Raw genomic sequence first — 144,179 nt, 5'->3', positions numbered from 1 at the left:
TACATCCATATCAACATTTTTATCAGCTCCGGACCTGTCGTTTTGGTCAAAAAATGAAAATTCTAAAAGTTCCTGTTTTTCTGCTTTAAACTCTAGGTACACATCCAAAATGCATTACTGAGTTAAAAGAAGTGAATTCTGGTGCATGGTTTTGAAATCGCAGTCAGAAAAAAAATAACATCCATATCAACATTTTTATCAGCTCCGGTCCTGTCGTTTTGGTCAAAAAATGAAAATTCTAAAAGTTCCTGTTTTTCTGCTTTAAACTCTAGGTACACATCCAAAATGCATTACTGAGTTGAAAGAAGTTGATTCTGGTGCATGGTTTTGAAACCGCAGTCAGAAAAAAAATTACATCCATATCAACATTTTTATGAGTTCCGGACCTGTCGTTTTGGTCAAAAAATTAAAATTCTAAAAGTTCCTGTTTTTCTGCTTTAAACTCTAGGTACACATCCAAAATGCATTACTGAGTTGAAAGAAGTGAATTCTGGTGCATGGTTTTGAAATCGCAGTCAGAAAAAAGATAACATCCATATCAACATTTTTATCAGCTCCGGTCCTGTCGTTTTGGTCAAAAAATGAAAATTCTAAAAGTTCCTGTTTTTCTGCTTTAAACTCTAGGTACACATCCAAAATGCATTACTGAGTTGAAAGAAGTTGATTCTGGTGCATGGTTTTGAAACCGCAGTCAGAAAAAAAATTACATCCATATCAACATTTTTATCAGCTCCGGTCCTGTCGTTTTGGTCAAAAAATGAAAATTCTAAAAGTTCCTGTTTTTCTGCTTTAAACTCTAGGTACACATCCAAAATGTATTACTGAGTTGAAAGAAGTTGATTCTGGTGCATGGTTTTGAAACCGCAGTCAGAAAAAAAATTACATCCATATCAACATTTTTATCAGCTCTGAACCTGTCGTTTTGGTCAAAAAATGAAAATTCTAAAAGTTCCTGTTTTTCTGCTTTAAACTCTAGGTACACATCCAAAATGTATTACTGAGTTGAAAGAAGTTGATTCTGGTGCATGGTTTTGAAACCGCAGTCAGAAAAAAAATTACATCCATATCAACATTTTTATCAGCTCCGGACCTGTCGTTTTGGTCAAAAAATGAAAATTCTAAAAGTTCATGTTTTTCTGCTTTAAACTCTAGGTACACATCCAAAATGAATTACTGAGTTGAAAGAAGTTGATTCTGGTGCATGGTTTTGAAACCGCAGTCAGAAAAAAAATTACATCCATATCAACATTTTTATCATCTCCGGACCTGTCGTTTTGGTCAAAAATTGAAAATTCTAAAAGTTCCTGTTTTTCTGCTTTAAACTCTAGGTACACATCCAAAATGCATTACTGAGTTGAAAGAAGTGAATTCTGGTGCATGGTTTTGAAATCGCAGTCAGAAAAAAAATAACATCCATATCAACATTTTTATCAGCTCCGGACCTGTCGTTTTGGTCAAAAAATGAAAATTCTAAAAGTTCCTGTTTTTCTGCTTTAAACTCTAGGTACACATCCAAAATGTATTACTGAGTTGAAAGAAGTTGATTCTGGTGCATGGTTTTGAAACCGCAGTCAGAAAAAAAATTACATCCATATCAACATTTTTATCAGCTCTGAACCTGTCGTTTTGGTCAAAAAATGAAAATTCTAAAAGTTCCTGTTTTTCTGCTTTAAACTCTAGGTACACATCCAAAATGCATTACTGAGTTGAAAGAAGTTGATTCTGGTGCATAGTTTTGAAATCGCAGTCAGAAAAAAAAGTTACATCCATATCAACATTTTTATCAGCTCTGAACCTGTCGTTTTGGTCAATAAATGAAAATTCTAAAAGTTCCTGTTTTTCTGCTTTAAACTCTAGGTACACATCCAAAATGCATTACTGAGTTGAAAGAAGTTGATTCTGGTGCATGGTTTTGAAACCGCAGTCAGAAAAAAAATTACATCCATATCAACATTTTTATCAGCTCCGGTCCTGTCGTTTTGGTCAAAAAATGAAAATTCTAAAAGTTCCTGTTTTCTGCTTTAAACTCTAGGTACACATCCAAAATGTATTACTGAGTTGAAAGAAGTTGATTCTGGTGCATGGTTTTGAAACCGCAGTCAGAAAAAAAATTACATCCATATCAACATTTTTATCAGCTCTGGACCTGTCGTTTTGGTCAAAAAATGAAAGTTCTAAAAGTTCCTGTTTTTCTGCTTTAAACTCTAGGTACACATCCAAAATGTATTACTGAGTTGAAAGAAGTTGATTCTGGTGCATGGTTTTGAAACCGCAGTCAGAAAAAAAATTACATCCATATCAACATTTGTATCAGCTCCGGTCCTGTTGTTTTGGTCAAAAAATGAAAATTCTAAAAGTTCCTGTTTTTCTGCTTTCAACTCTAGGTACACATCCAAAATGTATTACTGAGTTGAAAGAAGTTGATTCTGGTGCATGGTTTTGAAACCGCAGTCAGAAAAAAAATTACATCCATATCAACATTTTTATCAGCTCCGGTCCTGTTGTTTTGGTCAAAAAATGAAAATTCTAAAAGTTCCTGTTTTTCTGCTTTAAACTCTAGGTACACATCCAAAATGCATTACTGAGTTGAAAGAAGTTGATTCTGGTGCATGGTTTTGAAACCGCAGTCAGAAAAAAATTACATCCATATCAACATTTTTATGAGCTCCGGACCTGTCGTTTTGGTCAAAAAATTAAAATTCTAAAAGTTCCTGTTTTTCTGCTTTAAACTCTAGGTACACATCCAAAATGCATTACTGAGTTGAAAGAAGTGAATTCTGGTGCATGGTTTTGAAATCGCAGTCAGAAAAAAGATAACATCCATATCAACATTTTTATCATCTCCGGTCCTGTCGTTTTGGTCAAAAAATGAAAATTCTAAAAGTTCCTGTTTTTCTGCTTTAAACTCTAGGTACACATCCAAAATGCATTACTGAGTTGAAAGAAGTTGATTCTGGTGCATGGTTTTGAAACCGCAGTCAGAAAAAAAATTACATCCATATCAACATTTTTATCAGCTCCGGTCCTGTCGTTTTGGTCAAAAAATGAAAATTCTAAAAGTTCCTGTTTTTCTGCTTTAAACTCTAGGTACACATCCAAAATGTATTACTGAGTTGAAAGAAGTTGATTCTGGTGCATGGTTTTGAAACCGCAGTCAGAAAAAAATTTACATCCATATCAACATTTTTATCAGCTCTGAACCTGTCGTTTTGGTCAAAAAATGAAAATTCTAAAAGTTCCTGTTTTTCTGCTTTAAACTCTAGGTACACATCCAAAATGTATTACTGAGTTGAAAGAAGTTGATTCTGGTGCATGGTTTTGAAACCGCAGTCAGAAAAAAAATTACATCCATATCAACATTTTTATCAGCTCCGGACCTGTCGTTTTGGTCAAAAAATGAAAATTCTAAAAGTTCATGTTTTTCTGCTTTAAACTCTAGGTACACATCCAAAATGAATTACTGAGTTGAAAGAAGTTGATTCTGGTGCATGGTTTTGAAACCGTTGTCAGAAAAAAAATTACATCCATATCAACATTTTTATCATCTCCGGACCTGTCGTTTTGGTCAAAAATTGAAAATTCTAAAAGTTCCTGTTTTTCTGCTTTAAACTCTAGGTACACATCCAAAATGTATTACTGAGTTGAAAGAAGTTGATTCTGGTGCATGGTTTTGAAACCGCAGTCAGAAAAAAAATTACATCCATATCAACATTTGTATCAGCTCCGGTCCTGTTGTTTTGGTCAAAAAATGAAAATTCTAAAAGTTCCTGTTTTTCTGCTTTCAACTCTAGGTACACATCCAAAATGTATTACTGAGTTGAAAGAAGTTGATTCTGGTGCATGGTTTTGAAACCGCAGTCAGAAAAAAAATTACATCCATATCAACATTTTTATCAGCTCTGAACCTGTTGTTTTGGTCAAAAAATGAAAATTCTAAAAGTTCCTGTTTTTCTGCTTTAAACTCTAGGTACACATCCAAAATGCATTACTGAGTTGAAAGAAGTTGATTCTGGTGCATGGTTTTGAAACCGCAGTCAGAAAAAAATTACATCCATATCAACATTTTTATGAGCTCCGGACCTGTTGTTTTGGTCAAAAAATTAAAATTCTAAAAGTTCCTGTTTTTCTGCTTTAAACTCTAGGTACACATCCAAAATGCATTACTGAGTTGAAAGAAGTGAATTCTGGTGCATGGTTTTGAAATCGCAGTCAGAAAAAAGATAACATCCATATCAACATTTTTATCAGCTCCGGTCCTGTCGTTTTGGTCAAAAAATGAAAATTCTAAAAGTTCCTGTTTTTCTGCTTTAAACTCTAGGTACACATCCAAAATGCATTACTGAGTTGAAAGAAGTTGATTCTGGTGCATGGTTTTGAAACCGCAGTCAGAAAAAAAATTACATCCATATCAACATTTTTATCAGCTCCGGTCCTGTCGTTTTGGTCAAAAAATGAAAATTCTAAAAGTTCCTGTTTTTCTGCTTTAAACTCTAGGTACACATCCAAAATGTATTACTGAGTTGAAAGAAGTTGATTCTGGTGCATGGTTTTGAAACCGCAGTCAGAAAAAAAATTACATCCATATCAACATTTTTATCAGCTCTGAACCTGTCGTTTTGGTCAAAAAATGAAAATTTTAAAAGTTCCTGTTTTTCTGCTTTAAACTCTAGGTACACATCCAAAATGTATTACTGAGTTGAAAGAAGTTGATTCTGGTGCATGGTTTTGAAACCGCAGTCAGAAAAAAAATTACATCCATATCAACATTTTTATCAGCTCCGGACCTGTCGTTTTGGTCAAAAAATGAAAATTCTAAAAGTTCATGTTTTTCTGCTTTAAACTCTAGGTACACATCCAAAATGAATTACTGAGTTTAAAGAAGTTGATTCTGGTGCATGGTTTTGAAACCGCAGTCAGAAAAAAAATTACATCCATATCAACATTTTTATCATCTCCGGACCTGTCGTTTTGGTCAAAAATTGAAAATTCTAAAAGTCCCTGTTTTTCTGCTTTAAACTCTAGGTACACATCCAAAATGCATTACTGAGTTGAAAGAAGTGAATTCTGGTGCATGGTTTTGAAATCGCAGTCAGAAAAAAAATAACATCCATATCAACATTTTTATCAGCTCCGGACCTGTCGTTTTGGTCAAAAAATGAAAATTCTAAAAGTTCCTGTTTTTCTGCTTTAAACTCTAGTTACACATCCAAAATGTATTACTGAGTTGAAAGAAGTTGATTCTGGTGCATGGTTTTGAAACCGCAGTCAGAAAAAAAATTACATCCATATCAACATTTTTATCATCTCCGGACCTGTCGTTTTGGTCAAAAATTGAAAATTCTAAAAGTCCCTGTTTTTCTGCTTTAAACTCTAGGTACACATCCAAAATGCATTACTGAGTTGAAAGAAGTTGATTCTGGTGCATAGTTTTGAAATCGCAGTCAGAAAAAAAAGTTACATCCATATCAACATTTTTATCAGCTCTGAACCTGTCGTTTTGGTCAATAAATGAAAATTCTAAAAGTTCCTGTTTTTCTGCTTTAAACTCTAGGTACACATCCAAAATGCATTACTGAGTTGAAAGAAGTTGATTCTGGTGCATGGTTTTGAAACCGCAGTCAGAAAAAAAATTACATCCATATCAACATTTTTATCAGCTCCGGTCCTGTCGTTTTGGTCAAAAAATGAAAATTCTAAAAGTTCCTGTTTTTCTGCTTTAAACTCTAGGTACACATCCAAAATGTATTACTGAGTTGAAAGAAGTTGATTCTGGTGCATGGTTTTGAAACCGCAGTCAGAAAAAAAATTACATCCATATCAACATTTTTATCAGCTCTGGACCTGTCGTTTTGGTCAAAAAATGAAAGTTCTAAAAGTTCCTGTTTTTCTGCTTTAAACTCTAGGTACACATCCAAAATGTATTACTGAGTTGAAAGAAGTTGATTCTGGTGCATGGTTTTGAAACCGCAGTCAGAAAAAAAATTACATCCATATCAACATTTGTATCAGCTCCGGTCCTGTTGTTTTGGTCAAAAAATGAAAATTCTAAAAGTTCCTGTTTTTCTGCTTTCAACTCTAGGTACACATCCAAAATGTATTACTGAGTTGAAAGAAGTTGATTCTGGTGCATGGTTTTGAAACCGCAGTCAGAAAAAAATTTACATCCATATCAACATTTTTATCAGCTCCGGTCCTGTTGTTTTGGTCAAAAAATGAAAATTCTAAAAGTTCCTGTTTTTCTGCTTTAAACTCTAGGTACACATCCAAAATGCATTACTGAGTTGAAAGAAGTTGATTCTGGTGCATGGTTTTGAAACCGCAGTCAGAAAAAAATTACATCCATATCAACATTTTTATGAGCTCCGGACCTGTCGTTTTGGTCAAAAAATTAAAATTCTAAAAGTTCCTGTTTTTCTGCTTTAAACTCTAGGTACACATCCAAAATGCATTACTGAGTTGAAAGAAGTGAATTCTGGTGCATGGTTTTGAAATCGCAGTCAGAAAAAAGATAACATCCATATCAACATTTTTATCAGCTCCGGTCCTGTCGTTTTGGTCAAAAAATGAAAATTCTAAAAGTTCCTGTTTTTCTGCTTTAAACTCTAGGTACACATCCAAAATGCATTACTGAGTTGAAAGAAGTTGATTCTGGTGCATGGTTTTGAAACCGCAGTCAGAAAAAAAATTACATCCATATCAACATTTTTATCAGCTCCAGTCCTGTCGTTTTGGTCAAAAAATGAAAATTCTAAAAGTTCCTGTTTTTCTGCTTTAAACTCTAGGTACACATCCAAAATGTATTACTGAGTTGAAAGAAGTTGATTCTGGTGCATGGTTTTGAAACCGCAGTCAGAAAAAAAATTACATCCATATCAACATTTTTATCAGCTCTGAACCTGTCGTTTTGGTCAAAAAATGAAAATTCTAAAAGTTCCTGTTTTTCTGCTTTAAACTCTAGGTACACATCCAAAATGTATTACTGAGTTGAAAGAAGTTGATTCTGGTGCACGGTTTTGAAACCGCAGTCAGAAAAAAAATTACATCCATATCAACATTTTTATCAGCTCCGGACCTGTCGTTTTGGTCAAAAAATGAAAATTCTAAAAGTTCATGTTTTTCTGCTTTAAACTCTAGGTACACATCCAAAATGAATTACTGAGTTGAAAGAAGTTGATTCTGGTGCATGGTTTTGAAACCGCAGTCAGAAAAAAAATTACATCCATATCAACATTTTTATCATCTCCGGACCTGTCGTTTTGTTCAAAAATTGAAAATTCTAAAAGTTCCTGTTTTTCTGCTTTAAACTCTAGGTACACATCCAAAATGCATTACTGAGTTGAAAGAAGTGAATTCTGGTGCATGGTTTTGAAATCGCAGTCAGAAAAAAAATAACATCCATATCAACATTTTTATCAGCTCCGGACCTGTCGTTTTGGTCAAAAAATGAAAATTCTAAAAGTTCCTTTTTTTCTGCTTTAAACTCTAGGTACACATCCAAAATGCATTACTGAGTTGAAAGAAGTGAATTCTGGTGCATGGTTTTGAAATCACAGTCAGAAAAAAAATAACATCCATATCAACATTTTTATCAGCTCCGGTCCTGTCGTTTTGGTCAAAAAATGAAAATTCTAAAAGTTCCTGTTTTTCTGCTTTAAACTCTAGGTACACATCCAAAATGCATTACTGAGTTGAAAGAAGTTGATTCTGGTGCATGGTTTTGAAACCACAGTCAGAAAAAAAATTACATCCATATCAACATTTTTATCAGCTCTGGACCTGTCGTTTTGGTCAAAAAATGAAAATTCTAAAAGTTCCTGTTTTTCTGCTTTAAACTCTAGGTACACATCCAAAATGTATTACTGAGTTGAAAGAAGTTGATTCTGGTGCATGGTTTTGAAACCACAGTCAGAAAAAAAATTACATCCATATCAACATTTTTATCAGCTCTGGTCCTGTCGTTTTGGTCAAAAAATGAAAATTCTAAAAGTTCCTGTTTTTCTGCTTTAAACTCAAGGTACACATCCAAAATGTATTACTGAGTTGAAAGAAGTTGATTCTGGTGCATGGTTTTGAAACCGCAGTCAGAAAAAAAATTACATCCATATCAACATTTTTATCAGCTCTGGACCTGTCGTTTTGGTCAAAAAATGAAAGTTCTAAAAGTTCCTGTTTTTCTGATTTAAACTCTAGGTACACATCCAAAATGTATTACTGAGTTGAAAGAAGTTGATTCTGGTGCATGGTTTTGAAACCGCAGTCAGAAAAAAAATTACATCCATATCAACATTTGTATCAGCTCCGGTCCTGTTGTTTTGGTCAAAAAATGAAAATTCTAAAAGTTCCTGTTTTTCTGCTTTAAACTCTAGGTACACATCCAAAATGCATTACTGAGTTGAAAGAAGTTGATTCTGGTGCATGGTTTTGAAACTGCAGTCAGAAAAAAAATTACATCCATATCAACATTTTTATCAGCTCCGGACCTGTCGTTTTGGTCAAAAAATGAAAATTCTAAAAGTTCCTGTTTTTCTGCTTTAAACTCTAGGTACACATCCAAAATGCATTACTGAGTTAAAAGAAGTGAATTCTGGTGCATGGTTTTGAAATCGCAGTCAGAAAAAAAATAACATCCATATCAACATTTTTATCAGCTCCGGTCCTGTCGTTTTGGTCAAAAAATGAAAATTCTAAAAGTTCCTGTTTTTCTGCTTTAAACTCTAGGTACACATCCAAAATGCATTACTGAGTTGAAAGAAGTTGATTCTGGTGCATGGTTTTGAAACCGCAGTCAGAAAAAAAATTACATCCATATCAACATTTTTATGAGTTCCGGACCTGTCGTTTTGGTCAAAAAATTAAAATTCTAAAAGTTCCTGTTTTTCTGCTTTAAACTCTAGGTACACATCCAAAATGCATTACTGAGTTGAAAGAAGTGAATTCTGGTGCATGGTTTTGAAATCGCAGTCAGAAAAAAGATAACATCCATATCAACATTTTTATCAGCTCCGGTCCTGTCGTTTTGGTCAAAAAATGAAAATTCTAAAAGTTCCTGTTTTTCTGCTTTAAACTCTAGGTACACATCCAAAATGCATTACTGAGTTGAAAGAAGTTGATTCTGGTGCATGGTTTTGAAACCGCAGTCAGAAAAAAAATTACATCCATATCAACATTTTTATCAGCTCCGGTCCTGTCGTTTTGGTCAAAAAATGAAAATTCTAAAAGTTCCTGTTTTTCTGCTTTAAACTCTAGGTACACATCCAAAATGTATTACTGAGTTGAAAGAAGTTGATTCTGGTGCATGGTTTTGAAACCGCAGTCAGAAAAAAAATTACATCCATATCAACATTTTTATCAGCTCTGAACCTGTCGTTTTGGTCAAAAAATGAAAATTCTAAAAGTTCCTGTTTTTCTGCTTTAAACTCTAGGTACACATCCAAAATGTATTACTGAGTTGAAAGAAGTTGATTCTGGTGCATGGTTTTGAAACCGCAGTCAGAAAAAAAATTACATCCATATCAACATTTTTATCAGCTCCGGACCTGTCGTTTTGGTCAAAAAATGAAAATTCTAAAAGTTCATGTTTTTCTGCTTTAAACTCTAGGTACACATCCAAAATGAATTACTGAGTTGAAAGAAGTTGATTCTGGTGCATGGTTTTGAAACCGCAGTCAGAAAAAAAATTACATCCATATCAACATTTTTATCATCTCCGGACCTGTCGTTTTGGTCAAAAATTGAAAATTCTAAAAGTTCCTGTTTTTCTGCTTTAAACTCTAGGTACACATCCAAAATGCATTACTGAGTTGAAAGAAGTGAATTCTGGTGCATGGTTTTGAAATCGCAGTCAGAAAAAAAATAACATCCATATCAACATTTTTATCAGCTCCGGACCTGTCGTTTTGGTCAAAAAATGAAAATTCTAAAAGTTCCTGTTTTTCTGCTTTAAACTCTAGGTACACATCCAAAATGTATTACTGAGTTGAAAGAAGTTGATTCTGGTGCATGGTTTTGAAACCGCAGTCAGAAAAAAAATTACATCCATATCAACATTTTTATCAGCTCTGAACCTGTCGTTTTGGTCAAAAAATGAAAATTCTAAAAGTTCCTGTTTTTCTGCTTTAAACTCTAGGTACACATCCAAAATGCATTACTGAGTTGAAAGAAGTTGATTCTGGTGCATAGTTTTGAAATCGCAGTCAGAAAAAAAAGTTACATCCATATCAACATTTTTATCAGCTCTGAACCTGTCGTTTTGGTCAATAAATGAAAATTCTAAAAGTTCCTGTTTTTCTGCTTTAAACTCTAGGTACACATCCAAAATGCATTACTGAGTTGAAAGAAGTTGATTCTGGTGCATGGTTTTGAAACCGCAGTCAGAAAAAAAATTACATCCATATCAACATTTTTATCAGCTCCGGTCCTGTCGTTTTGGTCAAAAAATGAAAATTCTAAAAGTTCCTGTTTTCTGCTTTAAACTCTAGGTACACATCCAAAATGTATTACTGAGTTGAAAGAAGTTGATTCTGGTGCATGGTTTTGAAACCGCAGTCAGAAAAAAAATTACATCCATATCAACATTTTTATCAGCTCTGGACCTGTCGTTTTGGTCAAAAAATGAAAGTTCTAAAAGTTCCTGTTTTTCTGCTTTAAACTCTAGGTACACATCCAAAATGTATTACTGAGTTGAAAGAAGTTGATTCTGGTGCATGGTTTTGAAACCGCAGTCAGAAAAAAAATTACATCCATATCAACATTTGTATCAGCTCCGGTCCTGTTGTTTTGGTCAAAAAATGAAAATTCTAAAAGTTCCTGTTTTTCTGCTTTCAACTCTAGGTACACATCCAAAATGTATTACTGAGTTGAAAGAAGTTGATTCTGGTGCATGGTTTTGAAACCGCAGTCAGAAAAAAAATTACATCCATATCAACATTTTTATCAGCTCCGGTCCTGTTGTTTTGGTCAAAAAATGAAAATTCTAAAAGTTCCTGTTTTTCTGCTTTAAACTCTAGGTACACATCCAAAATGCATTACTGAGTTGAAAGAAGTTGATTCTGGTGCATGGTTTTGAAACCGCAGTCAGAAAAAAATTACATCCATATCAACATTTTTATGAGCTCCGGACCTGTCGTTTTGGTCAAAAAATTAAAATTCTAAAAGTTCCTGTTTTTCTGCTTTAAACTCTAGGTACACATCCAAAATGCATTACTGAGTTGAAAGAAGTGAATTCTGGTGCATGGTTTTGAAATCGCAGTCAGAAAAAAGATAACATCCATATCAACATTTTTATCATCTCCGGTCCTGTCGTTTTGGTCAAAAAATGAAAATTCTAAAAGTTCCTGTTTTTCTGCTTTAAACTCTAGGTACACATCCAAAATGCATTACTGAGTTGAAAGAAGTTGATTCTGGTGCATGGTTTTGAAACCGCAGTCAGAAAAAAAATTACATCCATATCAACATTTTTATCAGCTCCGGTCCTGTCGTTTTGGTCAAAAAATGAAAATTCTAAAAGTTCCTGTTTTTCTGCTTTAAACTCTAGGTACACATCCAAAATGTATTACTGAGTTGAAAGAAGTTGATTCTGGTGCATGGTTTTGAAACCGCAGTCAGAAAAAAATTTACATCCATATCAACATTTTTATCAGCTCTGAACCTGTCGTTTTGGTCAAAAAATGAAAATTCTAAAAGTTCCTGTTTTTCTGCTTTAAACTCTAGGTACACATCCAAAATGTATTACTGAGTTGAAAGAAGTTGATTCTGGTGCATGGTTTTGAAACCGCAGTCAGAAAAAAAATTACATCCATATCAACATTTTTATCAGCTCCGGACCTGTCGTTTTGGTCAAAAAATGAAAATTCTAAAAGTTCATGTTTTTCTGCTTTAAACTCTAGGTACACATCCAAAATGAATTACTGAGTTGAAAGAAGTTGATTCTGGTGCATGGTTTTGAAACCGTTGTCAGAAAAAAAATTACATCCATATCAACATTTTTATCATCTCCGGACCTGTCGTTTTGGTCAAAAATTGAAAATTCTAAAAGTTCCTGTTTTTCTGCTTTAAACTCTAGGTACACATCCAAAATGCATTACTGAGTTGAAAGAAGTGAATTCTGGTGCATGGTTTTGAAATCGCAGTCAGAAAAAAAATAACATCCATATCAACATTTTTATCAGCTCCGGACCTGTCGTTTTGGTCAAAAAATGAAAATTCTAAAAGTTCCTGTTTTTCTGCTTTAAACTCTAGGTACACATCCAAAATGCATTACTGAGTTGAAAGAAGTGAATTCTGGTGCATGGTTTTGAAACCACAGTCAGAAAAAAAATTACATCCATATCAACATTTTTATCAGCTCTGGACCTGTCGTTTTGGTCAAAAAATGAAAATTCTAAAAGTTCCTGTTTTTCTGCTTTAAACTCTAGGTACACATCCAAAATGTATTACTGAGTTGAAAGAAGTTGATTCTGGTGCATGGTTTTGAAACCACAGTCAGAAAAAAAATTACATCCATATCAACATTTTTATCAGCTCCGGTCCTGTCGTTTTGGTCAAAAAATGAAAATTCTAAAAGTTCCTGTTTTTCTGCTTTAAACTCTAGGTACACATCCAAAATGTATTACTGAGTTGAAAGAAGTTGATTCTGGTGCATGGTTTTGAAACCGCAGTCAGAAAAAAAATTACATCCATATCAACATTTTTATCAGCTCTGGACCTGTCGTTTTGGTCAAAAAATGAAAGTTCTAAAAGTTCCTGTTTTTCTGATTTAAACTCTAGGTACACATCCAAAATGTATTACTGAGTTGAAAGAAGTTGATTCTGGTGCATGGTTTTGAAACCGCAGTCAGAAAAAAAATTACATCCATATCAACATTTGTATCAGCTCCGGTCCTGTTGTTTTGGTCAAAAAATGAAAATTCTAAAAGTTCCTGTTTTTCTGCTTTAAACTCTAGGTACACATCCAAAATGCATTACTGAGTTGAAAGAAGTTGATTCTGGTGCATGGTTTTGAAACTGCAGTCAGAAAAAAAATTACATCCATATCAACATTTTTATCAGCTCCGGACCTGTCGTTTTGGTCAAAAAATGAAAATTCTAAAAGTTCCTGTTTTTCTGCTTTAAACTCTAGGTACACATCCAAAATGCATTACTGAGTTGAAAGAAGTGAATTCTGGTGCATGGTTTTGAAATCGCAGTCAGAAAAAAAATAACATCCATATCAACATTTTTATCAGCTCCGGTCCTGTCGTTTTGGTCAAAAAATGAAAATTCTAAAAGTTCCTGTTTTTCTGCTTTAAACTCTAGGTACACATCCAAAATGTATTACTGAGTTGAAAGAAGTTGATTCTGGTGCATGGTTTTGAAACCGCAGTCAGAAAAAAAATTACATCCATATCAACATTTTTATCAGCTCTGGACCTGTCGTTTTGGTCAAAAAATGAAAGTTCTAAAAGTTCCTGTTTTTCTGCTTTAAACTCTAGGTACACATCCAAAATGTATTACTGAGTTGAAAGAAGTTGATTCTGGTGCATGGTTTTGAAACCGCAGTCAGAAAAAAAATTACATCCATATCAACATTTTTATCAGCTCCGGTCCTGTCGTTTTGGTCAAAAAATGAAAATTCTAAAAGTTCCTGTTTTTCTGCTTTAAACTCTAGGTACACATCCAAAATGCATTACTGAGTTGAAAGAAGTTGATTCTGGTGCATGGTTTTGAAATCGCAGTCAGAAAAAAAGATAACATCCATATCAACATTTTTATCAGCTCCGGTCCTGTCGTTTTGGTCAAAAAATGAAAATTCTAAAAGTTCCTGTTTTTCTGCTTTAAACTCTAGGTACACATCCAAAATGTATTACTGAGTTGAAAGAAGTTGATTCTGGTGCATGGTTTTGAAACCGCAGTCAGAAAAAAAATTCCATCAATATCAACATTTTTATCAGCTCCGGTCCTGTCGTTTTGGTCAAAAAATGAAAATTCTAAAAGTTCCTGTTTTTCTGCTTTAAACTCTAGGTACACATCCAAAATGTATTACTGAGTTGAAAGAAGTTGATTCTGGTGCATGGTTTTGAAACCGCAGTCAGAAAAAAAATTACATCCATATCAACATTTTTATCAGCTCCGGTCCTGTCGTTTTGGTCAAAAAATGAAAATTCTAAAAGTTCCTGTTTTTCTGCTTTAAACTCTAGGTACACATCCAAAATGCATTACTGAGTTGAAAGAAGTTGATTCTGGTGCATGGTTTTGAAATCGCAGTCAGAAAAAAAGATAACATCCATATCAACATTTTTATCAGCTCCGGACCTGTCGTTTTGGTCAAAAAATGAAAATTCTAAAAGTTCCTGTTTTTCTGCTTTAAACTCTAGGTACACATCCAAAATGCATTACTGAGTTGAAAGAAGTGAATTCTGGTGCATGGTTTTGAAATCACAGTCAGAAAAAAAATAACATCCATATCAACATTTTTATCAGCTCCGGTCCTGTCGTTTTGGTCAAAAAATGAAAATTCTAAAAGTTCCTGTTTTTCTGCTTTATTTATTTATTATTTATTTATTTGCAGTTTCTTATATAGCGCAGCAGATTCCGTTGCGCTTTACAATAGTGCTTTAAACTCTAGGTACACATCCAAAATGCATTACTGAGTTGAAAGAAGTTGATTCTGGTGCATGGTTTTGAAACCACAGTCAGAAAAAAAATTACATCCATATCAACATTTTTATCAGCTCTGGACCTGTCGTTTTGGTCAAAAAATGAAAATTCTAAAAGTTCCTGTTTTTCTGCTTTAAACTCTAGGTACACATCCAAAATGTATTACTGAGTTGAAAGAAGTTGATTCTGGTGCATGGTTTTGAAACCGCAGTCAGAAAAAAAATTACATCCATATCAACATTTTTATCAGCTCCGGTCCTGTTGTTTTGGTCAAAAAATGAAAATTCTAAAAGTTCCTGTTTTTCTGCTTTAAACTCTAGGTACACATCCAAAATGCATTACTGAGTTGCAAGAAGTTGATTCTGGTGCATGGTTTTGAAACCGCAGTCAAAAAAAAACAACATACATATCAACATTTTTATCAGCTCCGGTCCTGTCGTTTTGGTCAAAAAATGAAAATTCTAAAAGTTCCTATTTTTCTGCTTTAAACTCTAGGTACACATCCAAAATGTATTACTGAGTTGAAAGAAGTTGATTCTGGTGCATGGTTTTGAAACCGCAGTCAGAAAAAAAATTACATCCATATCAACATTTTTATCAGCTCCGGTCCTGTTGTTTTGGTCAAAAAATGAAAATTCTAAAAGTTCCTGTTTTTCTGCTTTAAACTCTAGGTACACATCCAAAATGCATTACTGAGTTGAAAGAAGTTGATTCTGGTGCATGGTTTTGAAACCGCAGTCAGAAAAAAAATTACATCCATATCAACATTTTTATCAGCTCCGGTCCTGTCGTTTTGGTCAAAAAATGAAAATTCTAAAAGTTCCTGTTTTTCTGCTTTAAACTCTAGGTACACATCCAAAATGCATTACTGAGTTGAAAGAAGTTGATTCTGGTGCATGGTTTTGAAATCGCAGACAGAAAAAAAGATAACATCCATATCAACATTTTTATCAGCTCCGGTCCTGTCGTTTTGGTCAAAAAATGAAAATTCTAAAAGTTCCTGTTTTTCTGCTTTAAACTCTAGGTACACATCCAAAATGTATTACTGAGTTGAAAGAAGTTGATTCTGGTGCATGGTTTTGAAATCGCAGTCAGAAAAAAAGATAACATCCATATCAACATTTTTATCAGCTCCGGTCCTGTTGTTTTGGTCAAAAAATGAAAATTCTAAAAGTTCCTGTTTTTCTGCTTTAAACTCTAGGTACACATCCAAAATGCATTACTGAGTTGAAAGAAGTTGATTCTGGTGCATGGTTTTGAAACCGCAGTCAGAAAAAAAATTACATCCATATCAACATTTTTATCAGCTCCGGTCCTGTCGTTTTGGTCAAAAAATGAAAATTCTAAAAGTTCCTGTTTTTCTGCTTTAAACTCTAGGTACACATCCAAAATGCATTACTGAGTTGAAAGAAGTTGATTCTGGTGCATGGTTTTGAAATCGCAGTCAGAAAAAAAGATAACATCCATATCAACATTTTTATCAGCTCCGGTCCTGTCGTTTTGGTCAAAAAATGAAAATTCTAAAAGTTCCTGTTTTTCTGCTTTAAACTCTAGGTACACATCCAAAATGTATTACTGAGTTGAAAGAAGTTGATTCTGGTGCATGGTTTTGAAATCGCAGTCAGAAAAAAAGATAACATCCATATCAACATTTTTATCAGCTCCGGTCCTGTCGTTTTGGTCAAAAAATGAAAATTCTAAAAGTTCCTGTTTTTCTGCTTTAAACTCTAGGTACACATCCAAAATGCATTACTGAGTTGAAAGAAGTTGATTCTGGTGCATGGTTTTGAAACCACAGTCAGAAAAAAAATTACATCCATATCAACATTTTTATCAGCTCTGGACCTGTCGTTTTGGTCAAAAAATGAAAATTCTAAAAGTTCCTGTTTTTCTGCTTTAAACTCTAGGTACACATCCAAAATGTATTACTGAGTTGAAAGAAGTTGATTCTGGTGCATGGTTTTGAAACCGCAGTCAGAAAAAAAATTACATCCATATCAACATTTTTATCAGCTCCGGTCCTGTTGTTTTGGTCAAAAAATGAAAATTCTAAAAGTTCCTGTTTTTCTGCTTTAAACTCTAGGTACACATCCAAAATGCATTACTGAGTTGAAAGAAGTTGATTCTGGTGCATGGTTTTGAAACCGCAGTCAAAAAAAACCAACATCCATATCAACATTTTTATCAGCTCCGGTCCTGTCGTTTTGGTCAAAAAATGAAAATTCTAAAAGTTCCTATTTTTCTGCTTTAAACTCTAGGTACACATCCAAAATGTATTACTGAGTTGAAAGAAGTTGATTCTGGTGCATGGTTTTGAAACCGCAGTCAGAAAAAAAATTACATCCATATCAACATTTTTATCAGCTCCGGTCCTGTTGTTTTGGTCAAAAAATGAAAATTCTAAAAGTTCCTGTTTTTCTGCTTTAAACTCTAGGTACACATCCAAAATGCATTACTGAGTTGAAAGAAGTTGATTCTGGTGCATGGTTTTGAAACCGCAGTCAGAAAAAAAATTACATCCATATCAACATTTTTATCAGCTCCGGTCCTGTCGTTTTGGTCAAAAAATGAAAATTCTAAAAGTTCCTGTTTTTCTGCTTTAAACTCTAGGTACACATCCAAAATGCATTACTGAGTTGAAAGAAGTTGATTCTGGTGCATGGTTTTGAAATCGCAGTCAGAAAAAAAGATAACATCCATATCAACATTTTTATCAGCTCCGGTCCTGTCGTTTTGGTCAAAAAATGAAAATTCTAAAAGTTCCTGTTTTTCTGCTTTAAACTCTAGGTACACATCCAAAATGTATTACTGAGTTGAAAGAAGTTGATTCTGGTGCATGGTTTTGAAATCGCAGTCAGAAAAAAAGATAACATCCATATCAACATTTTTATCAGCTCCGGTCCTGTCGTTTTGGTCAAAAAATGAAAATTCTAAAAGTTCCTGTTTTTCTGCTTTAAACTCTAGGTACACATCCAAAATGCATTACTGAGTTGAAAGAAGTTGATTCTGGTGCATGGTTTTGAAACCAAAGTCAGAAAAAAAATTACATCCATATCAACATTTTTATCAGCTCTGGACCTGTCGTTTTGGTCAAAAAATGAAAATTCTAAAAGTTCCTGTTTTTCTGCTTTAAACTCTAGGTACACATCCAAAATGTATTACTGAGTTGAAAGAAGTTGATTCTGGTGCATGGTTTTGAAACCGCAGTCAGAAAAAAAATTACATCCATATCAACATTTTTATCAGCTCCGGTCCTGTTGTTTTGGTCAAAAAATGAAAATTCTAAAAGTTCCTGTTTTTCTGCTTTAAACTCTAGGTACACATCCAAAATGCATTACTGAGTTGAAAGAAGTTGATTCTGGTGCATGGTTTTGAAACCGCAGTCAAAAAAAAACAACATCCATATCAACATTTTTATCAGCTCCGGTCCTGTCGTTTTGGTCAAAAAATGAAAATTCTAAAAGTTCCTATTTTTCTGCTTTAAACTCTAGGTACACATCCAAAATGTATTACTGAGTTGAAAGAAGTTGATTCTGGTGCATGGTTTTGAAACCGCAGTCAGAAAAAAAATTACATCCATATCAACATTTTTATCAGCTCCGGTCCTGTTGTTTTGGTCAAAAAATGAAAATTCTAAAAGTTCCTGTTTTTCTGCTTTAAACTCTAGGTACACATCCAAAATGCATTACTGAGTTGAAAGAAGTTGATTCTGGTGCATGGTTTTGAAACCGCAGTCAGAAAAAAAATTACATCCATATCAACATTTTTATCAGCTCCGGTCCTGTCGTTTTGGTCAAAAAATGAAAATTCTAAAAGTTCCTGTTTTTCTGCTTTAAACTCTAGGTACACATCCAAAATGCATTACTGAGTTGAAAGAAGTTGATTCTGGTGCATGGTTTTGAAATCGCAGTCAGAAAAAAAGATAACATCCATATCAACATTTTTATCAGCTCCGGTCCTGTCGTTTTGGTCAAAAAATGAAAATTCTAAAAGTTCCTGTTTTTCTGCTTTAAACTCTAGGTACACATCCAAAATGTATTACTGAGTTGAAAGAAGTTGATTCTGGTGCATGGTTTTGAAACCGCAGTCAGAAAAAAAATTACATCCATATCAACATTTTTATCAGCTCTGGACCTGTCGTTTTGGTCAAAAAATGAAAGTTCTAAAAGTTCCTTTTTTTCTGCTTTAAACTCTAGGTACACATCCAAAATGTATTACTGAGTTGAAAGAAGTTGATTCTGGTGCATGGTTTTGAAACCGCAGTCAGAAAAAAAATTACATCCATATCAACATTTGTATCAGCTCCGGTCCTGTTGTTTTGGTCAAAAAATGAAAATTCTAAAAGTTCCTGTTTTTCTGCTTTAAACTCTAGGTACACATCCAAAATGAATTACTGAGTTGAAAGAAGTTGATTCTGGTGCATGGTTTTGAAACCGCAGTCAGAAAAAAAATTACATCCATATCAACATTTTTATCATCTCCGGACCTGTCGTTTTGGTCAAAAATTGAAAATTCTAAAAGTTCCTGTTTTTCTGCTTTAAACTCTAGGTACACATCCAAAATGTATTACTGAGTTGAAAGAAGTTGATTCTGGTGCATGGTTTTGAAACCGCAGTCAGAAAAAAAATTACATCCATATCAACATTTTTATCAGCTCTGGACCTGTCGTTTTGGTCAAAAAATGAAAGTTCTAAAAGTTCCTGTTTTTCTGCTTTAAACTCTAGGTACACATCCAAAATGTATTACTGAGTTGAAAGAAGTTGATTCTGGTGCATGGTTTTGAAACCGCAGTCAGAAAAAAAATTACATCCATATCAACATTTGTATCAGCTCCGGTCCTGTTGTTTTGGTCAAAAAATGAAAATTCTAAAAGTTCCTGTTTTTCTGCTTTAAACTCTAGGTACACATCCAAAATGCATTACTGAGTTGCAAGAAGTTGATTCTGGTGCATGGTTTTGAAACCGCAGTCAAAAAAAAACAACATACATATCAACATTTTTATCAGCTCCGGTCCTGTCGTTTTGGTCAAAAAATGAAAATTCTAAAAGTTCCTATTTTTCTGCTTTAAACTCTAGGTACACATCCAAAATGTATTACTGAGTTGAAAGAAGTTGATTCTGGTGCATGGTTTTGAAACCGCAGTCAGAAAAAAAATTACATCCATATCAACATTTTTATCAGCTCCGGTCCTGTTGTTTTGGTCAAAAAATGAAAATTCTAAAAGTTCCTGTTTTTCTGCTTTAAACTCTAGGTACACATCCAAAATGCATTACTGAGTTGAAAGAAGTTGATTCTGGTGCATGGTTTTGAAACCGCAGTCAGAAAAAAAATTACATCCATATCAACATTTTTATCAGCTCCGGTCCTGTCGTTTTGGTCAAAAAATGAAAATTCTAAAAGTTCCTGTTTTTCTGCTTTAAACTCTAGGTACACATCCAAAATGCATTACTGAGTTGAAAGAAGTTGATTCTGGTGCATGGTTTTGAAATCGCAGACAGAAAAAAAGATAACATCCATATCAACATTTTTATCAGCTCCGGTCCTGTCGTTTTGGTCAAAAAATGAAAATTCTAAAAGTTCCTGTTTTTCTGCTTTAAACTCTAGGTACACATCCAAAATGTATTACTGAGTTGAAAGAAGTTGATTCTGGTGCATGGTTTTGAAATCGCAGTCAGAAAAAAAGATAACATCCATATCAACATTTTTATCAGCTCCGGTCCTGTTGTTTTGGTCAAAAAATGAAAATTCTAAAAGTTCCTGTTTTTCTGCTTTAAACTCTAGGTACACATCCAAAATGCATTACTGAGTTGAAAGAAGTTGATTCTGGTGCATGGTTTTGAAACCGCAGTCAGAAAAAAAATTACATCCATATCAACATTTTTATCAGCTCCGGTCCTGTCGTTTTGGTCAAAAAATGAAAATTCTAAAAGTTCCTGTTTTTCTGCTTTAAACTCTAGGTACACATCCAAAATGCATTACTGAGTTGAAAGAAGTTGATTCTGGTGCATGGTTTTGAAATCGCAGTCAGAAAAAAAGATAACATCCATATCAACATTTTTATCAGCTCCGGTCCTGTCGTTTTGGTCAAAAAATGAAAATTCTAAAAGTTCCTGTTTTTCTGCTTTAAACTCTAGGTACACATCCAAAATGTATTACTGAGTTGAAAGAAGTTGATTCTGGTGCATGGTTTTGAAATCGCAGTCAGAAAAAAAGATAACATCCATATCAACATTTTTATCAGCTCCGGTCCTGTCGTTTTGGTCAAAAAATGAAAATTCTAAAAGTTCCTGTTTTTCTGCTTTAAACTCTAGGTACACATCCAAAATGCATTACTGAGTTGAAAGAAGTTGATTCTGGTGCATGGTTTTGAAACCACAGTCAGAAAAAAAATTACATCCATATCAACATTTTTATCAGCTCTGGACCTGTCGTTTTGGTCAAAAAATGAAAATTCTAAAAGTTCCTGTTTTTCTGCTTTAAACTCTAGGTACACATCCAAAATGTATTACTGAGTTGAAAGAAGTTGATTCTGGTGCATGGTTTTGAAACCGCAGTCAGAAAAAAAATTACATCCATATCAACATTTTTATCAGCTCCGGTCCTGTTGTTTTGGTCAAAAAATGAAAATTCTAAAAGTTCCTGTTTTTCTGCTTTAAACTCTAGGTACACATCCAAAATGCATTACTGAGTTGAAAGAAGTTGATTCTGGTGCATGGTTTTGAAACCGCAGTCAAAAAAAAACAACATCCATATCAACATTTTTATCAGCTCCGGTCCTGTCGTTTTGGTCAAAAAATGAAAATTCTAAAAGTTCCTATTTTTCTGCTTTAAACTCTAGGTACACATCCAAAATGTATTACTGAGTTGAAAGAAGTTGATTCTGGTGCATGGTTTTGAAACCGCAGTCAGAAAAAAAATTACATCCATATCAACATTTTTATCAGCTCCGGTCCTGTTGTTTTGGTCAAAAAATGAAAATTCTAAAAGTTCCTGTTTTTCTGCTTTAAACTCTAGGTACACATCCAAAATGCATTACTGAGTTGAAAGAAGTTGATTCTGGTGCATGGTTTTGAAACCGCAGTCAGAAAAAAAATTACATCCATATCAACATTTTTATCAGCTCCGGTCCTGTCGTTTTGGTCAAAAAATGAAAATTCTAAAAGTTCCTGTTTTTCTGCTTTAAACTCTAGGTACACATCCAAAATGCATTACTGAGTTGAAAGAAGTTGATTCTGGTGCATGGTTTTGAAATCGCAGTCAGAAAAAAAGATAACATCCATATCAACATTTTTATCAGCTCCGGTCCTGTCGTTTTGGTCAAAAAATGAAAATTCTAAAAGTTCCTGTTTTTCTGCTTTAAACTCTAGGTACACATCCAAAATGTATTACTGAGTTGAAAGAAGTTGATTCTGGTGCATGGTTTTGAAATCGCAGTCAGAAAAAAAGATAACATCCATATCAACATTTTTATCAGCTCCGGTCCTGTCGTTTTGGTCAAAAAATGAAAATTCTAAAAGTTCCTGTTTTTCTGCTTTAAACTCTAGGTACACATCCAAAATGCATTACTGAGTTGAAAGAAGTTGATTCTGGTGCATGGTTTTGAAACCAAAGTCAGAAAAAAAATTACATCCATATCAACATTTTTATCAGCTCTGGACCTGTCGTTTTGGTCAAAAAATGAAAATTCTAAAAGTTCCTGTTTTTCTGCTTTAAACTCTAGGTACACATCCAAAATGTATTACTGAGTTGAAAGAAGTTGATTCTGGTGCATGGTTTTGAAACCGCAGTCAGAAAAAAAATTACATCCATATCAACATTTTTATCAGCTCCGGTCCTGTTGTTTTGGTCAAAAAATGAAAATTCTAAAAGTTCCTGTTTTTCTGCTTTAAACTCTAGGTACACATCCAAAATGCATTACTGAGTTGAAAGAAGTTGATTCTGGTGCATGGTTTTGAAACCGCAGTCAAAAAAAAACAACATCCATATCAACATTTTTATCAGCTCCGGTCCTGTCGTTTTGGTCAAAAAATGAAAATTCTAAAAGTTCCTATTTTTCTGCTTTAAACTCTAGGTACACATCCAAAATGTATTACTGAGTTGAAAGAAGTTGATTCTGGTGCATGGTTTTGAAACCGCAGTCAGAAAAAAAATTACATCCATATCAACATTTTTATCAGCTCCGGTCCTGTTGTTTTGGTCAAAAAATGAAAATTCTAAAAGTTCCTGTTTTTCTGCTTTAAACTCTAGGTACACATCCAAAATGCATTACTGAGTTGAAAGAAGTTGATTCTGGTGCATGGTTTTGAAACCGCAGTCAGAAAAAAAATTACATCCATATCAACATTTTTATCAGCTCCGGTCCTGTCGTTTTGGTCAAAAAATGAAAATTCTAAAAGTTCCTGTTTTTCTGCTTTAAACTCTAGGTACACATCCAAAATGCATTACTGAGTTGAAAGAAGTTGATTCTGGTGCATGGTTTTGAAATCGCAGTCAGAAAAAAAGATAACATCCATATCAACATTTTTATCAGCTCCGGTCCTGTCGTTTTGGTCAAAAAATGAAAATTCTAAAAGTTCCTGTTTTTCTGCTTTAAACTCTAGGTACACATCCAAAATGTATTACTGAGTTGAAAGAAGTTGATTCTGGTGCATGGTTTTGAAACCGCAGTCAGAAAAAAAATTACATCCATATCAACATTTTTATCAGCTCTGGACCTGTCGTTTTGGTCAAAAAATGAAAGTTCTAAAAGTTCCTTTTTTTCTGCTTTAAACTCTAGGTACACATCCAAAATGTATTACTGAGTTGAAAGAAGTTGATTCTGGTGCATGGTTTTGAAACCGCAGTCAGAAAAAAAATTACATCCATATCAACATTTGTATCAGCTCCGGTCCTGTTGTTTTGGTCAAAAAATTAAAATTCTAAAAGTTCCTGTTTTTCTGCTTTAAACTCTAGGTACACATCCAAAATGAATTACTGAGTTGAAAGAAGTTGATTCTGGTGCATGGTTTTGAAACCGCAGTCAGAAAAAAAATTACATCCATATCAACATTTTTATCATCTCCGGACCTGTCGTTTTGGTCAAAAATTGAAAATTCTAAAAGTTCCTGTTTTTCTGCTTTAAACTCTAGGTACACATCCAAAATGTATTACTGAGTTGAAAGAAGTTGATTCTGGTGCATGGTTTTGAAACCGCAGTCAGAAAAAAAATTACATCCATATCAACATTTTTATCAGCTCTGGACCTGTCGTTTTGGTCAAAAAATGAAAGTTCTAAAAGTTCCTGTTTTTCTGCTTTAAACTCTAGGTACACATCCAAAATGTATTACTGAGTTGAAAGAAGTTGATTCTGGTGCATGGTTTTGAAACCGCAGTCAGAAAAAAAATTACATCCATATCAACATTTGTATCAGCTCCGGTCCTGTTGTTTTGGTCAAAAAATGAAAATTCTAAAAGTTCCTGTTTTTCTGCTTTAAACTCTAGGTACACATCCAAAATGAATTACTGAGTTGAAAGAAGTTGATTCTGGTGCATGGTTTTGAAACCGCAGTCAGAAAAAAAATAACATCCATATCAACATTTTTATCAGCTCCGGACCTGTCGTTTTGGTCAAAAAATGAAAATTCTAAAAGTTCCTGTTTTTCTGCTTTAAACTCTAGGTACACATCCAAAATGCATTACTGAGTTGAAAGAAGTTGATTCTGGTGCATGGTTTTGAAACCGCAGTCAGAAAAAAAATTACATCCATATCAACATTTTTATCAGCTCCGGTCCTGTCGTTTTGGTCAAAAAATGAAAATTCTAAAAGTTCCTGTTTTTCTGCTTTAAACTCTAGGTACACATCCAAAATGCATTACTGAGTTGAAAGAAGTTGATTCTGGTGCATGGTTTTGAAACCGCAGTCAGAAAAAAAATTACATCCATATCAACATTTTTATCAGCTCCGGTCCTGTCGTTTTGGTCAAAAAATGAAAATTCTAAAAGTTCCTGTTTTTCTGCTTTAAACTCTAGGTACACATCCAAAATGTATTACTGAGTTGAAAGAAGTTGATTCTGGTGCATGGTTTTGAAACCGCAGTCAGAAAAAAAATTACATCCATATCAACATTTTTATCAGCTCTGAACCTGTCGTTTTGGTCAAAAAATGAAAATTCTAAAAGTTCCTGTTTTTCTGCTTTAAACTCTAGGTACACATCCAAAATGTATTACTGAGTTGAAAGAAGTTGATTCTGGTGCATGGTTTTGAAACCGCAGTCAGAAAAAAAATTACATCCATATCAACATTTTTATCAGCTCCGGACCTGTCGTTTTGGTCAAAAAATGAAAATTCTAAAAGTTCATGTTTTTCTGCTTTAAACTCTAGGTACACATCCAAAATGAATTACTGAGTTGAAAGAAGTTGATTCTGGTGCATGGTTTTGAAACCGCAGTCAGAAAAAAAATTACATCCATATCAACATTTTTATCATCTCCGGACCTGTCGTTTTGGTCAAAAATTGAAAATTCTAAAAGTTCCTGTTTTTCTGCTTTAAACTCTAGGTACACATCCAAAATGCATTACTGAGTTGAAAGAAGTGAATTCTGGTGCATGGTTTTGAAATCGCAGTCAGAAAAAAAATAACATCCATATCAACATTTTTATCAGCTCCGGTCCTGTCGTTTTGGTCAAAAAATTAAAATTCTAAAAGTTCCTCTTTTTCTGCTTTAAACTCTAGGTACACATCCAAAATGAATTACTGAGTTGAAAGAAGTTGATTCTGGTGCATGGTTTTGAAACCGCAGTCAGAAAAAAATTACATCCATATCAACATTTTTATCAGCTCCGGTCCTGTCGTTTTGGTCAAAAAATTAAAATTCTAAAAGTTCCTCTTTTTCTGCTTTAAACTCTAGGTACACATCCAAAATGAATTACTGAGTTGAAAGAAGTTGATTCTGGTGCATGGTTTTGAAACCGCAGTCAGAAAAAAAATTACATCCATATCAACATTTTTATCAGCTCTGAACCTGTCGTTTTGGTCAATAAATGAAAATTCTAAAAGTTCCTGTTTTTCTGCTTTAAACTCTAGGTACACATCCAAAATGCATTACTGAGTTGAAAGAAGTTGATTCTGGTGCATGGTTTTGAAACCGCAGTCAGAAAAAAATTACATCCATATCAACATTTTTATGAGCTCCGGACCTGTCGTTTTGGTCAAAAAATTAAAATTCTAAAAGTTCCTGTTTTTCTGCTTTAAACTCTAGGTACACATCCAAAATGCATTACTGAGTTGAAAGAAGTGAATTCTGGTGCATGGTTTTGAAATCGCAGTCAGAAAAAAGATAACATCCATATCAACATTTTTATCAGCTCCGGTCCTGTCGTTTTGGTCAAAAAATGAAAATTCTAAAAGTTCCTGTTTTTCTGCTTTAAACTCTAGGTACACATCCAAAATGCATTACTGAGTTGAAAGAAGTTGATTCTGGTGCATGGTTTTGAAACCGCAGTCAGAAAAAAAATTACATCCATATCAACATTTTTATCAGCTCCGGTCCTGTCGTTTTGGTCAAAAAATGAAAATTCTAAAAGTTCCTGTTTTTCTGCTTTAAACTCTAGGTACACATCCAAAATGTATTACTGAGTTGAAAGAAGTTGATTCTGGTGCATGGTTTTGAAACCGCAGTCAGAAAAAAAATTACATCCATATCAACATTTTTATCAGCTCTGAACCTGTCGTTTTGGTCAAAAAATGAAAATTCTAAAAGTTCCTGTTTTTCTGCTTTAAACTCTAGGTACACATCCAAAATGTATTACTGAGTTGAAAGAAGTTGATTCTGGTGCATGGTTTTGAAACCGCAGTCAGAAAAAAAATTACATCCATATCAACATTTTTATCAGCTCCGGACCTGTCGTTTTGGTCAAAAAATGAAAATTCTAAAAGTTCATGTTTTTCTGCTTTAAACTCTAGGTACACATCCAAAATGAATTACTGAGTTGAAAGAAGTTGATTCTGGTGCATGGTTTTGAAACCGCAGTCAGAAAAAAAATTACATCCATATCAACATTTTTATCATCTCCGGACCTGTCGTTTTGGTCAAAAATTGAAAATTCTAAAAGTTCCTGTTTTTCTGCTTTAAACTCTAGGTACACATCCAAAATGCATTACTGAGTTGAAAGAAGTGAATTCTGGTGCATGGTTTTGAAATCGCAGTCAGAAAAAAAATAACATCCATATCAAAATTTTTATCAGCTCCGGACCTGTCGTTTTGGTCAAAAAATGAAAATTCTAAAAGTTCCTGTTTTTCTGCTTTAAACTCTAGGTACACATCCAAAATGTATTACTGAGTTGAAAGAAGTTGATTCTGGTGCATGGTTTTGAAACCGCAGTCAGAAAAAAAATTACATCCATATCAACATTTTTATCAGCTCCGGACCTGTCGTTTTGGTCAAAAAATGAAAATTCTAAAAGTTCATGTTTTTCTGCTTTAAACTCTAGGTACACATCCAAAATGAATTACTGAGTTGAAAGAAGTTGATTCTGGTGCATGGTTTTGAAACCGCAGTCAGAAAAAAAATTACATCCATATCAACATTTTTATCATCTCCGGACCTGTCGTTTTGGTCAAAAATTGAAAATTCTAAAAGTTCCTGTTTTTCTGCTTTAAACTCTAGGTACACATCCAAAATGCATTACTGAGTTGAAAGAAGTGAATTCTGGTGCATGGTTTTGAAATCGCAGTCAGAAAAAAAATAACATCCATATCAACATTTTTATCAGCTCCGGACCTGTCGTTTTGGTCAAAAAATGAAAATTCTAAAAGTTCCTGTTTTTCTGCTTTAAACTCTAGGTACACATCCAAAATGCATTACTGAGTTGAAAGAAGTGAATTCTGGTGCATGGTTTTGAAATCACAGTCAGAAAAAAAATAACATCCATATCAACATTTTTATCAGCTCCGGTCCTGTCGTTTTGGTCAAAAAATGAAAATTCTAAAAGTTCCTGTTTTTCTGCTTTAAACTCTAGGTACACATCCAAAATGCATTACTGAGTTGAAAGAAGTTGATTCTGGTGCATGGTTTTGAAACCGCAGTCAGAAAAAAATTACATCCATATCAACATTTTTATCAGCTCCGGTCCTGTCGTTTTGGTCAAAAAATTAAAATTCTAAAAGTTCCTCTTTTTCTGCTTTAAACTCTAGGTACACATCCAAAATGAATTACTGAGTTGAAAGAAGTTGATTCTGGTGCATGGTTTTGAAACCGCAGTCAGAAAAAAAATTACATCCATATCAACATTTTTATCAGCTCCGGACCTGTCGTTTTGGTCAGAAATTAAAAATTCTAAAAGTTCCTGTTTTTCTGCTTTAAACTCTAGGTACACATCCAAAATGCATTACTGAGTTGAAAGAAGTTGATTCTGGTGCATAGTTTTGAAATCGCAGTCAGAAAAAAAAGTTACATCCATATCAACATTTTTATCAGCTCTGAACCTGTCGTTTTGGTCAATAAATGAAAATTCTAAAAGTTCCTGTTTTTCTGCTTTAAACTCTAGGTACACATCCAAAATGCATTACTGAGTTGAAAGAAGTTGATTCTGGTGCATGGTTTTGAAACCGCAGTCAGAAAAAAATTACATCCATATCAACATTTTTATGAGCTCCGGACCTGTCGTTTTGGTCAAAAAATTAAAATTCTAAAAGTTCCTGTTTTTCTGCTTTAAACTCTAGGTACACATCCAAAATGCATTACTGAGTTGAAAGAAGTGAATTCTGGTGCATGGTTTTGAAATCGCAGTCAGAAAAAAGATAACATCCATATCAACATTTTTATCAGCTCCGGTCCTGTCGTTTTGGTCAAAAAATGAAAATTCTAAAAGTTCCTGTTTTTCTGCTTTAAACTCTAGGTACACATCCAAAATGCATTACTGAGTTGAAAGAAGTTGATTCTGGTGCATGGTTTTGAAACCGCAGTCAGAAAAAAAATTACATCCATATCAACATTTTTATCAGCTCCGGTCCTGTCGTTTTGGTCAAAAAATGAAAATTCTAAAAGTTCCTGTTTTTCTGCTTTAAACTCTAGGTACACATCCAAAATGTATTACTGAGTTGAAAGAAGTTGATTCTGGTGCATGGTTTTGAAACCGCAGTCAGAAAAAAAATTACATCCATATCAACATTTTTATCAGCTCTGAACCTGTCGTTTTGGTCAAAAAATGAAAATTCTAAAAGTTCCTGTTTTTCTGCTTTAAACTCTAGGTACACATCCAAAATGTATTACTGAGTTGAAAGAAGTTGATTCTGGTGCATGGTTTTGAAACCGCAGTCAGAAAAAAAATTACATCCATATCAACATTTTTATCAGCTCCGGACCTGTCGTTTTGGTCAAAAAATGAAAATTCTAAAAGTTCATGTTTTTCTGCTTTAAACTCTAGGTACACATCCAAAATGAATTACTGAGTTGAAAGAAGTTGATTCTGGTGCATGGTTTTGAAACCGCAGTCAGAAAAAAAATTACATCCATATCAACATTTTTATCATCTCCGGACCTGTCGTTTTGGTCAAAAATTGAAAATTCTAAAAGTTCCTGTTTTTCTGCTTTAAACTCTAGGTACACATCCAAAATGCATTACTGAGTTGAAAGAAGTGAATTCTGGTGCATGGTTTTGAAATCGCAGTCAGAAAAAAAATAACATCCATATCAAAATTTTTATCAGCTCCGGACCTGTCGTTTTGGTCAAAAAATGAAAATTCTAAAAGTTCCTGTTTTTCTGCTTTAAACTCTAGGTACACATCCAAAATGTATTACTGAGTTGAAAGAAGTTGATTCTGGTGCATGGTTTTGAAACCGCAGTCAGAAAAAAAATTACATCCATATCAACATTTTTATCAGCTCCGGACCTGTCGTTTTGGTCAAAAAATGAAAATTCTAAAAGTTCATGTTTTTCTGCTTTAAACTCTAGGTACACATCCAAAATGAATTACTGAGTTGAAAGAAGTTGATTCTGGTGCATGGTTTTGAAACCGCAGTCAGAAAAAAAATTACATCCATATCAACATTTTTATCATCTCCGGACCTGTCGTTTTGGTCAAAAATTGAAAATTCTAAAAGTTCCTGTTTTTCTGCTTTAAACTCTAGGTACACATCCAAAATGCATTACTGAGTTGAAAGAAGTGAATTCTGGTGCATGGTTTTGAAATCGCAGTCAGAAAAAAAATAACATCCATATCAACATTTTTATCAGCTCCGGACCTGTCGTTTTGGTCAAAAAATGAAAATTCTAAAAGTTCCTGTTTTTCTGCTTTAAACTCTAGGTACACATCCAAAATGCATTACTGAGTTGAAAGAAGTGAATTCTGGTGCATGGTTTTGAAATCACAGTCAGAAAAAAAATAACATCCATATCAACATTTTTATCAGCTCCGGTCCTGTCGTTTTGGTCAAAAAATGAAAATTCTAAAAGTTCCTGTTTTTCTGCTTTAAACTCTAGGTACACATCCAAAATGCATTACTGAGTTGAAAGAAGTTGATTCTGGTGCATGGTTTTGAAACCGCAGTCAGAAAAAAATTACATCCATATCAACATTTTTATCAGCTCCGGTCCTGTCGTTTTGGTCAAAAAATTAAAATTCTAAAAGTTCCTCTTTTTCTGCTTTAAACTCTAGGTACACATCCAAAATGAATTACTGAGTTGAAAGAAGTTGATTCTGGTGCATGGTTTTGAAACCGCAGTCAGAAAAAAAATTACATCCATATCAACATTTTTATCAGCTCCGGTCCTGTTGTTTTGGTCAAAAAATGAAAATTCTAAAAGTTCCTGTTTTTCTGCTTTAAACTCTAGGTACACATCCAAAATGCATTACTGAGTTGAAAGAAGTTGATTCTGGTGCATAGTTTTGAAATCGCAGTCAGAAAAAAAAGTTACATCCATATCAACATTTTTATCAGCTCTGAACCTGTCGTTTTGGTCAATAAATGAAAATTCTAAAAGTTCCTGTTTTTCTGCTTTAAACTCTAGGTACACATCCAAAATGCATTACTGAGTTGAAAGAAGTTGATTCTGGTGCATGGTTTTGAAACCGCAGTCAGAAAAAAATTACATCCATATCAACATTTTTATGAGCTCCGGACCTGTCGTTTTGGTCAAAAAATTAAAATTCTAAAAGTTCCTGTTTTTCTGCTTTAAACTCTAGGTACACATCCAAAATGCATTACTGAGTTGAAAGAAGTGAATTCTGGTGCATGGTTTTGAAATCGCAGTCAGAAAAAAGATAACATCCATATCAACATTTTTATCAGCTCCGGTCCTGTCGTTTTGGTCAAAAAATGAAAATTCTAAAAGTTCCTGTTTTTCTGCTTTAAACTCTAGGTACACATCCAAAATGCATTACTGAGTTGAAAGAAGTTGATTCTGGTGCATGGTTTTGAAACCGCAGTCAGAAAAAAAATTACATCCATATCAACATTTTTATCAGCTCCGGTCCTGTCGTTTTGGTCAAAAAATGAAAATTCTAAAAGTTCCTGTTTTTCTGCTTTAAACTCTAGGTACACATCCAAAATGTATTACTGAGTTGAAAGAAGTTGATTCTGGTGCATGGTTTTGAAACCGCAGTCAGAAAAAAAATTACATCCATATCAACATTTTTATCAGCTCTGAACCTGTCGTTTTGGTCAAAAAATGAAAATTCTAAAAGTTCCTGTTTTTCTGCTTTAAACTCTAGGTACACATCCAAAATGTATTACTGAGTTGAAAGAAGTTGATTCTGGTGCATGGTTTTGAAACCGCAGTCAGAAAAAAAATTACATCCATATCAACATTTTTATCAGCTCCGGACCTGTCGTTTTGGTCAAAAAATGAAAATTCTAAAAGTTCATGTTTTTCTGCTTTAAACTCTAGGTACACATCCAAAATGAATTACTGAGTTGAAAGAAGTTGATTCTGGTGCATGGTTTTGAAACCGCAGTCAGAAAAAAAATTACATCCATATCAACATTTTTATCATCTCCGGACCTGTCGTTTTGGTCAAAAATTGAAAATTCTAAAAGTTCCTGTTTTTCTGCTTTAAACTCTAGGTACACATCCAAAATGCATTACTGAGTTGAAAGAAGTGAATTCTGGTGCATGGTTTTGAAATCGCAGTCAGAAAAAAAATAACATCCATATCAAAATTTTTATCAGCTCCGGACCTGTCGTTTTGGTCAAAAAATGAAAATTCTAAAAGTTCCTGTTTTTCTGCTTTAAACTCTAGGTACACATCCAAAATGTATTACTGAGTTGAAAGAAGTTGATTCTGGTGCATGGTTTTGAAACCGCAGTCAGAAAAAAAATTACATCCATATCAACATTTTTATCAGCTCCGGACCTGTCGTTTTGGTCAAAAAATGAAAATTCTAAAAGTTCATGTTTTTCTGCTTTAAACTCTAGGTACACATCCAAAATGAATTACTGAGTTGAAAGAAGTTGATTCTGGTGCATGGTTTTGAAACCGCAGTCAGAAAAAAAATTACATCCATATCAACATTTTTATCATCTCCGGACCTGTCGTTTTGGTCAAAAATTGAAAATTCTAAAAGTTCCTGTTTTTCTGCTTTAAACTCTAGGTACACATCCAAAATGCATTACTGAGTTGAAAGAAGTGAATTCTGGTGCATGGTTTTGAAATCGCAGTCAGAAAAAAAATAACATCCATATCAACATTTTTATCAGCTCCGGACCTGTCGTTTTGGTCAAAAAATGAAAATTCTAAAAGTTCCTGTTTTTCTGCTTTAAACTCTAGGTACACATCCAAAATGCATTACTGAGTTGAAAGAAGTGAATTCTGGTGCATGGTTTTGAAATCACAGTCAGAAAAAAAATAACATCCATATCAACATTTTTATCAGCTCCGGTCCTGTCGTTTTGGTCAAAAAATGAAAATTCTAAAAGTTCCTGTTTTTCTGCTTTAAACTCTAGGTACACATCCAAAATGCATTACTGAGTTGAAAGAAGTTGATTCTGGTGCATGGTTTTGAAACCACAGTCAGAAAAAAAATTACATCCATATCAACATTTTTATCAGCTCTGGACCTGTCGTTTTGGTCAAAAAATGAAAATTCTAAAAGTTCCTGTTTTTCTGCTTTAAACTCTAGGTACACATCCAAAATGTATTACTGAGTTGAAAGAAGTTGATTCTGGTGCATGGTTTTGAAACCGCAGTCAGAAAAAAAATTACATCCATATCAACATTTTTATCAGCTCCGGTCCTGTTGTTTTGGTCAAAAAATGAAAATTCTAAAAGTTCCTGTTTTTCTGCTTTAAACTCTAGGTACACATCCAAAATGCATTACTGAGTTGCAAGAAGTTGATTCTGGTGCATGGTTTTGAAACCGCAGTCAAAAAAAAACAACATCCATATCAACATTTTTATCAGCTCCGGTCCTGTCGTTTTGGTCAAAAAATGAAAATTCTAAAAGTTCCTATTTTTCTGCTTTAAACTCTAGGTACACATCCAAAATGTATTACTGAGTTGAAAGAAGTTGATTCTGGTGCATGGTTTTGAAACCGCAGTCAGAAAAAAAATTACATCCATATCAACATTTTTATCAGCTCCGGTCCTGTTGTTTTGGTCAAAAAATGAAAATTCTAAAAGTTCCTGTTTTTCTGCATTAAACTCTAGGTACACATCCAAAATGCATTACTGAGTTGAAAGAAGTTGATTCTGGTGCATGGTTTTGAAACCGCAGTCAGAAAAAAAATTACATCCATATCAACATTTTTATCAGCTCCGGTCCTGTCGTTTTGGTCAAAAAATGAAAATTCTAAAAGTTCCTGTTTTTCTGCTTTAAACTCTAGGTACACATCCAAAATGCATTACTGAGTTGAAAGAAGTTGATTCTGGTGCATGGTTTTGAAATCGCAGTCAGAAAAAAAGATAACATCCATATCAACATTTTTATCAGCTCCGGTCCTGTCGTTTTGGTCAAAAAATGAAAATTCTAAAAGTTCCTGTTTTTCTGCTTTAAACTCTAGGTACACATCCAAAATGTATTACTGAGTTGAAAGAAGTTGATTCTGGTGCATGGTTTTGAAACCGCAGTCAGAAAAAAAATTCCATCAATATCAACATTTTTATCAGCTCCGGTCCTGTCGTTTTGGTCAAAAAATGAAAATTCTAAAAGTTCCTGTTTTTCTGCTTTAAACTCTAGGTACACATCCAAAATGTATTACTGAGTTGAAAGAAGTTGATTCTGGTGCATGGTTTTGAAACCGCAGTCAGAAAAAAAATTACATCCATATCAACATTTTTATCAGCTCTGGACCTGTCGTTTTGGTAAAAAAATGAAAGTTCTAAAAGTTCCTGTTTTTCTGCTTTAAACTCTAGGTACACATCCAAAATGTATTACTGAGTTGAAAGAAGTTGATTCTGGTGCATGGTTTTGAAACCGCAGTCAGAAAAAAAATTACATCCATATCAACATTTGTATCAGCTCCGGTCCTGTTGTTTTGGTCAAAAAATGAAAATTCTAAAAGTTCCTGTTTTTCTGCTTTCAACTCTAGGTACACATCCAAATTGTATTACTGAGTTGAAAGAAGTTGATTCTGGTGCATGGTTTTGAAACCGCAGTCAGAAAAAAAATTACATCCATATCAACATTTTTATCAGCTCCGGTCCTGTTGTTTTGGTCAAAAAATGAAAATTCTAAAAGTTCCTGTTTCTCTGCTTTAATCTCTAGGTACACATCCAAAATGCATTACTGAGTTGAAAGAAGTGAATTCTGGTGCATGGTTTTGAAATCGCAGTCAGAAAAAAGATAACATCCATATCAACATTTTTATCAGCTCCGGTCCTGTCGTTTTGGTCAAAAAATGAAAATTCTAAAAGTTCCTGTTTTTCTGCTTTAAACTCTAGGTACACATCCAAAATGTATTACTGAGTTGAAAGAAGTTGATTCTGGTGCATGGTTTTGAAACCGCAGTCAGAAAAAAAATTACATCCATATCAACATTTTTATCAGCTCCGGACCTGTCGTTTTGGTCAAAAAATGAAAATTCTAAAAGTTCATGTTTTTCTGCTTTAAACTCTAGGTACACATCCAAAATGAATTACTGAGTTGAAAGAAGTTGATTCTGGTGCATGGTTTTGAAACCGCAGTCAGAAAAAAAATTACATCCATATCAACATTTTTATCATCTCCGGACCTGTCGTTTTGGTCAAAAATTGAAAATTCTAAAAGTTCCTGTTTTTCTGCTTTAAACTCTAGGTACACATCCAAAATGCATTACTGAGTTGAAAGAAGTGAATTCTGGTGCATGGTTTTGAAATCGCAGTCAGAAAAAAAATTACATCCATATCAACATTTTTATCAGCTCCGGACCTGTCGTTTTGGTCAAAAAATGAAAATTCTAAAAGTTCATGTTTTTCTGCTTTAAACTCTAGGTACACATCCAAAATGAATTACTGAGTTGAAAGAAGTTGATTCTGGTGCATGGTTTTGAAACCGCAGTCAGAAAAAAAATTACATCCATATCAACATTTTTATCATCTCCGGACCTGTCGTTTTGGTCAAAAATTGAAAATTCTAAAAGTTCCTGTTTTTCTGCTTTAAACTCTAGGTACACATCCAAAATGCATTACTGAGTTGAAAGAAGTGAATTCTGGTGCATGGTTTTGAAATCGCAGTCAGAAAAAAAATAACATCCATATCAAAATTTTTATCAGCTCCGGACCTGTCGTTTTGGTCAAAAAATGAAAATTCTAAAAGTTCCTGTTTCTCTGCTTTAATCTCTAGGTACACATCCAAAATGCATTACTGAGTTGAAAGAAGTGAATTCTGGTGCATGGTTTTGAAATCGCAGTCAGAAAAAAGATAACATCCATATCAACATTTTTATCAGCTCCGGTCCTGTCGTTTTGGTCAAAAAATGAAAATTCTAAAAGTTCCTGTTTTTCTGCTTTAAACTCTAGGTACACATCCAAAATGTATTACTGAGTTGAAAGAAGTTGATTCTGGTGCATGGTTTTGAAACCGCAGTCAGAAAAAAAATTACATCCATATCAACATTTTTATCAGCTCTGAACCTGTCGTTTTGGTCAAAAAATGAAAATTCTAAAAGTTCCTGTTTTTCTGCTTTAAACTCTAGGTACACATCCAAAATGCATTACTGAGTTGAAAGAAGTTGATTCTGGTGCATGGTTTTGAAACCGCAGTCAGAAAAAAAATTACATCCATATCAACATTTTTATCAGCTCCGGTCCTGTCGTTTTGGTCAAAAAATGAAAATTCTAAAAGTTCCTGTTTTTCTGCTTTAAACTCTAGGTACACATCCGAAATGTATTACTGAGTTGAAAGAAGTTGATTCTGGTGCATGGTTTTGAAACCGCAGTCAGAAAAAAAATTACATCCATATCAACATTTTTATCAGCTCTGAACCTGTCGTTTTGGTCAAAAAATGAAAATTCTAAAAGTTCCTGTTTTTCTGCTTTAAACTCTAGGTACACATCCAAAATGTATTACTGAGTTGAAAGAAGTTGATTCTGGTGCATGGTTTTGAAACCGCAGTCAGAAAAAAAATTACATCCATATCAACATTTTTATCAGCTCCGGACCTGTCGTTTTGGTCAAAAAATGAAAATTCTAAAAGTTCATGTTTTTCTGCTTTAAACTCTAGGTACACATCCAAAATGAATTACTGAGTTGAAAGAAGTTGATTCTGGTGCATGGTTTTGAAACCGCAGTCAGAAAAAAAATTACATCCATATCAACATTTTTATCATCTCCGGACCTGTCGTTTTGGTCAAAAATTGAAAATTCTAAAAGTTCCTGTTTTTCTGCTTTAAACTCTAGGTACACATCCAAAATGCATTACTGAGTTGAAAGAAGTGAATTCTGGTGCATGGTTTTGAAATCGCAGTCAGAAAAAAAATAACATCCATATCAACATTTTTATCAGCTCCGGTCCTGTCGTTTTGGTCAAAAAATGAAAATTCTAAAAGTTCCTGTTTTTCTGCTTTAAACTCTAGGTACACATCCAAAATGCATTACTGAGTTGAAAGAAGTTGATTCTGGTGCATGGTTTTGAAACCGCAGTCAGAAAAAAATTACATCCATATCAACATTTTTATCAGCTCCGGTCCTGTCGTTTTGGTCAAAAAATTAAAATTCTAAAAGTTCCTCTTTTTCTGCTTTAAACTCTAGGTACACATCCAAAATGAATTACTGAGTTGAAAGAAGTTGATTCTGGTGCATGGTTTTGAAACCGCAGTCAGAAAAAAAATTACATCCATATCAACATTTTTATCAGCTCCGGACCTGTCGTTTTGGTCAGAAATTAAAAATTCTAAAAGTTCCTGTTTTTCTGCTTTAAACTCTAGGTACACATCCAAAATGCATTACTGAGTTGAAAGAAGTTGATTCTGGTGCATAGTTTTGAAATCGCAGTCAGAAAAAAAAGTTACATCCATATCAACATTTTTATCAGCTCTGAACCTGTCGTTTTGGTCAATAAATGAAAATTCTAAAAGTTCCTGTTTTTCTGCTTTAAACTCTAGGTACACATCCAAAATGCATTACTGAGTTGAAAGAAGTTGATTCTGGTGCATGGTTTTGAAACCGCAGTCAGAAAAAAATTACATCCATATCAACATTTTTATGAGCTCCGGACCTGTCGTTTTGGTCAAAAAATTAAAATTCTAAAAGTTCCTGTTTTTCTGCTTTAAACTCTAGGTACACATCCAAAATGCATTACTGAGTTGAAAGAAGTGAATTCTGGTGCATGGTTTTGAAATCGCAGTCAGAAAAAAGATAACATCCATATCAACATTTTTATCAGCTCCGGTCCTGTCGTTTTGGTCAAAAAATGAAAATTCTAAAAGTTCCTGTTTTTCTGCTTTAAACTCTAGGTACACATCCAAAATGCATTACTGAGTTGAAAGAAGTTGATTCTGGTGCATGGTTTTGAAACCGCAGTCAGAAAAAAAATTACATCCATATCAACATTTTTATCAGCTCCGGTCCTGTCGTTTTGGTCAAAAAATGAAAATTCTAAAAGTTCCTGTTTTTCTGCTTTAAACTCTAGGTACACATCCAAAATGTATTACTGAGTTGAAAGAAGTTGATTCTGGTGCATGGTTTTGAAACCGCAGTCAGAAAAAAAATTACATCCATATCAACATTTTTATCAGCTCTGAACCTGTCGTTTTGGTCAAAAAATGAAAATTCTAAAAGTTCCTGTTTTTCTGCTTTAAACTCTAGGTACACATCCAAAATGTATTACTGAGTTGAAAGAAGTTGATTCTGGTGCATGGTTTTGAAATCGCAGTCAGAAAAAAGATAACATCCATATCAACATTTTTATCAGCTCCGGTCCTGTCGTTTTGGTCAAAAAATGAAAATTCTAAAAGTTCCTGTTTTTCTGCTTTAAACTCTAGGTACACATCCAAAATGTATTACTGAGTTGAAAGAAGTTGATTCTGGTGCATGGTTTTGAAACCGCAGTCAGAAAAAAAATTACATCCATATCAACATTTTTATCAGCTCTGAACCTGTCGTTTTGGTCAAAAAATGAAAATTCTAAAAGTTCCTGTTTTTCTGCTTTAAACTCTAGGTACACATCCAAAATGCATTACTGAGTTGAAAGAAGTTGATTCTGGTGCATGGTTTTGAAACCGCAGTCAGAAAAAAAATTACATCCATATCAACATTTTTATCAGCTCCGGTCCTGTCGTTTTGGTCAAAAAATGAAAATTCTAAAAGTTCCTGTTTTTCTGCTTTAAACTCTAGGTACACATCCAAAATGTATTACTGAGTTGAAAGAAGTTGATTCTGGTGCATGGTTTTGAAACCGCAGTCAGAAAAAAAATTACATCCATATCAACATTTTTATCAGCTCTGAACCTGTCGTTTTGGTCAAAAAATGAAAATTCTAAAAGTTCCTGTTTTTCTGCTTTAAACTCTAGGTACACATCCAAAATGTATTACTGAGTTGAAAGAAGTTGATTCTGGTGCATGGTTTTGAAACCGCAGTCAGAAAAAAAATTACATCCATATCAACATTTTTATCAGCTCCGGACCTGTCGTTTTGGTCAAAAAATGAAAATTCTAAAAGTTCATGTTTTTCTGCTTTAAACTCTAGGTACACATCAAAAATGAATTACTGAGTTGAAAGAAGTTGATTCTGGTGCATGGTTTTGAAACCGCAGTCAGAAAAAAAATTACATCCATATCAACATTTTTATCAGCTCCGGTCCTGTCGTTTTGGTCAAAAAATGAAAATTCTAAAAGTTCCTGTTTTTCTGCTTTAAACTCTAGGTACACATCCAAAATGCATTACTGAGTTGAAAGAAGTTGATTCTGGTGCATGGTTTTGAAACCACAGTCAGAAAAAAAATTACATCCATATCAACATTTTTATCAGCTCTGGACCTGTCGTTTTGGTCAAAAAATGAAAATTCTAAAAGTTCCTGTTTTTCTGCTTTAAACTCTAGGTACACATCCAAAATGTATTACTGAGTTGAAAGAAGTTGATTCTGGTGCATGGTTTTGAAACCGCAGTCAGAAAAAAAATTACATCCATATCAACATTTTTATCAGCTCCGGTCCTGTTGTTTTGGTCAAAAAATGAAAATTCTAAAAGTTCCTGTTTTTCTGCTTTAAACTCTAGGTACACATCCAAAATGCATTACTGAGTTGCAAGAAGTTGATTCTGGTGCATGGTTTTGAAACCGCAGTCAAAAAAAAACAACATCCATATCAACATTTTTATCAGCTCCGGTCCTGTCGTTTTGGTCAAAAAATGAAAATTCTAAAAGTTCCTATTTTTCTGCTTTAAACTCTAGGTACACATCCAAAATGTATTACTGAGTTGAAAGAAGTTGATTCTGGTGCATGGTTTTGAAACCGCAGTCAGAAAAAAAATTACATCCATATCAACATTTTTATCAGCTCCGGTCCTGTTGTTTTGGTCAAAAAATGAAAATTCTAAAAGTTCCTGTTTTTCTGCATTAAACTCTAGGTACACATCCAAAATGCATTACTGAGTTGAAAGAAGTTGATTCTGGTGCATGGTTTTGAAACCGCAGTCAGAAAAAAAATTACATCCATATCAACATTTTTATCAGCTCCGGTCCTGTCGTTTTGGTCAAAAAATGAAAATTCTAAAAGTTCCTGTTTTTCTGCTTTAAACTCTAGGTACACATCCAAAATGCATTACTGAGTTGAAAGAAGTTGATTCTGGTGCATGGTTTTGAAATCGCAGTCAGAAAAAAAGATAACATCCATATCAACATTTTTATCAGCTCCGGTCCTGTCGTTTTGGTCAAAAAATGAAAATTCTAAAAGTTCCTGTTTTTCTGCTTTAAACTCTAGGTACACATCCAAAATGTATTACTGAGTTGAAAGAAGTTGATTCTGGTGCATGGTTTTGAAACCGCAGTCAGAAAAAAAATTCCATCAATATCAACATTTTTATCAGCTCCGGTCCTGTCGTTTTGGTCAAAAAATGAAAATTCTAAAAGTTCCTGTTTTTCTGCTTTAAACTCTAGGTACACATCCAAAATGTATTACTGAGTTGAAAGAAGTTGATTCTGGTGCATGGTTTTGAAACCGCAGTCAGAAAAAAAATTACATCCATATCAACATTTTTATCAGCTCTGGACCTGTCGTTTTGGTAAAAAAATGAAAGTTCTAAAAGTTCCTGTTTTTCTGCTTTAAACTCTAGGTACACATCCAAAATGTATTACTGAGTTGAAAGAAGTTGATTCTGGTGCATGGTTTTGAAACCGCAGTCAGAAAAAAAATTACATCCATATCAACATTTGTATCAGCTCCGGTCCTGTTGTTTTGGTCAAAAAATGAAAATTCTAAAAGTTCCTGTTTTTCTGATTTCAACTCTAGGTACACATCCAAAATGTATTACTGAGTTGAAAGAAGTTGATTCTGGTGCATGGTTTTGAAACCGCAGTCAGAAAAAAAATTACATCCATATCAACATTTTTATCAGCTCCGGTCCTGTTGTTTTGGTCAAAAAATGAAAATTCTAAAAGTTCCTGTTTTTCTGCTTTAAACTCTAGGTACACATCCAAAATGCATTACTGAGTTGAAAGAAGTTGATTCTGGTGCATGGTTTTGAAACCGCAGTCAGAAAAAAATTACATCCATATCAACATTTTTATGAGCTCTGGACCTGTCGTTTTGGTCAAAAAATTAAAATTCTAAAAGTTCCTGTTTTTCTGCTTTAAACTCTAGGTACACATCCAAAATGCATTACTGAGTTGAAAGAAGTGAATTCTGGTGCATGGTTTTGAAATCGCAGTCAGAAAAAAGATAACATCCATATCAACATTTTTATCAGCTCCGGTCCTGTCGTTTTGGTCAAAAAATGAAAATTCTAAAAGTTCCTGTTTTTCTGCTTTAAACTCTAGGTACACATCCAAAATGCATTACTGAGTTGAAAGAAGTTGATTCTGGTGCATGGTTTTGAAACCGCAGTCAGAAAAAAAATTACATCCATATCAACATTTTTATCAGCTCCGGTCCTGTCATTTTGGTCAAAAAATGAAAATTCTAAAAGTTCCTGTTTTTCTGCTTTAAACTCTAGGTACACATCCAAAATGTATTACTGAGTTGAAAGAAGTTGATTCTGGTGCATGGTTTTGAAACCGCAGTCAGAAAAAAAATTACATCCATATCAACATTTTTATCAGCTCTGAACCTGTCGTTTTGGTCAAAAAATGAAAATTCTAAAAGTTCCTGTTTTTCTGCTTTAAACTCTAGGTACACATCCAAAATGTATTACTGAGTTGAAAGAAGTTGATTCTGGTGCATGTTTTGAAACCGCAGTCAGAAAAAAAATTACATTCATATCAACATTTTTATCAGCTCCGGACCTGTCGTTTTGGTCAAAAAATGAAAATTCTAAAAGTTCATGTTTTTCTGCTTTAAACTCTAGGTACACATCCAAAATGAATTACTGAGTTGAAAGAAGTTGATTCTGGTGCATGGTTTTGAAACCGCAGTCAGAAAAAAAATTACATCCATATCAACATTTTTATCATCTCCGGACCTGTCGTTTTGGTCAAAAATTGAAAATTCTAAAAGTTCCTGTTTTTCTGCTTTAAACTCTAGGTACACATCCAAAATGCATTACTGAGTTGAAAGAAGTTGATTCTGGTGCATAGTTTTGAAATCGCAGTCAGAAAAAAAAGTTACATCCATATCAACATTTTTATCAGCTCTGAACCTGTCGTTTTGGTCAATAAATGAAAATTCTAAAAGTTCCTGTTTTTCTGCTTTAAACTCTAGGTACACATCCAAAATGCATTACTGAGTTGAAAGAAGTTGATTCTGGTGCATGGTTTTGAAACCGCAGTCAGAAAAAAATTACATCCATATCAACATTTTTATCAGCTCCGGTCCTGTCGTTTTGGTCAAAAAATGAAAATTCTAAAAGTTCCTGTTTTTCTGCTTTAAACTCTAGGTACACATCCAAAATGTATTACTGAGTTGAAAGAAGTTGATTCTGGTGCATGGTTTTGAAACCGCAGTCAGAAAAAAAATTACATCCATATCAACATTTTTATCAGCTCTGGACCTGTCGTTTTGGTCAAAAAATGAAAGTTCTAAAAGTTCCTGTTTTTCTGCTTTAAACTCTAGGTACACATCCAAAATGTATTACTGAGTTGAAAGAAGTTGATTCTGGTGCATGGTTTTGAAACCGCAGTCAGAAAAAAAATTACATCCATATCAACATTTGTATCAGCTCCGGTCCTGTTGTTTTGGTCAAAAAATGAAAATTCTAAAAGTTCATGTTTTTCTGCTTTCAACTCTAGGTACACATCCAAAATGTATTACTGAGTTGAAAGAAGTTGATTCTGGTGCATGGTTTTGAAACCGCAGTCAGAAAAAAAATTACATCCATATCAACATTTTTATCAGCTCCGGTCCTGTTGTTTTGGTCAAAAAATGAAAATTCTAAAAGTTCCTGTTTTTCTGCTTTAAACTCTAGGTACACATCCAAAATGCATTACTGAGTTGAAAGAAGTTGATTCTGGTGCATGGTTTTGAAACCGCAGTCAGAAAAAAATTACATCCATATCAACATTTTTATGAGCTCCGGACCTGTCGTTTTGGTCAAAAAATTAAAATTCTAAAAGTTCCTGTTTTTCTGCTTTAAACTCTAGGTACACATCCAAAATGCATTACTGAGTTGAAAGAAGTGAATTCTGGTGCATGGTTTTGAAATCGCAGTCAGAAAAAAGATAACATCCATATCAACATTTTTATCAGCTCCGGTCCTGTCGTTTTGGTCAAAAAATGAAAATTCTAAAAGTTCCTGTTTTTCTGCTTTAAACTCTAGGTACACATCCAAAATGTATTACTGAGTTGAAAGAAGTTGATTCTGGTGCATGGTTTTGAAACCGCAGTCAGAAAAAAAATTACATCCATATCAACATTTTTATCAGCTCTGAACCTGTCGTTTTGGTCAAAAAATGAAAATTCTAAAAGTTCCTGTTTTTCTGCTTTAAACTCTAGGTACACATCCAAAATGTATTACTGAGTTGAAAGAAGTTGATTCTGGTGCATGGTTTTGAAGCCGCAGTCAGAAAAAAATTACATCCATATCAACATTTTTATGAGCTCCGGACCTGTCGTTTTGGTCAAAAAATTAAAATTCTAAAAGTTCCTGTTTTTCTGCTTTAAACTCTAGGTACACATCCAAAATGCATTACTGAGTTGAAAGAAGTGAATTCTGGTGCATGGTTTTGAAATCGCAGTCAGAAAAAAGATAACATCCATATCAACATTTTTATCAGCTCCGGTCCTGTCGTTTTGGTCAAAAAATGAAAATTCTAAAAGTTCCTGTTTTTCTGCTTTAAACTCTAGGTACACATCCAAAATGTATTACTGAGTTGAAAGAAGTTGATTCTGGTGCATGGTTTTGAAACCGCAGTCAGAAAAAAAATTACATCCATATCAACATTTTTATCAGCTCTGAACCTGTCGTTTTGGTCAAAAAATGAAAATTCTAAAAGTTCCTGTTTTTCTGCTTTAAACTCTAGGTACACATCCAAAATGTATTACTGAGTTGAAAGAAGTTGATTCTGGTGCATGGTTTTGAAACCGCAGTCAGAAAAAAAATTACATCCATATCAACATTTTTATCAGCTCCGGACCTGTCGTTTTGGTCAAAAAATGAAAATTCTAAAAGTTCATGTTTTTCTGCTTTAAACTCTAGGTACACATCCAAAATGAATTACTGAGTTGAAAGAAGTTGATTCTGGTGCATGGTTTTGAAACCGCAGTCAGAAAAAAAATTACATCCATATCAACATTTTTATCATCTCCGGACCTGTCGTTTTGGTCAAAAATTGAAAATTCTAAAAGTCCCTGTTTTTCTGCTTTAAACTCTAGGTACACATCCAAAATGCATTACTGAGTTGAAAGAATTGAATTCTGGTGCATGGTTTTGAAATCGCAGTCAGAAAAAAAAAAACATCCATATCAACATTTTTATCAGCTCCGGACCTGTCGTTTTGGTCAAAAAATGAAAATTCTAAAAGTTCCTGTTTTTCTGCTTTAAACTCTAGTTACACATCCAAAATGTATTACTGAGTTGAAAGAAGTTGATTCTGGTGCATGGTTTTGAAACCGCAGTCAGAAAAAAAATTACATCCATATCAACATTTTTATCAGCTCTGAACCTGTCGTTTTGGTCAAAAAATGAAAATTCTAAAAGTTCCTGTTTTTCTGCTTTAAACTCTAGGTACACATCCAAAATGCATTACTGAGTTGAAAGAAGTTGATTCTGGTGCATAGTTTTGAAATCGCAGTCAGAAAAAAAAGTTACATCCATATCAACATTTTTATCAGCTCTGAACCTGTCGTTTTGGTCAATAAATGAAAATTCTAAAAGTTCCTGTTTTTCTGCTTTAAACTCTAGGTACACATCCAAAATGCATTACTGAGTTGAAAGAAGTTGATTCTGGTGCATGGTTTTGAAACCGCAGTCAGAAAAAAAATTACATCCATATCAACATTTTTATCAGCTCCGGTCCTGTCGTTTTGGTCAAAAAATGAAAATTCTAAAAGTTCCTGTTTTTCTGCTTTAAACTCTAGGTACACATCCAAAATGTATTACTGAGTTGAAAGAAGTTGATTCTGGTGCATGGTTTTGAAACCGCAGTCAGAAAAAAAATTACATCCATATCAACATTTTTATCAGCTCTGGACCTGTCGTTTTGGTCAAAAAATGAAAGTTCTAAAAGTTCCTGTTTTTCTGCTTTAAACTCTAGGTACACATCCAAAATGTATTACTGAGTTGAAAGAAGTTGATTCTGGTGCATGGTTTTGAAACCGCAGTCAGAAAAAAAATTACATCCATATCAACATTTGTATCAGCTCCGGTCCTGTTGTTTTGGTCAAAAAATGAAAATTCTAAAAGTTCCTGTTTTTCTGCTTTCAACTCTAGGTACACATCCAAAATGTATTACTGAGTTGAAAGAAGTTGATTCTGGTGCATGGTTTTGAAACCGCAGTCAGAAAAAAAATTACATCCATATCAACATTTTTATCAGCTCCGGTCCTGTTGTTTTGGTCAAAAAAATGAAAATTCTAAAAGTTCCTGTTTTTCTGCTTTAAACTCTAGGTACACATCCAAAATGCATTACTGAGTTGAAAGAAGTTGATTCTGGTGCATGGTTTTGAAACCGCAGTCAGAAAAAAATTACATCCATATCAACATTTTTATGAGCTCCGGACCTGTCGTTTTGGTCAAAAAATTAAAATTCTAAAAGTTCCTGTTTTTCTGCTTTAAACTCTAGGTACACATCCAAAATGCATTACTGAGTTGAAAGAAGTGAATTCTGGTGCATGGTTTTGAAATCGCAGTCAGAAAAAAGATAACATCCATATCAACATTTTTATCAGCTCCGGTCCTGTCGTTTTGGTCAAAAAATGAAAATTCTAAAAGTTCCTGTTTTTCTGCTTTAAACTCTAGGTACACATCCAAAATGCATTACTGCGTTGAAAGAAGTTGATTCTGGTGCATGGTTTTGAAACCGCAGTCAGAAAAAAAATTACATCCATATCAACATTTTTATCAGCTCCGGTCCTGTCGTTTTGGTCAAAAAATGAAAATTCTAAAAGTTCCTGTTTTTCTGCTTTAAACTCTAGGTACACATCCAAAATGTATTACTGAGTTGAAAGAAGTTGATTCTGGTGCATGGTTTTGAAACCGCAGTCAGAAAAAAAATTACATCCATATCAACATTTTTATCAGCTCTGAACCTGTCGTTTTGGTCAAAAAATGAAAATTCTAAAAGTTCCTGTTTTTCTGCTTTAAACTCTAGGTACACATCCAAAATGTATTACTGAGTTGAAAGAAGTTGATTCTGGTGCATGGTTTTGAAACCGCAGTCAGAAAAAAAATTACATCCATATCAACATTTTTATCAGCTCCGGACCTGTCGTTTTGGTCAAAAAATGAAAATTCTAAAAGTTCATGTTTTTCTGCTTTAAACTCTAGGTACACATCCAAAATGAATTACTGAGTTGAAAGAAGTTGATTCTGGTGCATGGTTTTGAAACCGCAGTCAGAAAAAAAATTACATCCATATCAACATTTTTATCAGCTCTGGACCTGTCGTTTTGGTCAAAAAATGAAAGTTCTAAAAGTTCCTGTTTTTCTGATTTAAACTCTAGGTACACATCCAAAATGTATTACTGAGTTGAAAGAAGTTGATTCTGGTGCATGGTTTTGAAACCGCAGTCAGAAAAAAAATTACATCCATATCAACATTTTTATCAGCTCTGAACCTGTCGTTTTGGTCAAAAAATGAAAATTCTAAAAGTTCCTGTTTTTCTGCTTTAAACTCTAGGTACACATCCAAAATGCATTACTGAGTTGAAAGAAGTTGATTCTGGTGCATGGTTTTGAAACCACAGTCAGAAAAAAAATTACATCCATATCAACATTTTTATCAGCTCTGGACCTGTCGTTTTGGTCAAAAAATGAAAATTCTAAAAGTTCCTGTTTTTCTGCTTTAAACTCTAGGTACACATCCAAAATGTATTACTGAGTTGAAAGAAGTTGATTCTGGTGCATGGTTTTGAAACCACAGTCAGAAAAAAAATTACATCCATATCAACATTTGTATCAGCTCCGGTCCTGTCGTTTTGGTCAAAAAATGAAAATTCTAAAAGTTCCTGTTTTTCTGCTTTAAACTCAAGGTACACATCCAAAATGTATTACTGAGTTGAAAGAAGTTGATTCTGGTGCATGGTTTTGAAACCGCAGTCAGAAAAAAAATTACATCCATATCAACATTTTTATCAGCTCTGGACCTGTCGTTTTGGTCAAAAAATGAAAGTTCTAAAAGTTCCTGTTTTTCTGATTTAAACTCTAGGTACACATCCAAAATGTATTACTGAGTTGAAAGAAGTTGATTCTGGTGCATGGTTTTGAAACCGCAGTCAGAAAAAAAATTACATCCATATCAACATTTTTATCAGCTCTGAACCTGTCGTTTTGGTCAAAAAATGAAAATTCTAAAAGTTCCTGTTTTTCTGCTTTAAACTCTAGGTACACATCCAAAATGTATTACTGAGTTGAAAGAAGTTGATTCTGGTGCATGGTTTTGAAACCGCAGTCAGAAAAAAAATTACATCCATATCAACATTTTTATCAGCTCCGGACCTGTCGTTTTGGTCAAAAAATGAAAATTATAAAAGTTCATGTTTTTCTGCTTTAAACTCTAGGTACACATCCAAAATGAATTACTGAGTTGAAAGAAGTTGATTCTGGTGCATGGTTTTGAAACCGCAGTCAGAAAAAAAATTACATCCATATCAACATTTTTATCATCTCCGGACCTGTCGTTTTGGTCAAAAATTGAAAATTCTAAAAGTTCCTGTTTTTCTGCTTTAAACTCTAGGTACACATCCAAAATGCATTACTGAGTTGAAAGAAGTTGATTCTGGTGCATAGTTTTGAAATCGCAGTCAGAAAAAAAAGTTACATCCATATCAACATTTTTATCAGCTCTGAACCTGTCGTTTTGGTCAATAAATGAAAATTCTAAAAGTTCCTGTTTTTCTGCTTTAAACTCTAGGTACACATCCAAAATGCATTACTGAGTTGAAAGAAGTTGATTCTGGTGCATGGTTTTGAAACCGCAGTCAGAAAAAAAATTACATCCATATCAACATTTTTATCAGCTCCGGTCCTGTCGTTTTGGTCAAAAAATGAAAATTCTAAAAGTTCCTGTTTTTCTGCTTTAAACTCTAGGTACACATCCAAAATGTATTAATGAGTTGAAAGAAGTTGATTCTGGTGCATGGTTTTGAAACCGCAGTCAGAAAAAAATTTACATCCATATCAACATTTTTATCAGCTCTGGACCTGTCGTTTTGGTCAAAAAATGAAAGTTCTAAAAGTTCCTGTTTTTCTGCTTTAAACTCTAGGTACACATCCAAAATGTATTACTGAGTTGAAAGAAGTTGATTCTGGTGCATGGTTTTGAAACCGCAGTCAGAAAAAAAATTACATCCATATCAACATTTGTATCAGCTCCGGTCCTGTTGTTTTGGTCAAAAAATGAAAATTCTAAAAGTTCCTGTTTTTCTGCTTTCAACTCTAGGTACACATCCAAAATGTATTACTGAGTTGAAAGAAGTTGATTCTGGTGCATGGTTTTGAAACCGCAGTCAGAAAAAAAATTACATCCATATCAACATTTTTATCAGCTCCGGTCCTGTTGTTTTGGTCAAAAAATGAAAATTCTAAAAGTTCCTGTTTTTCTGCTTTAAACTCTAGGTACACATCCAAAATGCATTACTGAGTTGAAAGAAGTTGATTCTGGTGCATGGTTTTGAAACCGCAGTCAGAAAAAAATTACATCCATATCAACATTTTTATGAGCTCCGGACCTGTTGTTTTGGTCAAAAAATTAAAATTCTAAAAGTTCCTGTTTTTCTGCTTTAAACTCTAGGTACACATCCAAAATGCATTACTGAGTTGAAAGAAGTGAATTCTGGTGCATGGTTTTGAAATCGCAGTCAGAAAAAAGATAACATCCATATCAACATTTTTATCAGCTCCGGTCCTGTCGTTTTGGTCAAAAAATGAAAATTCTAAAAGTTCCTGTTTTTCTGCTTTAAACTCTAGGTACACATCCAAAATGCATTACTGAGTTGAAAGAAGTTGATTCTGGTGCATGGTTTTGAAACCGCAGTCAGAAAAAAAATTACATCCATATCAACATTTTTATCAGCTCCGGTCCTGTCGTTTTGGTCAAAAAATGAAAATTCTAAAAGTTCCTGTTTTTCTGCTTTAAACTCTAGGTACACATCCAAAATGTATTACTGAGTTGAAAGAAGTTGATTCTGGTGCATGGTTTTGAAACCGCAGTCAGAAAAAAAATTACATCCATATCAACATTTTTATCAGCTCTGAACCTGTCGTTTTGGTCAAAAAATGAAAATTTTAAAAGTTCCTGTTTTTCTGCTTTAAACTCTAGGTACACATCCAAAATGTATTACTGAGTTGAAAGAAGTTGATTCTGGTGCATGGTTTTGAAACCGCAGTCAGAAAAAAAATTACATCCATATCAACATTTTTATCAGCTCCGGACCTGTCGTTTTGGTCAAAAAATGAAAATTCTAAAAGTTCATGTTTTTCTGCTTTAAACTCTAGGTACACATCCAAAATGAATTACTGAGTTTAAAGAAGTTGATTCTGGTGCATGGTTTTGAAACCGCAGTCAGAAAAAAAATTACATCCATATCAACATTTTTATAATCTCCGGACCTGTCGTTTTGGTCAAAAATTGAAAATTCTAAAAGTCCCTGTTTTTCTGCTTTAAACTCTAGGTACACATCCAAAATGCATTACTGAGTTGAAAGAAGTGAATTCTGGTGCATGGTTTTGAAATCGCAGTCAGAAAAAAAATAACATCCATATCAACATTTTTATCAGCTCCGGACCTGTCGTTTTGGTCAAAAAATGAAAATTCTAAAAGTTCCTGTTTTTCTGCTTTAAACTCTAGTTACACATCCAAAATGTATTACTGAGTTGAAAGAAGTTGATTCTGGTGCATGGTTTTGAAACCGCAGTCAGAAAAAAAATTACATCCATATCAACATTTTTATCATCTCCGGACCTGTCGTTTTGGTCAAAAATTGAAAATTCTAAAAGTCCCGGTTTTTCTGCTTTAAACTCTAGGTACACATCCAAAATGCATTACTGAGTTGAAAGAAGTTGATTCTGGTGCATAGTTTTGAAATCGCAGTCAGAAAAAAAAGTTACATCCATATCAACATTTTTATCAGCTCTGAACCTGTCGTTTTGGTCAATAAATGAAAATTCTAAAAGTTCCTGTTTTTCTGCTTTAAACTCTAGGTACACATCCAAAATGCATTACTGAGTTGAAAGAAGTTGATTCTGGTGCATGGTTTTGAAACCGCAGTCAGAAAAAAAATTACATCCATATCAACATTTTTATCAGCTCCGGTCCTGTCGTTTTGGTCAAAAAATGAAAATTCTAAAAGTTCCTGTTTTTCTGCTTTAAACTCTAGGTACACATCCAAAATGTATTACTGAGTTGAAAGAAGTTGATTCTGGTGCATGGTTTTGAAACCGCAGTCAGAAAAAAAATTACATCCATATCAACATTTTTATCAGCTCTGGACCTGTCGTTTTGGTCAAAAAATGAAAGTTCTAAAAGTTCCTGTTTTTCTGCTTTAAACTCTAGGTACACATCCAAAATGTATTACTGAGTTGAAAGAAGTTGATTCTGGTGCATGGTTTTGAAACCGCAGTCAGAAAAAAAATTACATCCATATCAACATTTGTATCAGCTCCGGTCCTGTTGTTTTGGTCAAAAAATGAAAATTCTAAAAGTTCCTGTTTTTCTGCTTTCAACTCTAGGTACACATCCAAAATGTATTACTGAGTTGAAAGAAGTTGATTCTGGTGCATGGTTTTGAAACCGCAGTCAGAAAAAAATTTACATCCATATCAACATTTTTATCAGCTCCGGTCCTGTTGTTTTGGTCAAAAAATGAAAATTCTAAAAGTTCCTGTTTTTCTGCTTTAAACTCTAGGTACACATCCAAAATGCATTACTGAGTTGAAAGAAGTTGATTCTGGTGCATGGTTTTGAAACCGCAGTCAGAAAAAAATTACATCCATATCAACATTTTTATGAGCTCCGGACCTGTCGTTTTGGTCAAAAAATTAAAATTCTAAAAGTTCCTGTTTTTCTGCTTTAAACTCTAGGTACACATCCAAAATGCATTACTGAGTTGAAAGAAGTGAATTCTGGTGCATGGTTTTGAAATCGCAGTCAGAAAAAAGATAACATCCATATCAACATTTTTATCAGCTCCGGTCCTGTCGTTTTGGTCAAAAAATGAAAATTCTAAAAGTTCCTGTTTTTCTGCTTTAAACTCTAGGTACACATCCAAAATGCATTACTGAGTTGAAAGAAGTTGATTCTGGTGCATGGTTTTGAAACCGCAGTCAGAAAAAAAATTACATCCATATCAACATTTTTATCAGCTCCAGTCCTGTCGTTTTGGTCAAAAAATGAAAATTCTAAAAGTTCCTGTTTTTCTGCTTTAAACTCTAGGTACACATCCAAAATGTATTACTGAGTTGAAAGAAGTTGATTCTGGTGCATGGTTTTGAAACCGCAGTCAGAAAAAAAATTACATCCATATCAACATTTTTATCAGCTCTGAACCTGTCGTTTTGGTCAAAAAATGAAAATTCTAAAAGTTCCTGTTTTTCTGCTTTAAACTCTAGGTACACATCCAAAATGTATTACTGAGTTGAAAGAAGTTGATTCTGGTGCACGGTTTTGAAACCGCAGTCAGAAAAAAAATTACATCCATATCAACATTTTTATCAGCTCCGGACCTGTCGTTTTGGTCAAAAAATGAAAATTCTAAAAGTTCATGTTTTTCTGCTTTAAACTCTAGGTACACATCCAAAATGAATTACTGAGTTGAAAGAAGTTGATTCTGGTGCATGGTTTTGAAACCGCAGTCAGAAAAAAAATTACATCCATATCAACATTTTTATCATCTCCGGACCTGTCGTTTTGTTCAAAAATTGAAAATTCTAAAAGTTCCTGTTTTTCTGCTTTAAACTCTAGGTACACATCCAAAATGCATTACTGAGTTGAAAGAAGTGAATTCTGGTGCATGGTTTTGAAATCGCAGTCAGAAAAAAAATAACATCCATATCAACATTTTTATCAGCTCCGGACCTGTCGTTTTGGTCAAAAAATGAAAATTCTAAAAGTTCCTTTTTTTCTGCTTTAAACTCTAGGTACACATCCAAAATGCATTACTGAGTTGAAAGAAGTGAATTCTGGTGCATGGTTTTGAAATCACAGTCAGAAAAAAAATAACATCCATATCAACATTTTTATCAGCTCCGGTCCTGTCGTTTTGGTCAAAAAATGAAAATTCTAAAAGTTCCTGTTTTTCTGCTTTAAACTCTAGGTACACATCCAAAATGCATTACTGAGTTGAAAGAAGTTGATTCTGGTGCATGGTTTTGAAACCACAGTCAGAAAAAAAATTACATCCATATCAACATTTTTATCAGCTCTGGACCTGTCGTTTTGGTCAAAAAATGAAAATTCTAAAAGTTCCTGTTTTTCTGCTTTAAACTCTAGGTACACATCCAAAATGTATTACTGAGTTGAAAGAAGTTGATTCTGGTGCATGGTTTTGAAACCACAGTCAGAAAAAAAATTACATCCATATCAACATTTTTATCAGCTCTGGTCCTGTCGTTTTGGTCAAAAAATGAAAATTCTAAAAGTTCCTGTTTTTCTGCTTTAAACTCAAGGTACACATCCAAAATGTATTACTGAGTTGAAAGAAGTTGATTCTGGTGCATGGTTTTGAAACCGCAGTCAGAAAAAAAATTACATCCATATCAACATTTTTATCAGCTCTGGACCTGTCGTTTTGGTCAAAAAATGAAAGTTCTAAAAGTTCCTGTTTTTCTGATTTAAACTCTAGGTACACATCCAAAATGTATTACTGAGTTGAAAGAAGTTGATTCTGGTGCATGGTTTTGAAACCGCAGTCAGAAAAAAAATTACATCCATATCAACATTTGTATCAGCTCCGGTCCTGTTGTTTTGGTCAAAAAATGAAAATTCTAAAAGTTCCTGTTTTTCTGCTTTAAACTCTAGGTACACATCCAAAATGCATTACTGAGTTGAAAGAAGTTGATTCTGGTGCATGGTTTTGAAACTGCAGTCAGAAAAAAAATTACATCCATATCAACATTTTTATCAGCTCCGGACCTGTCGTTTTGGTCAAAAAATGAAAATTCTAAAAGTTCCTGTTTTTCTGCTTTAAACTCTAGGTACACATCCAAAATGCATTACTGAGTTAAAAGAAGTGAATTCTGGTGCATGGTTTTGAAATCGCAGTCAGAAAAAAAATAACATCCATATCAACATTTTTATCAGCTCCGGTCCTGTCGTTTTGGTCAAAAAATGAAAATTCTAAAAGTTCCTGTTTTTCTGCTTTAAACTCTAGGTACACATCCAAAATGCATTACTGAGTTGAAAGAAGTTGATTCTGGTGCATGGTTTTGAAACCGCAGTCAGAAAAAAAATTACATCCATATCAACATTTTTATGAGTTCCGGACCTGTCGTTTTGGTCAAAAAATTAAAATTCTAAAAGTTCCTGTTTTTCTGCTTTAAACTCTAGGTACACATCCAAAATGCATTACTGAGTTGAAAGAAGTGAATTCTGGTGCATGGTTTTGAAATCGCAGTCAGAAAAAAGATAACATCCATATCAACATTTTTATCAGCTCCGGTCCTGTCGTTTTGGTCAAAAAATGAAAATTCTAAAAGTTCCTGTTTTTCTGCTTTAAACTCTAGGTACACATCCAAAATGCATTACTGAGTTGAAAGAAGTTGATTCTGGTGCATGGTTTTGAAACCGCAGTCAGAAAAAAAATTACATCCATATCAACATTTTTATCAGCTCCGGTCCTGTCGTTTTGGTCAAAAAATGAAAATTCTAAAAGTTCCTGTTTTTCTGCTTTAAACTCTAGGTACACATCCAAAATGTATTACTGAGTTGAAAGAAGTTGATTCTGGTGCATGGTTTTGAAACCGCAGTCAGAAAAAAAATTACATCCATATCAACATTTTTATCAGCTCTGAACCTGTCGTTTTGGTCAAAAAATGAAAATTCTAAAAGTTCCTGTTTTTCTGCTTTAAACTCTAGGTACACATCCAAAATGTATTACTGAGTTGAAAGAAGTTGATTCTGGTGCATGGTTTTGAAACCGCAGTCAGAAAAAAAATTACATCCATATCAACATTTTTATCAGCTCCGGACCTGTCGTTTTGGTCAAAAAATGAAAATTCTAAAAGTTCATGTTTTTCTGCTTTAAACTCTAGGTACACATCCAAAATGCATTACTGAGTTGAAAGAAGTGAATTCTGGTGCATGGTTTTGAAATCGCAGTCAGAAAAAAAATAACATCCATATCAACATTTTTATCAGCTCCGGACCTGTCGTTTTGGTCAAAAAATGAAAATTCTAAAAGTTCCTGTTTTTCTGCTTTAAACTCTAGGTACACATCCAAAATGTATTACTGAGTTGAAAGAAGTTGATTCTGGTGCATGGTTTTGAAACCGCAGTCAGAAAAAAAATTACATCCATATCAACATTTTTATCAGCTCTGAACCTGTCGTTTTGGTCAAAAAATGAAAATTCTAAAAGTTCCTGTTTTTCTGCTTTAAACTCTAGGTACACATCCAAAATGCATTACTGAGTTGAAAGAAGTTGATTCTGGTGCATAGTTTTGAAATCGCAGTCAGAAAAAAAAGTTACATCCATATCAACATTTTTATCAGCTCTGAACCTGTCGTTTTGGTCAATAAATGAAAATTCTAAAAGTTCCTGTTTTTCTGCTTTAAACTCTAGGTACACATCCAAAATGCATTACTGAGTTGAAAGAAGTTGATTCTGGTGCATGGTTTTGAAACCGCAGTCAGAAAAAAAATTACATCCATATCAACATTTTTATCAGCTCCGGTCCTGTCGTTTTGGTCAAAAAATGAAAATTCTAAAAGTTCCTGTTTTCTGCTTTAAACTCTAGGTACACATCCAAAATGTATTACTGAGTTGAAAGAAGTTGATTCTGGTGCATGGTTTTGAAACCGCAGTCAGAAAAAAAATTACATCCATATCAACATTTTTATCAGCTCTGGACCTGTCGTTTTGGTCAAAAAATGAAAATTCTAAAAGTTCCTGTTTTTCTGCTTTAAACTCTAGGTACACATCCAAAATGCATTACTGAGTTGAAAGAAGTGAATTCTGGTGCATGGTTTTGAAATCGCAGTCAGAAAAAAGATAACATCCATATCAACATTTTTATCAGCTCCGGTCCTGTCGTTTTGGTCAAAAAATGAAAATTCTAAAAGTTCCTGTTTTTCTGCTTTAAACTCTAGGTACACATCCAAAATGCATTACTGAGTTGAAAGAAGTTGATTCTGGTGCATGGTTTTGAAACCGCAGTCAGAAAAAAATTACATCCATATCAACATTTTTATGAGCTCCGGACCTGTCGTTTTGGTCAAAAAATTAAAATTCTAAAAGTTCCTGTTTTTCTGCTTTAAACTCTAGGTACACATCCAAAATGCATTACTGAGTTGAAAGAAGTGAATTCTGGTGCATGGTTTTGAAATCGCAGTCAGAAAAAAGATAACATCCATATCAACATTTTTATCAGCTCCGGTCCTGTCGTTTTGGTCAAAAAATGAAAATTCTAAAAGTTCCTGTTTTTCTGCTTTAAACTCTAGGTACACATCCAAAATGCATTACTGAGTTGAAAGAAGTTGATTCTGGTGCATGGTTTTGAAACCGCAGTCAGAAAAAAAATTACATCCATATCAACATTTTTATCAGCTCCAGTCCTGTCGTTTTGGTCAAAAAATGAAAATTCTAAAAGTTCCTGTTTTTCTGCTTTAAACTCTAGGTACACATCCAAAATGTGAAAATTGTGTGCACCTGCGCTGCCAAAAAAACTGGTCTATTGTTCACCTGCGATTTCACACTGAACAGAAGGACACCAGGGCACAGAATGATATAACAATTTTTTATATGGAAAAAGAATATAAAATACAAATATACATATATTTAAAAATAGGTCTAGACAATATATAATGCAAAGACAAGCAACATATGTTCAGAAAGGTCAGGGGTTACTCATATACAAATGAGGTCCCCGAACAGAAATTATTGGGTTTTAAAATAGCCAGCAGCACCAGTGGGGTGATGAAGTCCGCAAATAAGTGTAGCAGCACAGTTAGTATATATTAGTATCAGCCGGATAATAAATAGCAGGGATGATTGGGTTAATGACAAAATGAAGCAGGATTTTAGTAAGCCAGGAATAATGAAGCCAGGAATAATGAAGCAATTTGTTAGGATGGAAGCTCAATGCGATCAGCCTGGTTTAAGCGCTTGAAACGCCAGGTGGTATGTAGTTAGGTAGCGCAGAGACTTTCCTTTAAAGTATGCTCACCCTCCTTGATGTTTTCGGAGACGGTGGGGCGGGGAGCCCAGATGACAGTGGGCTCTACCCGCTGTAGATGGTGGCTGGCCTCCTTTATTCTCCTGGTATATAGCTGTCCAAGTGTGAACCGGTTATAAGGCAACACAGCGGCCGAATGTAACAAGCGGGAGTCTGCCGCTGAAAGCCAGAGTGTATGCGGCCGGACTCTGGGTCGATGGACCTGTAGCGTGCTGTAGCGTGATCTCTCACTGGCGTGCTGGCGTGTGACGTCGACGCGTTTCGTTCCCTAGCAACGGGAACTTTTTCAAGACGGAGTAACACATTTTCAAGTAACACATCCAAAATGTATTACTGAGTTGAAAGAAGTTGATTCTGGTGCATGGTTTTGAAACCGCAGTCAGAAAAAAAATTACATCCATATCAACATTTTTATCAGCTCTGAACCTGTCGTTTTGGTCAAAAAATGAAAATTCTAAAAGTTCCTGTTTTTCTGCTTTAAACTCTAGGTACACATCCAAAATGTATTACTGAGTTGAAAGAAGTTGATTCTGGTGCACGGTTTTGAAACCGCAGTCAGAAAAAAAATTACATCCATATCAACATTTTTATCAGCTCCGGACCTGTCGTTTTGGTCAAAAAATGAAAATTCTAAAAGTTCATGTTTTTCTGCTTTAAACTCTAGGTACACATCCAAAATGAATTACTGAGTTGAAAGAAGTTGATTCTGGTGCATGGTTTTGAAACCGCAGTCAGAAAAAAAATTACATCCATATCAACATTTTTATCATCTCCGGACCTGTCGTTTTGTTCAAAAATTGAAAATTCTAAAAGTTCCTGTTTTTCTGCTTTAAACTCTAGGTACACATCCAAAATGCATTACTGAGTTGAAAGAAGTGAATTCTGGTGCATGGTTTTGAAATCGCAGTCAGAAAAAAAATAACATCCATATCAACATTTTTATCAGCTCCGGACCTGTCGTTTTGGTCAAAAAATGAAAATTCTAAAAGTTCCTTTTTTTCTGCTTTAAACTCTAGGTACACATCCAAAATGCATTACTGAGTTGAAAGAAGTGAATTCTGGTGCATGGTTTTGAAATCACAGTCAGAAAAAAAATAACATCCATATCAACATTTTTATCAGCTCCGGTCCTGTCGTTTTGGTCAAAAAATGAAAATTCTAAAAGTTCCTGTTTTTCTGCTTTAAACTCTAGGTACACATCCAAAATGCATTACTGAGTTGAAAGAAGTTGATTCTGGTGCATGGTTTTGAAACCACAGTCAGAAAAAAAATTACATCCATATCAACATTTTTATCAGCTCTGGACCTGTCGTTTTGGTCAAAAAATGAAAATTCTAAAAGTTCCTGTTTTTCTGCTTTAAACTCTAGGTACACATCCAAAATGTATTACTGAGTTGAAAGAAGTTGATTCTGGTGCATGGTTTTGAAACCACAGTCAGAAAAAAAATTACATCCATATCAACATTTTTATCAGCTCTGGTCCTGTCGTTTTGGTCAAAAAATGAAAGTTCTAAAACTTCCTGTTTTTCTGATTTAAACTCTAGGTACACATCCAAAATGTATTACTGAGTTGAAAGAAGTTGATTCTGGTGCATGGTTTTGAAACCGCAGTCAGAAAAAAAATTACATCCATATCAACATTTGTATCAGCTCCGGTCCTGTTGTTTTGGTCAAAAAATGAAAATTCTAAAAGTTCCTGTTTTTCTGCTTTAAACTCTAGGTACACATCCAAAATGCATTACTGAGTTGAAAGAAGTTGATTCTGGTGCATGGTTTTGAAACTGCAGTCAGAAAAAAAATTACATCCATATCAACATTTTTATCAGCTCCGGACCTGTCGTTTTGGTCAAAAAATGAAAATTCTAAAAGTTCCTGTTTTTCTGCTTTAAACTCTAGGTACACATCCAAAATGCATTACTGAGTTAAAAGAAGTGAATTCTGGTGCATGGTTTTGAAATCGCAGTCAGAAAAAAAATAACATCCATATCAACATTTTTATCAGCTCCGGTCCTGTCGTTTTGGTCAAAAAATGAAAATTCTAAAAGTTCCTGTTTTTCTGCTTTAAACTCTAGGTACACATCCAAAATGCATTACTGAGTTGAAAGAAGTTGATTCTGGTGCATGGTTTTGAAACCGCAGTCAGAAAAAAAATTACATCCATATCAACATTTTTATGAGTTCCGGACCTGTCGTTTTGGTCAAAAAATTAAAATTCTAAAAGTTCCTGTTTTTCTGCTTTAAACTCTAGGTACACATCCAAAATGCATTACTGAGTTGAAAGAAGTGAATTCTGGTGCATGGTTTTGAAATCGCAGTCAGAAAAAAGATAACATCCATATCAACATTTTTATCAGCTCCGGTCCTGTCGTTTTGGTCAAAAAATGAAAATTCTAAAAGTTCCTGTTTTTCTGCTTTAAACTCTAGGTACACATCCAAAATGCATTACTGAGTTGAAAGAAGTTGATTCTGGTGCATGGTTTTGAAACCGCAGTCAGAAAAAAAATTACATCCATATCAACATTTTTATCAGCTCCGGTCCTGTCGTTTTGGTCAAAAAATGAAAATTCTAAAAGTTCCTGTTTTTCTGCTTTAAACTCTAGGTACACATCCAAAATGTATTACTGAGTTGAAAGAAGTTGATTCTGGTGCATGGTTTTGAAACCGCAGTCAGAAAAAAAATTACATCCATATCAACATTTTTATCAGCTCTGAACCTGTCGTTTTGGTCAAAAAATGAAAATTCTAAAAGTTCCTGTTTTTCTGCTTTAAACTCTAGGTACACATCCAAAATGTATTACTGAGTTGAAAGAAGTTGATTCTGGTGCATGGTTTTGAAACCGCAGTCAGAAAAAAAATTACATCCATATCAACATTTTTATCAGCTCCGGACCTGTCGTTTTGGTCAAAAAATGAAAATTCTAAAAGTTCATGTTTTTCTGCTTTAAACTCTAGGTACACATCCAAAATGAATTACTGAGTTGAAAGAAGTTGATTCTGGTGCATGGTTTTGAAACCGCAGTCAGAAAAAAAATTACATCCATATCAACATTTTTATCATCTCCGGACCTGTCGTTTTGGTCAAAAATTGAAAATTCTAAAAGTTCCTGTTTTTCTGCTTTAAACTCTAGGTACACATCCAAAATGCATTACTGAGTTGAAAGAAGTGAATTCTGGTGCATGGTTTTGAAATCGCAGTCAGAAAAAAAATAACATCCATATCAACATTTTTATCAGCTCCGGACCTGTCGTTTTGGTCAAAAAATGAAAATTCTAAAAGTTCCTGTTTTTCTGCTTTAAACTCTAGGTACACATCCAAAATGTATTACTGAGTTGAAAGAAGTTGATTCTGGTGCATGGTTTTGAAACCGCAGTCAGAAAAAAAATTACATCCATATCAACATTTTTATCAGCTCTGAACCTGTCGTTTTGGTCAAAAAATGAAAATTCTAAAAGTTCCTGTTTTTCTGCTTTAAACTCTAGGTACACATCCAAAATGCATTACTGAGTTGAAAGAAGTTGATTCTGGTGCATAGTTTTGAAATCGCAGTCAGAAAAAAAAGTTACATCCATATCAACATTTTTATCAGCTCTGAACCTGTCGTTTTGGTCAATAAATGAAAATTCTAAAAGTTCCTGTTTTTCTGCTTTAAACTCTAGGTACACATCCAAAATGCATTACTGAGTTGAAAGAAGTTGATTCTGGTGCATGGTTTTGAAACCGCAGTCAGAAAAAAAATTACATCCATATCAACATTTTTATCAGCTCCGGTCCTGTCGTTTTGGTCAAAAAATGAAAATTCTAAAAGTTCCTGTTTTCTGCTTTAAACTCTAGGTACACATCCAAAATGTATTACTGAGTTGAAAGAAGTTGATTCTGGTGCATGGTTTTGAAACCGCAGTCAGAAAAAAAATTACATCCATATCAACATTTTTATCAGCTCTGGACCTGTCGTTTTGGTCAAAAAATGAAAGTTCTAAAAGTTCCTGTTTTTCTGCTTTAAACTCTAGGTACACATCCAAAATGTATTACTGAGTTGAAAGAAGTTGATTCTGGTGCATGGTTTTGAAACCGCAGTCAGAAAAAAAATTACATCCATATCAACATTTGTATCAGCTCCGGTCCTGTTGTTTTGGTCAAAAAATGAAAATTCTAAAAGTTCCTGTTTTTCTGCTTTCAACTCTAGGTACACATACAAAATGTATTACTGAGTTGAAAGAAGTTGATTCTGGTGCATGGTTTTGAAACCGCAGTCAGAAAAAAAATTACATCCATAGCAACATTTTTATCAGCTCCGGTCCTGTTGTTTTGGTCAAAAAATGAAAATTCTAAAAGTTCCTGTTTTTCTGCTTTAAACTCTAGGTACACATCCAAAATGCATTACTGAGTTGAAAGAAGTTGATTCTGGTGCATGGTTTTGAAACCGCAGTCAGAAAAAAATTACATCCATATCAACATTTTTATGAGCTCCGGACCTGTCGTTTTGGTCAAAAAATTAAAATTCTAAAAGTTCCTGTTTTTCTGCTTTAAACTCTAGGTACACATCCAAAATGCATTACTGAGTTGAAAGAAGTGAATTCTGGTGCATGGTTTTGAAATCGCAGTCAGAAAAAAGATAACATCCATATCAACATTTTTATCATCTCCGGTCCTGTCGTTTTGGTCAAAAAATGAAAATTCTAAAAGTTCCTGTTTTTCTGCTTTAAACTCTAGGTACACATCCAAAATGCATTACTGAGTTGAAAGAAGTTGATTCTGGTGCATGGTTTTGAAACCGCAGTCAGAAAAAAAATTACATCCATATCAACATTTTTATCAGCTCCGGTCCTGTCGTTTTGGTCAAAAAATGAAAATTCTAAAAGTTCCTGTTTTTCTGCTTTAAACTCTAGGTACACATCCAAAATGTATTACTGAGTTGAAAGAAGTTGATTCTGGTGCATGGTTTTGAAACCGCAGTCAGAAAAAAATTTACATCCATATCAACATTTTTATCAGCTCTGAACCTGTCGTTTTGGTCAAAAAATGAAAATTCTAAAAGTTCCTGTTTTTCTGCTTTAAACTCTAGGTACACATCCAAAATGTATTACTGAGTTGAAAGAAGTTGATTCTGGTGCATGGTTTTGAAACCGCAGTCAGAAAAAAAATTACATCCATATCAACATTTTTATCAGCTCCGGACCTGTCGTTTTGGTCAAAAAATGAAAATTCTAAAAGTTCATGTTTTTCTGCTTTAAACTCTAGGTACACATCCAAAATGAATTACTGAGTTGAAAGAAGTTGATTCTGGTGCATGGTTTTGAAACCGTTGTCAGAAAAAAAATTACATCCATATCAACATTTTTATCATCTCCGGACCTGTCGTTTTGGTCAAAAATTGAAAATTCTAAAAGTTCCTGTTTTTCTGCTTTAAACTCTAGGTACACATCCAAAATGCATTACTGAGTTGAAAGAAGTGAATTCTGGTGCATGGTTTTGAAATCGCAGTCAGAAAAAAAATAACATCCATATCAACATTTTTATCAGCTCCGGACCTGTCGTTTTGGTCAAAAAATGAAAATTCTAAAAGTTCCTGTTTTTCTGCTTTAAACTCTAGGTACACATCCAAAATGCATTACTGAGTTGAAAGAAGTGAATTCTGGTGCATGGTTTTGAAACCACAGTCAGAAAAAAAATTACATCCATATCAACATTTTTATCAGCTCTGGACCTGTCGTTTTGGTCAAAAAATGAAAATTCTAAAAGTTCCTGTTTTTCTGCTTTAAACTCTAGGTACACATCCAAAATGTATTACTGAGTTGAAAGAAGTTGATTCTGGTGCATGGTTTTGAAACCACAGTCAGAAAAAAAATTACATCCATATCAACATTTTTATCAGCTCCGGTCCTGTCGTTTTGGTCAAAAAATGAAAATTCTAAAAGTTCCTGTTTTTCTGCTTTAAACTCTAGGTACACATCCAAAATGTATTACTGAGTTGAAAGAAGTTGATTCTGGTGCATGGTTTTGAAACCGCAGTCAGAAAAAAAATTACATCCATATCAACATTTTTATCAGCTCTGGACCTGTCGTTTTGGTCAAAAAATGAAAGTTCTAAAAGTTCCTGTTTTTCTGATTTAAACTCTAGGTACACATCCAAAATGTATTACTGAGTTGAAAGAAGTTGATTCTGGTGCATGGTTTTGAAACCGCAGTCAGAAAAAAAATTACATCCATATCAACATTTGTATCAGCTCCGGTCCTGTTGTTTTGGTCAAAAAATGAAAATTCTAAAAGTTCCTGTTTTTCTGCTTTAAACTCTAGGTACACATCCAAAATGCATTACTGAGTTGAAAGAAGTTGATTCTGGTGCATGGTTTTGAAACTGCAGTCAGAAAAAAAATTACATCCATATCAACATTTTTATCAGCTCCGGACCTGTCGTTTTGGTCAAAAAATGAAAATTCTAAAAGTTCCTGTTTTTCTGCTTTAAACTCTAGGTACACATCCAAAATGCATTACTGAGTTGAAAGAAGTGAATTCTGGTGCATGGTTTTGAAATCGCAGTCAGAAAAAAAATAACATCCATATCAACATTTTTATCAGCTCCGGTCCTGTCGTTTTGGTCAAAAAATGAAAATTCTAAAAGTTCCTGTTTTTCTGCTTTAAACTCTAGGTACACATCCAAAATGTATTACTGAGTTGAAAGAAGTTGATTCTGGTGCATGGTTTTGAAACCGCAGTCAGAAAAAAAATTACATCCATATCAACATTTTTATCAGCTCTGGACCTGTCGTTTTGGTCAAAAAATGAAAGTTCTAAAAGTTCCTGTTTTTCTGCTTTAAACTCTAGGTACACATCCAAAATGTATTACTGAGTTGAAAGAAGTTGATTCTGGTGCATGGTTTTGAAACCGCAGTCAGAAAAAAAATTACATCCATATCAACATTTTTATCAGCTCCGGTCCTGTCGTTTTGGTCAAAAAATGAAAATTCTAAAAGTTCCTGTTTTTCTGCTTTAAACTCTAGGTACACATCCAAAATGCATTACTGAGTTGAAAGAAGTTGATTCTGGTGCATGGTTTTGAAATCGCAGTCAGAAAAAAAGATAACATCCATATCAACATTTTTATCAGCTCCGGTCCTGTCGTTTTGGTCAAAAAATGAAAATTCTAAAAGTTCCTGTTTTTCTGCTTTAAACTCTAGGTACACATCCAAAATGTATTACTGAGTTGAAAGAAGTTGATTCTGGTGCATGGTTTTGAAACCGCAGTCAGAAAAAAAATTCCATCAATATCAACATTTTTATCAGCTCCGGTCCTGTCGTTTTGGTCAAAAAATGAAAATTCTAAAAGTTCCTGTTTTTCTGCTTTAAACTCTAGGTACACATCCAAAATGTATTACTGAGTTGAAAGAAGTTGATTCTGGTGCATGGTTTTAAAACCGCAGTCAGAAAAAAAATTACATCCATATCAACATTTTTATCAGCTCCGGTCCTGTCGTTTTGGTCAAAAAATGAAAATTCTAAAAGTTCCTGTTTTTCTGCTTTAAACTCTAGGTACACATCCAAAATGCATTACTGAGTTGAAAGAAGTTGATTCTGGTGCATGGTTTTGAAATCGCAGTCAGAAAAAAAGATAACATCCATATCAACATTTTTATCAGCTCCGGACCTGTCGTTTTGGTCAAAAAATGAAAATTCTAAAAGTTCCTGTTTTTCTGCTTTAAACTCTAGGTACACATCCAAAATGCATTACTGAGTTGAAAGAAGTGAATTCTGGTGCATGGTTTTGAAATCACAGTCAGAAAAAAAATAACATCCATATCAACATTTTTATCAGCTCCGGTCCTGTCGTTTTGGTCAAAAAATGAAAATTCTAAAAGTTCCTGTTTTTCTGCTTTATTTATTTATTATTTATTTATTTGCAGTTTCTTATATAGCGCAGCAGATTCCGTTGCGCTTTACAATAGTGCTTTAAACTCTAGGTACACATCCAAAATGCATTACTGAGTTGAAAGAAGTTGATTCTGGTGCATGGTTTTGAAACCACAGTCAGAAAAAAAATTACATCCATATCAACATTTTTATCAGCTCTGGACCTGTCGTTTTGGTCAAAAAATGAAAATTCTAAAAGTTCCTGTTTTTCTGCTTTAAACTCTAGGTACACATCCAAAATGTATTACTGAGTTGAAAGAAGTTGATTCTGGTGCATGGTTTTGAAACCGCAGTCAGAAAAAAAATTACATCCATATCAACATTTTTATCAGCTCCGGTCCTGTTGTTTTGGTCAAAAAATGAAAATTCTAAAAGTTCCTGTTTTTCTGCTTTAAACTCTAGGTACACATCCAAAATGCATTACTGAGTTGCAAGAAGTTGATTCTGGTGCATGGTTTTGAAACCGCAGTCAAAAAAAACAACATACATATCAACATTTTTATCAGCTCCGGTCCTGTCGTTTTGGTCAAAAAATGAAAATTCTAAAAGTTCCTATTTTTCTGCTTTAAACTCTAGGTACACATCCAAAATGTATTACTGAGTTGAAAGAAGTTGATTCTGGTGCATGGTTTTGAAACCGCAGTCAGAAAAAAAATTACATCCATATCAACATTTTTATCAGCTCCGGTCCTGTTGTTTTGGTCAAAAAATGAAAATTCTAAAAGTTCCTGTTTTTCTGCTTTAAACTCTAGGTACACATCCAAAATGCATTACTGAGTTGAAAGAAGTTGATTCTGGTGCATGGTTTTGAAACCGCAGTCAGAAAAAAAATTACATCCATATCAACATTTTTATCAGCTCCGGTCCTGTCGTTTTGGTCAAAAAATGAAAATTCTAAAAGTTCCTGTTTTTCTGCTTTAAACTCTAGGTACACATCCAAAATGCATTACTGAGTTGAAAGAAGTTGATTCTGGTGCATGGTTTTGAAATCGCAGACAGAAAAAAAGATAACATCCATATCAACATTTTTATCAGCTCCGGTCCTGTCGTTTTGGTCAAAAAATGAAAATTCTAAAAGTTCCTGTTTTTCTGCTTTAAACTCTAGGTACACATCCAAAATGTATTACTGAGTTGAAAGAAGTTGATTCTGGTGCATGGTTTTGAAATCGCAGTCAGAAAAAAAGATAACATCCATATCAACATTTTTATCAGCTCCGGTCCTGTTGTTTTGGTCAAAAAATGAAAATTCTAAAAGTTCCTGTTTTTCTGCTTTAAACTCTAGGTACACATCCAAAATGCATTACTGAGTTGAAAGAAGTTGATTCTGGTGCATGGTTTTGAAACCGCAGTCAGAAAAAAAATTACATCCATATCAACATTTTTATCAGCTCCGGTCCTGTCGTTTTGGTCAAAAAATGAAAATTCTAAAAGTTCCTGTTTTTCTGCTTTAAACTCTAGGTACACATCCAAAATGCATTACTGAGTTGAAAGAAGTTGATTCTGGTGCATGGTTTTGAAATCGCAGTCAGAAAAAAAGATAACATCCATATCAACATTTTTATCAGCTCCGGTCCTGTCGTTTTGGTCAAAAAATGAAAATTCTAAAAGTTCCTGTTTTTCTGCTTTAAACTCTAGGTACACATCCAAAATGTATTACTGAGTTGAAAGAAGTTGATTCTGGTGCATGGTTTTGAAATCGCAGTCAGAAAAAAAGATAACATCCATATCAACATTTTTATCAGCTCCGGTCCTGTCGTTTTGGTCAAAAAATGAAAATTCTAAAAGTTCCTGTTTTTCTGCTTTAAACTCTAGGTACACATCCAAAATGCATTACTGAGTTGAAAGAAGTTGATTCTGGTGCATGGTTTTGAAACCACAGTCAGAAAAAAAATTACATCCATATCAACATTTTTATCAGCTCTGGACCTGTCGTTTTGGTCAAAAAATGAAAATTCTAAAAGTTCCTGTTTTTCTGCTTTAAACTCTAGGTACACATCCAAAATGTATTACTGAGTTGAAAGAAGTTGATTCTGGTGCATGGTTTTGAAACCGCAGTCAGAAAAAAAATTACATCCATATCAACATTTTTATCAGCTCCGGTCCTGTTGTTTTGGTCAAAAAATGAAAATTCTAAAAGTTCCTGTTTTTCTGCTTTAAACTCTAGGTACACATCCAAAATGCATTACTGAGTTGAAAGAAGTTGATTCTGGTGCATGGTTTTGAAACCGCAGTCAAAAAAAAACAACATCCATATCAACATTTTTATCAGCTCCGGTCCTGTCGTTTTGGTCAAAAAATGAAAATTCTAAAAGTTCCTATTTTTCTGCTTTAAACTCTAGGTACACATCCAAAATGTATTACTGAGTTGAAAGAAGTTGATTCTGGTGCATGGTTTTGAAACCGCAGTCAGAAAAAAAATTACATCCATATCAACATTTTTATCAGCTCCGGTCCTGTTGTTTTGGTCAAAAAATGAAAATTCTAAAAGTTCCTGTTTTTCTGCTTTAAACTCTAGGTACACATCCAAAATGCATTACTGAGTTGAAAGAAGTTGATTCTGGTGCATGGTTTTGAAACCGCAGTCAGAAAAAAAATTACATCCATATCAACATTTTTATCAGCTCCGGTCCTGTCGTTTTGGTCAAAAAATGAAAATTCTAAAAGTTCCTGTTTTTCTGCTTTAAACTCTAGGTACACATCCAAAATGCATTACTGAGTTGAAAGAAGTTGATTCTGGTGCATGGTTTTGAAATCGCAGTCAGAAAAAAAGATAACATCCATATCAACATTTTTATCAGCTCCGGTCCTGTCGTTTTGGTCAAAAAATGAAAATTCTAAAAGTTCCTGTTTTTCTGCTTTAAACTCTAGGTACACATCCAAAATGTATTACTGAGTTGAAAGAAGTTGATTCTGGTGCATGGTTTTGAAATCGCAGTCAGAAAAAAAGATAACATCCATATCAACATTTTTATCAGCTCCGGTCCTGTCGTTTTGGTCAAAAAATGAAAATTCTAAAAGTTCCTGTTTTTCTGCTTTAAACTCTAGGTACACATCCAAAATGTATTACTGAGTTGAAAGAAGTTGATTCTGGTGCATGGTTTTGAAACCGCAGTCAGAAAAAAAATTACATCCATATCAACATTTTTATCAGCTCCGGTCCTGTTGTTTTGGTCAAAAAATGAAAATTCTAAAAGTTCCTGTTTTTCTGCTTTAAACTCTAGGTACACATCCAAAATGCATTACTGAGTTGAAAGAAGTTGATTCTGGTGCATGGTTTTGAAACCGCAGTCAAAAAAAAACAACATCCATATCAACATTTTTATCAGCTCCGGTCCTGTCGTTTTGGTCAAAAAATGAAAATTCTAAAAGTTCCTATTTTTCTGCTTTAAACTCTAGGTACACATCCAAAATGTATTACTGAGTTGAAAGAAGTTGATTCTGGTGCATGGTTTTGAAACCGCAGTCAGAAAAAAAATTACATCCATATCAACATTTTTATCAGCTCCGGTCCTGTTGTTTTGGTCAAAAAATGAAAATTCTAAAAGTTCCTGTTTTTCTGCTTTAAACTCTAGGTACACATCCAAAATGCATTACTGAGTTGAAAGAAGTTGATTCTGGTGCATGGTTTTGAAACCGCAGTCAGAAAAAAAATTACATCCATATCAACATTTTTATCAGCTCCGGTCCTGTCGTTTTGGTCAAAAAATGAAAATTCTAAAAGTTCCTGTTTTTCTGCTTTAAACTCTAGGTACACATCCAAAATGCATTACTGAGTTGAAAGAAGTTGATTCTGGTGCATGGTTTTGAAATCGCAGTCAGAAAAAAAGATAACATCCATATCAACATTTTTATCAGCTCCGGTCCTGTCGTTTTGGTCAAAAAATGAAAATTCTAAAAGTTCCTGTTTTTCTGCTTTAAACTCTAGGTACACATCCAAAATGTATTACTGAGTTGAAAGAAGTTGATTCTGGTGCATGGTTTTGAAACCGCAGTCAGAAAAAAAATTACATCCATATCAACATTTTTATCAGCTCTGGACCTGTCGTTTTGGTCAAAAAATGAAAGTTCTAAAAGTTCCTTTTTTTCTGCTTTAAACTCTAGGTACACATCCAAAATGTATTACTGAGTTGAAAGAAGTTGATTCTGGTGCATGGTTTTGAAACCGCAGTCAGAAAAAAAATTACATCCATATCAACATTTGTATCAGCTCCGGTCCTGTTGTTTTGGTCAAAAAATGAAAATTCTAAAAGTTCCTGTTTTTCTGCTTTAAACTCTAGGTACACATCCAAAATGAATTACTGAGTTGAAAGAAGTTGATTCTGGTGCATGGTTTTGAAACCGCAGTCAGAAAAAAAATTACATCCATATCAACATTTTTATCATCTCCGGACCTGTCGTTTTGGTCAAAAATTGAAAATTCTAAAAGTTCCTGTTTTTCTGCTTTAAACTCTAGGTACACATCCAAAATGTATTACTGAGTTGAAAGAAGTTGATTCTGGTGCATGGTTTTGAAACCGCAGTCAGAAAAAAAATTACATCCATATCAACATTTTTATCAGCTCTGGACCTGTCGTTTTGGTCAAAAAATGAAAGTTCTAAAAGTTCCTGTTTTTCTGCTTTAAACTCTAGGTACACATCCAAAATGTATTACTGAGTTGAAAGAAGTTGATTCTGGTGCATGGTTTTGAAACCGCAGTCAGAAAAAAAATTACATCCATATCAACATTTGTATCAGCTCCGGTCCTGTTGTTTTGGTCAAAAAATGAAAATTCTAAAAGTTCCTGTTTTTCTGCTTTAAACTCTAGGTACACATCCAAAATGAATTACTGAGTTGAAAGAAGTTGATTCTGGTGCATGGTTTTGAAACCGCAGTCAGAAAAAAAATTACATCCATATCAACATTTTTATCATCTCCGGACCTGTCGTTTTGGTCAAAAATTGAAAATTCTAAAAGTTCCTGTTTTTCTGCTTTAAACTCTAGGTACACATCCAAAATGCATTACTGAGTTGAAAGAAGTGAATTCTGGTGCATGGTTTTGAAATCGCAGTCAGAAAAAAAATAACATCCATATCAACATTTTTATCAGCTCCGGACCTGTCGTTTTGGTCAAAAAATGAAAATTCTAAAAGTTCCTGTTTTTCTGCTTTAAACTCTAGGTACACATCCAAAATGCATTACTGAGTTGAAAGAAGTTGATTCTGGTGCATGGTTTTGAAACCGCAGTCAGAAAAAAAATTACATCCATATCAACATTTTTATCAGCTCCGGTCCTGTCGTTTTGGTCAAAAAATGAAAATTCTAAAAGTTCCTGTTTTTCTGCTTTAAACTCTAGGTACACATCCAAAATGCATTACTGAGTTGAAAGAAGTTGATTCTGGTGCATGGTTTTGAAACCGCAGTCAGAAAAAAAATTACATCCATATCAACATTTTTATCAGCTCCGGTCCTGTCGTTTTGGTCAAAAAATGAAAATTCTAAAAGTTCCTGTTTTTCTGCTTTAAACTCTAGGTACACATCCAAAATGTATTACTGAGTTGAAAGAAGTTGATTCTGGTGCATGGTTTTGAAACCGCAGTCAGAAAAAAAATTACATCCATATCAACATTTTTATCAGCTCTGAACCTGTCGTTTTGGTCAAAAAATGAAAATTCTAAAAGTTCCTGTTTTTCTGCTTTAAACTCTAGGTACACATCCAAAATGTATTACTGAGTTGAAAGAAGTTGATTCTGGTGCATGGTTTTGAAACCGCAGTCAGAAAAAAAATTACATCCATATCAACATTTTTATCAGCTCCGGACCTGTCGTTTTGGTCAAAAAATGAAAATTCTAAAAGTTCATGTTTTTCTGCTTTAAACTCTAGGTACACATCCAAAATGAATTACTGAGTTGAAAGAAGTTGATTCTGGTGCATGGTTTTGAAACCGCAGTCAGAAAAAAAATTACATCCATATCAACATTTTTATCATCTCCGGACCTGTCGTTTTGGTCAAAAATTGAAAATTCTAAAAGTTCCTGTTTTTCTGCTTTAAACTCTAGGTACACATCCAAAATGCATTACTGAGTTGAAAGAAGTGAATTCTGGTGCATGGTTTTGAAATCGCAGTCAGAAAAAAAAATAACATCCATATCAACATTTTTATCAGCTCCGGTCCTGTCGTTTTGGTCAAAAAATGAAAATTCTAAAAGTTCCTGTTTTTCTGCTTTAAACTCTAGGTACACATCCAAAATGCATTACTGAGTTGAAAGAAGTTGATTCTGGTGCATGGTTTTGAAACCGCAGTCAGAAAAAAATTACATCCATATCAACATTTTTATCAGCTCCGGTCCTGTCGTTTTGGTCAAAAAATTAAAATTCTAAAAGTTCCTCTTTTTCTGCTTTAAACTCTAGGTACACATCCAAAATGAATTACTGAGTTGAAAGAAGTTGATTCTGGTGCATGGTTTTGAAACCGCAGTCAGAAAAAAAATTACATCCATATCAACATTTTTATCAGCTCCGGACCTGTCGTTTTGGTCAGAAATTAAAAATTCTAAAAGTTCCTGTTTTTCTGCTTTAAACTCTAGGTACACATCCAAAATGCATTACTGAGTTGAAAGAAGTTGATTCTGGTGCATAGTTTTGAAATCGCAGTCAGAAAAAAAATTTACATCCATATCAACATTTTTATCAGCTCTGAACCTGTCGTTTTGGTCAATAAATGAAAATTCTAAAAGTTCCTGTTTTTCTGCTTTAAACTCTAGGTACACATCCAAAATGCATTACTGAGTTGAAAGAAGTTGATTCTGGTGCATGGTTTTGAAACCGCAGTCAGAAAAAAATTACATCCATATCAACATTTTTATGAGCTCCGGACCTGTCGTTTTGGTCAAAAAATTAAAATTCTAAAAGTTCCTGTTTTTCTGCTTTAAACTCTAGGTACACATCCAAAATGCATTACTGAGTTGAAAGAAGTGAATTCTGGTGCATGGTTTTGAAATCGCAGTCAGAAAAAAGATAACATCCATATCAACATTTTTATCAGCTCCGGTCCTGTCGTTTTGGTCAAAAAATGAAAATTCTAAAAGTTCCTGTTTTTCTGCTTTAAACTCTAGGTACACATCCAAAATGCATTACTGAGTTGAAAGAAGTTGATTCTGGTGCATGGTTTTGAAACCGCAGTCAGAAAAAAAATTACATCCATATCAACATTTTTATCAGCTCCGGTCCTGTCGTTTTGGTCAAAAAATGAAAATTCTAAAAGTTCCTGTTTTTCTGCTTTAAACTCTAGGTACACATCCAAAATGTATTACTGAGTTGAAAGAAGTTGATTCTGGTGCATGGTTTTGAAACCGCAGTCAGAAAAAAAATTACATCCATATCAACATTTTTATCAGCTCTGAACCTGTCGTTTTGGTCAAAAAATGAAAATTCTAAAAGTTCCTGTTTTTCTGCTTTAAACTCTAGGTACACATCCAAAATGTATTACTGAGTTGAAAGAAGTTGATTCTGGTGCATGGTTTTGAAACCGCAGTCAGAAAAAAAATTACATCCATATCAACATTTTTATCAGCTCCGGACCTGTCGTTTTGGTCAAAAAATGAAAATTCTAAAAGTTCATGTTTTTCTGCTTTAAACTCTAGGTACACATCCAAAATGAATTACTGAGTTGAAAGAAGTTGATTCTGGTGCATGGTTTTGAAACCGCAGTCAGAAAAAAAATTACATCCATATCAACATTTTTATCATCTCCGGACCTGTCGTTTTGGTCAAAAATTGAAAATTCTAAAAGTTCCTGTTTTTCTGCTTTAAACTCTAGGTACACATCCAAAATGCAATACTGAGTTGAAAGAAGTGAATTCTGGTGCATGGTTTTGAAATCGCAGTCAGAAAAAAAATAACATCCATATCAAAATTTTTATCAGCTCCGGACCTGTCGTTTTGGTCAAAAAATGAAAATTCTAAAAGTTCCTGTTTTTCTGCTTTAAACTCTAGGTACACATCCAAAATGTATTACTGAGTTGAAAGAAGTTGATTCTGGTGCATGGTTTTGAAACCGCAGTCAGAAAAAAAATTACATCCATATCAACATTTTTATCAGCTCCGGACCTGTCGTTTTGGTCAAAAAATGAAAATTCTAAAAGTTCATGTTTTTCTGCTTTAAACTCTAGGTACACATCCAAAATGAATTACTGAGTTGAAAGAAGTTGATTCTGGTGCATGGTTTTGAAACCGCAGTCAGAAAAAAAATTACATCCATATCAACATTTTTATCATCTCCGGACCTGTCGTTTTGGTCAAAAATTGAAAATTCTAAAAGTTCCTGTTTTTCTGCTTTAAACTCTAGGTACACATCCAAAATGCATTACTGAGTTGAAAGAAGTGAATTCTGGTGCATGGTTTTGAAATCGCAGTCAGAAAAAAAATAACATCCATATCAACATTTTTATCAGCTCCGGTCCTGTCGTTTTGGTCAAAAAATGAAAATTCTAAAAGTTCCTGTTTTTCTGCTTTAAACTCTAGGTACACATCCAAAATGCATTACTGAGTTGAAAGAAGTTGATTCTGGTGCATGGTTTTGAAACCACAGTCAGAAAAAAAATTACATCCATATCAACATTTTTATCAGCTCTGGACCTGTCGTTTTGGTCAAAAAATGAAAATTCTAAAAGTTCCTGTTTTTCTGCTTTAAACTCTAGGTACACATCCAAAATGTATTACTGAGTTGAAAGAAGTTGATTCTGGTGCATGGTTTTGAAACCGCAGTCAGAAAAAAAATTACATCCATATCAACATTTTTATCAGCTCCGGTCCTGTTGTTTTGGTCAAAAAATGAAAATTCTAAAAGTTCCTGTTTTTCTGCTTTAAACTCTAGGTACACATCCAAAATGCATTACTGAGTTGCAAGAAGTTGATTCTGGTGCATGGTTTTGAAACCGCAGTAAAAAAAAAACAACATCCATATCAACATTTTTATCAGCTCCGGTCCTGTCGTTTTGGTCAAAAAATGAAAATTCTAAAAGTTCCTATTTTTCTGCTTTAAACTCTAGGTACACATCCAAAATGTATTACTGAGTTGAAAGAAGTTGATTCTGGTGCATGGTTTTGAAACCGCAGTCAGAAAAAAAATTACATCCATATCAACATTTTTATCAGCTCCGGTCCTGTTGTTTTGGTCAAAAAATGAAAATTCTAAAAGTTCCTGTTTTTCTGCATTAAACTCTAGGTACACATCCAAAATGCATTACTGAGTTGAAAGAAGTTGATTCTGGTGCATGGTTTTGAAACCGCAGTCAGAAAAAAAATTACATCCATATCAACATTTTTATCAGCTCCGGTCCTGTCGTTTTGGTCAAAAAATGAAAATTCTAAAAGTTCCTGTTTTTCTGCTTTAAACTCTAGGTACACATCCAAAATGCATTACTGAGTTGAAAGAAGTTGATTCTGGTGCATGGTTTTGAAATCGCAGTCAGAAAAAAAGATAACATCCATATCAACATTTTTATCAGCTCCGGTCCTGTCGTTTTGGTCAAAAAATGAAAATTCTAAAAGTTCCTGTTTTTCTGCTTTAAACTCTAGGTACACATCCAAAATGTATTACTGAGTTGAAAGAAGTTGATTCTGGTGCATGGTTTTGAAACCGCAGTCAGAAAAAAAATTCCATCAATATCAACATTTTTATCAGCTCCGGTCCTGTCGTTTTGGTCAAAAAATGAAAATTCTAAAAGTTCCTGTTTTTCTGCTTTAAACTCTAGGTACACATCCAAAATGTATTACTGAGTTGAAAGAAGTTGATTCTGGTGCATGGTTTTGAAACCGCAGTCAGAAAAAAAATTACATCCATATCAACATTTTTATCAGCTCTGGACCTGTCGTTTTGGTAAAAAAATGAAAGTTCTAAAAGTTCCTGTTTTTCTGCTTTAAACTCTAGGTACACATCCAAAATGTATTACTGAGTTGAAAGAAGTTGATTCTGGTGCATGGTTTTGAAACCGCAGTCAGAAAAAAAATTACATCCATATCAACATTTGTATCAGCTCCGGTCCTGTTGTTTTGGTCAAAAAATGAAAATTCTAAAAGTTCCTGTTTTTCTGCTTTCAACTCTAGGTACACATCCAAATTGTATTACTGAGTTGAAAGAAGTTGATTCTGGTGCATGGTTTTGAAACCGCAGTCAGAAAAAAAATTACATCCATATCAACATTTTTATCAGCTCCGGTCCTGTTGTTTTGGTCAAAAAATGAAAATTCTAAAAGTTCCTGTTTTTCTGCTTTAAACTCTAGGTACACATCCAAAATGCATTACTGAGTTGAAAGAAGTTGATTCTGGTGCATGGTTTTGAAACCGCAGTCAGAAAAAAATTACATCCATATCAACATTTTTATGAGCTCCGGACCTGTCGTTTTGGTCAAAAAATTAAAATTCTAAAAGTTCCTGTTTTTCTGCTTTAAACTCTAGGTACACATCCAAAATGCATTATTGAGTTGAAAGAAGTGAATTCTGGTGCATGGTTTTGAAATCGCAGTCAGAAAAAAGATAACATCCATATCAACATTTTTATCAGCTCCGGTCCTGTCGTTTTGGTCAAAAAATGAAAATTCTAAAAGTTCCTGTTTTTCTGCTTTAAACTCTAGGTACACATCCAAAATGCATTACTGAGTTGAAAGAAGTTGATTCTGGTGCATGGTTTTGAAACCGCAGTCAGAAAAAAAATTACATCCATATCAACATTTTTATCAGCTCCGGTCCTGTCATTTTGGTCAAAAAATGAAAATTCTAAAAGTTCCTGTTTTTCTGCTTTAAACTCTAGGTACACATCCAAAATGTATTACTGAGTTGAAAGAAGTTGATTCTGGTGCATGGTTTTGAAACCGCAGTCAGAAAAAAAATTACATCCATATCAACATTTTTATCAGCTCTGAACCTGTCGTTTTGGTCAAAAAATGAAAATTCTAAAAGTTCCTGTTTTTCTGCTTTAAACTCTAGGTACACATCCAAAATGTATTACTGAGTTGAAAGAAGTTGATTCTGGTGCATGTTTTGAAACCGCAGTCAGAAAAAAAATTACATCCATATCAACATTTTTATCAGCTCCGGACCTGTCGTTTTGGTCAAAAAATGAAAATTCTAAAAGTTCATGTTTTTCTGCTTTAAACTCTAGGTACACATCCAAAATGAATTACTGAGTTGAAAGAAGTTGATTCTGGTGCATGGTTTTGAAACCGCAGTCAGAAAAAAAATTACATCCATATCAACATTTTTATCATCTCCGGACCTGTCGTTTTGGTCAAAAATTGAAAATTCTAAAAGTTCCTGTTTTTCTGCTTTAAACTCTAGGTACACATCCAAAATGCATTACTGAGTTGAAAGAAGTTGATTCTGGTGCATAGTTTTGAAATCGCAGTCAGAAAAAAAAGTTACATCCATATCAACATTTTTATCAGCTCTGAACCTGTCGTTTTGGTCAATAAATGAAAATTCTAAAAGTTCCTGTTTTTCTGCTTTAAACTCTAGGTACACATCCAAAATGCATTACTGAGTTGAAAGAAGTTGATTCTGGTGCATGGTTTTGAAACCGCAGTCAGAAAAAAATTACATCCATATCAACATTTTTATCAGCTCCGGTCCTGTCGTTTTGGTCAAAAAATGAAAATTCTAAAAGTTCCTGTTTTTCTGCTTTAAACTCTAGGTACACATCCAAAATGTATAACTGAGTTGAAAGAAGTTGATTCTGGTGCATGGTTTTGAAACCGCAGTCAGAAAAAAAATTACATCCATATCAACATTTTTATCAGCTCTGGACCTGTCGTTTTGGTCAAAAAATGAAAGTTCTAAAAGTTCCTGTTTTTCTGCTTTAAACTCTAGGTACACATCCAAAATGTATTACTGAGTTGAAAGAAGTTGATTCTGGTGCATTGTTTTGAAACCGCAGTCAGAAAAAAAATTACATCCATATCAACATTTGTATCAGCTCCGGTCCTGTTGTTTTGGTCAAAAAATGAAAATTCTAAAAGTTCATGTTTTTCTGCTTTCAACTCTAGGTACACATCCAAAATGTATTACTGAGTTGAAAGAAGTTGATTCTGGTGCATGGTTTTGAAACCGCAGTCAGAAAAAAAATTACATCCATATCAACATTTTTATCAGCTCCGGTCCTGTTGTTTTGGTCAAAAAATGAAAATTCTAAAAGTTCCTGTTTTTCTGCTTTAAACTCTAGGTACACATCCAAAATGCATTATTGAGTTGAAAGAAGTTGATTCTGGTGCATGGTTTTGAAACCGCAGTCAGAAAAAAATTACATCCATATCAACATTTTTATGAGCTCCGGACCTGTCGTTTTGGTCAAAAAATTAAAATTCTAAAAGTTCCTGTTTTTCTGCTTTAAACTCTAGGTACACATCCAAAATGCATTACTGAGTTGAAAGAAGTGAATTCTGGTGCATGGTTTTGAAATCGCAGTCAGAAAAAAGATAACATCCATATCAACATTTTTATCAGCTCCGGTCCTGTCGTTTTGGTCAAAAAATGAAAATTCTAAAAGTTCCTGTTTTTCTGCTTTAAACTCTAGGTACACATCCAAAATGTATTACTGAGTTGAAAGAAGTTGATTCTGGTGCATGGTTTTGAAACCGCAGTCAGAAAAAAAATTACATCCATATCAACATTTTTATCAGCTCTGAACCTGTCGTTTTGGTCAAAAAATGAAAATTCTAAAAGTTCCTGTTTTTCTGCTTTAAACTCTAGGTACACATCCAAAATGTATTACTGAGTTGAAAGAAGTTGATTCTGGTGCATGATTTTGAAACCGCAGTCAGAAAAAAAATTACATCCATATCAACATTTTTATCAGCTCCGGACCTGTCGTTTTGGTCAAAAAATGAAAATTCTAAAAGTTCATGTTTTTCTGCTTTAAACTCTAGGTACACATCCAAAATGCATTACTGAGTTGAAAGAAGTGAATTCTGGTGCATGGTTTTGAAATCGCAGTCAGAAAAAAAATAACATCCATATCAACATTTTTATCAGCTCCGGACCTGTCGTTTTGGTCAAAAAATGAAAATTCTAAAAGTTCCTGTTTTTCTGCTTTAAACTCTAGTTACACATCCAAAATGTATTACTGAGTTGAAAGAAGTTGATTCTGGTGCATGGTTTTGAAACCGCAGTCAGAAAAAAAATTACATCCATATCAACATTTTTATCAGCTCTGAACCTGTCGTTTTGGTCAAAAAATGAAAATTCTAAAAGTTCCTGTTTTTCTGCTTTAAACTCTAGGTACACATCCAAAATGCATTACTGAGTTGAAAGAAGTTGATTCTGGTGCATAGTTTTGAAATCGCAGTCAGAAAAAAAAGTTACATCCATATCAACATTTTTATCAGCTCTGAACCTGTCGTTTTGGTCAATAAATGAAAATTCTAAAAGTTCCTGTTTTTCTGCTTTAAACTCTAGGTACACATCCAAAATGCATTACTGAGTTGAAAGAAGTTGATTCTGGTGCATGGTTTTGAAACCGCAGTCAGAAAAAAAATTACATCCATATCAACATTTTTATCAGCTCCGGTCCTGTCGTTTTGGTCAAAAAATGAAAATTCTAAAAGTTCCTGTTTTTCTGCTTTAAACTCTAGGTACACATCCAAAATGTATTACTGAGTTGAAAGAAGTTGATTCTGGTGCATGGTTTTGAAACCGCAGTCAGAAAAAAAATTACATCCATATCAACATTTTTATCAGCTCTGGACCTGTCGTTTTGGTCAAAAAATGAAAGTTCTAAAAGTTCCTGTTTTTCTGCTTTAAACTCTAGGTACACATCCAAAATGTATTACTGAGTTGAAAGAAGTTGATTCTGGTGCATGGTTTTGAAACCGCAGTCAGAAAAAAAATTACATCCATATCAACATTTGTATCAGCTCCGGTCCTGTTGTTTTGGTCAAAAAATGAAAATTCTAAAAGTTCCTGTTTTTCTGCTTTCAACTCTAGGTACACATCCAAAATGCATTACTGAGTTGAAAGAAGTGAATTCTGGTGCATGGTTTTGAAATCGCAGTCAGAAAAAAAGATAACATCCATATCAACATTTTTATCAGCTCCGGTCCTGTCGTTTTGGTCAAAAATTGAAAATTCTAAAAGTTCCTGTTTTTCTGCTTTAAACTCTAGGTACACATCCAAAATGCATTACTGAGTTGAAAGAAGTTGATTCTGGTGCATAGTTTTGAAATCGCAGTCAGAAAAAAAAGTTACATCCATATCAACATTTTTATCAGCTCTGAACCTGTCGTTTTGGTCAATAAATGAAAATTCTAAAAGTTCCTGTTTTTCTGCTTTAAACTCTAGGTACACATCCAAAATGCATTACTGAGTTGAAAGAAGTTGATTCTGGTGCATGGTTTTGAAACCGCAGTCAGAAAAAAATTACATCCATATCAACATTTTTATCAGCTCCGGTCCTGTCGTTTTGGTCAAAAAATGAAAATTCTAAAAGTTCCTGTTTTTCTGCTTTAAACTCTAGGTACACATCCAAAATGTATAACTGAGTTGAAAGAAGTTGATTCTGGTGCATGGTTTTGAAACCGCAGTCAGAAAAAAAATTACATCCATATCAACATTTTTATCAGCTCTGGACCTGTCGTTTTGGTCAAAAAATGAAAGTTCTAAAAGTTCCTGTTTTTCTGCTTTAAACTCTAGGTACACATCCAAAATGTATTACTGAGTTGAAAGAAGTTGATTCTGGTGCATTGTTTTGAAACCGCAGTCAGAAAAAAAATTACATCCATATCAACATTTGTATCAGCTCCGGTCCTGTTGTTTTGGTCAAAAAATGAAAATTCTAAAAGTTCATGTTTTTCTGCTTTCAACTCTAGGTACACATCCAAAATGTATTACTGAGTTGAAAGAAGTTGATTCTGGTGCATGGTTTTGAAACCGCAGTCAGAAAAAAAATTACATCCATATCAACATTTTTATCAGCTCCGGTCCTGTTGTTTTGGTCAAAAAATGAAAATTCTAAAAGTTCCTGTTTTTCTGCTTTAAACTCTAGGTACACATCCAAAATGCATTATTGAGTTGAAAGAAGTTGATTCTGGTGCATGGTTTTGAAACCGCAGTCAGAAAAAAATTACATCCATATCAACATTTTTATGAGCTCCGGACCTGTCGTTTTGGTCAAAAAATTAAAATTCTAAAAGTTCCTGTTTTTCTGCTTTAAACTCTAGGTACACATCCAAAATGCATTACTGAGTTGAAAGAAGTGAATTCTGGTGCATGGTTTTGAAATCGCAGTCAGAAAAAAGATAACATCCATATCAACATTTTTATCAGCTCCGGTCCTGTCGTTTTGGTCAAAAAATGAAAATTCTAAAAGTTCCTGTTTTTCTGCTTTAAACTCTAGGTACACATCCAAAATGTATTACTGAGTTGAAAGAAGTTGATTCTGGTGCATGGTTTTGAAACCGCAGTCAGAAAAAAAATTACATCCATATCAACATTTTTATCAGCTCTGAACCTGTCGTTTTGGTCAAAAAATGAAAATTCTAAAAGTTCCTGTTTTTCTGCTTTAAACTCTAGGTACACATCCAAAATGTATTACTGAGTTGAAAGAAGTTGATTCTGGTGCATGATTTTGAAACCGCAGTCAGAAAAAAAATTACATCCATATCAACATTTTTATCAGCTCCGGACCTGTCGTTTTGGTCAAAAAATGAAAATTCTAAAAGTTCATGTTTTTCTGCTTTAAACTCTAGGTACACATCCAAAATGCATTACTGAGTTGAAAGAAGTGAATTCTGGTGCATGGTTTTGAAATCGCAGTCAGAAAAAAAATAACATCCATATCAACATTTTTATCAGCTCCGGACCTGTCGTTTTGGTCAAAAAATGAAAATTCTAAAAGTTCCTGTTTTTCTGCTTTAAACTCTAGTTACACATCCAAAATGTATTACTGAGTTGAAAGAAGTTGATTCTGGTGCATGGTTTTGAAACCGCAGTCAGAAAAAAAATTACATCCATATCAACATTTTTATCAGCTCTGAACCTGTCGTTTTGGTCAAAAAATGAAAATTCTAAAAGTTCCTGTTTTTCTGCTTTAAACTCTAGGTACACATCCAAAATGCATTACTGAGTTGAAAGAAGTTGATTCTGGTGCATAGTTTTGAAATCGCAGTCAGAAAAAAAAGTTACATCCATATCAACATTTTTATCAGCTCTGAACCTGTCGTTTTGGTCAATAAATGAAAATTCTAAAAGTTCCTGTTTTTCTGCTTTAAACTCTAGGTACACATCCAAAATGCATTACTGAGTTGAAAGAAGTTGATTCTGGTGCATGGTTTTGAAACCGCAGTCAGAAAAAAAATTACATCCATATCAACATTTTTATCAGCTCCGGTCCTGTCGTTTTGGTCAAAAAATGAAAATTCTAAAAGTTCCTGTTTTTCTGCTTTAAACTCTAGGTACACATCCAAAATGTATTACTGAGTTGAAAGAAGTTGATTCTGGTGCATGGTTTTGAAACCGCAGTCAGAAAAAAAATTACATCCATATCAACATTTTTATCAGCTCTGGACCTGTCGTTTTGGTCAAAAAATGAAAGTTCTAAAAGTTCCTGTTTTTCTGCTTTAAACTCTAGGTACACATCCAAAATGTATTACTGAGTTGAAAGAAGTTGATTCTGGTGCATGGTTTTGAAACCGCAGTCAGAAAAAAAATTACATCCATATCAACATTTGTATCAGCTCCGGTCCTGTTGTTTTGGTCAAAAAATGAAAATTCTAAAAGTTCCTGTTTTTCTGCTTTCAACTCTAGGTACACATCCAAAATGTATTACTGAGTTGAAAGAAGTTGATTCTGGTGCATGGTTTTGAAACCGCAGTCAGAAAAAAAATTACATCCATATCAACATTTTTATCAGCTCCGGTCCTGTTGTTTTGGTCAAAAAATGAAAATTCTAAAAGTTCCTGTTTTTCTGCTTTAAACTCTAGGTACACATCCAAAATGCATTACTGAGTTGAAAGAAGTTGATTCTGGTGCATGGTTTTGAAACCGCAGTCAGAAAAAAATTACATCCATATCAACATTTTTATGAGCTCCGGACCTGTCGTTTTGGTCAAAAAATTAAAATTCTAAAAGTTCCTGTTTTTCTGCTTTAAACTCTAGGTACACATCCAAAATGCATTACTGAGTTGAAAGAAGTGAATTCTGATGCATGGTTTTGAAATCGCAGTCAGAAAAAAGATAACATCCATATCAACATTTTTATCAGCTCCGGTCCTGTCGTTTTGGTCAAAAAATGAAAATTCTAAAAGTTCCTGTTTTTCTGCTTTAAACTCTAGGTACACATCCAAAATGCATTACTGAGTTGAAAGAAGTTGATTCTGGTGCATGGTTTTGAAACCGCAGTCAGAAAAAAAATTACATCCATATCAACATTTTTATCAGCTCCGGTCCTGTCGTTTTGGTCAAAAAATGAAAATTCTAAAAGTTCCTGTTTTTCTGCTTTAAACTCTAGGTACACATCCAAAATGTATTACTGAGTTGAAAGAAGTTGATTCTGGTGCATGGTTTTGAAACCGCAGTCAGAAAAAAAATTACATCCATATCAACATTTTTATCAGCTCTGAACCTGTCGTTTTGGTCAAAAAATGAAAATTCTAAAAGTTCCTGTTTTTCTGCTTTAAACTGTAGGTACACATCCAAAATGTATTACTGAGTTGAAAGAAGTTGATTCTGGTGCATGGTTTTGAAACCGCAGTCAGAAAAAAAATTACATCCATATCAACATTTTTATCAGCTCCGGACCTGTCGTTTTGGTCAAAAAATGAAAATTCTAAAAGTTCATGTTTTTCTGCTTTAAACTCTAGGTACACATCCAAAATGAATTACTGAGTTGAAAGAAGTTGATTCTGGTGCATGGTTTTGAAACCGCAGTCAGAAAAAAAATTACATCCATATCAACATTTTTATCATCTCCGGACCTGTCGTTTTGTTCAAAAATTGAAAATTCTAAAAGTTCCTGTTTTTCTGCTTTAAACTCTAGGTACACATCCAAAATGCATTACTGAGTTGAAAGAAGTGAATTCTGGTGCATGGTTTTGAAATCGCAGTCAGAAAAAAAATAACATCCATATCAACATTTTTATCAGCTCCGGACCTGTCGTTTTGGTCAAAAAATGAAAATTCTAAAAGTTCCTGTTTTTCTGCTTTAAACTCTAGGTACACATCCAAAATGCATTACTGAGTTGAAAGAAGTGAATTCTGGTGCATGGTTTTGAAATCACAGTCAGAAAAAAAATAACATCCATATCAACATTTTTATCAGCTCCGGTCCTGTCGTTTTGGTCAAAAAATGAAAATTCTAAAAGTTCCTGTTTTTCTGCTTTAAACTCTAGGTACACATCCAAAATGTATTACTGAGTTGAAAGAAGTTGATTCTGGTGCATGGTTTTGAAACCACAGTCAGAAAAAAAATTACATCCATATCAACATTTTTATCAGCTCTGGACCTGTCGTTTTGGTCAAAAAATGAAAGTTCTAAAAGTTCCTGTTTTTCTGCTTTAAACTCTAGGTACACATTCAAAATGTATTACTGAGTTGAAAGAAGTTGATTCTGGTGCATTGTTTTGAAACCGCAGTCAGAAAAAAAATTACATCCATATCAACATTTGTATCAGCTCCGGTCCTGTTGTTTTGGTCAAAAAATGAAAATTCTAAAAGTTCATGTTTTTCTGCTTTCAACTCTAGGTACACATCCAAAATGTATTACTGAGTTGAAAGAAGTTGATTCTGGTGCATGGTTTTGAAACCGCAGTCAGAAAAAAAATTACATCCATATCAACATTTTTATCAGCTCCGGTCCTGTTGTTTTGGTCAAAAAATGAAAATTCTAAAAGTTCCTGTTTTTCTGCTTTAAACTCTAGGTACACATCCAAAATGCATTATTGAGTTGAAAGAAGTTGATTCTGGTGCATGGTTTTGAAACCGCAGTCAGAAAAAAATTACATCCATATCAACATTTTTATGAGCTCCGGACCTGTCGTTTTGGTCAAAAAATTAAAATTCTAAAAGTTCCTGTTTTTCTGCTTTAAACTCTAGGTACACATCCAAAATGCATTACTGAGTTGAAAGAAGTGAATTCTGGTGCATGGTTTTGAAATCGCAGTCAGAAAAAAGATAACATCCATATCAACATTTTTATCAGCTCCGGTCCTGTCGTTTTGGTCAAAAAATGAAAATTCTAAAAGTTCCTGTTTTTCTGCTTTAAACTCTAGGTACACATCCAAAATGTATTACTGAGTTGAAAGAAGTTGATTCTGGTGCATGGTTTTGAAACCGCAGTCAGAAAAAAAATTACATCCATATCAACATTTTTATCAGCTCTGAACCTGTCGTTTTGGTCAAAAAATGAAAATTCTAAAAGTTCCTGTTTTTCTGCTTTAAACTCTAGGTACACATCCAAAATGTATTACTGAGTTGAAAGAAGTTGATTCTGGTGCATGGTTTTGAAACCGCAGTCAGAAAAAAAATTACATCCATATCAACATTTTTATCAGCTCCGGACCTGTCGTTTTGGTCAAAAAATGAAAATTCTAAAAGTTCATGTTTTTCTGCTTTAAACTCTAGGTACACATCCAAAATGAATTACTGAGTTGAAAGAAGTTGATTCTGGTGCATGGTTTTGAAACCGCAGTCAGAAAAAAAATTACATCCATATCAACATTTTTATCATCTCCGGACCTGTCGTTTTGGTCAAAAATTGAAAATTCTAAAAGTCCCTGTTTTTCTGCTTTAAACTCTAGGTACACATCCAAAATGCATTACTGAGTTGAAAGAAGTGAATTCTGGTGCATGGTTTTGAAATCGCAGTCAGAAAAAAAATAACATCCATATCAACATTTTTATCAGCTCCGGACCTGTCGTTTTGGTCAAAAAATGAAAATTCTAAAAGTTCCTGTTTTTCTGCTTTAAACTCTAGTTACACATCCAAAATGTATTACTGAGTTGAAAGAAGTTGATTCTGGTGCATGGTTTTGAAACCGCAGTCAGAAAAAAAATTACATCCATATCAACATTTTTATCAGCTCTGAACCTGTCGTTTTGGTCAAAAAATGAAAATTCTAAAAGTTCCTGTTTTTCTGCTTTAAACTCTAGGTACACATCCAAAATGCATTACTGAGTTGAAAGAAGTTGATTCTGGTGCATAGTTTTGAAATCGCAGTCAGAAAAAAAAGTTACATCCATATCAACATTTTTATCAGCTCTGAACCTGTCGTTTTGGTCAATAAATGAAAATTCTAAAAGTTCCTGTTTTTCTGCTTTAAACTCTAGGTACACATCCAAAATGCATTACTGAGTTGAAAGAAGTTGATTCTGGTGCATGGTTTTGAAACCGCAGTCAGAAAAAAAATTACATCCATATCAACATTTTTATCAGCTCCGGTCCTGTCATTTTGGTCAAAAAATGAAAATTCTAAAAGTTCCTGTTTTTCTGCTTTAAACTCTAGGTACACATCCAAAATGTATTACTGAGTTGAAAGAAGTTGATTCTGGTGCATGGTTTTGAAACCGCAGTCAGAAAAAAAATTACATCCATATCAACATTTTTATCAGCTCTGGACCTGTCGTTTTGGTCAAAAAATGAAAGTTCTAAAAGTTCCTGTTTTTCTGCTTTAAACTCTAGGTACACATCCAAAATGTATTACTGAGTTGAAAGAAGTTGATTCTGGTGCATGGTTTTGAAACCGCAGTCAGAAAAAAAATTACATCCATATCAACATTTGTATCAGCTCCGGTCCTGTTGTTTTGGTCAAAAAATGAAAATTCTAAAAGTTCCTGTTTTTCTGCTTTCAACTCTAGGTACACATCCAAAATGTATTACTGAGTTGAAAGAAGTTGATTCTGGTGCATGGTTTTGAAACCGCAGTCAGAAAAAAAATTACATCCATATCAACATTTTTATCAGCTCCGGTCCTGTTGTTTTGGTCAAAAAATGAAAATTCTAAAAGTTCCTGTTTTTCTGCTTTAAACTCTAGGTACACATCCAAAATGCATTACTGAGTTGAAAGAAGTTGATTCTGGTGCATGGTTTTGAAACCGCAGTCAGAAAAAAATTACATCCATATCAACATTTTTATGAGCTCCGGACCTGTCGTTTTGGTCAAAAAATTAAAATTCTAAAAGTTCCTGTTTTTCTGCTTTAAACTCTAGGTACACATCCAAAATGCATTACTGAGTTGAAAGAAGTGAATTCTGGTGCATGGTTTTGAAATCGCAGTCAGAAAAAAGATAACATCCATATCAACATTTTTATCAGCTCCGGTCCTGTCGTTTTGGTCAAAAAATGAAAATTCTAAAAGTTCCTGTTTTTCTGCTTTAAACTCTAGGTACACATCCAAAATGCATTACTGAGTTGAAAGAAGTTGATTCTGGTGCATGGTTTTGAAACCGCAGTCAGAAAAAAAATTACATCCATATCAACATTTTTATCAGCTCCGGTCCTGTCGTTTTGGTCAAAAAATGAAAATTCTAAAAGTTCCTGTTTTTCTGCTTTAAACTCTAGGTACACATCCAAAATGTATTACTGAGTTGAAAGAAGTTGATTCTGGTGCATGGTTTTGAAACCGCAGTCAGAAAAAAAATTACATCCATATCAACATTTTTATCAGCTCTGAACCTGTCGTTTTGGTCAAAAAATGAAAATTCTAAAAGTTCCTGTTTTTCTGCTTTAAACTGTAGGTACACATCCAAAATGTATTACTGAGTTGAAAGAAGTTGATTCTGGTGCATGGTTTTGAAACCGCAGTCAGAAAAAAAATTACATCCATATCAACATTTTTATCAGCTCCGGACCTGTCGTTTTGGTCAAAAAATGAAAATTCTAAAAGTTCATGTTTTTCTGCTTTAAACTCTAGGTACACATCCAAAATGAATTACTGAGTTGAAAGAAGTTGATTCTGGTGCATGGTTTTGAAACCGCAGTCAGAAAAAAAATTACATCCATATCAACATTTTTATCATCTCCGGACCTGTCGTTTTGTTCAAAAATTGAAAATTCTAAAAGTTCCTGTTTTTCTGCTTTAAACTCTAGGTACACATCCAAAATGCATTACTGAGTTGAAAGAAGTGAATTCTGGTGCATGGTTTTGAAATCGCAGTCAGAAAAAAAATAACATCCATATCAACATTTTTATCAGCTCCGGACCTGTCGTTTTGGTCAAAAAATGAAAATTCTAAAAGTTCCTGTTTTTCTGCTTTAAACTCTAGGTACACATCCAAAATGCATTACTGAGTTGAAAGAAGTGAATTCTGGTGCATGGTTTTGAAATCACAGTCAGAAAAAAAATAACATCCATATCAACATTTTTATCAGCTCCGGTCCTGTCGTTTTGGTCAAAAAATGAAAATTCTAAAAGTTCCTGTTTTTCTGCTTTAAACTCTAGGTACACATCCAAAATGCATTACTGAGTTGAAAGAAGTTGATTCTGGTGCATGGTTTTGAAACCACAGTCAGAAAAAAAATTACATCCATATCAACATTTTTATCAGCTCTGGACCTGTCGTTTTGGTCAAAAAATGAAAGTTCTAAAAGTTCCTGTTTTTCTGCTTTAAACTCTAGGTACACATCCAAAATGTATTACTGAGTTGAAAGAAGTTGATTCTGGTGCATTGTTTTGAAACCGCAGTCAGAAAAAAAATTACATCCATATCAACATTTGTATCAGCTCCGGTCCTGTTGTTTTGGTCAAAAAATGAAAATTCTAAAAGTTCATGTTTTTCTGCTTTCAACTCTAGGTACACATCCAAAATGTATTACTGAGTTGAAAGAAGTTGATTCTGGTGCATGGTTTTGAAACCGCAGTCAGAAAAAAAATTACATCCATATCAACATTTTTATCAGCTCCGGTCCTGTTGTTTTGGTCAAAAAATGAAAATTCTAAAAGTTCCTGTTTTTCTGCTTTAAACTCTAGGTACACATCCTAAATGCATTACTGAGTTGAAAGAAGTGAATTCTGGTGCATGGTTTTGAAATCGCAGTCAGAAAAAAGATAACATCCATATCAACATTTTTATCAGCTCCGGTCCTGTCGTTTTGGTCAAAAAATGAAAATTCTAAAAGTTCCTGTTTTTCTGCTTTAAACTCTAGGTACACATCCAAAATGTATTACTGAGTTGAAAGAAGTTGATTCTGGTGCATGGTTTTGAAACCGCAGTCAGAAAAAAAATTACATCCATATCAACATTTTTATCAGCTCTGAACCTGTCGTTTTGGTCAAAAAATGAAAATTCTAAAAGTTCCTGTTTTTCTGCTTTAAACTCTAGGTACACATCCAAAATGTATTACTGAGTTGAAAGAAGTTGATTCTGGTGCATGGTTTTGAAACCGCAGTCAGAAAAAAAATTACATCCATATCAACATTTTTATCAGCTCCGGACCTGTCGTTTTGGTCAAAAAATGAAAATTCTAAAAGTTCATGTTTTTCTGCTTTAAACTCTAGGTACACATCCAAAATGAATTACTGAGTTGAAAGAAGTTGATTCTGGTGCATGGTTTTGAAACCGCAGTCAGAAAAAAAATTACATCCATATCAACATTTTTATCATCTCCGGACCTGTCGTTTTGGTCAAAAATTGAAAATTCTAAAAGTCCCTGTTTTTCTGCTTTAAACTCTAGGTACACATCCAAAATGCATTACTGAGTTGAAAGAAGTGAATTCTGGTGCATGGTTTTGAAATCGCAGTCAGAAAAAAAATAACATCCATATCAACATTTTTATCAGCTCCGGACCTGTCGTTTTGGTCAAAAAATGAAAATTCTAAAAGTTCCTGTTTTTCTGCTTTAAACTCTAGTTACACATCCAAAATGTATTACTGAGTTGAAAGAAGTTGATTCTGGTGCATGGTTTTGAAACCGCAGTCAGAAAAAAAATTACATCCATATCAACATTTTTATCAGCTCTGAACCTGTCGTTTTGGTCAAAAAATGAAAATTCTAAAAGTTCCTGTTTTTCTGCTTTAAACTCTAGGTACACATCCAAAATGCATTACTGAGTTGAAAGAAGTTGATTCTGGTGCATAGTTTTGAAATCGCAGTCAGAAAAAAAAGTTACATCCATATCAACATTTTTATCAGCTCTGAACCTGTCGTTTTGGTCAATAAATGAAAATTCTAAAAGTTCCTGTTTTTCTGCTTTAAACTCTAGGTACACATCCAAAATGCATTACTGAGTTGAAAGAAGTTGATTCTGGTGCATGGTTTTGAAACCGCAGTCAGAAAAAAAATTACATCCATATCAACATTTTTATCAGCTCCGGTCCTGTCGTTTTGGTCAAAAAATGAAAATTCTAAAAGTTCCTGTTTTTCTGCTTTAAACTCTAGGTACACATCCAAAATGTATTACTGAGTTGAAAGAAGTTGATTCTGGTGCATGGTTTTGAAACCGCAGTCAGAAAAAAAATTACATCCATATCAACATTTTTATCAGCTCTGGACCTGTCGTTTTGGTCAAAAAATGAAAGTTCTAAAAGTTCCTGTTTTTCTGCTTTAAACTCTAGGTACACATCCAAAATGTATTACTGAGTTGAAAGAAGTTGATTCTGGTGCATGGTTTTGAAACCGCAGTCAGAAAAAAAATTACATCCATATCAACATTTGTATCAGCTCCGGTCCTGTTGTTTTGGTCAAAAAATGAAAATTCTAAAAGTTCCTGTTTTTCTGCTTTCAACTCTAGGTACACATCCAAAATGTATTACTGAGTTGAAAGAAGTTGATTCTGGTGCATGGTTTTGAAACCGCAGTCAGAAAAAAAATTACATCCATATCAACATTTTTATCAGCTCCGGTCCTGTTGTTTTGGTCAAAAAATGAAAATTCTAAAAGTTCCTGTTTTTCTGCTTTAAACTCTAGGTACACATCCAAAATGCATTACTGAGTTGAAAGAAGTTGATTCTGGTGCATGGTTTTGAAACCGCAGTCAGAAAAAAATTACATCCATATCAACATTTTTATGAGCTCCGGACCTGTCGTTTTGGTCAAAAAATTAAAATTCTAAAAGTTCCTGTTTTTCTGCTTTAAACTCTAGGTACACATCCAAAATGCATTACTGAGTTGAAAGAAGTGAATTCTGGTGCATGGTTTTGAAATCGCAGTCAGAAAAAAGATAACATCCATATCAACATTTTTATCAGCTCCGGTCCTGTCGTTTTGGTCAAAAAATGAAAATTCTAAAAGTTCCTGTTTTTCTGCTTTAAACTCTAGGTACACATCCAAAATGCATTACTGAGTTGAAAGAAGTTGATTCTGGTGCATGGTTTTGAAACCGCAGTCAGAAAAAAAATTACATCCATATCAACATTTTTATCAGCTCCGGTCCTGTCGTTTTGGTCAAAAAATGAAAATTCTAAAAGTTCCTGTTTTTCTGCTTTAAACTCTAGGTACACATCCAAAATGTATTACTGAGTTGAAAGAAGTTGATTCTGGTGCATGGTTTTGAAACCGCAGTCAGAAAAAAAATTACATCCATATCAACATTTTTATCAGCTCTGAACCTGTCGTTTTGGTCAAAAAATGAAAATTCTAAAAGTTCCTGTTTTTCTGCTTTAAACTGTAGGTACACATCCAAAATGTATTACTGAGTTGAAAGAAGTTGATTCTGGTGCATGGTTTTGAAACCGCAGTCAGAAAAAAAATTACATCCATATCAACATTTTTATCAGCTCCGGACCTGTCGTTTTGGTCAAAAAATGAAAATTCTAAAAGTTCATGTTTTTCTGCTTTAAACTCTAGGTACACATCCAAAATGAATTACTGAGTTGAAAGAAGTTGATTCTGGTGCATGGTTTTGAAACCGCAGTCAGAAAAAAAATTACATCCATATCAACATTTTTATCATCTCCGGACCTGTCGTTTTGTTCAAAAATTGAAAATTCTAAAAGTTCCTGTTTTTCTGCTTTAAACTCTAGGTACACATCCAAAATGCATTACTGAGTTGAAAGAAGTGAATTCTGGTGCATGGTTTTGAAATCGCAGTCAGAAAAAAAATAACATCCATATCAACATTTTTATCAGCTCCGGACCTGTCGTTTTGGTCAAAAAATGAAAATTCTAAAAGTTCCTGTTTTTCTGCTTTAAACTCTAGGTACACATCCAAAATGCATTACTGAGTTGAAAGAAGTGAATTCTGGTGCATGGTTTTGAAATCACAGTCAGAAAAAAAATAACATCCATATCAACATTTTTATCAGCTCCGGTCCTGTCGTTTTGGTCAAAAAATGAAAATTCTAAAAGTTCCTGTTTTTCTGCTTTAAACTCTAGGTACACATCCAAAATGTATTACTGAGTTGAAAGAAGTTGATTCTGGTGCATGGTTTTGAAACCACAGTCAGAAAAAAAATTACATCCATATCAACATTTGTATCAGCTCCGGTCCTGTCGTTTTGGTCAAAAAATGAAAATTCTAAAAGTTCCTGTTTTTCTGCTTTAAACTCAAGGTACACATCCAAAATGTATTACTGAGTTGAAAGAAGTTGATTCTGGTGCATGGTTTTGAAACCGCAGTCAGAAAAAAAATTACATCCATATCAACATTTTTATCAGCTCTGGACCTGTCGTTTTGGTCAAAAAATGAAAGTTCTAAAAGTTCCTGTTTTTCTGATTTAAACTCTAGGTACACATCCAAAATGTATTACTGAGTTGAAAGAAGTTGATTCTGGTGCATGGTTTTGAAACCGCAGTCAGAAAAAAAATTACATCCATATCAACATTTTTATCAGCTCTGAACCTGTCGTTTTGGTCAAAAAATGAAAATTCTAAAAGTTCCTGTTTTTCTGCTTTAAACTCTAGGTACACATCCAAAATGCATTACTGAGTTGAAAGAAGTTGATTCTGGTGCATAGTTTTGAAATCGCAGTCAGAAAAAAAAGTTACATCCATATCAACATTTTTATCAGCTCTGAACCTGTCGTTTTGGTCAATAAATGAAAATTCTAAAAGTTCCTGTTTTTCTGCTTTAAACTCTAGGTACACATCCAAAATGCATTACTGAGTTGAAAGAAGTTGATTCTGGTGCATGGTTTTGAAACCGCAGTCAGAAAAAAAATTACATCCATATCAACATTTTTATCAGCTCCGGTCCTGTCGTTTTGGTCAAAAAATGAAAATTCTAAAAGTTCCTGTTTTTCTGCTTTAAACTCTAGGTACACATCCAAAATGTATTACTGAGTTGAAAGAAGTTGATTCTGGTGCATGGTTTTGAAACCGCAGTCAGAAAAAAAATTACATCCATATCAACATTTTTATCAGCTCTGGACCTGTCGTTTTGGTCAAAAAATGAAAGTTCTAAAAGTTCCTGTTTTTCTGCTTTAAACTCTAGGTACACATCCAAAATGTATTACTGAGTTGAAAGAAGTTGATTCTGGTGCATGGTTTTGAAACCGCAGTCAGAAAAAAAATTACATCCATATCAACATTTGTATCAGCTCCGGTCCTGTTGTTTTGGTCAAAAAATGAAAATTCTAAAAGTTCCTGTTTTTCTGCTTTCAACTCTAGGTACACATCCAAAATGTATTACTGAGTTGAAAGAAGTTGATTCTGGTGCATGGTTTTGAAACCGCAGTCAGAAAAAAAATTACATCCATATCAACATTTTTATCAGCTCCGGTCCTGTTGTTTTGGTCAAAAAATGAAAATTCTAAAAGTTCCTGTTTTTCTGCTTTAAACTCTAGGTACACATCCAAAATGCATTACTGAGTTGAAAGAAGTTGATTCTGGTGCATGGTTTTGAAACCGCAGTCAGAAAAAAATTACATCCATATCAACATTTTTATGAGCTCCGGACCTGTCGTTTTGGTCAAAAAATTAAAATTCTAAAAGTTCCTGTTTTTCTGCTTTAAACTCTAGGTACACATCCAAAATGCATTACTGAGTTGAAAGAAGTGAATTCTGGTGCATGGTTTTGAAATCGCAGTCAGAAAAAAGATAACATCCATATCAACATTTTTATCAGCTCCGGTCCTGTCGTTTTGGTCAAAAAATGAAAATTCTAAAATGTCCTGTTTTTCTGCTTTAAACTCTAGGTACACATCCAAAATGCATTACTGAGTTGAAAGAAGTTGATTCTGGTGCATGGTTTTGAAACCGCAGTCAGAAAAAAAATTACATCCATATCAACATTTTTATCAGCTCCGGTCCTGTCGTTTTGGTCAAAAAATGAAAATTCTAAAAGTTCCTGTTTTTCTGCTTTAAACTCTAGGTACACATCCAAAATGTATTACTGAGTTGAAAGAAGTTGATTCTGGTGCATGGTTTTGAAACCGCAGTCAGAAAAAAAATTACATCCATATCAACATTTTTATCAGCTCTGAACCTGTCGTTTTGGTCAAAAAATGAAAATTCTAAAAGTTCCTGTTTTTCTGCTTTAAACTGTAGGTACACATCCAAAATGTATTACTGAGTTGAAAGAAGTTGATTCTGGTGCATGGTTTTGAAACCGCAGTCAGAAAAAAAATTACATCCATATCAACATTTTTATCAGCTCCGGACCTGTCGTTTTGGTCAAAAAATGAAAATTCTAAAAGTTCATGTTTTTCTGCTTTAAACTCTAGGTACACATCCAAAATGAATTACTGAGTTGAAAGAAGTTGATTCTGGTGCATGGTTTTGAAACCGCAGTCAGAAAAAAAATTACATCCATATCAACATTTTTATCATCTCCGGACCTGTCGTTTTGTTCAAAAATTGAAAATTCTAAAAGTTCCTGTTTTTCTGCTTTAAACTCTAGGTACACATCCAAAATGCATTACTGAGTTGAAAGAAGTGAATTCTGGTGCATGGTTTTGAAATCGCAGTCAGAAAAAAAATAACATCCATATCAACATTTTTATCAGCTCCGGACCTGTCGTTTTGGTCAAAAAATGAAAATTCTAAAAGTTCCTGTTTTTCTGCTTTAAACTCTAGGTACACATCCAAAATGCATTACTGAGTTGAAAGAAGTGAATTCTGGTGCATGGTTTTGAAATCACAGTCAGAAAAAAAATAACATCCATATCAACATTTTTATCAGCTCCGGTCCTGTCGTTTTGGTCAAAAAATGAAAATTCTAAAAGTTCCTGTTTTTCTGCTTTAAACTCTAGGTACACATCCAAAATGCATTACTGAGTTGAAAGAAGTTGATTCTGGTGCATGGTTTTGAAACCACAGTCAGAAAAAAAATTACATCCATATCAACATTTTTATCAGCTCTGGACCTGTCGTTTTGGTCAAAAAATGAAAATTCTAAAAGTTCCTGTTTTTCTGCTTTAAACTCTAGGTACACATCCAAAATGTATTACTGAGTTGAAAGAAGTTGATTCTGGTGCATGGTTTTGAAACCACAGTCAGAAAAAAAATTACATCCATATCAACATTTTTATCAGCTCCGGTCCTGTCGTTTTGGTCAAAAAATGAAAATTCTAAAAGTTCCTGTTTTTCTGCTTTAAACTCTAGGTACACATCCAAAATGCATTACTGAGTTGAAAGAAGTTGATTCTGGTGCATGGTTTTGAAACCACAGTCAGAAAAAAAATTACATCCATATCAACATTTTTATCAGCTCTGGACCTGTCGTTTTGGTCAAAAAATGAAAATTCTAAAAGTTCCTGTTTTTCTGCTTTAAACTCTAGGTACACATCCAAAATGTATTACTGAGTTGAAAGAAGTTGATTCTGGTGCATGGTTTTGAAACCACAGTCAGAAAAAAAATTACATCCATATCAACATTTGTATCAGCTCTGGACCTGTCGTTTTGGTCAAAAAATGAAAGTTCTAAAAGTTCCTGTTTTTCTGCTTTAAACTCTAGGTACACATCCAAAATGCATTACTGAGTTGAAAGAAGTTGATTCTGGTGCATGGTTTTGAAACCACAGTCAGAAAAAAAATTACATCCATATCAACATTTTTATCAGCTCTGGACCTGTCGTTTTGGTCAAAAAATGAAAATTCTAAAAGTTCCTGTTTTTCTGCTTTAAACTCTAGGTACACATCCAAAATGTATTACTGAGTTGAAAGAAGTTGATTCTGGTGCATGGTTTTGAAACCACAGTCAGAAAAAAAATTACATCCATATCAACATTTTTATCAGCTCCGGTCCTGTCGTTTTGGTCAAAAAATGAAAATTCTAAAAGTTCCTGTTTTTCTGCTTTAAACTCTAGGTACACATCCAAAATGCATTACTGAGTTGAAAGAAGTTGATTCTGGTGCATGGTTTTGAAACCACAGTCAGAAAAAAAATTACATCCATATCAACATTTTTATCAGCTCTGGACCTGTCGTTTTGGTCAAAAAATGAAAATTCTAAAAGTTCCTGTTTTTCTGCTTTAAACTCTAGGTACACATCCAAAATGTATTACTGAGTTGAAAGAAGTTGATTCTGGTGCATGGTTTTGAAACCACAGTCAGAAAAAAAATTACATCCATATCAACATTTGTATCAGCTCTGGACCTGTCGTTTTGGTCAAAAAATGAAAGTTCTAAAAGTTCCTGTTTTTCTGATTTAAACTCTAGGTACACATCCAAAATGTATTACTGAGTTGAAAGAAGTTGATTCTGGTGCATGGTTTTGAAACCGCAGTCAGAAAAAAAATTACATCCATATCAACATTTTTATCAGCTCTGAACCTGTCGTTTTGGTCAAAAAATGAAAATTCTAAAAGTTCCTGTTTTTCTGCTTTAAACTCTAGGTACACATCCAAAATGTATTACTGAGTTGAAAGAAGTTGATTCTGGTGCATGGTTTTGAAACCGCAGTCAGAAAAAAAATTACATCCATATCAACATTTTTATCAGCTCCGGACCTGTCGTTTTGGTCAAAAAATGAAAATTCTAAAAGTTCCTGTTTTTCTGCTTTAAACTCTAGGTACACATCCAAAATGCATTACTGAGTTGAAAGAAGTTGATTCTGGTGCATGGTTTTGAAACCGCAGTCAGAAAAAAAATTACATCCATATCAACATTTTTATCAGCTCCGGTCCTGTCGTTTTGGTCAAAAAATGAAAATTCTAAAAGTTCCTGTTTTTCTGCTTTAAACTCTAGGTACACATCCAAAATGTATTACTGAGTTGAAAGAAGTTGATTCTGGTGCATGGTTTTGAAACCGCAGTCAGAAAAAAATTTACATCCATATCAACATTTTTATCAGCTCTGGACCTGTCGTTTTGGTCAAAAAATGAAAGTTCTAAAAGTTCCTGTTTTTCTGCTTTAAACTCTAGGTACACATCCAAAATGTATTACTGAGTTGAAAGAAGTTGATTCTGGTGCATGGTTTTGAAACCGCAGTCAGAAAAAAAATTACATCCATATCAACATTTGTATCAGCTCCGGTCCTGTTGTTTTGGTCAAAAAATGAAAATTCTAAAAGTTCCTGTTTTTCTGCTTTCAACTCTAGGTACACATCCAAAATGTATTACTGAGTTGAAAGAAGTTGATTCTGGTGCATGGTTTTGAAACCGCAGTCAGAAAAAAAATTACATCCATATCAACATTTTTATCAGCTCCGGTCCTGTTGTTTTGGTCAAAAAATGAAAATTCTAAAAGTTCCTGTTTTTCTGCTTTAAACTCTAGGTACACATCCAAAATGCATTACTGAGTTGAAAGAAGTTGATTCTGGTGCATGGTTTTGAAACCGCAGTCAGAAAAAAAATTACATCCATATCAACATTTTTATGAGCTCCGGACCTGTTGTTTTGGTCAAAAAATTAAAATTCTAAAAGTTCCTGTTTTTCTGCTTTAAACTCTAGGTACACATCCAAAATGCATTACTGAGTTGAAAGAAGTGAATTCTGGTGCATGGTTTTGAAATCGCAGTCAGAAAAAAGATAACATCCATATCAACATTTTTATCAGCTCCGGTCCTGTCGTTTTGGTCAAAAAATGAAAATTCTAAAAGTTCCTGTTTTTCTGCTTTAAACTCTAGGTACACATCCAAAATGCATTACTGAGTTGAAAGAAGTTGATTCTGGTGCATGGTTTTGAAACCGCAGTCAGAAAAAAAATTACATCCATATCAACATTTTTATCAGCTCCGGTCCTGTCGTTTTGGTCAAAAAATGAAAATTCTAAAAGTTCCTGTTTTTCTGCTTTAAACTCTAGGTACACATCCAAAATGCATTACTGAGTTGAAAGAAGTTGATTCTGGTGCATGGTTTTGAAACCACAGTCAGAAAAAAAATTACATCCATATCAACATTTTTATCAGCTCTGGACCTGTCGTTTTGGTCAAAAAATGAAAATTCTAAAAGTTCCTGTTTTTCTGCTTTAAACTCTAGGTACACATCCAAAATGTATTACTGAGTTGAAAGAAGTTGATTCTGGTGCATGGTTTTGAAACCACAGTCAGAAAAAAAATTACATCCATATCAACATTTGTATCAGCTCCGGTCCTGTCGTTTTGGTCAAAAAATGAAAATTCTAAAAGTTCCTGTTTTTCTGCTTTAAACTCAAGGTACACATCCAAAATGTATTACTGAGTTGAAAGAAGTTGATTCTGGTGCATGGTTTTGAAACCGCAGTCAGAAAAAAAATTACATCCATATCAACATTTTTATCAGCTCTGGACCTGTCGTTTTGGTCAAAAAATGAAAGTTCTAAAAGTTCCTGTTTTTCTGATTTAAACTCTAGGTACACATCCAAAATGTATTACTGAGTTGAAAGAAGTTGATTCTGGTGCATGGTTTTGAAACCGCAGTCAGAAAAAAAATTACATCCATATCAACATTTTTATCAGCTCTGAACCTGTCGTTTTGGTCAAAAAATGAAAATTCTAAAAGTTCCTGTTTTTCTGCTTTAAACTCTAGGTACACATCCAAAATGTATTACTGAGTTGAAAGAAGTTGATTCTGGTGCATGGTTTTGAAACCGCAGTCAGAAAAAAAATTACATCCATATCAACATTTTTATCAGCTCTGAACCTGTCGTTTTGGTCAAAAAATGAAAATTCTAAAAGTTCCTGTTTTTCTGCTTTAAACTCTAGGTACACATCCAAAATGTATTACTGAGTTGAAAGAAGTTGATTCTGGTGCATGGTTTTGAAACCGCAGTCAGAAAAAAAATTACATCCATATCAACATTTTTATCAGCTCCGGACCTGTCGTTTTGGTCAAAAAATGAAAATTCTAAAAGTTCCTGTTTTTCTGCTTTAAACTCTAGGTACACATCCAAAATGCATTACTGAGTTGAAAGAAGTTGATTCTGGTGCATGGTTTTGAAACCGCAGTCAGAAAAAAAATTACATCCATATCAACATTTTTATCAGCTCCGGTCCTGTCGTTTTGGTAAAAAAATGAAAATTCTAAAAGTTCCTGTTTTTCTGCTTTAAACTCTAGGTACACATCCAAAATGTATTACTGAGTTGAAAGAAGTTGATTCTGGTGCATGGTTTTGAAACCGCAGTCAGAAAAAAATTTACATCCATATCAACATTTTTATCAGCTCTGGACCTGTCGTTTTGGTCAAAAAATGAAAGTTCTAAAAGTTCCTGTTTTTCTGCTTTAAACTCTAGGTACACATCCAAAATGTATTACTGAGTTGAAAGAAGTTGATTCTGGTGCATGGTTTTGAAACCGCAGTCAGAAAAAAAATTACATCCATATCAACATTTGTATCAGCTCCGGTCCTGTTGTTTTGGTCAAAAAATGAAAATTCTAAAAGTTCCTGTTTTTCTGCTTTCAACTCTAGGTACACATCCAAAATGTATTACTGAGTTGAAAGAAGTTGATTCTGGTGCATGGTTTTGAAACCGCAGTCAGAAAAAAAATTACATCCATATCAACATTTTTATCAGCTCCGGTCCTGTTGTTTTGGTCAAAAAATGAAAATTCTAAAAGTTCCTGTTTTTCTGCTTTAAACTCTAGGTACACATCCAAAATGCATTACTGAGTTGAAAGAAGTTGATTCTGGTGCATGGTTTTGAAACCGCAGTCAGAAAAAAATTACATCCATATCAACATTTTTATGAGCTCCGGACCTGTTGTTTTGGTCAAAAAATTAAAATTCTAAAAGTTCCTGTTTTTCTGCTTTAAACTCTAGGTACACATCCAAAATGCATTACTGAGTTGAAAGAAGTGAATTCTGGTGCATGGTTTTGAAATCGCAGTCAGAAAAAAGATAACATCCATATCAACATTTTTATCAGCTCCGGTCCTGTCGTTTTGGTCAAAAAATGAAAATTCTAAAAGTTCCTGTTTTTCTGCTTTAAACTCTAGGTACACATCCAAAATGCATTACTGAGTTGAAAGAAGTTGATTCTGGTGCATGGTTTTGAAACCGCAGTCAGAAAAAAAATTACATCCATATCAACATTTTTATCAGCTCCGGTCCTGTCGTTTTGGTCAAAAAATGAAAATTCTAAAAGTTCCTGTTTTTCTGCTTTAAACTCTAGGTACACATCCAAAATGTATTACTGAGTTGAAAGAAGTTGATTCTGGTGCATGGTTTTGAAACCGCAGTCAGAAAAAAAATTACATCCATATCAACATTTTTATCAGCTCTGAACCTGTCGTTTTGGTCAAAAAATGAAAATTTTAAAAGTTCCTGTTTTTCTGCTTTAAACTCTAGGTACACATCCAAAATGTATTACTGAGTTGAAAGAAGTTGATTCTGGTGCATGGTTTTGAAACCGCAGTCAGAAAAAAAATTACATCCATATCAACATTTTTATCAGCTCCGGACCTGTCGTTTTGGTCAAAAAATGAAAATTCTAAAAGTTCATGTTTTTCTGCTTTAAACTCTAGGTACACATCCAAAATGAATTACTGAGTTTAAAGAAGTTGATTCTGGTGCATGGTTTTGAAACCGCAGTCAGAAAAAAAATTACATCCATATCAACATTTTTATCATCTCCGGACCTGTCGTTTTGGTCAAAAATTGAAAATTCTAAAAGTCCCTGTTTTTCTGCTTTAAACTCTAGGTACACATCCAAAATGCATTACTGAGTTGAAAGAAGTGAATTCTGGTGCATGGTTTTGAAATCGCAGTCAGAAAAAAAATAACATCCATATCAACATTTTTATCAGCTCCGGACCTGTCGTTTTGGTCAAAAAATGAAAATTCTAAAAGTTCCTGTTTTTCTGCTTTAAACTCTAGTTACACATCCAAAATGTATTACTGAGTTGAAAGAAGTTGATTCTGGTGCATGGTTTTGAAACCGCAGTCAGAAAAAAAATTACATCCATATCAACATTTTTATCATCTCCGGACCTGTCGTTTTGGTCAAAAATTGAAAATTCTAAAAGTCCCTGTTTTTCTGCTTTAAACTCTAGGTACACATCCAAAATGCATTACTGAGTTGAAAGAAGTTGATTCTGGTGCATAGTTTTGAAATCGCAGTCAGAAAAAAAAGTTACATCCATATCAACATTTTTATCAGCTCTGAACCTGTCGTTTTGGTCAATAAATGAAAATTCTAAAAGTTCCTGTTTTTCTGCTTTAAACTCTAGGTACACATCCAAAATGCATTACTGAGTTGAAAGAAGTTGATTCTGGTGCATGGTTTTGAAACCGCAGTCAGAAAAAAAATTACATCCATATCAACATTTTTATCAGCTCCGGTCCTGTCGTTTTGGTCAAAAAATGAAAATTCTAAAAGTTCCTGTTTTTCTGCTTTAAACTCTAGTTACACATCCAAAATGTATTACTGAGTTGAAAGAAGTTGATTCTGGTGCATGGTTTTGAAACCGCAGTCAGAAAAAAAATTACATCCATATCAACATTTTTATCATCTCCGGACCTGTCGTTTTGGTCAAAAATTGAAAATTCTAAAAGTCCCTGTTTTTCTGCTTTAAACTCTAGGTACACATCCAAAATGCATTACTGAGTTGAAAGAAGTTGATTCTGGTGCATAGTTTTGAAATCGCAGTCAGAAAAAAAAGTTACATCCATATCAACATTTTTATCAGCTCTGAACCTGTCGTTTTGGTCAATAAATGAAAATTCTAAAAGTTCCTGTTTTTCTGCTTTAAACTCTAGGTACACATCCAAAATGCATTACTGAGTTGAAAGAAGTTGATTCTGGTGCATGGTTTTGAAACCGCAGTCAGAAAAAAAATTACATCCATATCAACATTTTTATCAGCTCCGGTCCTGTCGTTTTGGTCAAAAAATGAAAATTCTAAAAGTTCCTGTTTTTCTGCTTTAAACTCTAGGTACACATCCAAAATGTATTACTGAGTTGAAAGAAGTTGATTCTGGTGCATGGTTTTGAAACTGCAGTCAGAAAAAAAATTACATCCATATCAACATTTTTATCAGCTCTGGACCTGTCGTTTTGGTCAAAAAATGAAAGTTCTAAAAGTTCCTGTTTTTCTGCTTTAAACTCTAGGTACACATCCAAAATGTATTACTGAGTTGAAAGAAGTTGATTCTGGTGCATGGTTTTGAAACCGCAGTCAGAAAAAAAATTACATCCATATCAACATTTGTATCAGCTCCGGTCCTGTTGTTTTGGTCAAAAAATGAAAATTCTAAAAGTTCCTGTTTTTCTGCTTTCAACTCTAGGTACACATCCAAAATGTATTACTGAGTTGAAAGAAGTTGATTCTGGTGCATGGTTTTGAAACCGCAGTCAGAAAAAAATTTACATCCATATCAACATTTTTATCAGCTCCGGTCCTGTTGTTTTGGTCAAAAAATGAAAATTCTAAAAGTTCCTGTTTTTCTGCTTTAAACTCTAGGTACACATCCAAAATGCATTACTGAGTTGAAAGAAGTTGATTCTGGTGCATGGTTTTGAAACCGCAGTCAGAAAAAAATTACATCCATATCAACATTTTTATGAGCTCCGGACCTGTCGTTTTGGTCAAAAAATTAAAATTCTAAAAGTTCCTGTTTTTCTGCTTTAAACTCTAGGTACACATCCAAAATGCATTACTGAGTTGAAAGAAGTGAATTCTGGTGCATGGTTTTGAAATCGCAGTCAGAAAAAAGATAACATCCATATCAACATTTTTATCAGCTCCGGTCCTGTCGTTTTGGTCAAAAAATGAAAATTCTAAAAGTTCCTGTTTTTCTGCTTTAAACTCTAGGTACACATCCAAAATGCATTACTGAGTTGAAAGAAGTTGATTCTGGTGCATGGTTTTGAAACCGCAGTCAGAAAAAAAATTACATCCATATCAACATTTTTATCAGCTCCAGTCCTGTCGTTTTGGTCAAAAAATGAAAATTCTAAAAGTTCCTGTTTTTCTGCTTTAAACTCTAGGTACACATCCAAAATGTATTACTGAGTTGAAAGAAGTTGATTCTGGTGCATGGTTTTGAAACCGCAGTCAGAAAAAAAATTACATCCATATCAACATTTTTATCAGCTCTGAACCTGTCGTTTTGGTCAAAAAATGAAAATTCTAAAAGTTCCTGTTTTTCTGCTTTAAACTCTAGGTACACATCCAAAATGTATTACTGAGTTGAAAGAAGTTGATTCTGGTGCACGGTTTTGAAACCGCAGTCAGAAAAAAAATTACATCCATATCAACATTTTTATCAGCTCCGGACCTGTCGTTTTGGTCAAAAAATGAAAATTCTAAAAGTTCATGTTTTTCTGCTTTAAACTCTAGGTACACATCCAAAATGAATTACTGAGTTGAAAGAAGTTGATTCTGGTGCATGGTTTTGAAACCGCAGTCAGAAAAAAAATTACATCCATATCAACATTTTTATCATCTCCGGACCTGTCGTTTTGTTCAAAAATTGAAAATTCTAAAAGTTCCTGTTTTTCTGCTTTAAACTCTAGGTACACATCCAAAATGCATTACTGAGTTGAAAGAAGTGAATTCTGGTGCATGGTTTTGAAATCGCAGTCAGAAAAAAAATAACATCCATATCAACATTTTTATCAGCTCCGGACCTGTCGTTTTGGTCAAAAAATGAAAATTCTAAAAGTTCCTGTTTTTCTGCTTTAAACTCTAGGTACACATCCAAAATGCATTACTGAGTTGAAAGAAGTGAATTCTGGTGCATGGTTTTGAAATCACAGTCAGAAAAAAAATAACATCCATATCAACATTTTTATCAGCTCCGGTCCTGTCGTTTTGGTCAAAAAATGAAAATTCTAAAAGTTCCTGTTTTTCTGCTTTAAACTCTAGGTACACATCCAAAATGCATTACTGAGTTGAAAGAAGTTGATTCTGGTGCATGGTTTTGAAACCACAGTCAGAAAAAAAATTACATCCATATCAACATTTTTATCAGCTCTGGACCTGTCGTTTTGGTCAAAAAATGAAAATTCTAAAAGTTCCTGTTTTTCTGCTTTAAACTCTAGGTACACATCCAAAATGTATTACTGAGTTGAAAGAAGTTGATTCTGGTGCATGGTTTTGAAACCACAGTCAGAAAAAAAATTACATCCATATCAACATTTTTATCAGCTCTGGTCCTGTCGTTTTGGTCAAAAAATGAAAATTCTAAAAGTTCCTGTTTTTCTGCTTTAAACTCAAGGTACACATCCAAAATGTATTACTGAGTTGAAAGAAGTTGATTCTGGTGCATGGTTTTGAAACCGCAGTCAGAAAAAAAATTACATCCATATCAACATTTTTATCAGCTCTGGACCTGTCGTTTTGGTCAAAAAATGAAAGTTCTAAAAGTTCCTGTTTTTCTGATTTAAACTCTAGGTACACATCCAAAATGTATTACTGAGTTGAAAGAAGTTGATTCTGGTGCATGGTTTTGAAACCGCAGTCAGAAAAAAAATTACATCCATATCAACATTTGTATCAGCTCCGGTCCTGTTGTTTTGGTCAAAAAATGAAAATTCTAAAAGTTCCTGTTTTTCTGCTTTAAATTCTAGGTACACATCCAAAATGCATTACTGAGTTGAAAGAAGTTGATTCTGGTGCATGGTTTTGAAACTGCAGTCAGAAAAAAAATTACATCCATATCAACATTTTTATCAGCTCCGGACCTGTCGTTTTGGTCAAAAAATGAAAATTCTAAAAGTTCCTGTTTTTCTGCTTTAAACTCTAGGTACACATCCAAAATGCATTACTGAGTTAAAAGAAGTGAATTCTGGTGCATGGTTTTGAAATCGCAGTCAGAAAAAAAATAACATCCATATCAACATTTTTATCAGCTCCGGTCCTGTCGTTTTGGTCAAAAAATGAAAATTCTAAAAGTTCCTGTTTTTCTGCTTTAAACTCTAGGTACACATCCAAAATGCATTACTGAGTTGAAAGAAGTTGATTCTGGTGCATGGTTTTGAAACCGCAGTCAGAAAAAAAATTACATCCATATCAACATTTTTATGAGTTCCGGACCTGTCGTTTTGGTCAAAAAATTAAAATTCTAAAAGTTCCTGTTTTTCTGCTTTAAACTCTAGGTACACATCCAAAATGCATTACTGAGTTGAAAGAAGTGAATTCTGGTGCATGGTTTTGAAATCGCAGTCAGAAAAAAGATAACATCCATATCAACATTTTTATCAGCTCCGGTCCTGTCGTTTTGGTCAAAAAATGAAAATTCTAAAAGTTCCTGTTTTTCTGCTTTAAACTCTAGGTACACATCCAAAATGCATTACTGAGTTGAAAGAAGTTGATTCTGGTGCATGGTTTTGAAACCGCAGTCAGAAAAAAAATTACATCCATATCAACATTTTTATCAGCTCCGGTCCTGTCGTTTTGGTCAAAAAATGAAAATTCTAAAAGTTCCTGTTTTTCTGCTTTAAACTCTAGGTACACATCCAAAATGTATTACTGAGTTGAAAGAAGTTGATTCTGGTGCATGGTTTTGAAACCGCAGTCAGAAAAAAAATTACATCCATATCAACATTTTTATCAGCTCTGAACCTGTCGTTTTGGTCAAAAAATGAAAATTCTAAAAGTTCCTGTTTTTCTGCTTTAAACTCTAGGTACACATCCAAAATGTATTACTGAGTTGAAAGAAGTTGATTCTGGTGCATGGTTTTGAAACCGCAGTCAGAAAAAAAATTACATCCATATCAACATTTTTATCATCTCCGGACCTGTCGTTTTGGTCAAAAATTGAAAATTCTAAAAGTTCCTGTTTTTCTGCTTTAAACTCTAGGTACACATCCAAAATGCATTACTGAGTTGAAAGAAGTGAATTCTGGTGCATGGTTTTGAAATCGCAGTCAGAAAAAAAATAACATCCATATCAACATTTTTATCAGCTCCGGACCTGTCGTTTTGGTCAAAAAATGAAAATTCTAAAAGTTCCTGTTTTTCTGCTTTAAACTCTAGGTACACATCCAAAATGTATTACTGAGTTGAAAGAAGTTGATTCTGGTGCATGGTTTTGAAACCGCAGTCAGAAAAAAAATTACATCCATATCAACATTTTTATCAGCTCTGAACCTGTCGTTTTGGTCAAAAAATGAAAATTCTAAAAGTTCCTGTTTTTCTGCTTTAAACTCTAGGTACACATCCAAAATGCATTACTGAGTTGAAAGAAGTTGATTCTGGTGCATAGTTTTGAAATCGCAGTCAGAAAAAAAAGTTACATCCATATCAACATTTTTATCAGCTCTGAACCTGTCGTTTTGGTCAATAAATGAAAATTCTAAAAGTTCCTGTTTTTCTGCTTTAAACTCTAGGTACACATCCAAAATGCATTACTGAGTTGAAAGAAGTTGATTCTGGTGCATGGTTTTGAAACCGCAGTCAGAAAAAAAATTACATCCATATCAACATTTTTATCAGCTCCGGTCCTGTCGTTTTGGTCAAAAAATGAAAATTCTAAAAGTTCCTGTTTTCTGCTTTAAACTCTAGGTACACATCCAAAATGTATTACTGAGTTGAAAGAAGTTGATTCTGGTGCATGGTTTTGAAACCGCAGTCAGAAAAAAAATTACATCCATATCAACATTTTTATCAGCTCTGGACCTGTCGTTTTGGTCAAAAAATGAAAGTTCTAAAAGTTCCTGTTTTTCTGCTTTAAACTCTAGGTACACATCCAAAATGTATTACTGAGTTGAAAGAAGTTGATTCTGGTGCATGGTTTTGAAACCGCAGTCAGAAAAAAAATTACATCCATATCAACATTTGTATCAGCTCCGGTCCTGTTGTTTTGGTCAAAAAATGAAAATTCTAAAAGTTCCTGTTTTTCTGCTTTCAACTCTAGGTACACATCCAAAATGTATTACTGAGTTGAAAGAAGTTGATTCTGGTGCATGGTTTTGAAACCGCAGTCAGAAAAAAAATTACATCCATATCAACATTTTTATCAGCTCCGGTCCTGTTGTTTTGGTCAAAAAATGAAAATTCTAAAAGTTCCTGTTTTTCTGCTTTAAACTCTAGGTACACATCCAAAATGCATTACTGAGTTGAAAGAAGTTTATTCTGGTGCATGGTTTTGAAACCGCAGTCAGAAAAAAATTACATCCATATCAACATTTTTATGAGCTCCGGACCTGTCGTTTTGGTCAAAAAATTAAAATTCTAAAAGTTCCTGTTTTTCTGCTTTAAACTCTAGGTACACATCCAAAATGCATTACTGAGTTGAAAGAAGTGAATTCTGGTGCATGGTTTTGAAATCGCAGTCAGAAAAAAGATAACATCCATATCAACATTTTTATCATCTCCGGTCCTGTCGTTTTGGTCAAAAAATGAAAATTCTAAAAGTTCCTGTTTTTCTGCTTTAAACTCTAGGTACACATCCAAAATGCATTACTGAGTTGAAAGAAGTTGATTCTGGTGCATGGTTTTGAAATCGCAGTCAGAAAAAAGATAACATCCATATCAACATTTGTATCAGCTCCGGTCCTGTTGTTTTGGTCAAAAAATGAAAATTCTAAAAGTTCCTGTTTTTCTGCTTTAAACTCTAGGTACACATCCAAAATGCATTACTGAGTTGAAAGAAGTTGATTCTGGTGCATGGTTTTGAAACTGCAGTCAGAAAAAAAATTACATCCATATCAACATTTTTATCAGCTCCGGACCTGTCGTTTTGGTCAAAAAATGAAAATTCTAAAAGTTCCTGTTTTTCTGCTTTAAACTCTAGGTACACATCCAAAATGCATTACTGAGTTAAAAGAAGTGAATTCTGGTGCATGGTTTTGAAATCGCAGTCAGAAAAAAAATAACATCCATATCAACATTTTTATCAGCTCCGGTCCTGTCGTTTTGGTCAAAAAATGAAAATTCTAAAAGTTCCTGTTTTTCTGCTTTAAACTCTAGGTACACATCCAAAATGCATTACTGAGTTGAAAGAAGTTGATTCTGGTGCATGGTTTTGAAACCGCAGTCAGAAAAAAAATTACATCCATATCAACATTTTTATGAGCTCCGGACCTGTCGTTTTGGTCAAAAAATTAAAATTCTAAAAGTTCCTGTTTTTCTGCTTTAAACTCTAGGTACACATCCAAAATGCATTACTGAGTTGAAAGAAGTGAATTCTGGTGCATGGTTTTGAAATCGCAGTCAGAAAAAAGATAACATCCATATCAACATTTTTATCAGCTCCGGTCCTGTCGTTTTGGTCAAAAAATGAAAATTCTAAAAGTTCCTGTTTTTCTGCTTTAAACTCTAGGTACACATCCAAAATGCATTACTGAGTTGAAAGAAGTTGATTCTGGTGCATGGTTTTGAAACCGCAGTCAGAAAAAAAATTACATCCATATCAACATTTTTATCAGCTCCGGTCCTGTCGTTTTGGTCAAAAAATGAAAATTCTAAAAGTTCCTGTTTTTCTGCTTTAAACTCTAGGTACACATCCAAAATGTATTACTGAGTTGAAAGAAGTTGATTCTGGTGCATGGTTTTGAAACCGCAGTCAGAAAAAAAATTACATCCATATCAACATTTTTATCAGCTCTGAACCTGTCGTTTTGGTCAAAAAATGAAAATTCTAAAAGTTCCTGTTTTTCTGCTTTAAACTCTAGGTACACATCCAAAATGTATTACTGAGTTGAAAGAAGTTGATTCTGGTGCATGGTTTTGAAACCGCAGTCAGAAAAAAAATTACATCCATATCAACATTTTTATCAGCTCCGGTCCTGTCGTTTTGGTCAAAAAATGAAAATTCTAAAAGTTCCTGTTTTTCTGCTTTAAACTCTAGGTACACATCCAAAATGCATTACTGAGTTGAAAGAAGTTGATTCTGGTGCATGGTTTTGAAACCGCAGTCAGAAAAAAAATTACATCCATATCAACATTTTTATCAGCTCCGGTCCTGTCGTTTTGGTCAAAAAATGAAAATTCTAAAAGTTCCTGTTTTTCTGCTTTAAACTCTAGGTACACATCCAAAATGTATTACTGAGTTGAAAGAAGTTGATTCTGGTGCATGGTTTTGAAACCGCAGTCAGAAAAAAAATTACATCCATATCAACATTTTTATCAGCTCTGAACCTGTCGTTTTGGTCAAAAAATGAAAATTTTAAAAGTTCCTGTTTTTCTGCTTTAAACTCTAGGTACACATCCAAAATGTATTACTGAGTTGAAAGAAGTTGATTCTGGTGCATGGTTTTGAAACCGCAGTCAGAAAAAAAATTACATCCATATCAACATTTTTATCAGCTCCGGACCTGTCGTTTTGGTCAAAAAATGAAAATTCTAAAAGTTCATGTTTTTCTGCTTTAAACTCTAGGTACACATCCAAAATGAATTACTGAGTTTAAAGAAGTTGATTCTGGTGCATGGTTTTGAAACCGCAGTCAGAAAAAAAATTACATCCATATCAACATTTTTATCATCTCCGGACCTGTCGTTTTGGTCAAAAATTGAAAATTCTAAAAGTCCCTGTTTTTCTGCTTTAAACTCTAGGTACACATCCAAAATGCATTACTGAGTTGAAAGAAGTGAATTCTGGTGCATGGTTTTGAAATCGCAGTCAGAAAAAAAATAACATCCATATCAACATTTTTATCAGCTCCGGACCTGTCGTTTTGGTCAAAAAATGAAAATTCTAAAAGTTCCTGTTTTTCTGCTTTAAACTCTAGTTACACATCCAAAATGTATTACTGAGTTGAAAGAAGTTGATTCTGGTGCATGGTTTTGAAACCGCAGTCAGAAAAAAAATTACATCCATATCAACATTTTTATCATCTCCGGACCTGTCGTTTTGGTCAAAAATTGAAAATTCTAAAAGTCCCTGTTTTTCTGCTTTAAACTCTAGGTACACATCCAAAATGCATTACTGAGTTGAAAGAAGTTGATTCTGGTGCATAGTTTTGAAATCGCAGTCAGAAAAAAAAGTTACATCCATATCAACATTTTTATCAGCTCTGAACCTGTCGTTTTGGTCAATAAATGAAAATTCTAAAAGTTCCTGTTTTTCTGCTTTAAACTCTAGGTACACATCCAAAATGCATTACTGAGTTGAAAGAAGTTGATTCTGGTGCATGGTTTTGAAACCGCAGTCAGAAAAAAAATTACATCCATATCAACATTTTTATCAGCTCCGGTCCTGTCGTTTTGGTCAAAAAATGAAAATTCTAAAAGTTCCTGTTTTTCTGCTTTAAACTCTAGGTACACATCCAAAATGTATTACTGAGTTGAAAGAAGTTGATTCTGGTGCATGGTTTTGAAACTGCAGTCAGAAAAAAAATTACATCCATATCAACATTTTTATCAGCTCTGGACCTGTCGTTTTGGTCAAAAAATGAAAGTTCTAAAAGTTCCTGTTTTTCTGCTTTAAACTCTAGGTACACATCCAAAATGTATTACTGAGTTGAAAGAAGTTGATTCTGGTGCATGGTTTTGAAACCGCAGTCAGAAAAAAAATTACATCCATATCAACATTTGTATCAGCTCCGGTCCTGTTGTTTTGGTCAAAAAATGAAAATTCTAAAAGTTCCTGTTTTTCTGCTTTCAACTCTAGGTACACATCCAAAATGTATTACTGAGTTGAAAGAAGTTGATTCTGGTGCATGGTTTTGAAACCGCAGTCAGAAAAAAATTTACATCCATATCAACATTTTTATCAGCTCCGGTCCTGTTGTTTTGGTCAAAAAATGAAAATTCTAAAAGTTCCTGTTTTTCTGCTTTAAACTCTAGGTACACATCCAAAATGCATTACTGAGTTGAAAGAAGTTGATTCTGGTGCATGGTTTTGAAACCGCAGTCAGAAAAAAATTACATCCATATCAACATTTTTATGAGCTCCGGACCTGTCGTTTTGGTCAAAAAATTAAAATTCTAAAAGTTCCTGTTTTTCTGCTTTAAACTCTAGGTACACATCCAAAATGCATTACTGAGTTGAAAGAAGTGAATTCTGGTGCATGGTTTTGAAATCGCAGTCAGAAAAAAGATAACATCCATATCAACATTTTTATCAGCTCCGGTCCTGTCGTTTTGGTCAAAAAATGAAAATTCTAAAAGTTCCTGTTTTTCTGCTTTAAACTCTAGGTACACATCCAAAATGCATTACTGAGTTGAAAGAAGTTGATTCTGGTGCATGGTTTTGAAACCGCAGTCAGAAAAAAAATTACATCCATATCAACATTTTTATCAGCTCCAGTCCTGTCGTTTTGGTCAAAAAATGAAAATTCTAAAAGTTCCTGTTTTTCTGCTTTAAACTCTAGGTACACATCCAAAATGTATTACTGAGTTGAAAGAAGTTGATTCTGGTGCATGGTTTTGAAACCGCAGTCAGAAAAAAAATTACATCCATATCAACATTTTTATCAGCTCCGGACCTGTCGTTTTGGTCAAAAAATGAAAATTCTAAAAGTTCATGTTTTTCTGCTTTAAACTCTAGGTACACATCCAAAATGAATTACTGAGTTGAAAGAAGTTGATTCTGGTGCATGGTTTTGAAACCGCAGTCAGAAAAAAAATTACATCCATATCAACATTTTTATCATCTCCGGACCTGTCGTTTTGTTCAAAAATTGAAAATTCTAAAAGTTCCTGTTTTTCTGCTTTAAACTCTAGGTACACATCCAAAATGCATTACTGAGTTGAAAGAAGTGAATTCTGGTGCATGGTTTTGAAATCGCAGTCAGAAAAAAAATAACATCCATATCAACATTTTTATCAGCTCCGGACCTGTCGTTTTGGTCAAAAAATGAAAATTCTAAAAGTTCCTGTTTTTCTGCTTTAAACTCTAGGTACACATCCAAAATGCATTACTGAGTTGAAAGAAGTGAATTCTGGTGCATGGTTTTGAAATCACAGTCAGAAAAAAAATAACATCCATATCAACATTTTTATCAGCTCCGGTCCTGTCGTTTTGGTCAAAAAATGAAAATTCTAAAAGTTCCTGTTTTTCTGCTTTAAACTCTAGGTACACATCCAAAATGCATTACTGAGTTGAAAGAAGTTGATTCTGGTGCATGGTTTTGAAACCACAGTCAGAAAAAAAATTACATCCATATCAACATTTTTATCAGCTCTGGACCTGTCGTTTTGGTCAAAAAATGAAAATTCTAAAAGTTCCTGTTTTTCTGCTTTAAACTCTAGGTACACATCCAAAATGTATTACTGAGTTGAAAGAAGTTGATTCTGGTGCATGGTTTTGAAACCACAGTCAGAAAAAAAATTACATCCATATCAACATTTTTATCAGCTCTGGTCCTGTCGTTTTGGTCAAAAAATGAAAATTCTAAAAGTTCCTGTTTTTCTGCTTTAAACTCAAGGTACACATCCAAAATGTATTACTGAGTTGAAAGAAGTTGATTCTGGTGCATGGTTTTGAAACCGCAGTCAGAAAAAAAATTACATCCATATCAACATTTTTATCAGCTCTGGACCTGTCGTTTTGGTCAAAAAATGAAAGTTCTAAAAGTTCCTGTTTTTCTGATTTAAACTCTAGGTACACATCCAAAATGTATTACTGAGTTGAAAGAAGTTGATTCTGGTGCATGGTTTTGAAACCGCAGTCAGAAAAAAAATTACATCCATATCAACATTTGTATCAGCTCCGGTCCTGTTGTTTTGGTCAAAAAATGAAAATTCTAAAAGTTCCTGTTTTTCTGCTTTAAATTCTAGGTACACATCCAAAATGCATTACTGAGTTGAAAGAAGTTGATTCTGGTGCATGGTTTTGAAACTGCAGTCAGAAAAAAAATTACATCCATATCAACATTTTTATCAGCTCCGGACCTGTCGTTTTGGTCAAAAAATGAAAATTCTAAAAGTTCCTGTTTTTCTGCTTTAAACTCTAGGTACACATCCAAAATGCATTACTGAGTTAAAAGAAGTGAATTCTGGTGCATGGTTTTGAAATCGCAGTCAGAAAAAAAATAACATCCATATCAACATTTTTATCAGCTCCGGTCCTGTCGTTTTGGTCAAAAAATGAAAATTCTAAAAGTTCCTGTTTTTCTGCTTTAAACTCTAGGTACACATCCAAAATGCATTACTGAGTTGAAAGAAGTTGATTCTGGTGCATGGTTTTGAAACCGCAGTCAGAAAAAAAATTACATCCATATCAACATTTTTATGAGTTCCGGACCTGTCGTTTTGGTCAAAAAATTAAAATTCTAAAAGTTCCTGTTTTTCTGCTTTAAACTCTAGGTACACATCCAAAATGCATTACTGAGTTGAAAGAAGTGAATTCTGGTGCATGGTTTTGAAATCGCAGTCAGAAAAAAGATAACATCCATATCAACATTTTTATCAGCTCCGGTCCTGTCGTTTTGGTCAAAAAATGAAAATTCTAAAAGTTCCTGTTTTTCTGCTTTAAACTCTAGGTACACATCCAAAATGCATTACTGAGTTGAAAGAAGTTGATTCTGGTGCATGGTTTTGAAACCGCAGTCAGAAAAAAAATTACATCCATATCAACATTTTTATCAGCTCCGGTCCTGTCGTTTTGGTCAAAAAATGAAAATTCTAAAAGTTCCTGTTTTTCTGCTTTAAACTCTAGGTACACATCCAAAATGTATTACTGAGTTGAAAGAAGTTGATTCTGGTGCATGGTTTTGAAACCGCAGTCAGAAAAAAAATTACATCCATATCAACATTTTTATCAGCTCTGAACCTGTCGTTTTGGTCAAAAAATGAAAATTCTAAAAGTTCCTGTTTTTCTGCTTTAAACTCTAGGTACACATCCAAAATGTATTACTGAGTTGAAAGAAGTTGATTCTGGTGCATGGTTTTGAAACCGCAGTCAGAAAAAAAATTACATCCATATCAACATTTTTATCATCTCCGGACCTGTCGTTTTGGTCAAAAATTGAAAATTCTAAAAGTTCCTGTTTTTCTGCTTTAAACTCTAGGTACACATCCAAAATGCATTACTGAGTTGAAAGAAGTGAATTCTGGTGCATGGTTTTGAAATCGCAGTCAGAAAAAAAATAACATCCATATCAACATTTTTATCAGCTCCGGACCTGTCGTTTTGGTCAAAAAATGAAAATTCTAAAAGTTCCTGTTTTTCTGCTTTAAACTCTAGGTACACATCCAAAATGTATTACTGAGTTGAAAGAAGTTGATTCTGGTGCATGGTTTTGAAACCGCAGTCAGAAAAAAAATTACATCCATATCAACATTTTTATCAGCTCTGAACCTGTCGTTTTGGTCAAAAAATGAAAATTCTAAAAGTTCCTGTTTTTCTGCTTTAAACTCTAGGTACACATCCAAAATGCATTACTGAGTTGAAAGAAGTTGATTCTGGTGCATAGTTTTGAAATCGCAGTCAGAAAAAAAAGTTACATCCATATCAACATTTTTATCAGCTCTGAACCTGTCGTTTTGGTCAATAAATGAAAATTCTAAAAGTTCCTGTTTTTCTGCTTTAAACTCTAGGTACACATCCAAAATGCATTACTGAGTTGAAAGAAGTTGATTCTGGTGCATGGTTTTGAAACCGCAGTCAGAAAAAAATTACATCCATATCAACATTTTTATGAGCTCCGGACCTGTCGTTTTGGTCAAAAAATGAAAATTCTAAAAGTTCCTGTTTTTCTGCTTTAAACTCTAGGTACACATCCAAAATGCATTACTGAGTTGAAAGAAGTTTATTCTGGTGCATGGTTTTGAAACCGCAGTCAGAAAAAAATTACATCCATATCAACATTTTTATGAGCTCCGGACCTGTCGTTTTGGTCAAAAAATTAAAATTCTAAAAGTTCCTGTTTTTCTGCTTTAAACTCTAGGTACACATCCAAAATGCATTACTGAGTTGAAAGAAGTGAATTCTGGTGCATGGTTTTGAAATCGCAGTCAGAAAAAAGATAACATCCATATCAACATTTTTATCATCTCCGGTCCTGTCGTTTTGGTCAAAAAATGAAAATTCTAAAAGTTCCTGTTTTTCTGCTTTAAACTCTAGGTACACATCCAAAATGTATTACTGAGTTGAAAGAAGTTGATTCTGGTGCATGGTTTTGAAACCGCAGTCAGAAAAAAAATTACATCCATATCAACATTTGTATCAGCTCCGGTCCTGTTGTTTTGGTCAAAAAATGAAAATTCTAAAAGTTCCTGTTTTTCTGCTTTAAATTCTAGGTACACATCCAAAATGCATTACTGAGTTGAAAGAAGTTGATTCTGGTGCATGGTTTTGAAACTGCAGTCAGAAAAAAAATTACATCCATATCAACATTTTTATCAGCTCCGGACCTGTCGTTTTGGTCAAAAAATGAAAATTCTAAAAGTTCCTGTTTTTCTGCTTTAAACTCTAGGTACACATCCAAAATGCATTACTGAGTTAAAAGAAGTGAATTCTGGTGCATGGTTTTGAAATCGCAGTCAGAAAAAAAATAACATCCATATCAACATTTTTATCAGCTCCGGTCCTGTCGTTTTGGTCAAAAAATGAAAATTCTAAAAGTTCCTGTTTTTCTGCTTTAAACTCTAGGTACACATCCAAAATGCATTACTGAGTTGAAAGAAGTTGATTCTGGTGCATGGTTTTGAAACCGCAGTCAGAAAAAAAATTACATCCATATCAACATTTTTATGAGTTCCGGACCTGTCGTTTTGGTCAAAAAATTAAAATTCTAAAAGTTCCTGTTTTTCTGCTTTAAACTCTAGGTACACATCCAAAATGCATTACTGAGTTGAAAGAAGTGAATTCTGGTGCATGGTTTTGAAATCGCAGTCAGAAAAAAGATAACATCCATATCAACATTTTTATCAGCTCCGGTCCTGTCGTTTTGGTCAAAAAATGAAAATTCTAAAAGTTCCTGTTTTTCTGCTTTAAACTCTAGGTACACATCCAAAATGCATTACTGAGTTGAAAGAAGTTGATTCTGGTGCATGGTTTTGAAACCGCAGTCAGAAAAAAAATTACATCCATATCAACATTTTTATCAGCTCCGGTCCTGTCGTTTTGGTCAAAAAATGAAAATTCTAAAAGTTCCTGTTTTTCTGCTTTAAACTCTAGGTACACATCCAAAATGTATTACTGAGTTGAAAGAAGTTGATTCTGGTGCATGGTTTTGAAACCGCAGTCAGAAAAAAAATTACATCCATATCAACATTTTTATCAGCTCTGAACCTGTCGTTTTGGTCAAAAAATGAAAATTCTAAAAGTTCCTGTTTTTCTGCTTTAAACTCTAGGTACACATCCAAAATGTATTACTGAGTTGAAAGAAGTTGATTCTGGTGCATGGTTTTGAAACCGCAGTCAGAAAAAAAATTACATCCATATCAACATTTTTATCATCTCCGGACCTGTCGTTTTGGTCAAAAATTGAAAATTCTAAAAGTTCCTGTTTTTCTGCTTTAAACTCTAGGTACACATCCAAAATGCATTACTGAGTTGAAAGAAGTGAATTCTGGTGCATGGTTTTGAAATCGCAGTCAGAAAAAAAATAACATCCATATCAACATTTTTATCAGCTCCGGACCTGTCGTTTTGGTCAAAAAATGAAAATTCTAAAAGTTCCTGTTTTTCTGCTTTAAACTCTAGGTACACATCCAAAATGTATTACTGAGTTGAAAGAAGTTGATTCTGGTGCATGGTTTTGAAACCGCAGTCAGAAAAAAAATTACATCCATATCAACATTTTTATCAGCTCTGAACCTGTCGTTTTGGTCAAAAAATGAAAATTCTAAAAGTTCCTGTTTTTCTGCTTTAAACTCTAGGTACACATCCAAAATGCATTACTGAGTTGAAAGAAGTTGATTCTGGTGCATAGTTTTGAAATCGCAGTCAGAAAAAAAAGTTACATCCATATCAACATTTTTATCAGCTCTGAACCTGTCGTTTTGGTCAATAAATGAAAATTCTAAAAGTTCCTGTTTTTCTGCTTTAAACTCTAGGTACACATCCAAAATGCATTACTGAGTTGAAAGAAGTTGATTCTGGTGCATGGTTTTGAAACCGCAGTCAGAAAAAAAATTACATCCATATCAACATTTTTATCAGCTCCGGTCCTGTCGTTTTGGTCAAAAAATGAAAATTCTAAAAGTTCCTGTTTTCTGCTTTAAACTCTAGGTACACATCCAAAATGTATTACTGAGTTGAAAGAAGTTGATTCTGGTGCATGGTTTTGAAACCGCAGTCAGAAAAAAAATTACATCCATATCAACATTTTTATCAGCTCTGGACCTGTCGTTTTGGTCAAAAAATGAAAGTTCTAAAAGTTCCTGTTTTTCTGCTTTAAACTCTAGGTACACATCCAAAATGTATTACTGAGTTGAAAGAAGTTGATTCTGGTGCATGGTTTTGAAACCGCAGTCAGAAAAAAAATTACATCCATATCAACATTTGTATCAGCTCCGGTCCTGTTGTTTTGGTCAAAAAATGAAAATTCTAAAAGTTCCTGTTTTTCTGCTTTCAACTCTAGGTACACATCCAAAATGTATTACTGAGTTGAAAGAAGTTGATTCTGGTGCATGGTTTTGAAACCGCAGTCAGAAAAAAAATTACATCCATATCAACATTTTTATCAGCTCCGGTCCTGTTGTTTTGGTCAAAAAATGAAAATTCTAAAAGTTCCTGTTTTTCTGCTTTAAACTCTAGGTACACATCCAAAATGCATTACTGAGTTGAAAGAAGTTTATTCTGGTGCATGGTTTTGAAACCGCAGTCAGAAAAAAATTACATCCATATCAACATTTTTATGAGCTCCGGACCTGTCGTTTTGGTCAAAAAATTAAAATTCTAAAAGTTCCTGTTTTTCTGCTTTAAACTCTAGGTACACATCCAAAATGCATTACTGAGTTGAAAGAAGTGAATTCTGGTGCATGGTTTTGAAATCGCAGTCAGAAAAAAGATAACATCCATATCAACATTTTTATCATCTCCGGTCCTGTCGTTTTGGTCAAAAAATGAAAATTCTAAAAGTTCCTGTTTTTCTGCTTTAAACTCTAGGTACACATCCAAAATGCATTACTGAGTTGAAAGAAGTTGATTCTGGTGCATGGTTTTGAAACCGCAGTCAGAAAAAAAATTACATCCATATCAACATTTTTATCAGCTCCGGTCCTGTCGTTTTGGTCAAAAAATGAAAATTCTAAAAGTTCCTGTTTTTCTGCTTTAAACTCTAGGTACACATCCAAAATGTATTACTGAGTTGAAAGAAGTTGATTCTGGTGCATGGTTTTGAAACCGCAGTCAGAAAAAAATTTACATCCATATCAACATTTTTATCAGCTCTGAACCTGTCGTTTTGGTCAAAAAATGAAAATTCTAAAAGTTCCTGTTTTTCTGCTTTAAACTCTAGGTACACATCCAAAATGTATTACTGAGTTGAAAGAAGTTGATTCTGGTGCATGGTTTTGAAACCGCAGTCAGAAAAAAAATTACATCCATATCAACATTTTTATCAGCTCCGGACCTGTCGTTTTGGTCAAAAAATGAAAATTCTAAAAGTTCATGTTTTTCTGCTTTAAACTCTAGGTACACATCCAAAATGAATTACTGAGTTGAAAGAAGTTGATTCTGGTGCATGGTTTTGAAACCGTTGTCAGAAAAAAAATTACATCCATATCAACATTTTTATCATCTCCGGACCTGTCGTTTTGGTCAAAAATTGAAAATTCTAAAAGTTCCTGTTTTTCTGCTTTAAACTCTAGGTACACATCCAAAATGCATTACTGAGTTGAAAGAAGTGAATTCTGGTGCATGGTTTTGAAATCGCAGTCAGAAAAAAAATAACATCCATATCAACATTTTTATCAGCTCCGGACCTGTCGTTTTGGTCAAAAAATGAAAATTCTAAAAGTTCCTGTTTTTCTGCTTTAAACTCTAGGTACACATCCAAAATGCATTACTGAGTTGAAAGAAGTGAATTCTGGTGCATGGTTTTGAAACCACAGTCAGAAAAAAAATTACATCCATATCAACATTTTTATCAGCTCTGGACCTGTCGTTTTGGTCAAAAAATGAAAATTCTAAAAGTTCCTGTTTTTCTGCTTTAAACTCTAGGTACACATCCAAAATGTATTACTGAGTTGAAAGAAGTTGATTCTGGTGCATGGTTTTGAAACCACAGTCAGAAAAAAAATTACATCCATATCAACATTTTTATCAGCTCCGGTCCTGTCGTTTTGGTCAAAAAATGAAAATTCTAAAAGTTCCTGTTTTTCTGCTTTAAACTCTAGGTACACATCCAAAATGTATTACTGAGTTGAAAGAAGTTGATTCTGGTGCATGGTTTTGAAACCGCAGTCAGAAAAAAAATTACATCCATATCAACATTTTTATCAGCTCTGGACCTGTCGTTTTGGTCAAAAAATGAAAGTTCTAAAAGTTCCTGTTTTTCTGATTTAAACTCTAGGTACACATCCAAAATGTATTACTAAGTTGAAAGAAGTTGATTCTGGTGCATGGTTTTGAAACCGCAGTCAGAAAAAAAATTACATCCATATCAACATTTGTATCAGCTCCGGTCCTGTTGTTTTGGTCAAAAAATGAAAATTCTAAAAGTTCCTGTTTTTCTGCTTTCAACTCTAGGTACACATCCAAAATGCATTACTGAGTTGAAAGAAGTGAATTCTGGTGCATGATTTTGAAATCGCAGTCAGAAAAAAAATAACATCCATATCAACATTTTTATCAGCTCCGGTCCTGTCGTTTTGGTCAAAAAATGAAAATTCTAAAAGTTCCTGTTTTTCTGCTTTAAACTCTAGGTACACATCCAAAATGCATTACTGAGTTGAAAGAAGTTGATTCTGGTGCATGGTTTTGAAACCGCAGTCAGAAAAAAAATTACATCCATATCAACATTTTTATCAGCTCCGGTCCTGTCGTTTTGGTCAAAAAATTAAAATTCTAAAAGTTCCTCTTTTTCTGCTTTAAACTCTAGGTACACATCCAAAATGAATTACTGAGTTGAAAGAAGTTGATTCTGGTGCATGGTTTTGAAACCGCAGTCAGAAAAAAAATTACATCCATATCAACATTTTTATCATCTCCGGACCTGTCGTTTTGTTCAAAAATTGAAAATTCTAAAAGTTCCTGTTTTTCTGCTTTAAACTCTAGGTACACATCCAAAATGCATTACTGAGTTGAAAGAAGTGAATTCTGGTGCATGGTTTTGAAATCGCAGTCAGAAAAAAAATAACATCCATATCAACATTTTTATCAGCTCCGGACCTGTCGTTTTGGTCAAAAAATGAAAATTCTAAAAGTTCCTGTTTTTCTGCTTTAAACTCTAGGTACACATCCAAAATGCATTACTGAGTTGAAAGAAGTGAATTCTGGTGCATGGTTTTGAAATCACAGTCAGAAAAAAAATAACATCCATATCAACATTTTTATCAGCTCCGGTCCTGTCGTTTTGGTCAAAAAATGAAAATTCTAAAAGTTCCTGTTTTTCTGCTTTAAACTCTAGGTACACATCCAAAATGCATTACTGAGTTGAAAGAAGTTGATTCTGGTGCATGGTTTTGAAACCACAGTCAGAAAAAAAATTACATCCATATCAACATTTTTATCAGCTCTGGACCTGTCGTTTTGGTCAAAAAATGAAAATTCTAAAAGTTCCTGTTTTTCTGCTTTAAACTCTAGGTACACATCCAAAATGTATTACTGAGTTGAAAGAAGTTGATTCTGGTGCATGGTTTTGAAACCACAGTCAGAAAAAAAATTACATCCATATCAACATTTTTATCAGCTCTGGTCCTGTCGTTTTGGTCAAAAAATGAAAATTCTAAAAGTTCCTGTTTTTCTGCTTTAAACTCAAGGTACACATCCAAAATGTATTACTGAGTTGAAAGAAGTTGATTCTGGTGCATGGTTTTGAAACCGCAGTCAGAAAAAAAATTACATCCATATCAACATTTTTATCAGCTCTGGACCTGTCGTTTTGGTCAAAAAATGAAAGTTCTAAAAGTTCCTGTTTTTCTGATTTAAACTCTAGGTACACATCCAAAATGTATTACTGAGTTGAAAGAAGTTGATTCTGGTGCATGGTTTTGAAACCGCAGTCAGAAAAAAAATTACATCCATATCAACATTTGTATCAGCTCCGGTCCTGTTGTTTTGGTCAAAAAATGAAAATTCTAAAAGTTCCTGTTTTTCTGCTTTAAACTCTAGGTACACATCCAAAATGCATTACTGAGTTGAAAGAAGTTGATTCTGGTGCATGGTTTTGAAACTGCAGTCAGAAAAAAAATTACATCCATATCAACATTTTTATCAGCTCCGGACCTGTCGTTTTGGTCAAAAAATGAAAATTCTAAAAGTTCCTGTTTTTCTGCTTTAAACTCTAGGTACACATCCAAAATGCATTACTGAGTTAAAAGAAGTGAATTCTGGTGCATGGTTTTGAAATCGCAGTCAGAAAAAAAATAACATCCATATCAACATTTTTATCAGCTCCGGTCCTGTCGTTTTGGTCAAAAAATGAAAATTCTAAAAGTTCCTGTTTTTCTGCTTTAAACTCTAGGTACACATCCAAAATGCATTACTGAGTTGAAAGAAGTTGATTCTGGTGCATGGTTTTGAAACCGCAGTCAGAAAAAAAATTACATCCATATCAACATTTTTATGAGCTCCGGACCTGTCGTTTTGGTCAAAAAATTAAAATTCTAAAAGTTCCTGTTTTTCTGCTTTAAACTCTAGGTACACATCCAAAATGCATTACTGAGTTGAAAGAAGTGAATTCTGGTGCATGGTTTTGAAATCGCAGTCAGAAAAAAGATAACATCCATATCAACATTTTTATCAGCTCCGGTCCTGTCGTTTTGGTCAAAAAATGAAAATTCTAAAAGTTCCTGTTTTTCTGCTTTAAACTCTAGGTACACATCCAAAATGCATTACTGAGTTGAAAGAAGTTGATTCTGGTGCATGGTTTTGAAACCGCAGTCAGAAAAAAAATTACATCCATATCAACATTTTTATCAGCTCCGGTCCTGTCGTTTTGGTCAAAAAATGAAAATTCTAAAAGTTCCTGTTTTTCTGCTTTAAACTCTAGGTACACATCCAAAATGTATTACTGAGTTGAAAGAAGTTGATTCTGGTGCATGGTTTTGAAACCGCAGTCAGAAAAAAAATTACATCCATATCAACATTTTTATCAGCTCTGAACCTGTCGTTTTGGTCAAAAAATGAAAATTCTAAAAGTTCCTGTTTTTCTGCTTTAAACTCTAGGTACACATCCAAAATGTATTACTGAGTTGAAAGAAGTTGATTCTGGTGCATGGTTTTGAAACCGCAGTCAGAAAAAAAATTACATCCATATCAACATTTTTATCAGCTCCGGACCTGTCGTTTTGGTCAAAAAATTAAAATTCTAAAAGTTCATGTTTTTCTGCTTTAAACTCTAGGTACACATCCAAAATGAATTACTGAGTTGAAAGAAGTTGATTCTGGTGCATGGTTTTGAAACCGCAGTCAGAAAAAAAATTACATCCATATCAACATTTTTATCATCTCCGGACCTGTCGTTTTGGTCAAAAATTGAAAATTCTAAAAGTTCCTGTTTTTCTGCTTTAAACTCTAGGTACACATCCAAAATGCATTACTGAGTTGAAAGAAGTGAATTCTGGTGCATGGTTTTGAAATCGCAGTCAGAAAAAAAATAACATCCATATCAACATTTTTATCAGCTCCGGACCTGTCGTTTTGGTCAAAAAATGAAAATTCTAAAAGTTCCTGTTTTTCTGCTTTAAACTCTAGGTACACATCCAAAATGTATTACTGAGTTGAAAGAAGTTGATTCTGGTGCATGGTTTTGAAACCGCAGTCAGAAAAAAAATTACATCCATATCAACATTTTTATCAGCTCTGAACCTGTCGTTTTGGTCAATAAATGAAAATTCTAAAAGTTCCTGTTTTTCTGCTTTAAACTCTAGGTACACATCCAAAATGCATTACTGAGTTGAAAGAAGTTGATTCTGGTGCATGGTTTTGAAACTGCAGTCAGAAAAAAAATTACATCCATATCAACATTTTTATCAGCTCCGGTCCTGTCGTTTTGGTCAAAAAATGAAAATTCTAAAAGTTCCTGTTTTCTGCTTTAAACTCTAGGTACACATCCAAAATGTATTACTGAGTTGAAAGAAGTTGATTCTGGTGCATGGTTTTGAAACCGCAGTCAGAAAAAAAATTACATCCATATCAACATTTTTATCAGCTCTGGACCTGTCGTTTTGGTCAAAAAATGAAAGTTCTAAAAGTTCCTGTTTTTCTGCTTTAAACTCTAGGTACACATCCAAAACGTATTACTGAGTTGAAAGAAGTTGATTCTGGTGCATGGTTTTGAAACCGCAGTCAGAAAAAAAATTACATCCATATCAACATTTGTATCAGCTCCGGTCCTGTTGTTTTGGTCAAAAAATGAAAATTCTAAAAGTTCCTGTTTTTCTGCTTTCAACTCTAGGTACACATCCAAAATGTATTACTGAGTTGAAAGAAGTTGATTCTGGTGCATGGTTTTGAAACCGCAGTCAGAAAAAAAATTACATCCATATCAACATTTTTATCAGCTCCGGTCCTGTTGTTTTGGTCAAAAAATGAAAATTCTAAAAGTTCCTGTTTTTCTGCTTTAAACTCTAGGTACACATCCAAAATGCATTACTGAGTTGAAAGAAGTTGATTCTGGTGCATGGTTTTGAAACCGGTCAGAAAAAAATTACATCCATATCAACATTTTTATGAGCTCCGGACCTGTCGTTTTGGTCAAAAAATTAAAATTCTAAAAGTTCCTGTTTTTCTGCTTTAAACTCTAGGTACACATCCAAAATGCATTACTGAGTTGAAAGAAGTGAATTCTGGTGCATGGTTTTGAAATCGCAGTCAGAAAAAAGATAACATCCATATCAACATTTTTATCATCTCCGGTCCTGTCGTTTTGGTCAAAAAATGAAAATTCTAAAAGTTCCTGTTTTTCTGCTTTAAACTCTAGGTACACATCCAAAATGCATTACTGAGTTGAAAGAAGTTGATTCTGGTGCATGGTTTTGAAACCGCAGTCAGAAAAAAAATTACATCCATATCAACATTTTTATCAGCTCCGGTCCTGTCGTTTTGGTCAAAAAATGAAAATTCTAAAAGTTCCTGTTTTTCTGCTTTAAACTCTAGGTACACATCCAAAATGTATTACTGAGTTGAAAGAAGTTGATTCTGGTGCATGGTTTTGAAACCGCAGTCAGAAAAAAATTTACATCCATATCAACATTTTTATCAGCTCTGAACCTGTCGTTTTGGTCAAAAAATGAAAATTCTAAAAGTTCCTGTTTTTCTGCTTTAAACTCTAGGTACACATCCAAAATGTATTACTGAGTTGAAAGAAGTTGATTCTGGTGCATGGTTTTGAAACCGCAGTCAGAAAAAAAATTACATCCATATCAACATTTTTATCAGCTCCGGACCTGTCGTTTTGGTCAAAAAATGAAAATTCTAAAAGTTCATGTTTTTCTGCTTTAAACTCTAGGTACACATCCAAAATGAATTACTGAGTTAAAAGAAGTTGATTCTGGTGCATGGTTTTGAAACCGCAGTCAGAAAAAAAATTACATCCATATCAACATTTTTATCATCTCCGGACCTGTCGTTTTGGTCAAAAATTGAAAATTCTAAAAGTTCCTGTTTTTCTGCTTTAAACTCTAGGTACACATCCAAAATGCATTACTGAGTTGAAAGAAGTGAATTCTGGTGCATGGTTTTGAAATCGCAGTCAGAAAAAAAATAACATCCATATCAACATTTTTATCAGCTCCGGACCTGTCGTTTTGGTCAAAAAATGAAAATTCTAAAAGTTCCTGTTTTTCTGCTTTAAACTCTAGGTACACATCCAAAATGCATTACTGAGTTGAAAGAAGTGAATTCTGGTGCATGGTTTTGAAACCACAGTCAGAAAAAAAATTACATCCATATCAACATTTTTATCAGCTCTGGACCTGTCGTTTTGGTCAAAAAATGAAAATTCTAAAAGTTCCTGTTTTTCTGCTTTAAACTCTAGGTACACATCCAAAATGTATTACTGAGTTGAAAGAAGTTGATTCTGGTGCATGGTTTTGAAACCACAGTCAGAAAAAAAATTACATCCATATCAACATTTTTATCAGCTCCGGTCCTGTCGTTTTGGTCAAAAAATGAAAATTCTAAAAGTTCCTGTTTTTCTGCTTTAAACTCTAGGTACACATCCAAAATGTATTACTGAGTTGAAAGAAGTTGATTCTGGTGCATGGTTTTGAAACCGCAGTCAGAAAAAAAATTACATCCATATCAACATTTTTATCAGCTCTGGACCTGTCGTTTTGGTCAAAAAATGAAAGTTCTAAAAGTTCCTGTTTTTCTGATTTAAACTCTAGGTACACATCCAAAATGTATTACTGAGTTGAAAGAAGTTGATTCTGGTGCATGGTTTTGAAACCGCAGTCAGAAAAAAAATTACATCCATATCAACATTTGTATCAGCTCCGGTCCTGTTGTTTTGGTCAAAAAATGAAAATTCTAAAAGTTCCTGTTTTTCTGCTTTAAACTCTAGGTACACATCCAAAATGCATTACTGAGTTGAAAGAAGTTGATTCTGGTGCATGGTTTTGAAACTGCAGTCAGAAAAAAAATTACATCCATATCAACATTTTTATCAGCTCCGGACCTGTCGTTTTGGTCAAAAAATGAAAATTCTAAAAGTTCCTGTTTTTCTGCTTTAAACTCTAGGTACACATCCAAAATGCATTACTGAGTTGAAAGAAGTGAATTCTGGTGCATGGTTTTGAAATCGCAGTCAGAAAAAAAATAACATCCATATCAACATTTTTATCAGCTCCGGTCCTGTCGTTTTGGTCAAAAAATGAAAATTCTAAAAGTTCCTGTTTTTCTGCTTTAAACTCTAGGTACACATCCAAAATGCATTACTGAGTTGAAAGAAGTTGATTCTGGTGCATGGTTTTGAAACCGCAGTCAGAAAAAAAATTACATCCATATCAACATTTTTATCAGCTCCGGTCCTGTCGTTTTGGTCAAAAAATTAAAATTCTAAAAGTTCCTCTTTTTCTGCTTTAAACTCTAGGTACACATCCAAAATGAATTACTTAGTTGAAAGAAGTTGATTCTGGTGCATGGTTTTGAAACCGCAGTCAGAAAAAAAATTACATCCATATCAACATTTTTATCAGCTCCGGACCTGTCGTTTTGGTCAGAAATTAAAAATTCTAAAAGTTCCTGTTTTTCTGCTTTAAACTCTAGGTACACATCCAAAATGCATTACTGAGTTGAAAGAAGTTGATTCTGGTGCATGGTTTTGAAACCGCAGTCAGAAAAAAATTACATCCATATCAACATTTTTATGAGCTCCGGACCTGTTGTTTTGGTCAAAAAATTAAAATTCTAAAAGTTCCTGTTTTTCTGCTTTAAACTCTAGGTACACATCCAAAATGCATTACTGAGTTGAAAGAAGTGAATTCTGGTGCATGGTTTTGAAATCGCAGTCAGAAAAAAGATAACATCCATATCAACATTTTTATCAGCTCCGGTCCTGTCGTTTTGGTCAAAAAATGAAAATTCTAAAAGTTCCTGTTTTTCTGCTTTAAACTCTAGGTACACATCCAAAATGCATTACTGAGTTGAAAGAAGTTGATTCTGGTGCATGGTTTTGAAACCGCAGTCAGAAAAAAAATTACATCCATATCAACATTTTTATCAGCTCCGGTCCTGTCGTTTTGGTCAAAAAATGAAAATTCTAAAAGTTCCTGTTTTTCTGCTTTAAACTCTAGGTACACATCCAAAATGTATTACTGAGTTGAAAGAAGTTGATTCTGGTGCATGGTTTTGAAACCGCAGTCAGAAAAAAAATTACATCCATATCAACATTTTTATCAGCTCTGAACCTGTCGTTTTGGTCAAAAAATGAAAATTTTAAAAGTTCCTGTTTTTCTGCTTTAAACTCTAGGTACACATCCAAAATGTATTACTGAGTTGAAAGAAGTTGATTCTGGTGCATGGTTTTGAAACCGCAGTCAGAAAAAAAATTACATCCATATCAACATTTTTATCAGCTCCGGACCTGTCGTTTTGGTCAAAAAATGAAAGTTCTAAAAGTTCCTGTTTTTCTGCTTTAAACTCTAGGTACACATCCAAAATGTATTACTGAGTTGAAAGAAGTTGATTCTGGTGCATGGTTTTGAAACCGCAGTCAGAAAAAAATTACATCCATATCAACATTTTTATGAGCTCCGGACCTGTCGTTTTGGTCAAAAAATTAAAATTCTAAAAGTTCCTGTTTTTCTGCTTTAAACTCTAGGTACACATCCAAAATGCATTACTGAGTTGAAAGAAGTGAATTCTGGTGCATGGTTTTGAAATCGCAGTCAGAAAAAAGATAACATCCATATCAACATTTTTATCAGCTCCGGTCCTGTCGTTTTGGTCAAAAAATGAAAATTCTAAAAGTTCCTGTTTTTCTGCTTTAAACTCTAGGTACACATCCAAAATGCATTACTGAGTTGAAAGAAGTTGATTCTGGTGCATGGTTTTGAAACCGCAGTCAGAAAAAAAATTACATCCATATCAACATTTTTATCAGCTCCAGTCCTGTCGTTTTGGTCAAAAAATGAAAATTCTAAAAGTTCCTGTTTTTCTGCTTTAAACTCTAGGTACACATCCAAAATGTATTACTGAGTTGAAAGAAGTTGATTCTGGTGCATGGTTTTGAAACCGCAGTCAGAAAAAAAATTACATCCATATCAACATTTTTATCAGCTCTGAACCTGTCGTTTTGGTCAAAAAATGAAAATTCTAAAAGTTCCTGTTTTTCTGCTTTAAACTCTAGGTACACATCCAAAATGTATTACTGAGTTGAAAGAAGTTGATTCTGGTGCACGGTTTTGAAACCGCAGTCAGAAAAAAAATTACATCCATATCAACATTTTTATCAGCTCCGGACCTGTCGTTTTGGTCAAAAAATGAAAATTCTAAAAGTTCATGTTTTTCTGCTTTAAACTCTAGGTACACATCCAAAATGAATTACTGAGTTGAAAGAAGTTGATTCTGGTGCATGGTTTTGAAACCGCAGTCAGAAAAAAAATTACATCCATATCAACATTTTTATCATCTCCGGACCTGTCGTTTTGTTCAAAAATTGAAAATTCTAAAAGTTCCTGTTTTTCTGCTTTAAACTCTAGGTACACATCCAAAATGCATTACTGAGTTGAAAGAAGTGAATTCTGGTGCATGGTTTTGAAATCGCAGTCAGAAAAAAAATAACATCCATATCAACATTTTTATCAGCTCCGGACCTGTCGTTTTGGTCAAAAAATGAAAATTCTAAAAGTTCCTGTTTTTCTGCTTTAAACTCTAGGTACACATCCAAAATGCATTACTGAGTTGAAAGAAGTGAATTCTGGTGCATGGTTTTGAAATCACAGTCAGAAAAAAAATAACATCCATATCAACATTTTTATCAGCTCCGGTCCTGTCGTTTTGGTCAAAAAATGAAAATTCTAAAAGTTCCTGTTTTTCTGCTTTAAACTCTAGGTACACATCCAAAATGCATTACTGAGTTGAAAGAAGTTGATTCTGGTGCATGGTTTTGAAACCACAGTCAGAAAAAAAATTACATCCATATCAACATTTTTATCAGCTCTGGACCTGTCGTTTTGGTCAAAAAATGAAAATTCTAAAAGTTCCTGTTTTTCTGCTTTAAACTCTAGGTACACATCCAAAATGTATTACTGAGTTGAAAGAAGTTGATTCTGGTGCATGGTTTTGAAACCACAGTCAGAAAAAAAATTACATCCATATCAACATTTTTATCAGCTCTGGTCCTGTCGTTTTGGTCAAAAAATGAAAATTCTAAAAGTTCCTGTTTTTCTGCTTTAAACTCAAGGTACACATCCAAAATGTATTACTGAGTTGAAAGAAGTTGATTCTGGTGCATGGTTTTGAAACCGCAGTCAGAAAAAAAATTACATCCATATCAACATTTTTATCAGCTCTGGACCTGTCGTTTTGGTCAAAAAATGAAAGTTCTAAAAGTTCCTGTTTTTCTGATTTAAACTCTAGGTACACATCCAAAATGTATTACTGAGTTGAAAGAAGTTGATTCTGGTGCATGGTTTTGAAACCGCAGTCAGAAAAAAAATTACATCCATATCAACATTTGTATCAGCTCCGGTCCTGTTGTTTTGGTCAAAAAATGAAAATTCTAAAAGTTCCTGTTTTTCTGCTTTAAATTCTAGGTACACATCCAAAATGCATTACTGAGTTGAAAGAAGTTGATTCTGGTGCATGGTTTTGAAACTGCAGTCAGAAAAAAAATTACATCCATATCAACATTTTTATCAGCTCCGGACCTGTCGTTTTGGTCAAAAAATGAAAATTCTAAAAGTTCCTGTTTTTCTGCTTTAAACTCTAGGTACACATCCAAAATGCATTACTGAGTTAAAAGAAGTGAATTCTGGTGCATGGTTTTGAAATCGCAGTCAGAAAAAAAATAACATCCATATCAACATTTTTATCAGCTCCGGTCCTGTCGTTTTGGTCAAAAAATGAAAATTCTAAAAGTTCCTGTTTTTCTGCTTTAAACTCTAGGTACACATCCAAAATGCATTACTGAGTTGAAAGAAGTTGATTCTGGTGCATGGTTTTGAAACCGCAGTCAGAAAAAAAATTACATCCATATCAACATTTTTATGAGTTCCGGACCTGTCGTTTTGGTCAAAAAATTAAAATTCTAAAAGTTCCTGTTTTTCTGCTTTAAACTCTAGGTACACATCCAAAATGCATTACTGAGTTGAAAGAAGTGAATTCTGGTGCATGGTTTTGAAATCGCAGTCAGAAAAAAGATAACATCCATATCAACATTTTTATCAGCTCCGGTCCTGTCGTTTTGGTCAAAAAATGAAAATTCTAAAAGTTCCTGTTTTTCTGCTTTAAACTCTAGGTACACATCCAAAATGCATTACTGAGTTGAAAGAAGTTGATTCTGGTGCATGGTTTTGAAACCGCAGTCAGAAAAAAAATTACATCCATATCAACATTTTTATCAGCTCCGGTCCTGTCGTTTTGGTCAAAAAATGAAAATTCTAAAAGTTCCTGTTTTTCTGCTTTAAACTCTAGGTACACATCCAAAATGTATTACTGAGTTGAAAGAAGTTGATTCTGGTGCATGGTTTTGAAACCGCAGTCAGAAAAAAAATTACATCCATATCAACATTTTTATCAGCTCTGAACCTGTCGTTTTGGTCAAAAAATGAAAATTCTAAAAGTTCCTGTTTTTCTGCTTTAAACTCTAGGTACACATCCAAAATGTATTACTGAGTTGAAAGAAGTTGATTCTGGTGCATGGTTTTGAAACCGCAGTCAGAAAAAAAATTACATCCATATCAACATTTTTATCATCTCCGGACCTGTCGTTTTGGTCAAAAATTGAAAATTCTAAAAGTTCCTGTTTTTCTGCTTTAAACTCTAGGTACACATCCAAAATGCATTACTGAGTTGAAAGAAGTGAATTCTGGTGCATGGTTTTGAAATCGCAGTCAGAAAAAAAATAACATCCATATCAACATTTTTATCAGCTCCGGACCTGTCGTTTTGGTCAAAAAATGAAAATTCTAAAAGTTCCTGTTTTTCTGCTTTAAACTCTAGGTACACATCCAAAATGTATTACTGAGTTGAAAGAAGTTGATTCTGGTGCATGGTTTTGAAACCGCAGTCAGAAAAAAAATTACATCCATATCAACATTTTTATCAGCTCTGAACCTGTCGTTTTGGTCAAAAAATGAAAATTCTAAAAGTTCCTGTTTTTCTGCTTTAAACTCTAGGTACACATCCAAAATGCATTACTGAGTTGAAAGAAGTTGATTCTGGTGCATAGTTTTGAAATCGCAGTCAGAAAAAAAAGTTACATCCATATCAACATTTTTATCAGCTCTGAACCTGTCGTTTTGGTCAATAAATGAAAATTCTAAAAGTTCCTGTTTTTCTGCTTTAAACTCTAGGTACACATCCAAAATGCATTACTGAGTTGAAAGAAGTTGATTCTGGTGCATGGTTTTGAAACCGCAGTCAGAAAAAAAATTACATCCATATCAACATTTTTATCAGCTCCGGTCCTGTCGTTTTGGTCAAAAAATGAAAATTCTAAAAGTTCCTGTTTTCTGCTTTAAACTCTAGGTACACATCCAAAATGTATTACTGAGTTGAAAGAAGTTGATTCTGGTGCATGGTTTTGAAACCGCAGTCAGAAAAAAAATTACATCCATATCAACATTTTTATCAGCTCTGGACCTGTCGTTTTGGTCAAAAAATGAAAGTTCTAAAAGTTCCTGTTTTTCTGCTTTAAACTCTAGGTACACATCCAAAATGTATTACTGAGTTGAAAGAAGTTGATTCTGGTGCATGGTTTTGAAACCGCAGTCAGAAAAAAAATTACATCCATATCAACATTTGTATCAGCTCCGGTCCTGTTGTTTTGGTCAAAAAATGAAAATTCTAAAAGTTCCTGTTTTTCTGCTTTCAACTCTAGGTACACATCCAAAATGTATTACTGAGTTGAAAGAAGTTGATTCTGGTGCATGGTTTTGAAACCGCAGTCAGAAAAAAAATTACATCCATATCAACATTTTTATCAGCTCCGGTCCTGTTGTTTTGGTCAAAAAATGAAAATTCTAAAAGTTCCTGTTTTTCTGCTTTAAACTCTAGGTACACATCCAAAATGCATTACTGAGTTGAAAGAAGTTGATTCTGGTGCATGGTTTTGAAACCGCAGTCAGAAAAAAATTACATCCATATCAACATTTTTATGAGCTCCGGACCTGTCGTTTTGGTCAAAAAATTAAAATTCTAAAAGTTCCTGTTTTTCTGCTTTAAACTCTAGGTACACATCCAAAATGCATTACTGAGTTGAAAGAAGTGAATTCTGGTGCATGGTTTTGAAATCGCAGTCAGAAAAAAGATAACATCCATATCAACATTTTTATCATCTCCGGTCCTGTCGTTTTGGTCAAAAAATGAAAATTCTAAAAGTTCCTGTTTTTCTGCTTTAAACTCTAGGTACACATCCAAAATGCATTACTGAGTTGAAAGAAGTTGATTCTGGTGCATGGTTTTGAAACCGCAGTCAGAAAAAAAATTACATCCATATCAACATTTTTATCAGCTCCGGTCCTGTCGTTTTGGTCAAAAAATGAAAATTCTAAAAGTTCCTGTTTTTCTGCTTTAAACTCTAGGTACACATCCAAAATGTATTACTGAGTTGAAAGAAGTTGATTCTGGTGCATGGTTTTGAAACCGCAGTCAGAAAAAAATTTACATCCATATCAACATTTTTATCAGCTCTGAACCTGTCGTTTTGGTCAAAAAATGAAAATTCTAAAAGTTCCTGTTTTTCTGCTTTAAACTCTAGGTACACATCCAAAATGTATTACTGAGTTGAAAGAAGTTGATTCTGGTGCATGGTTTTGAAACCGCAGTCAGAAAAAAAATTACATCCATATCAACATTTTTATCAGCTCCGGACCTGTCGTTTTGGTCAAAAAATTAAAATTCTAAAAGTTCATGTTTTTCTGCTTTAAACTCTAGGTACACATCCAAAATGAATTACTGAGTTGAAAGAAGTTGATTCTGGTGCATGGTTTTGAAACCGTTGTCAGAAAAAAAATTACATCCATATCAACATTTTTATCATCTCCGGACCTGTCGTTTTGGTCAAAAATTGAAAATTCTAAAAGTTCCTGTTTTTCTGCTTTAAACTCTAGGTACACATCCAAAATGCATTACTGAGTTGAAAGAAGTGAATTCTGGTGCATGGTTTTGAAATCGCAGTCAGAAAAAAAATAACATCCATATCAACATTTTTATCAGCTCCGGACCTGTCGTTTTGGTCAAAAAATGAAAATTCTAAAAGTTCCTGTTTTTCTGCTTTAAACTCTAGGTACACATCCAAAATGCATTACTGAGTTGAAAGAAGTGAATTCTGGTGCATGGTTTTGAAACCACAGTCAGAAAAAAAATTACATCCATATCAACATTTTTATCAGCTCTGGACCTGTCGTTTTGGTCAAAAAATGAAAATTCTAAAAGTTCCTGTTTTTCTGCTTTAAACTCTAGGTACACATCCAAAATGTATTACTGAGTTGAAAGAAGTTGATTCTGGTGCATGGTTTTGAAACCACAGTCAGAAAAAAAATTACATCCATATCAACATTTTTATCAGCTCCGGTCCTGTCGTTTTGGTCAAAAAATGAAAATTCTAAAAGTTCCTGTTTTTCTGCTTTAAACTCTAGGTACACATCCAAAATGTATTACTGAGTTGAAAGAAGTTGATTCTGGTGCATGGTTTTGAAACCGCAGTCAGAAAAAAAATTACATCCATATCAACATTTTTATCAGCTCTGGACCTGTCGTTTTGGTCAAAAAATGAAAGTTCTAAAAGTTCCTGTTTTTCTGATTTAAACTCTAGGTACACATCCAAAATGTATTACTAAGTTGAAAGAAGTTGATTCTGGTGCATGGTTTTGAAACCGCAGTCAGAAAAAAAATTACATCCATATCAACATTTGTATCAGCTCCGGTCCTGTTGTTTTGGTCAAAAAATGAAAATTCTAAAAGTTCCTGTTTTTCTGCTTTCAACTCTAGGTACACATCCAAAATGCATTACTGAGTTGAAAGAAGTGAATTCTGGTGCATGATTTTGAAATCGCAGTCAGAAAAAAAATAACATCCATATCAACATTTTTATCAGCTCCGGTCCTGTCGTTTTGGTCAAAAAATGAAAATTCTAAAAGTTCCTGTTTTTCTGCTTTAAACTCTAGGTACACATCCAAAATGCATTACTGAGTTGAAAGAAGTTGATTCTGGTGCATGGTTTTGAAACCGCAGTCAGAAAAAAAATTACATCCATATCAACATTTTTATCAGCTCCGGTCCTGTCGTTTTGGTCAAAAAATTAAAATTCTAAAAGTTCCTCTTTTTCTGCTTTAAACTCTAGGTACACATCCAAAATGAATTACTGAGTTGAAAGAAGTTGATTCTGGTGCATGGTTTTGAAACCGCAGTCAGAAAAAAAATTACATCCATATCAACATTTTTATCATCTCCGGACCTGTCGTTTTGTTCAAAAATTGAAAATTCTAAAAGTTCCTGTTTTTCTGCTTTAAACTCTAGGTACACATCCAAAATGCATTACTGAGTTGAAAGAAGTGAATTCTGGTGCATGGTTTTGAAATCGCAGTCAGAAAAAAAATAACATCCATATCAACATTTTTATCAGCTCCGGACCTGTCGTTTTGGTCAAAAAATGAAAATTCTAAAAGTTCCTGTTTTTCTGCTTTAAACTCTAGGTACACATCCAAAATGCATTACTGAGTTGAAAGAAGTGAATTCTGGTGCATGGTTTTGAAATCACAGTCAGAAAAAAAATAACATCCATATCAACATTTTTATCAGCTCCGGTCCTGTCGTTTTGGTCAAAAAATGAAAATTCTAAAAGTTCCTGTTTTTCTGCTTTAAACTCTAGGTACACATCCAAAATGCATTACTGAGTTGAAAGAAGTTGATTCTGGTGCATGGTTTTGAAACCACAGTCAGAAAAAAAATTACATCCATATCAACATTTTTATCAGCTCTGGACCTGTCGTTTTGGTCAAAAAATGAAAATTCTAAAAGTTCCTGTTTTTCTGCTTTAAACTCTAGGTACACATCCAAAATGTATTACTGAGTTGAAAGAAGTTGATTCTGGTGCATGGTTTTGAAACCACAGTCAGAAAAAAAATTACATCCATATCAACATTTTTATCAGCTCTGGTCCTGTCGTTTTGGTCAAAAAATGAAAATTCTAAAAGTTCCTGTTTTTCTGCTTTAAACTCAAGGTACACATCCAAAATGTATTACTGAGTTGAAAGAAGTTGATTCTGGTGCATGGTTTTGAAACCGCAGTCAGAAAAAAAATTACATCCATATCAACATTTTTATCAGCTCTGGACCTGTCGTTTTGGTCAAAAAATGAAAGTTCTAAAAGTTCCTGTTTTTCTGATTTAAACTCTAGGTACACATCCAAAATGTATTACTGAGTTGAAAGAAGTTGATTCTGGTGCATGGTTTTGAAACCGCAGTCAGAAAAAAAATTACATCCATATCAACATTTGTATCAGCTCCGGTCCTGTTGTTTTGGTCAAAAAATGAAAATTCTAAAAGTTCCTGTTTTTCTGCTTTAAACTCTAGGTACACATCCAAAATGCATTACTGAGTTGAAAGAAGTTGATTCTGGTGCATGGTTTTGAAACTGCAGTCAGAAAAAAAATTACATCCATATCAACATTTTTATCAGCTCCGGACCTGTCGTTTTGGTCAAAAAATGAAAATTCTAAAAGTTCCTGTTTTTCTGCTTTAAACTCTAGGTACACATCCAAAATGCATTACTGAGTTAAAAGAAGTGAATTCTGGTGCATGGTTTTGAAATCGCAGTCAGAAAAAAAATAACATCCATATCAACATTTTTATCAGCTCCGGTCCTGTCGTTTTGGTCAAAAAATGAAAATTCTAAAAGTTCCTGTTTTTCTGCTTTAAACTCTAGGTACACATCCAAAATGCATTACTGAGTTGAAAGAAGTTGATTCTGGTGCATGGTTTTGAAACCGCAGTCAGAAAAAAAATTACATCCATATCAACATTTTTATGAGCTCCGGACCTGTCGTTTTGGTCAAAAAATTAAAATTCTAAAAGTTCCTGTTTTTCTGCTTTAAACTCTAGGTACACATCCAAAATGCATTACTGAGTTGAAAGAAGTGAATTCTGGTGCATGGTTTTGAAATCGCAGTCAGAAAAAAGATAACATCCATATCAACATTTTTATCAGCTCCGGTCCTGTCGTTTTGGTCAAAAAATGAAAATTCTAAAAGTTCCTGTTTTTCTGCTTTAAACTCTAGGTACACATCCAAAATGCATTACTGAGTTGAAAGAAGTTGATTCTGGTGCATGGTTTTGAAACCGCAGTCAGAAAAAAAATTACATCCATATCAACATTTTTATCAGCTCCGGTCCTGTCGTTTTGGTCAAAAAATGAAAATTCTAAAAGTTCCTGTTTTTCTGCTTTAAACTCTAGGTACACATCCAAAATGTATTACTGAGTTGAAAGAAGTTGATTCTGGTGCATGGTTTTGAAACCGCAGTCAGAAAAAAAATTACATCCATATCAACATTTTTATCAGCTCTGAACCTGTCGTTTTGGTCAAAAAATGAAAATTCTAAAAGTTCCTGTTTTTCTGCTTTAAACTCTAGGTACACATCCAAAATGTATTACTGAGTTGAAAGAAGTTGATTCTGGTGCATGGTTTTGAAACCGCAGTCAGAAAAAAAATTACATCCATATCAACATTTTTATCAGCTCCGGACCTGTCGTTTTGGTCAAAAAATTAAAATTCTAAAAGTTCATGTTTTTCTGCTTTAAACTCTAGGTACACATCCAAAATGAATTACTGAGTTGAAAGAAGTTGATTCTGGTGCATGGTTTTGAAACCGCAGTCAGAAAAAAATTACATCCATATCAACATTTTTATCATCTCCGGACCTGTCGTTTTGGTCAAAAATTGAAAATTCTAAAAGTTCCTGTTTTTCTGCTTTAAACTCTAGGTACACATCCAAAATGCATTACTGAGTTGAAAGAAGTGAATTCTGGTGCATGGTTTTGAAATCGCAGTCAGAAAAAAAATAACATCCATATCAACATTTTTATCAGCTCCGGACCTGTCGTTTTGGTCAAAAAATGAAAATTCTAAAAGTTCCTGTTTTTCTGCTTTAAACTCTAGGTACACATCCAAAATGTATTACTGAGTTGAAAGAAGTTGATTCTGGTGCATGGTTTTGAAACCGCAGTCAGAAAAAAAATTACATCCATATCAACATTTTTATCAGCTCTGAACCTGTCGTTTTGGTCAATAAATGAAAATTCTAAAAGTTCCTGTTTTTCTGCTTTAAACTCTAGGTACACATCCAAAATGCATTACTGAGTTGAAAGAAGTTGATTCTGGTGCATGGTTTTGAAACCGCAGTCAGAAAAAAAATTACATCCATATCAACATTTTTATCAGCTCCGGTCCTGTCGTTTTGGTCAAAAAATGAAAATTCTAAAAGTTCCTGTTTTCTGCTTTAAACTCTAGGTACACATCCAAAATGTATTACTGAGTTGAAAGAAGTTGATTCTGGTGCATGGTTTTGAAACCGCAGTCAGAAAAAAAATTACATCCATATCAACATTTTTATCAGCTCTGGACCTGTCGTTTTGGTCAAAAAATGAAAGTTCTAAAAGTTCCTGTTTTTCTGCTTTAAACTCTAGGTACACATCCAAAATGTATTACTGAGTTGAAAGAAGTTGATTCTGGTGCATGGTTTTGAAACCGCAGTCAGAAAAAAAATTACATCCATATCAACATTTGTATCAGCTCCGGTCCTGTTGTTTTGGTCAAAAAATGAAAATTCTAAAAGTTCCTGTTTTTCTGCTTTTAACTCTAGGTACACATCCAAAATGTATTACTGAGTTGAAAGAAGTTGATTCTGGTGCATGGTTTTGAAACCGCAGTCAGAAAAAAAATTACATCCATATCAACATTTTTATCAGCTCCGGTCCTGTTGTTTTGGTCAAAAAATGAAAATTCTAAAAGTTCCTGTTTTTCTGCTTTAAACTCTAGGTACACATCCAAAATGCATTACTGAGTTGAAAGAAGTTGATTCTGGTGCATGGTTTTGAAACCGCAGTCAGAAAAAAATTACATCCATATCAACATTTTTATGAGCTCCGGACCTGTCGTTTTGGTCAAAAAATTAAAATTCTAAAAGTTCCTGTTTTTCTGCTTTAAACTCTAGGTACACATCCAAAATGCATTACTGAGTTGAAAGAAGTGAATTCTGGTGCATGGTTTTGAAATCGCAGTCAGAAAAAAGATAACATCCATATCAACATTTTTATCATCTCCGGTCCTGTCGTTTTGGTCAAAAAATGAAAATTCTAAAAGTTCCTGTTTTTCTGCTTTAAACTCTAGGTACACATCCAAAATGCATTACTGATTTGAAAGAAGTTGATTCTGGTGCATGGTTTTGAAACCGCAGTCAGAAAAAAAATTACATCCATATCAACATTTTTATCAGCTCCGGTCCTGTCGTTTTGGTCAAAAAATGAAAATTCTAAAAGTTCCTGTTTTTCTGCTTTAAACTCTAGGTACACATCCAAAATGTATTACTGAGTTGAAAGAAGTTGATTCTGGTGCATGGTTTTGAAACCGCAGTCAGAAAAAAATTTACATCCATATCAACATTTTTATCAGCTCTGAACCTGTCGTTTTGGTCAAAAAATGAAAATTTTAAAAGTTCCTGTTTTTCTGCTTTAAACTCTAGGTACACATCCAAAATGTATTACTGAGTTGAAAGAAGTTGATTCTGGTGCATGGTTTTGAAACCGCAGTCAGAAAAAAAATTACATCCATATCAACATTTTTATCAGCTCCGGACCTGTCGTTTTGGTCAAAAAATGAAAATTCTAAAAGTTCATGTTTTTCTGCTTTAAACTCTAGGTACACATCCAAAATGAATTACTGAGTTAAAAGAAGTTGATTCTGGTGCATGGTTTTGAAACCGCAGTCAGAAAAAAAATTACATCCATATCAACATTTTTATCATCTCCGGACCTGTCGTTTTGGTCAAAAATTGAAAATTCTAAAAGTTCCTGTTTTTCTGCTTTAAACTCTAGGTACACATCCAAAATGCATTACTGAGTTGAAAGAAGTGAATTCTGGTGCATGGTTTTGAAATCGCAGTCAGAAAAAAAATAACATCCATATCAACATTTTTATCAGCTCCGGACCTGTCGTTTTGGTCAAAAAATGAAAATTCTAAAAGTTCCTGTTTTTCTGCTTTAAACTCTAGGTACACATCCAAAATGCATTACTGAGTTGAAAGAAGTGAATTCTGGTGCATGGTTTTGAAACCACAGTCAGAAAAAAAATTACATCCATATCAACATTTTTATCAGCTCTGGACCTGTCGTTTTGGTCAAAAAATGAAAATTCTAAAAGTTCCTGTTTTTCTGCTTTAAACTCTAGGTACACATCCAAAATGTATTACTGAGTTGAAAGAAGTTGATTCTGGTGCATGGTTTTGAAACCACAGTCAGAAAAAAAATTACATCCATATCAACATTTTTATCAGCTCCGGTCCTGTCGTTTTGGTCAAAAAATGAAAATTCTAAAAGTTCCTGTTTTTCTGCTTTAAACTCTAGGTACACATCCAAAATGTATTACTGAGTTGAAAGAAGTTGATTCTGGTGCATGGTTTTGAAACCGCAGTCAGAAAAAAAATTACATCCATATCAACATTTTTATCAGCTCTGGACCTGTCGTTTTGGTCAAAAAATGAAAGTTCTAAAAGTTCCTGTTTTTCTGATTTAAACTCTAGGTACACATCCAAAATGTATTACTGAGTTGAAAGAAGTTGATTCTGGTGCATGGTTTTGAAACCGCAGTCAGAAAAAAAATTACATCCATATCAACATTTGTATCAGCTCCGGTCCTGTTGTTTTGGTCAAAAAATGAAAATTCTAAAAGTTCCTGTTTTTCTGCTTTAAACTCTAGGTACACATCCAAAATGCATTACTGAGTTGAAAGAAGTTGATTCTGGTGCATGGTTTTGAAACTGCAGTCAGAAAAAAAATTACATCCATATCAACATTTTTATCAGCTCCGGACCTGTCGTTTTGGTCAAAAAATGAAAATTCTAAAAGTTCCTGTTTTTCTGCTTTAAACTCTAGGTACACATCCAAAATGCATTACTGAGTTGAAAGAAGTGAATTCTGGTGCATGGTTTTGAAATCGCAGTCAGAAAAAAAATAACATCCATATCAACATTTTTATCAGCTCCGGTCCTGTCGTTTTGGTCAAAAAATGAAAATTCTAAAAGTTCCTGTTTTTCTGCTTTAAACTCTAGGTACACATCCAAAATGCATTACTGAGTTGAAAGAAGTTGATTCTGGTGCATGGTTTTGAAACCGCAGTCAGAAAAAAAATTACATCCATATCAACATTTTTATCAGCTCCGGTCCTGTCGTTTTGGTCAAAAAATTAAAATTCTAAAAGTTCCTCTTTTTCTGCTTTAAACTCTAGGTACACATCCAAAATGAATTACTTAGTTGAAAGAAGTTGATTCTGGTGCATGGTTTTGAAACCGCAGTCAGAAAAAAAATTACATCCATATCAACATTTTTATCAGCTCCGGACCTGTCGTTTTGGTCAGAAATTAAAAATTCTAAAAGTTCCTGTTTTTCTGCTTTAAACTCTAGGTACACATCCAAAATGCATTACTGAGTTGAAAGAAGTTGATTCTGGTGCATAGTTTTGAAATCGCAGTCAGAAAAAAAAGTTACATCCATATCAACATTTTTATCAGCTCTGAACCTGTCGTTTTGGTCAATAAATGAAAATTCTAAAAGTTCCTGTTTTTCTGCTTTAAACTCTAGGTACACATCCAAAATGCATTACTGAGTTGAAAGAAGTTGATTCTGGTGCATGGTTTTGAAACCGCAGTCAGAAAAAAAATTACATCCATATCAACATTTTTATCAGCTCCGGTCCTGTCGTTTTGGTCAAAAAATGAAAATTCTAAAAGTTCCTGTTTTTCTGCTTTAAACTCTAGGTACACATCCAAAATGTATTACTGAGTTGAAAGAAGTTGATTCTGGTGCATGGTTTTGAAACCGCAGTCAGAAAAAAAATTACATCCATATCAACATTTTTATCAGCTCTGGCTGGACCTGTCGTTTTGGTCAAAAAATGAAAGTTCTAAAAGTTCCTGATTTTCTGCTTTAAACTCTAGGTACACATCCAAAATGTATTACTGAGTTGAAAGAAGTTGATTCTGGTGCATGGTTTTGAAACCGCAGTCAGAAAAAAAATTACATCCATATCAACATTTTTATCAGCTCCGGTCCTGTTGTTTTGGTCAAAAAATGAAAATTCTAAAAGTTCCTGTTTTTCTGCTTTAAACTCTAGGTACACATCCAAAATGCATTACTGAGTTGAAAGAAGTTGATTCGGGTGCATGGTTTTGAAACCGCAGTCAAAAAAAAAATAACATCCATATCAACATTTTTATCAGCTCCGGTCCTGTCGTTTTGGTCAAAAAATGAAAATTCTAAAAGTTCCTATTTTTCTGCTTTAAACTCTAGGTACACATCCAAAATGTATTACTGAGTTGAAAGAAGTTGATTCTGGTGCATGGTTTTGAAACCGCAGTCAGAAAAAAAATTACATCCATATCAACATTTTTATGAGCTCCGGACCTGTCGTTTTGGTCAAAAAATTAAAATTCTAAAAGTTCCTGTTTTTCTGCTTTAAACTCTAGGTACACATCCAAAATGCATTACTGAGTTGAAAGAAGTGAATTCTGGTGCATGGTTTTGAAATCGCAGTCAGAAAAAAGATAACATCCATATCAACATTTTTATCAGCTCCGGTCCTGTCGTTTTGGTCAAAAAATGAAAATTCTAAAAGTTCCTGTTTTTCTGCTTTAAACTCTAGGTACACATCCAAAATGCATTACTGAGTTGAAAGAAGTTGATTCTGGTGCATGGTTTTGAAACCGCAGTCAGAAAAAAAATTACATCCATATCAACATTTTTATCAGCTCCGGTCCTGTCGTTTTGGTCAAAAAATGAAAATTCTAAAAGTTCCTGTTTTTCTGCTTTAAACTCTAGGTACACATCCAAAATGTATTACTGAGTTGAAAGAAGTTGATTCTGGTGCATGGTTTTGAAACCGCAGTCAGAAAAAAAATTACATCCATATCAACATTTTTATCAGCTCCGGACCTGTCGTTTTGGTCAAAAAATGAAAATTCTAAAAGTTCATGTTTTTCTGCTTTAAACTCTAGGTACACATCCAAAATGAATTACTGAGTTGAAAGAAGTTGATTCTGGTGCATGGTTTTGAAATCGCAGTCAGAAAAAAGATAACATCCATATCAACATTTTTATCAGCTCCGGTCCTGTCGTTTTGGTCAAAAAATGAAAATTCTAAAAGTTCCTGTTTTTCTGCTTTAAACTCTAGGTACACATCCAAAATGCATTACTGAGTTGAAAGAAGTTAATTCTGGTGCATGGTTTTGAAACCGCAGTCAGAAAAAAAATTACATCCATATCAACATTTTTATCAGCTCCGGTCCTGTCGTTTTGGTCAAAAAATGAAAATTCTAAAAGTTCCTGTTTTTCTGCTTTAAACTCTAGGTACACATCCAAAATGTATTACTGAGTTGAAAGAAGTTGATTCTGGTGCATGGTTTTGAAACCGCAGTCAGAAAAAAAATTACATCCATATCAACATTTTTATCAGCTCTGAACCTGTCGTTTTGGTCAAAAAATGAAAATTCTAAAAGTTCCTGTTTTTCTGCTTTAAACTCTAGGTACACATCCAAAATGTATTACTGAGTTGAAAGAAGTTGATTCTGGTGCATGGTTTTGAAACCGCAGTCAGAAAAAAAATTACATCCATATCAACATTTTTATCAGCTCCGGACCTGTCGTTTTGGTCAAAAAATGAAAATTCTAAAAGTTCATGTTTTTCTGCTTTAAACTCTAGGTACACATCCAAAATGAATTACTGAGTTGAAAGAAGTTGATTCTGGTGCATGGTTTTGAAACCGCAGTCAGAAAAAAAATTACATCCATATCAACATTTTTATCATCTCCGGACCTGTCGTTTTGGTCAAAAATTGAAAATTCTAAAAGTTCCTGTTTTTCTGCTTTAAACTCTAGGTACACATCCAAAATGCATTACTGAGTTGAAAGAAGTGAATTCTGGTGCATGGTTTTGAAATCGCAGTCAGAAAAAAAATAACATCCATATCAACATTTTTATCAGCTCCGGACCTGTCATTTTGGTCAAAAAATGAAAATTCTAAAAGTTCCTGTTTTTCTGCTTTAAACTCTAGGTACACATCCAAAATGCATTACTGAGTTGAAAGAAGTGAATTCTGGTGCATGGTTTTGAAATCGCAGTCAGAAAAAAAGATAACATCCATATCAACATTTTTATCAGCTCCGGTCCTGTCGTTTTGGTCAAAAAATGAAAATTCTAAAAGTTCCTGTTTTTCTGCTTTAAACTCTAGGTACACATCCAAAATGTATTACTGAGTTGAAAGAAGTTGATTCTGGTGCATGGTTTTGAAACCGCAGTCAGAAAAAAAATTCCATCAATATCAACATTTTTATCAGCTCCGGTCCTGTCGTTTTGGTCAAAAAATGAAAATTCTAAAAGTTCCTGTTTTTCTGCTTTAAACTCTAGGTACACATCCAAAATGCATTACTGAGTTGAAAGAAGTTGATTCTGGTGCATGGTTTTGAAACCACAGTCAGAAAAAAAATTACATCCATATCAACATTTTTATCAGCTCTGGACCTGTCGTTTTGGTCAAAAAATGAAAATTCTAAAAATTCCTGTTTTTCTGCTTTAAACTCTAGGTACACATCCAAAATGTATTACTGAGTTGAAAGAAGTTGATTCTGGTGCATGGTTTTGAAACCGCAGTCAGAAAAAAAATTACATCCATATCAACATTTTTATCAGCTCCGGTCCTGTTGTTTTGGTCAAAAAATGAAAATTCTAAAAGTTCCTGTTTTTCTGCTTTAAACTCTAGGTACACATCCAAAATGCATTACTGAGTTGAAAGAAGTTGATTCTGGTGCATGGTTTTGAAACCACAGTAAAAAAACAACAACATCCATATCAACATTTTTATCAGCTCCGGTCCTGTCGTTTTGGTCAAAAAATGAAAATTCTAAAAGTTCCTATTTTTCTGTTTTAAACTCTAGGTACACATCCAAAATGTATTACTGAGTTGAAAGAAGTTGATTCTGGTGCATGGTTTTGAAACCGCAGTCAGAAAAAAAATTACATCCATATCAACATTTTTATCAGCTCCGGTCCTGTTGTTTTGGTCAAAAAATGAAAATTCTAAAAGTTCCTGTTTTTCTGCTTTAAACTCTAGGTACACATCCAAAATGCATTACTGAGTTGAAAGAATTTGATTCTGGTGCATGGTTTTGAAACCGCAGTCAGAAAAAAAATTACATCCATATCAACATTTTTATCATCTCCGGACCTGTCGTTTTGGTCAAAAATTGAAAATTCTAAAAGTTCCTGTTTTTCTGCTTTAAACTCTAGGTACACATCCAAAATGTATTACTGAGTTGAAAGAAGTTGATTCTGGTGCATGGTTTTGAAACCGCAGTCAGAAAAAAAATTACATCCATATCAACATTTTTATCAGCTCCGGTCCTGTTGTTTTGGTCAAAAAATGAAAATTCTAAAAGTTCCTGTTTTTCTGCTTTAAACTCTAGGTACACATCCAAAATGCATTACTGAGTTGAAAGAAGTTGATTCTGGTGCATGGTTTTGAAACCGCAGTCAGAAAAAAAATTACATCCATATCAACATTTTTATCATCTCCGGACCTGTCGTTTTGGTCAAAAATTGAAAATTCTAAAAGTTCCTGTTTTTCTGCTTTAAACTCTAGGTACACATCCAAAATGCATTACTGAGTTGAAAGAAGTTGATTCTGGTGCATGGTTTTGAAACCGCAGTCAGAAAAAAAATTACATCCATATCAACATTTTTATCAGCTCCGATCCTGTCGTTTTGGTCAAAAAATGAAAATTCTAAAAGTTCCTGTTTTTCTGCTTTAAACTCTAGGTACACATCCAAAATGTATTACTGAGTTGAAAGAAGTTGATTCTGGTGCATGGTTTTGAAACCGCAGTCAGAAAAAAAATTACATCCATATCAACATTTTTATCAGCTCTGGACCTGTCGTTTTGGTCAAAAAATGAAAGTTCTAAAAGTTCCTGTTTTTCTGCTTTAAACTCTAGGTACACATCCAAAATGTATTACTGAGTTGAAAGAAGTTGATTCTGGTGCATGGTTTTGAAACCGCAGTCAGAAAAAAAATTACATCCATATCAACATTTGTATCAGCTCCGGTCCTGTTGTTTTGGTCAAAAAATGAAAATTCTAAAAGTTCCTGTTTTTCTGCTTTCAACTCTAGGTACACATTCAAAATGTATTACTGAGTTGAAAGAAGTTGATTCTGGTGCATGGTTTTGAAACCGCAGTCAGAAAAAAAATTACATCCATATCAACATTTTTATCAGCTCCGGTCCTGTTGTTTTGGTCAAAAAATGAAAATTCTAAAAGTTCCTGTTTTTCTGCTTTAAACTCTAGGTACACATCCAAAATGCATTACTGAGTTGAAAGAAGTTGATTCTGGTGCATGGTTTTGAAACCGCAGTCAGAAAAAAATTACATCCATATCAACATTTTTATGAGCTCCGGACCTGTCGTTTTGGTCAAAAAATTTAAATTCTAAAAGTTCCTGTTTTTCTGCTTTAAACTCTAGGTACACATCCAAAATGCATTACTGAGTTGAAAGAAGTGAATTCTGGTGCATGGTTTTGAAATCGCAGTCAGAAAAAAGATAACATCCATATCAACATTTTTATCAGCTCCGGTCCTGTCGTTTTGGTCAAAAAATGAAAATTCTAAAAGTTCCTGTTTTTCTGCTTTAAACTCTAGGTACACATCCAAAATGTATTACTGAGTTGAAAGAAGTTGATTCTGGTGCATGGTTTTGAAACCGCAGTCAGAAAAAAAATTACATCCATATCAACATTTTTATCATCTCCGGACCTGTCGTTTTGGTCAAAAATTGAAAATTCTAAAAGTTCCTGTTTTTCTGCTTTAAACTCTAGGTACACATCCAAAATGTATTACTGAGTTGAAAGAAGTTGATTCTGGTGCATGGTTTTGAAACCGCAGTCAGAAAAAAAATTACATCCATATCAACATTTTTATCAGCTCCGGTCCTGTTGTTTTGGTCAAAAAATGAAAATTCTAAAAGTTCCTGTTTTTC

This window comes from Crinia signifera, chromosome 19 (assembly GCF_055691185.1).
Source record: "Crinia signifera chromosome 19, ASM5569118v1, whole genome shotgun sequence".
NCBI classification, from domain to species: domain Eukaryota; kingdom Metazoa; phylum Chordata; class Amphibia; order Anura; family Myobatrachidae; genus Crinia; species Crinia signifera.
Note: the sequence above shows the minus strand (reverse complement) of the source record.